This window comes from Mesoplodon mirus (genome assembly GCF_964341445.2).
Source record: "Mesoplodon mirus genome assembly, chromosome: 4".
NCBI lineage: Eukaryota > Metazoa > Chordata > Mammalia > Artiodactyla > Ziphiidae > Mesoplodon > Mesoplodon mirus.
The window spans coordinates 94,575,442-94,719,620 of record NC_138979.1 but is presented as its reverse complement, the minus strand read 5'-3'; the positions used below and the strand labels follow the sequence as shown (position 1 = coordinate 94,719,620).

The following is a 144,179-nucleotide window of genomic DNA, read 5'->3' as shown; positions in this document are numbered from 1 at the left end:
GAAAGAGTAATTTAAATTTGTTCATAACAAAGTTTTCTCTTTTTTATTTAAAAAAAAATTTTATTTTATATTGCAGTATAGTTGGTTAACAACGTTGTGTTAGTTTCAGGTGTATAGCAAAGTGATTCAGTTATACATGTACGTGTATTTATTCTTTTCCCATTTAGGTTATTACAGAGCATTGAGCAGAGGTCCCTGTGCTATACAGTAGGTCCTTGTTGGTTATCAGTTTTAAATATAGCAGTGTGTACATGTCAATCCCAAGCTCCCAATCTGTCCCTCCCCCCCACCATTCCCTCCTTGTAACCATAAGTTCATTCTCTAAGTTCAGGGAGTCTGTTTCTGTTTTGTAAGTAAGTTCATTTGTATCATTTTTAATTAGATTCCACATATGAGTCATATCATATGATATTTGTCTTTCTCTGTCTGACTTAACTTCACTTAGTTTGATAACTTCCAGGTCCATCCATGTTGCTGCTAATGGCATTATTTCATTCTTTTTAGTGGTTGAGTAATATTCCATTGTATGTATGTACCACTTCTTCTTTATCCATTCATCTGTCGATGGACATTTAGGTTGCTTCCATGTCTTGGCTATTGTAAACAGCGCTGCAGTGAACATTAGAGTGCATGTATCCTTTTGAACCATGATTTTCTCCAGATATATGCCCAGGAGTGGGATTGCTGGATCATATGGTAGCTCTATTTTTAGTTTCTTAAAAAAACATCCATAGTGTTTTCCACAGTGGCTACACTAACTTACATTCCCACCAACAGTGTAGGAGGGGGTCACTTTTCTCCACACCCTCTCCAGCATTTATTTTTTGTAGATTTTTGATGATGGCCATTCTGACTGGTGTGAGGTGATATCTCATTGTAGTTTTGATTTGCATTTCTCTAATAATTAGCAATGTTGAGCATCTTTTCATGTGCCTCTTGACCATGTGTATGTCTTCTTTGGAGAAATGTTTATTTCGGTCTTCTGCCCATTTTTTGATTGGGTTATTTGGGGGTTTTTTTGATGTTGAACTACATGAGCTGTTTGTAAATTTGGGAGATTAATCCCTTGTCAGTCACTTCATTTGCAAATATTTTCTCCCATCCTGTGGGGTGTCTTTTTGTTTTGTTTATGGTTTCCTTTGCTGTGCAAAAGCTTTTGAGTTTAATTAGGTCCCATTTGTTTATTTTTGTTTTTATTTCCATTACACTAGGAGGTGGATCGGAAAAGATATTGCTATAATTTATGTCAAAGAGTGTTCTGCCTATGTTTTCCTCTAAGAGTTTTATAGTATCCAGTCTTACATTTAGGTCTTTAATCCACTTTGAGTTAATTTTGTGTATCGTGTTAAAGAATGTTGTAATTTCATTTTTTTATATGTAGCTGTCCAGTTTTCCCAGCACCATTTATTGAAGAGACTGTCTTTTCTCTTGCCTCCTTTGTTATAGATGAATTGACCATAGGTGCATGGGTTTATTTCTGGGCTTTCTATCCTGTTCCATTGATCTATATTTCTGTTTTGAATTTGTTCATAACAAAGTTTCCTGAAGATATAAGCAGATTCTATCAGATGCAGAAGCACATACAGTTCTTACAAACACTTTCACATGTTGTAGCATAGTCAAAATATCTCACCAGGGGTAATAATTAAACCTTGTAGACATTCTTACAAACAGTTTTTACACAATCCTCATAACCTGTCATTGTCACCAATAAGTGATAGCCAGTTAAGCAGTTGTATCCACATGATTACCAAAGGTTCATTGCTTCATTGGCTGCAGCAGTTTCATGAAAATCATGCCCTAAGTATTTTATATATAGCAATATGTTGCATTTATACATTCCTCTAGGAGAAATAAGCAGCTGGTGGGCACAAGAGGACTTTAAAACCCACTACCACACTGCACATGTACTAGCTGTCCTTTTAGACAGATAGCAACAGAGGTTGGCCAAAATCAGGCTAGGCTCCAGGCCCAGTTTACCTCTTAATAGTGTGTGATCTCTAGTAGGTCAACACTCTCTGAACCTCAGGTTTTTCATCTGTAAAATGGAAATGATAATAATGCCTGCTCTACTATGAGGTTGAAATGAGATCAGGGATGAGAAATCCCTTATAGGCCATGAAGCAACAATCAAACTTTCGTCATTTTTTCACACACATTTACTTTTAATCTTCACAAGGCTAGGAGCTAGACATCATCATCCCATTTTACAGACGTGGAGACCCAAGTTAACAAGCACTGGAGGGCCTGAGGTCCAAACCTAGATCCCCCTGTCAAATGCTCTTTCCCCTCTGTGCGATGGCACAGCCTGTGGCCCAGTTCCTTGCTCACCACTATGTCATGAGCCATTGGCCTTAAGTCTGGGAGCAAATCAGGTTGTGTCAAGAGCCACACTCAGAGGAGAAGGGGGCCAAAGGAAGCCAGCCAAGCCCCTGAGGCCTCCACTGGCCATGAGCCCTACCCCAGGTCCCAGCTGCCTGACTCCCCCCAGCACAAGTGTGTTTGCCAAACACCTGTGAAGGGAGCACCTGCCTCCACCCGGGGCCCTGGGCTGAGGAAGCACTAGGGAAAGCAGATGGGATTCGGCGGCACCACCTGAAGAGGCTCGTCATCTGGCTGAGGCAAGAACTCAGAGACACAGCTAAGCAACAGTCCAGTACAAAACAGTACACGGTCAGGTGCCAAGTGAGTGGGAAAGACAAAAGGACATTCCCAGAGTCTCTGTTTACGGACACTGGCAATTCTTGAAGTTCTCTGTGGCCCCAACAAGACAAAAGATACCTCAGTCTGGGGAGACATGGAATCTGCATCATCAACCCCACTCCTGAGGTCCCTCTCAGCCCTCTCCCTTCATGACCCCATAGCTGTCTCCCTCACTGGCCTGTAGCCTCCACAAGGTCAGACAGCAGACAGTTCCATTGCCACACATGCCAGACCTGACCCAGAGTCTGTCATCAGTGAATATCTGCCGGATTGAGCAGGCGGAAACAGAGCAGATGGACAGCACTAGGGACTCATCCTCTGGCCCTGGAGGCCCATGAGAGAGTGTGCAGGCGGGAATCCTGAGACAGGGGAGGCCTAGGCCCTCACGGAGAGGAGCTCCCTGAAAAGAAGGAAAGGGGAATTCAACAACATCCTGTGAACTACACTGAGAGAAACGCTGCTTAGAAAAGAAGCCTGAAAACTGAAATTCCTGACAGCAGCAGCTAAGCCAGGGAGCACGCTCCTGCCTTGTGCCAGAGGTGAGAAGGTAGGGACGCAACTCCATTCCCATGCCCCTGTACGTGCGGCCTTCCCGCCGCTGGCTGCCAGGGCTGCTTCCTGGACTTGAGGTGGACTGAGTGCACAGGTGCGAGCACTTTCCTGCCTCCTTGCTGGCGGGGGTGGGGGGGAGCTCATCTATGAGTTTTAAGGGCCCTGGCCTCTTTGGAGGAAGGCAGTCTGCTTGCCAGGCAGTTTTCTTCCCCTGATCTCCTGCCGAGAACAGATGGAGGCTTTCTCTGGACTGTGCACCCCCTAGCCTGATTTGGAAGCACAGGGGAAAAATTAATACAGAGAGCTACTATATGCAAATGCCTCTCTCTTTTTGTACACTATATTTACAGAAGGGAACTGCTTTGGCTTTTAGAGAGAAGTGTGATATAAGAGTTTGTTGCTGCTGCTGCTGTTCACCACCCAAGCTGTAAAAACAAACTGGAAATACTCAAATGTCAGAAACACCACCAAACCGCTTAAAAATATATCATAGGCCCCCTTCAGTTGTCACTTTTAAAATTCCTGGTAGAATAGAGAACTTTCTGAGGAGAACTTGTCATACTCTAATGTTTGACAACATGTTTTCCACCTTCCCTCCCCAAACTCCCTTGTGAGGTCTTTGTGAGTACATTTGATTGCAACAGTTTGGGGTGAAACTAACTTACCGTGTGGCCTTGGGCAAGTCCCTGACAGCAGGATCTCTAAGTTTCTCTTCCGCTCTGGCTCTGGAGTCTTTTTCAGTTCCATGAGTCCATAGCCAGTGATCCCATTAGGAAACAGTGCAGTTCCTAGAATTATAGGTCTGCAGGAAACACAACCCACTTCTGGCTGAACTGTTCCTAAACTGCTTCTTACACAGAGCTTCCAAACTTTCAAGCCTCCAATGAAAGCCATTGAGGCTTGAATGAAAGCCTTTCAACGGCTCCAAGGAATTCAGTGTTTTCTGCTATACCAAATGACTGCTGGAACCACAAGGGCCCTGGACAGGCCTTAGCTGGCCCAGTAAAAAGAAGGCAGTTGACCTTCTACCCTCCTCCCAAGCTTACTCTTCCAGTGGCCTCCTGGGCTGCCTTCTTTGGACCCATCCTCACAGCCCCACCACCCCAAGAGTCCAGGCCCTTGGGTGGCCTGCAGTTGCCTGCCTGGCTTCTCCAGCCCTCTCCTTCCCACCTGACGAGAAACTCCTTCTATCGTGTCTGCACTCAAGTGGGAAGGAGCCATCTGACTAACTCACGCTCAGGCTTAATGTTTCCTCAAGAATTGAAATATGGATATCTCATAGGAGAAAAAAATCCATTACATTCCCACAGAAATTCATTTTGAAGAGTTGAACTTGAGGCACCAAAGATGAACCAAGAGAGGGAGATGTTTTGTGGCATGGGAGGCTTCCAATGCCAAATTTCTGGATTGGGGTTTGGCTCTACCCTTTCTTTAAAAACTGTGTGCTCTTGGGAAATTCATTTAACCACTCTGAAATCCAATTTTTATGACTATAACATGATTCTGGAGCCTCTGACCTACCCCCTCAAGATCATGTGAGAGCACTTGCAAACCGTAAAGTTCAGCACAGACCTACATGTCCGCACCCTGCACCACCTCCTCTGCCGGTGTGTCTGAAAGCAGCCCACTCCCTAAGTCAGCTCTGTCTCAGCTCTGCCATTCACAAGGCCTGCGGAGAAGACGCGGGAGGGAGAGAAGGATGCCAGTGCTTTCCATTCTGGGCTGCCCCACGCTTTGTCCCTTCTCCACCTCCTAATCACTGCAGGGGTTCCTCCCCGCCACAAGAAAACACTCCAAGTCTCTGAAGCTCACAGGCTGAACTTCACCACAGGCAAGGTTTCTGACACCAACTGTAACAGGACAGCAGGAGACTGGCATGCAGGGCAGAAGGGAGGAGGGTCTGTGTCATGCATAAAACCAGGAGACATAGAGGTCTTGCTTTTTTTTTTTTAACCTATACAAAAATGTGGCCCTTCTGGCACTGTTCACAGCATCTCTCAGCCCCCTTGAAGACTGGGCAGCACGATGACAAGCTTGGGGCTATTTTAAAACCAGGCAGCCCATAGAATTGGGCTATTCCCACATTCTCCTCTCAGAGGACAGCCCTCCAACCCCACAACACGATAGACACTCTTCTTATTTAAATGTAAACATTTCTCAGCATTTCCCAAGATCAATATTTATAAATCATAAATACTATGCTGGCACTTATTCTAGCCATTCCTAATTACCATTAGGCTCATATGATGACACTGTGCTCCCATATAAATTTGAAAATTGTTCTAAAAATGCTAACAGAAACAAGAATGAATAAAACAAAGCCAATTCATAGGACACTCAAACACTGTAAAGAGAGGGACCATCATGTTTATTAAGCCCCAGTCTGATGAAATTAAGTAATGCATGCTGGGTGACAAGGGCACACTGATCAGAGCTGGGGTATAACCCGGTTCTTCTAATCCAGTTCATGGCTAGTTGAGGATGAAACAGAAATAATATAAACTAAAAGGTAAATCTGAGCCAAAAAGATAAAAGGCAAATTCAAAGCTGTTTTAAAACTAAGCGCGATTTTAAATCCAACTAACAAACAAACATGTGGAAATTAAACTTAAATGAGGAAAAGCATAAATGGATAATGCAGGTTTCAGACAGGCAAAGTAAATGTTACCTGTAAACCCATTTCAGCTGTCCACTGATCTGGAGTTTTTACTGTCAGCCATACGGATCCTAGTGGGTCATAATTCTGAGGAGGAAATGATTATACTGGGAAAACAGAGGTCATAAGCAAAACAATAAGAAAATGCTGGGGCTCATCTTCGATAAAAATTGAAGTCAGAAGTGGAGATGTAACCTCATTTTTGGTGAAAATGACCAGGAAGAATAAACAAAGAAAACATTTCTTTCTCTCCTTCAGGCAAAAGGGAATAAAATACCAGTAAACAAGAAAAACTAATTAAGAGAATTCCTAAGCCCAGATAAACAGTCCCCACGTTGATCGGGGTGGGTATGCAAACCAGGCTGCAAGGCCCTTATAGTGGTTCTGAAAAGCAAGCTGAGGAGAGATGCCTTGTGGGTGCTTGTAAGAAATTTCAGCCTAAAGATGTTCACCTCCTTCACCATCTGCTTTCTCTGCTCTGCCTTCTTGGGCTAACAGTATGATGCTAAACCATGGAGCTTGTCTCTCATACTTACCCAACAATTAAGAGAATTCCTGAGTCCCCCCAAATTCTCTCAGTTTGATTAAGGCAGGTGTCCAAATCAGGTTGCTATGGAATAAGGATCTGTTCTACTGAAGGCTGTCAACTCAATGCATAATTTACCTAACCCAGCCATGCCTTCCAAGAGGCCAGAGGCAAAGCTCTTCTAGGAAAACAAAGGAAGAAAAGTGCATCTGCAGTATTTAAGTCAAATGTCCAGAACTCCTGGACAATGAGGAATAAGACTATAGCAAAACTAATAGGAATATGACATGGACCTTACAGCAGAAAATTCTTGCTGGGACAATTCTCAACTACAAAAAAATGTACAACGTGGCTCAAGTTTAATATTAAAACTAGTAAATCCCAGGTATCTAGACTTTCACTCATATTTTTTTTTTATCAGAATTGTCTAAGTTATGTGAAGTACCTAAAGAAAGGAACAATGTACATATGACAGCATTCAAACTCAAAGGCACAGGGCGTAATGAGGGGCTTTAAAGCTTAAGCATCTTTTGCTCCATGGCACATCTATCTCTGCCAATGCATCACTGTGTAGTTCCTTTAAATAGTTGTTTACTGCATTTCATTGACTCATAGACTTTTAACCTGGAAGTATGAACTGGCTTGTCCATGGCCATACAGCTAGCTGGTGGAAAAGTCAGGGATCAAGCCAGTCTTTTGAATCCAAATCCAGAACTGTGTTCCCTACACCCACTACACCTCCTACTTTGTATACACTCCTAATCATCCAAAAGTAGCTCAGATTCTTGTTTTCAGGCAGTCAATAAAAGGTCTTAATTATGTAGCATCTCAAAAGAATGAACACTTCTAACATTTAGAAGTAAAGTAACCTAAATGGAAGCTGGCAGGTGTTACATGGTGCCATATGTCACGCTGGTGATAGCGCAGCTCTCTCCTGCTTGAGCTCATTGCTGTTCTCCATTTCTTCTAGAATCAGGTGCCAGGGCTAATTAAATTGCTGATTAAAGCCCAAGGCACCACTAGGGGGCTAGCTGGTGAGCTGGCTGTTTAGAAAGCACAGAACAGTCCCTTCTATTTGATTTCCACAGACACTGGGATTAAATTAGTAAAGCAATCCAATATTCCCTCCACATGATATATCCACTCATTTATTCACTCATTCATTCATTCAACATCCTTAATGAGCACCTTAGGACACAGGACACATCAAGCTCTCCCCTCAAGAAATTTACAATCCACTTGAGGAGATGACAGGAAATGAACTCATGGAAAGAAGTTAAGATGGAGCAAGCGTAGGAAGATCAGGAGAGGCGAGAGAGAGGTTTCTTGAGGTGGAACTGATCCAGGCAGCCTTCATGGAGGAGGCAGAGCCTATAAGCTCCTGGGAGGAACTAAGCAGGAAGCCTCTTGATCCTTCCACCCCTTGGTTAAACAAAGTAATATCCAGTGACACTAAGGAGCAGGACACATCAGCCACTTGCCTAGGGATCTGTTAATTTCTGAAGTTACCACAAAGTGGAAGAAAAAGTTATTGGGGACCCAGTCTCCTCACTGTACACAGGCCCCCTGGGGCCAGGCTTGGGACTGACAGACAGATGAGCATTTCTTCAGGACACTGGCTCACTTGGAATAGTGGCTCTCTGTCACACTAAACCCAGTGCTCTTTTTATAACAAATCATTTGTAACTCTCCCTTTGTTATGCTCAAATGAAAACCAGAGGTTTCTTTGCCTATACAAAGAATTTCCCTTCTAAAATCCATAATTTCAGAAAAATTAATACATTCACTGCATTATATTCAAGAAACAAAGAAAAGCAGTTTTAAAGTAAAATAATAAGTATGTCAATACCTGAAAAAAATGTGTACACAACTACAACTGGAAGATCTAGTGAGTAGCTGGATGTGTGCACCTACATGCAGAATGACCATGAATTCAATAGATATAAATGCACACAGATACACATGTGTTTTAAGGGCCACTCACCTACTGTGATTGGCATTGCCATTCATATTATTTTCAAGAATGGTGAACAACCCTCAGTAAAAATTCTGAACAAAATTTACTACCTTCATTCAATCTTGCACTCCTGAGAAATTCAATGTATGTTAAAACTGTTAAAAAAAAATCCTTTGTGTTTATATATAAAATGAAATTGGAGGCTAGACCCAGATAATTATGAACAAGATTTTCACAGACGTGAACATCCAGTGGGATGTTTGAAAGTCAAGCAACATAGTCCCTTGGGTGTGGACTGTCCTGACCACTGTAGAACATCTGACATTTCTGCCCATGTCCACTAAGTATCAGTGGCACCACCACCCCCATCATTGTGACAAATGCCTCCATAAATTTCCAAAAATGCCTCTTAGGAGGTGGAACCACCCTCTCTGGGAAGTCTAAATAACAGGGCAGGGGTGTATGTTGTTGGGGGAGAATCTTCCAAAAGCTAGAGTTAGGAGTTTTCTGCTCACCCTATTGCTCTCTGTGATGGTTAATTTTATGTGTCAACTTGACTGGGCCACGGGGTGCTATCTGGCCAAACATTCTGGGTGTTTCTATGAGTGTATTTTGGGATGAGATTAACATTGAAATCAGCTGAGTAAAGCAGATTGCCCTCCCTAATGTGGGTAGGCCTCATCCAATCCATTGAAGCCCTGAATAGAGCAAAAAGCCTGACACTCCCTCAAGTAAGAGAGAGTCCTCCTGTCTGACTGTCTTCAAATTGAAAATTTGACTTTTTCCTGTCTTAGGCCTTGAACTGAAACATGGACTCTTCCTGGGCCTTGAGCCTGCTGGCATTCAGACTGGAACCACACCATCAGACTCCCAGGTCTCCAGCTTGCCAACACCCTGCACATATTGTCACCCCCCATAATGACATGAACAACTCCTTATAATAAATCTGTGTGTGTGTGTGTTTATGCGTGTGTGTGTATACAGACTATCTAAATATTATCTATACTTTTCCTATTGGTTCTATACACATCCTATTGGTTCTGTTTCTCTGAAGAGCCTTAACTAATACACTCTCACACAAGTTTGAGCCATGTCCTTGCCCTGCCCTGCCTCCTGCCTTCTGGTCCCCCATCCCAGAGCCCTGGGCTCTCACCATCATAGCCATAGTCCACCCTAAGATACCCTGAAGCACTGTATGAGGAGGCTCCAGCTTCAGCACACAGGACCCCACCCCACCCCCAACTCAGCATGAACCAGGCAATGGCAAACAGGAAGGGGAGGGAAGGCCAACAAGGCACCCTTTAGAACTGACTGGCCCCTGGGGCTTTGGCCCCTTTTTCAGTATCTGCTTGGACATTCAGGCTTAGTCTCTTTTGAAACAGGGAGGAGCTTTGGGGAAAGACATCGGTATTAGTAGTGCTTCCCCAGGAAGGTCAAGAGGGCCAGGGCCAAAGGCAGGGAAGTTTTACAAGGTAGGCAGATGTAGAGAACCCCCTTCAAACACCACCTGGGATGGAGAAAGTTTCTCAAAGGAGCACCCTCTCTCATTGGGCAGAGGAGATGGCAGTGTGCAACTGTGATTACTTCCCCTTCTGCGAGTGAATCCTGTGGTCAGGAAAGGAGGCCTCAGAAAGAAACTGTAGGAAAGATATTTCATTTTATCAGGTATTTGCTCACTCATTCAAAAATGCATTAAATGTCTACTGTATGCCAGGCATGCATTAAGTTCTGAGAATATAATGATGAGCAAGATGTAGGCCTACACTTAAGGAGCTCACAGCCTGGCAGGAAGATAGGTAAAAAGGCAACTGTAAAATGATGGGATGTACACCAGGATAGGTAAACACAATTGCAGTGGGAGCACATAGCTGGGGCAGCTAACCCTCCCAAGGAGGTGGGGTCAGGGATGAGGAAGGCTCTCCAGAGGGACCACCAGAGGTGCAGTGTTTTATTTATTGAAGTATAGTTGACATACAATATTATGTTAGCTTCAGGTATAAAACACAGTGATTCAATATTTTTATACATTATGAAATGATCACCACTATGAGTCTAGTTACCATCTATCACCGTACAAGTTATTACAATATTACTGGCTATGTTCCCTATGCTGTACAGAACATCCCCATGACTTATTTTGTAACTGTAAGTTTGTACCTCTTAATCCTCTTTACCTATTTTGCCCATCCTCCCACTCCTCTCTCCTCTGGCAACCACTAGTTTGTTCTCTGTATCTGAGTCTATTTCTGTTTTGTTATGTTTGTTCTTTTATTTTATTTTTTTTAGATTCCACATATAAGTGATATCTTATGGTATTTGTCTTTCTCTGTCTGACTTATTTCACTTAGCGTAATTTTGAAGAATGAATTTAAGTTGGGCAGATAGAGAAGGGAAGAAGGACAAAACAGGCTAGAGATGAGCGCTGCTGTGGCAGGGAGCAGGGAAGGAGCAGGTACCTCCAGGAAGCTGGGAGAAGGAATATAAGGCACAGTGTGGAATGGTGAGAGACAGGCCAGAGGGAATAGGCAGGGGTCAGATCATGGAGGGCCCTGTGTGAACCATGCCAGCAAGTTTGTTTTTCACTTTGAAGGCAATAGGAAGCAACCGAAATATTTTAAGCAAGGGAGTGACATGATCAGATTTGTATGATAAACATATCACTGGGACTGAAGAGTCAAATATAGGTGCATTAACTAGCAGACTGGGAACAGGAAGAGCATTAGGGAAAGTGCTGCAGTTGTCTGGTTGAGGCATGATGGGGACCCAAATTAAGGCACAGGGCAGGGAGGAAGGAAGGGGTATAAGGAATATCAAGTGGGGAAAGGATTCGTGTACACACACACACACACACACACACACACATGCAATTGATTGATAAAATATTTTTTAAAACCTTGCCATCACTAATAAAGTAATAAAAAGTAAAATGGTATGCTGTTTCCTTCCATCAGCTTGATAAGGGTTTTTGTTTTGTTTGAGGGAATAAAGGAGCAGGAGACTTGGGGAAAGTTTGGATGTGTTGAGTTTGAGGTCACTGTGGGCCTCCAGGTGGAGGCCATTGGTAGTTGGCCCTGTGGGTCTAGAGCTCAAAAGAGAAGCCTAGGCTACAGACAGAGTTTGGGAGTCCTCCATGGTAGGTGGTGGTCAGAAGCTTTGGAAGTAGGTGAAGTCACCAAGAGAGAGTCTATAGAGAGGCTGTAAGGCAAAACCCAGGAGAATACTGGCCATTGAGGTGAACAGAGGTTGAAGAGCAGTTGAAGGAGGCTGAGAAGGAATGGTCAGAGAAATAGGAGGAAAACTAGAAGAAAGTAATGTCATGGAAGCCAAGGGAGGAAGGAGTGTCAAGAAGGAGGGAGTGATGAAGAGTGCCAAAGGTTGCAGAGAGGTCAAACAAGACTGACCTTTAGGCTGAAAAGTATGTATTGTATTTAGCAAACAAGTCATCAGTGACTTCTTTTATTTCACTTAATGTTCATTAGTTATTTCATCCCTCCCCCCCCATTTCCTTTGTATTAATTAACTCAAGTTGCTATTCAATTCTTTTATTTTCCTTGTTAGTTTGGGAGCTGTACTCTTCCATTCTACCAGCTGCCTCCTTTGTGTCACTCAGTCAGACCCATTATATGAAGATGTATCCAACTATTTCCTCCAGATTCTCTATTCTCCTGCTGTTCTTCCTTCTCTGCAGGATGAAATCTTTAGAATGCTTTCACTTCCCACTCTCACACAGCAACATGAGACCTGTGGAAAACTTTTACTTCCCCTCTTTCTCCTTCAGTACTTTTAGTTCCAGGCTATTTCCCTTGAAATATGTCTCTTCTATTTTGAGCACTTCTATTACACATTCCTAAATGCTCTTTTATTATCCATCCAAATATAACTAATTATATATTGTACAGATTCTTGCTCAACATTATTTGTTTTCTTTTCCATCCTCCCTCTATCCTGAAGCCTTTAAGCTGATTCATTTATTGTTTGGTTAGATCGTTTCTTAACATCTTTTTCTCTGATGAAAGATGTGGGTGACATGTCCTTTGAATCCTTGCATATACTCAAATATATTTCTATCACTCTGACAGGGGAGTAAGACCTTGCTACAGTATTCTCAGTATGCAGTTTTTTTTTTTCTCGTAATCTTTACATGATTCACTCCAGTCTTCTCTGCCTCAAGTGTTATAGATAAGAAAGTTGATGCCCCCGTGATACTTCTTCCTCTGTAAGTAACTTGTACTTTCTTTCTGGAAGAGTATAGGTTTTCTTTTTATTCTCAGACTTCAGGAATTTACCAAGCTATGACTCATTTGTCTTGCCCACAACTTACTGAAACCTTCCAATCAGCAGACTCAGTCCTTTAATTTAGCTTGGAAATTTTACTTCGTATTACTTAAGTACTACCTCTTTTCTATCTACTTAATTTGTCTGCAGATCTTATCTTCTGGTTTCAGAAAGTCTTTTTGTGCTCTACTGCAATCTTTACATCCTAGTCTTATTTTTAAAGTTATCATTGTTCTCTATTGGCTTGGTTTCATGCAAGCCTCTTCTAAGTATTGCTGGTCCCTCTTATGGTAGTCTTTTCTTATGTCTGCTCTCTGGGCTCCATTCCAGCTGCTAGGGTACCTTAAGAAGGAGCAGACCCACAAATGGTGGGTATTAGTCCCCTTATCAAGGCCACAGGAGGAAGACTCTCATTTCCCAGATTTCTCACACCTCCTACTCTCAGGAACAAAGATAAACTCAGTGCACCTGTATGATTCCTCTCCCTCTCATCTAGCCAGGTCCCTTTGCCAGGATACCTACTGGTGCCAGATACTGGTGCCTTCTTATGAACACAGAAGAAGGGGCAATTTAGAGATCAGGTGCTTACATGCCCAGCTTTAAGAAAGCAGTATGATTCCATTCAAGAAGTCATCTCAGAGTAATATCTGAGAAGGATACCAGAGTAGGAAGACCTGGGCCCTCCTTCCCCCCACAAACACACCAATTCAGCAGCAATTCATCGACAAATTCCCTCAGTCAGTGAGAAATCCAGAAACCAACTGAAAGTCTCATGCACCCCAGGCAAACAGTAAGCCAGACTTACTGAAGCTATTAGGGACATCCTTTTGCCAGAATTGCTACCCCCAGCACAGCTCTATATGATCAAGAAGAAAAACCTTAGCTCCCAGTTTCTCCTAGAAAGGAAGAGTTGTTTCACATGTCCAGTGCCCCAACTTTTCTGAGGGGGCTTCCCATAGAACTGGCTTCCGTCTTGCCAGTCTTGGAGCTCTGATGTGTCCAGCACAGTCTAACCACACAGAGGAGAACAGAGACAGCCATGTGGACTGGTAGATACCATGGCTTCTCCCCTCTACTCAGCACAGAGTGAACAAACAAAAGCCATAGCTGCCTGATTCTCCTTGGCAAGGGAAAGGTTTCTTCAGGCTTCTAATACCACAACTTTCTGGAGGTTTCCTACAGGACTGGCTTCTGACTTGCTTGTCTTGGAATGTTGATGTGACCTGGCAAAATCTAGCCACCTGGGGGCTAGTGAGAACAGAGACAGAGATTTGGGCTGGCAGTCACCATAGTATCCTTTCATGTTTCAGCATAGAGCAAGCAGGGTTTTTTTTTTTTTAAAAAAAACCCAGTTCCCGGATTCTCCCTGTGGAGGGAAGAAGTTGGACAGAGTGTCCAATGACCCTAGACACCTGGGGACTGCAAAGAACAAAAGAAATGGACTAGGTTAGCGTGAAAGACTGAGAGGCCCTCAGAATTGCTAGCCAGGCTGATTGGTGGGAGTCTCCTCCTGTACAAGGCCAGTCTGCTTTGTCTCGTGCACAGACACTAACACAGAAAGCCGAGGAAAAGGTGTGCCAAACAATGTAACAACATAAATCTCCAGAGAACTACCCTAATGAAATGGAATCATATGATCTATCTGACAGAGAATTAAAAATAACTGTCATAAAGATACTCACTGGGTTCAAGAGAACAATGCATGAACAAAATTATAATTTTAACTAAGAGATAGAAAATGTTTTAAAAAAGGACCAAACAGGAATCATGGAGCTGAAGAACACAATAACTGAACTGAAAAATTTACTAGAGGAGCTCAGCAACTCACTAGATTAAATAGAAAAAAGGATCAGTGAACTCAAAGACAAGTCATTGAAAATAAGTCAGAAGAGCAAAAAGAAAAAAAGAATGAAAAAGAGTGTAGAAAGCTTTAGGGACTTATGGGACATTGTAAAATAGACCAATAGATGCATTGTGAGGATCCCAGAAGGATCAAAGAGAGAATGGACTAGAAAGTTTATTCAAAGAAATAATGGCTGAACACTTCCCTAATATGGGGAAGGAAATAGACATCCAGATCCAAGAAACCCAAAAAACATCAAATAAGGTGAACCAAAAAAAAGAAGCCACAAAACCCCACATTGAGGCACATTATAATCAAATTGTCAAAAGTCAAAGACAAAGAATTTTAAAAGCAACAAGAGAAAAGCAACTTGTCACATACAAGTGAGCCACCATAAAACAATCAGTGATTTCTCAGCAGAAACCTTGCAGGCCAAAAGGGAATGGTATGATATATTCATAGTGCTCAAAGGAAAAAACTGCCACCAAAATTACTACACCTGGCAAAAACTGTCCTTCAAAAATGAAGATAAGGGACTTCCCTGGCAATCCAGTGGTTAAGACTCCGTGCTTCCACTGCAGGGGGCATGGGTTCGATCCCTGGTTGGGGAACTAAGATCCTGCATGCCATATGGTGCAGCAAAAAAATAAATAAATAAATAAAGAATTTCCAGACAAACAAAAGCTGAGGGAGTTCATCACCACTAGACCTCCTAATAATAAATGCTAAAGGGGAGTTCTTCAAATTGAAATAAAAGGGTATTAAAAACAAAATAGTATAAGAAAGCATGAAAATCTTGGTAAAGGTAAATATATACACAAATGCAGAGTTTTGTATTCCTGTAATGGTGGTGGGTAAATCATTTTTAATTCTAGTATATAAGTTAAAAAACAAAAGTACTAAAAATAACTATAACTAAAAAATATGTTAAAAGAGATACAACATGAATACATGTATATTGTGACAACAGTAACATAAGGAGGGTCAGGAGAAATTAAAGGGTGGAGTCTTTGTACGTGATTGAATTTAAGTTATCAGCTTAAAATAGATTGTTACAACTATGAGATGTTTTATGTAAGCCTCAAAGTAACCATGGACACAAAAATACCTAAAGTTACACAAAAGAAAAAGGAATCAAGGCCTATCAATACAAAAATAAAAATCAACAAAATACAAAGTAAGACAGCAAGAGAGGAAAAAGACAGGCAAAAGAATTACAAGATTAAAAGAAAACAATTAACATAATGGTCATAGGAAGTCCTTCCCTGTAAATAATTACTTTAAATGTAAATGGATTAAACTCCTCAATCAAAAGACAGAGAGTGACTAGATGGATAAGAAAACAAGACCCAACTACATGCTGTCTACAAGAAACTCAGTTTAGATTAAGGGCATACATAGCTGAAAATGAAGAGATTGAAAAAGATATTCCATACAAATGGTAACCAAAAGAAAGTAAAAGTGGCTAAGCTTATACCAGACAAAATAAACTTTAAGGCAAAAGTTGTTACAAGAGACAAATAAGTATATAAGATAAAAGTGTCAATCTACCAGGAAGATATAACAATATATATACGTATATACGCACCCAACATCAGAGCACCTCAACATATAAGTAAACATCAACAGAACTGAAGGGGAAAATAGACAGCAATAGAAAAATGGTAGAATATTTCAATACCTCACTTTCAATAATGGATGGAACATTCAGACAGAAGATTGATAAGAGAACATGGGACTTGAACAACACTATAGAACAAATGACCCTAACAGATATACAGAGAACATTCTGCCCAACAGCAGAACACACATTCTTCTCAAGTACGCATTGAACTTTCTCCAGGGTAGATCACATGTTAGGTCACAAAACAAGTCTTAACAAATTTAAGATTATTATCTTTTCTGACCACAGTGGAACTAAACTAGAAATCAATACCAGAAGGAAAACTGGAAAATTCACAGATGTCTGGAAATTAAACAACACACTCTTAAACAACAATTAGCTCAAAGAAGAGATCAAAAAGAAAATTAGAAAACTACCTCAAGACAAACAAAAACAAAATACAACACACTGAAACATATGGGATGTAGCAAAAATATACTAAGAGGAAATTTTATTGAAATAAATGCCGACACTATAAATGAAGGAAGATATCAAATAAAAACCTAACTTTACACCTCAAGAAAAACAAAGAACAAACTAAGGCCAAAATTAGTCAAAGAATGGAAATAAAGATTAAAGCAGAAATAAATAGAGTATAGAAAATCAACAGGAAAAAACAACAAAACTAAGAACTGGTTCTTTGAAAAGATAAATGAAAATGATAAACCCTAAGCTAGACTAAGAACAAAAGAGAGAAGACTCAAATAAATAAAATCAGTAATGAAAGAGGAGACATTACCACCCATGCCACAGAAATAAAAGGGTCAAAAGAGACTATTATGAATAATCATACACCAACAAATTGGATGACCTAGAAGAAATTGGTAAGTTTCTAGAAACATACACTCATGTATGTTTCATGAGACTGAATCATGAAGACAAGAATCAAGACTGAATCATGAAGACATAGAAAATATGAATAGACCTATAACTCATATAGCAATTGAATGAGTAATCAAAAACCTCCCAAAAAAGTAAAGCCTAGGACCAGATGGCTTCACTGGTGAATTCTACCAAACATTTAAACATTTAAACATCTACCAAACATTAGTATTAATGCCAATCCTTCTCAAAGTTTTCCAAAAGATTTAAAAGGAGGGAGCATTTCCACACTCATTTTATGAGGCCAACATTACCCTGATACCAAAGGCAGATAAAGACACCGCAAAAAACAACAACAACAACAAAAAACCCTGCAGGTTAACATCCATGATAAATATAGATGTAAAAATCCTCAACAAAATACTAGCAAATTGAACCCAACAGCACATTAAAAGAATCATACACCATAACCAAATGGAATTTATCTCTGGGTTGCTAAAATCTTTCAACAGATGGAAATTAATTAATGTGAGCCACCACATTAACAGAATAAAGGAAAAAAATCTCATGATTGTTGTAATAGATGCAGAATAATATTTGACAGATTCAACATTCTTTCATGATAATAACCCCTCAACAAACTAAGAACAGCATAAAAGTACCTCCATATAATAAAGGTCATATATGAGAAGCCCACAGCTATCATCATACTCAATAGTGAAGAACTAAAGCTTTTCCTCTAAGATCAGAAATAAGGTAAGGATGCCTACATTCACCACTTTTAGTCAACATAGTACTGGAAGTCCTACCAGAGCAAATAGGTAAGAAAAGAAACAGAAGGCATCCAAACTGGAAGGAAAGAAATAAAGTTGTCCTTCTTTACAGAAAACACAATTTTATAAATAGAAAACCCTAAAGACTCCATTAGAAACTGTTAGAATAAACAAATTCAGTAAAGTTGCAAGATACAAAAATCAGTTGTGTTTCTATATACGAACAGCAAACTATCTGAAAAGGAAATTAAGAGAACAGTCCCTTTACAATAGCACAAAATAATAAAATACTTATGAATAAATTTAACTAAGGAAGTAAAAGACTTACATACTGAAAACTACAAAACTGGTGAAAGAAATCAAAGAAAATACACACAAATGGAAAGACAGTTTGTGATCATGGATTAGAAGACTTAATATTGTTAAAATGTCCATAGTACCCAAAGTTATCTACAGATTCAATCCCTATCAAAATCCCAATGGCAGTTTTTTACAGAAATAGGATAAACAATTCTAAAATTCATATGGACCCACAAAAGACCATGAATAGCCAAATCAATCTTGAGAAACAAGCACAAAGCTGGAGACATCACACTTCCTGATTTCAATGTATATTACAAAACTATAGTAGTCAAAACAGTATGATACTGGCATGAAGACAGAAGTATAGACAATGAACCAGAATAGAGAACCCAGAAATAAATTCATGCATATACAATCAATTGATCTTTGACAAGTGTGCTGAGAAATACACAAAAGGAAAATTATAGTCTCTTCAATAAATGATGTTGAGAAAACTGGATATAAATATAAAAAAGAATGAAATTGGACCCTTATACACAAAAACCAACTCAAAATGGATTGAAGACTTAAGTGTAAGACCTGAAACTCTGTAACTTCTAGAAGAAAACATAGTGGAAATTCTTCATGACATTGGTCTTGGTAATGATTCATGGATCTAACACAAAAAGCACAGGCAGCAGAAGCAAAATAGACAAGTGAGACTACATCCAACTAAAAAGCTTCTGCACAGCAAAAGAAACAATCAACAGAGTAAAAAGGCAACATATGGAATGGGAAAAAATATTTGCAAACCATATGTCTGATAAGGGGTTAATCTCCAAACTATATAAGGAACTCCTACAACTCCATAGCACAAAAAGTAATAACCCGATTAAAGAAATGGGGTAACCACTTAAATAGACATTTCTCCAAATAATACAAACACATGGCCAACAGGTACATGAAAAACTGCTCAGCATCACTAATCATCATGAAAATGCAAATCTAAACCATAATGAGATATCATTTCACACTGGCTATCATCAAAAAACCAAAAGTCAACAGTGTTGGTGAGAATGTAGAGAAACTAAAACCTTTGTACACTGTTGGTAGGATTGTAAAATAGTACAGCTGCTATGGTACAGTATGAAGTTTCCTCAAAAAGTTAAAAATAGGACTATCACATGATCCAGCAATCCCACTCTTGAGTATTCACCCAAAATAATTGAAATCAGGATCTCAAGGAGATTTCTGCACTTCTGTGTTCATTGTAGCTTTATTCACAATAGCCAAGATGTGGAAACAACCCTAAATGTCCATCAACAGATGAATGGATAAAGAAAATGTGGTATATACATACAATGGAACATTATACAGCCTTTAAAAAAGAAAGAAATTCTGCTATATGAGACAACATGGATGAGCCTTAAGGATATTATGCTAAAAAGGCATTATGAAAAAAGTCATCATGAAAGACAAATACATGATTTCATTTATGTGAGGTATCTAAAATAGTCAAGTTCATAGAATCAAAGAGTGGAATGGTGGTTGCCAGAGACGGGGGGTGAGAGGGGGAAGATGAAATAGAGAGTTACTAATCAAAGGATGTAATATTTTAGTTAAGCAAGATGAATACATCCTTGAGATCTGCTGTACAACATTGTACCTATAGTCAGCAATACTGTATCATATACTTAAAACTTTGTAAAGCAGGTAGAGCTCATGTTAAGTGTTTTTACCACGATAACATGTTTTAAAAAGAAAGAAGGTAAAATGACACACAAGAATAATTCATTCCTAATTGTTTTGTAAGATCATGAAAAAAAGAAAGAGAGAGAGAAGGATAGGAGAGATAAAGCCCAGTATCACAGCTGTGCACATCTCTTAAGAAAAAAAGAAAAAGAAGTCATCGCAGTCAGGGTCTGTAGTCTGATCTTCACTCCCCCTGGCTGGGGGCAGTCCTCCAATGCCTGGCTTCAGTCCCCTGGCTCTGTAGATGTAGTGCCATCTTCTCCAGTCTTGATATTGGCAGGAATCCCTTTTGGTCCCTCCCACTTAGCCTCTGGAGAGATGAGGTATATATAATCTTGCTTGTCACTCTGGCTTCTGATCCCAGGAAGAAAAGGTCCTGGGCTCTCAGACTCCTAGTTCACCTTTCTTTCAGATTCACTATTCATCTCTGAGATGCAGAGATGTTGGTTCCACTACCTAGTCTCCAGGAAATCATATTCTGACATCATTGCTCTCTGTGAACCCTCCATAAAATGTTAGACTGGGGACTGGTTTCCTCTCCCTTGTGAAGCTCACACATTCTAGCATTCAGTGCTTACGCCGCCTTTGTTTTTAAGCCTTGGAGCCAAGTGCCACTCTAAGCCCTTTTCCATTTCATCAAATTGAATCCTTTCCCTGCCCTATTTTTCCCTACTTCCTGCCCATGATCTTGAGCATTCCTGACTGGCCAAAATTTGGGCCAAGAAGGTTCCCACTTTCAATGAAGAGGGCATGGATAAATGCTGTTGAGGTTACAACAGGATGATCTTGAGCAAAGCACTTACCCCACCTGAGCCTTGCTTTTCCATCTGTGAAGTGGTTGTAAGACTTACCCTGCTCACTTCACAGGCTTATTATGGGGTTCAAATGGCATGAGAAAGTACTTTGAAAACTGAACTGCTCTACACATATAAAGCTTTGTTTTGTCCTTTCAAAAACAGCGGTTCAGGTTTCTTAAGTGGGGCTTTGCAGTATTATCTTACTTCCACGGATTTAGCCATTTCAAAGCCAGTCTTGGAGCTCCTCTTCATATTTTTCCTTCAGCCTCTGAAAACAATCACTTCTTTTATTTACTGAAAGGCCATAACTCCAGATGAAAAAGAAGACTTCTCTCAACAGTCTGACAAGGTTACAATTAAGAGTCTACTAATGTTGGAATTTGGGGACCTGTCTGTCACTAATCAGGTGGAAATGTGGACATGGAGATGTGCCCATGTCCCCCTTCAAGGAAGGACTTTCTGCAGGGAGTAAGGTCAAGGTGTGCCTCAGCTTCAAGAGCCACCTGGCCCAAGGCCACCCTCCCCAGGGCAGCCCACATCTGCCCCGTGACCCAGAGAGAAGAGGGAGGAAGCCCAGTCATTCTGGCCTGACACAGGACTGATGGGCAATACTCAATCCAGAGCTTCCCAGTGGGCTGGCCAAGGCTTGGCAGGACTGCACTGAGTTGGACTTCTCCTTCTGCCCAATCCTGCTTCCTCTTTCTTTCCTTCATAGATGCTGATCCCTAATATATATCTTGCACCCCAAATTCCATCTCAGTATCTGCTCCAGGGAACCCAATCTGTGACAATTGGCTACCATGTGCTAAAAGGGCAGGATGGGATGGGGGGGTATGTTTACTGCAAACAAAGGAAACAAAGCACAGAAAGGGTAGAGGGGAAATTTGAAATAGCACTACTGTACAACCTTGGACAGCTCCATGTCCAACAATAATTGGGCTGCTCAAAGGCCTAAGAAACTATAACTATGATAGGTGGAAATCTGTTACCTGATCAACTTAGACCAAAATCTCATAAGGGAAGCAATATCATATAGCCTTATTCCTAACCCTAGGCATAACCTGATTTGGTGGTCTCAGCCTGAAGCACCAAAGGCTGACTTCTCAGAAAATGCAAATATCTGCTGGGTATTATATAAAAACTCCAGCTAGTATCAAGATTAGCCAAATCATCTAAACGTTAGTTGCAGTTCTATTTTTTAAATACCTTTAAATGTGCAGTGAAAGAGAAAGTGGCACTTTCTAGAACTCAATGTTTTCTTATTTCATTTGGAAAAGTGGGTTTAAAGGCTGAGATTTAGCCTGGTGAGGGTCAGAGATCATACATAGTTTCTGTAGTGACAGGAGCCACTGCACATCCTGCAAGAAAAGGTAATCTTTGAAAACGAAACGCTGTCATCTGTCATCCACCAAACCAACCCCCCCACACACACACACACATACACTTAAAACCCTTTACTGGCTTCCCACTCCTCTAACAATAAAGACCCCAGGCCTACAAAGTCCCACCCACAGAGACTGGCCCCTAACTCTGTCTCTAGCCTCATTTCACTCCCTCCCCTCCTTGCTTCCAGTGCTCTCCATGCTGCAGCCACATTGGCCTTCTTAATGGTTCCTCAAATAAGCCATGGTACCTCCTGCTATAGGGCCTCACACATGCTCTCCCCTCTGCCTGCAACTCTCCCACCCAAACTGTCACCTAGTTAATGACGACTCACCTTTAGTTTCCAACTCAAGCACCATCAGTTCCTCTGGGAAGCCTTCCCTGGCACCACACTCCACGTCTAGGACAGGTACCTCGGTGATATAATCTCACAGAATCACACTCCTTTATTTCAGGGCATCCATCTCATCATCTCATTTAGAATTATACCCTCGCATCTGTGAGTACTTGGTTAATCTGTCTCCCCTCTTAGACTGTAGGCCTTCAGGAAGGCAGGAATGGTGTCTGGGTTTGCTCTCTATCTTATTCCTAGCTCCTGGCACAGTTCCTGGCAGATAGTAAGCACTCGATTTGTTAAATAACTGGATAAATGAATGGTTGAATGAATGAACGAGTGAACAAACAAGGAAAATGAGAGAATTTCTAACTTTGGTTGGGTGGCTTGAAGTTTCTTGGGGTTAAAATGTAGAAATGGGGAGTTAAAACCAGAGGTGGTTGGATGGAAGATAGACGTACATGCTGGCAATTATTAGAGAGACTTTCTCCCTAACCAGTGGCAAAGAGGAAGGGTGGGGCTGGGGAGGCAGCAAAGCACCATCAGAAGTCACAACATAGCTGCCAACCTTTGGACCAAAATACCTAAGTGCCAGGCCTTAAAGTAAATGAAAATTATTCACTTCACAATCAGGAGAAAATGCCATGGAATTAAAGTTGGAGTATATTCTTGAATTGGATTTTATTCTCCAGGGCCCTAAAGTTAACCAGCTGGAATCATTTTCTAAGGACCATTCTATTTAACCTTTGGAAATGAAGCATCTGCCTTTTAATGGAAAAACTACTTCTCATTGTAAAGATAGCACATGATGTTCTTGGCTTGTTTGGTCTCCAGAAAAGGAAAGTCAGATACCTCCCCATGTCCTCGCTGTATCTTGAACCCCCTATATCAACAAAACAGGCCAGATTAATAGCTAACTTTATTTTTTAATAATAAGTAGAATGTACCAGCTCATCCAGAGAATACTAGACAGGGCAGCCTACAGAGACATATCAGCCTCTCAAAAAGTCTCAGGAGGCTTAGGAAGCCACAGATTGAAGTGTCCCACATAACCAACCTCAAAGTCACTGTATTCAGACAAAAGGCCAAGTTTACCACCCACTCAAAGTCCTGTTCCTCAAAAAGCATGGACAATTAATCAAATATTACTACTTCGCCCAAGTCCATGCTGTGATGGACACAGTGAAGAGAGGTCCCTTCCTTAAGCATACTATAACCCAACTAAAGAAACAAGATCTGGAAGAACTAAGAAGTTGGTCAACAGCGCAGGCACAGTATATGGATATCAGCAAGTTCAGACAGCCCACAGCCAACCACACTAAAGTCCATTGAACATCTTCTACTGCCTGTGGGCCCTGAACCAGAAGGGGTGGGGATGTGTGTGTCAGGCTACTTTCACTCTCCTGACCATTAGACAGGCAGCCTTCCAAGGAAGGTGGGGCCTGTTCTGTGGCATAAGCAGGGTTTCATTCTTAAGCCCTACCACCCCTACACACACATCATTTAACATAGCCTCGCCCTCACCATACAGCCTTTCATTTGTTTGTTCATTTGCTCATTTAACAGGTAATTATTGAATGGCCATTTTAAGCCAGGGACTGTGCTGGTTGTTGGGGGGAGACAGGGTTAAACAGGATGTGACCCCTAACCTCAGGAGCTGTATACTCTGTTGTTAATGGTGGGCATTGGTGACAGATAGTCAGGCAACAGAAACTGTATGAATGTTAGGATAAAGAGCTCAGGAGGCTCCATGGGACTCCAACTGCTTACACTGCAAAAGCTGCTTGTCTTGTTCATTTCTGTACCTCCAACACCCATTACTGTGTCCAGCACACAGTAGGCGCTCAGTAAGTTTTTAGTGACATAATGAAAATCTTACTGGGGCCGACCGACCTCCAACTCTGTCTCTCCATGGCTTCTCCCCATTGGTCCTAAGCCTGACAGTTGGCATCCTATGCCTAGATGAAAAGAGATGAGGGCACATGGCAATTCTTCCAATAGGTCATAGTATGTTGGAGTTGGGAGGAACTGGACATTTTCTGTATCACCCCCATCCCCTCCCAGACATCATGTCCCCATAGTTGAGGTCCTTCATGAACCACTTGGGCCTTCATGCTTTCCTGATTCCTCATCCTGGATGTTCTTTTAAGAATATGCAAGTTGGTCAATGTCCCAATCAAAACTCAGGAATCCAGACCTTGACACAGAACCTTGAAGCTCCAGCTGGCTCAGTGGCAGGGAGCCACCTCCTTCTCTGAGATAATGGGCTGTGGAAACCGCAATTTTGTCTTCTAGTTGTGGCTTCCCACACCACCAGGGCCTCCTGCAGGCCCTGGGGCCCCAGGGAGGCAGAGCCATTCTAGAGAAAGCTGAGAAAAATAGGGATGAAGAGGTCCTTGGAGGAGACGGAGAAGTGACTCTGCATGGGGGAGGGGGGTACAGTGAGCCTTGAGGCACAGCAAGCAAATGAGCTAACAGGAAATGGTGGGGGCTGTGAAGGGGTAGCCAGGAGGTATGAGGCAACTGCCCCCCTCAAGTAAGACAGGCTAAGTAAGGTAAGGTCCAGCAGGGACCCAGAGTCACAACCCTTCAGCCAGAAAGCACCTCAGAATCAGTCCAGAGTGGTCTTGGGACATGCTCAAAGTCCCCCAGCTGGGTAGCAGCAGGATAGGGTTAGAACCAGTTCTCCTGATTTCCACTCTGGAGGTTTTTTTCTCATCACCTTGCTACCTCCCAGATATGGGTCTCATGGGAGAGTTCTTGGCCTGTCACATCCTGAATAATCTCCCTTCACAGATGATTCCTGCTTGTCATGCAGGGCTGGGCTTTTCTGGTCCTGATGGGTGGCTTTTTTAACCCTCCAATGCCAGCCGTTTCCCTGTCTCTAGCCATTCCCTTCCTAGGAAAGATCGAGTGGGGTCTTCAGTAGCCACATGAGGCCTTATGACCCTGGGGAGGAATGATAGGCAGCCTGGGACCCAGCCCAGCAGCAGACCTCCCAGGAACAGTGGGCACATGCCTTGGCATCTGGGCATGCTGATCCTTTTCTCCAGAGAGGGCAGTGTGGGGGGAGGAGGGGGTGGAATCCAGCGACTTCTCAGGCCATAAGAATTCCTGCTCTCCCCCTCAGTCTGACCCTCGTTCTGCCCGTCTGGGCCACGGCAATGCCCACGCGCAGGGCAGCGGGGGAAAAAGAAGGAGAGACGGGTTTGCTGGTTTGCTTGGCCGGGCACCAGGAGCGTGAGCCCTGCCACCCTCCGCGGACTGTCTCCACTCGCTCCTCTCCCCCTCTCCGCCTGCCTGTCCCTCCGGGCTGCTCGGGCGCCACCACTACTGTCCCCAATCCGCCCCGCCAGCCGGGCCAAAGGGCGGCGTGACTCACGGCGCTGCCACCAGCCCACAGCTTGCCCACAGGGTATAAAGGCTGCGGGGTTGAAAGGCGGCAGAGCCTTGCCCGACCCGGCCCGAGGCGCACAGAGTATGGCCGGAGGCGCGGAGCGAGGCCGCGGGGGCGCGGGCTGGGGGCTGCGCGGCGCCCTGGCCGCCGTGGCCCTGCTCTCGGCGCTCAATGCTGCGGGCACGGTGTTCGCGCTGTGCCAGTGGCGCGGGCTGAGCGCGGCGCTGCGAGCGCTGGAGGCGCAGCGTGGCCGGGAGCAGCGCGAGGACAGCGCCCTGCGCGCCTTCCTGGCGGAGCTGAGTCACGCACCTCACCGGGCGCCCACGCCACCGCCAGACCCTGTGAGCGCCGCGCGGAACAAGCGCAGCCACGGCGGGGAGCCGGCGCAGCACATCCGCGCCGAGAGCCACGACATGCTGTTGATGATGACCTACTCCATGGTGCCGGTAGGCGGGGGCTCAGCTCCCCTTGACGCGCCCCCGCCGGGGTGGGCGGCGTACAGTGTGGGGAGAGAGCCCTAGACGCCATCTCCTCCCCTGGCCACATGGCAGAGTGCCGTGGGGAGAGGTCCTGGGTGTGAGCCCTCTGGGGAAGTCACCTTGGCAAGCACCTTAGCCCTCTGGGGTCAGTTTTCTTCATTGTTAAATGGGGGAGGGAGTGAAGGGGTAAGTCTTCCATCTCTGACGTCGTTCAGCCTGCAGATAAATGAGGGGAGTAGGCAGTGTTTTTTAAGAGCCTACTTCCTAACTTTGGACATAAGTTTTCACCTTCTGGTGTGCCAGGAGCCACAGCAGCCCCGGGCTGTGCCTGTGCAATTCGTAGGGGCCCCCTGAGAGCACGGAGGTAGCATTTCTGAGAGAGCGCAGGCTTCTTCAATAAAGGGATTATTTCCCTGGCATGATCTAGTGGTCTGGCGTTTCACCTGGCCTCGGGTCATCAGCACAAGACTGCCGACCTAATAGTCTGTTTAAGTGAAAACAATCAGCCCTAATTTTACCAACCCCGGGGACCTTTCTACAGAGAAACTTAATCTTGTGTCTAAAGTGGTTACAAATAGTGGAAATCAACATAGAGCAATTTTCTTAAAACGCAGTGTCAAAGCTGAGGTTCATCATATGGGCTCTAAGCAGTCTATGGAACTTCAGAAAATGTCAGCGTGTGCTCTCGCAGGAGCGTGTATCTAGGGAGAGTCCATAGCTTTTCGTTAGATTTTCAAAGGGGCTCCATTGCACTACCCCCAGAAGGTTTAAGAAACGCTGCTGTTAAAAAAAGTCTTTAAATCAAAGCCTCAAAAATCTTTTTTCCAGTGTTAACTTTCTTTGCTTTTGCTGATTTTATCTCAGTAATTAACAATTACATTTAGATCACATTGCAGTTCCCCATTTCATTTCATTATCCGTTACAACCGCTATGGTCTTATTTCACTTTAAAATGACAAAGATTTCAGTTCTGTCACCTCAAGTCAAGTGTGAGCCATATTTTGGAATCCTAGGTATTTGAAGATAAATCCACTTAAACCTGTTATAGAAGCTTTTAAATATCTTACATGAGCTGAAGTGCTTTTAAAACTACATGGAAGACTTCCCTGGTGGCCCAGTGGTTGGGAGCCCGCCTGCCAATGCGAGGGGGGGAGGGGGGACGGGGGAGGGGGGACGGGGGAGGGGGGAGGGGAGGAGGAGGGTGGGGGAAGAGTTCGAGCCCTGGTCCGGGAGGATCCCACATGCGGCAGAGCGGCTGGGTCCCTGCGCCACGGCTGCTGAGCCTGCGCTCTGGAGCCCCCGCGTGAGCCACAATTGCTGAGGCCCGCGCGCCTGGAGTGCATGCTCTGCGGCGGGAGGGGCCACCGCAATGAGGGGCTCGAGCACCTCGGCTGAGAGTGGCCCTGGCTCGCCGCGGCTGGAGAGGGCACGCGGGCAGCGGCAGGGACCCAGCGCAGCCAAAAATCAATCACTCAGTCAAGGAGTATTTTATATAAAAAAGATAAAATAAAACTACATGGAAGTACTATACACTTCAAACACATCTTTTGAGAAAGATCACATTTTCCATTCCTGGATTCAGTTTTTACCCACGTTATCATTTAGAAATCTGGGCCCAAGCAAAAATTTCAAAAAGAACTCTGTAAAACGAAGAAATCTCCTTAAGGGAATTCACTCTTTCTTGGCTCTCCACCGCGCATTTTGAGGGGTTTTTGAAATCGTCTGAGAAGGATGCATCTGAACATCAACATTTTATATTTTTAATCCTGCTTTTAAGGTAGAGGCTTATGTATCCAAATTGCATCCTGTTCAGTCATTAACCCAAGAGGACGCAGAGACTCATTTCTGTGTCAATATGAAAGCTGATTTAACTATCGCCACCTGCTCTGTTGCAAGTCAGCAGAAACATTACATTTGTCAGGCTGAGAAGCACTTGTAGATTATTGCCAACTCATCCCCCACTTGCAGTGGGTGTGCTTTGACCTTTTGGAGTCACTGAGGGACTTTCTATGCAGGCCAGGAGAAAACCACTATCATATTCCTCTTGGGAGTAGTTCTCAAACAGTAGGCTTAGGGATCACCTGGGAACATATTAAAAATGCAGATTTCAGGGCCCCACCCTCAGACTTGTAGAATTATAATCTCCAGAATCGGCTTCCTTAAGAAGTCCCCTGATCCCCATTCCCCCACCTTCCCAACCCCTTGATGAGTTTGATACAGGTGGTCTAGCTGCCACACTTTGAGAAAAGCTCCTCTAGACCATGGCTTCTCTAACTTTAATGTGCATGTGAATATTTGGGGGATCTTGTTAAAATACAGATTCTGATTCAGAAGGTCTAAGTTGGGGCTTCTGCATTTGTAGCAAGCTCCCGCTGACATTAGTGCTGCTGGTCTGAGAACAACACTTTGAATAACACCGTTCCAGAGCAGTGGTTGCACATTGAAATCATATGGGGAGTTTAAACATGACTGATGCCTAGGCCCCACCTCCCAGAGATTCTGAATTAATTGTTAAGGGTGGTGCCCACTCACCAACACAAAGGACCTTAGCATGCCTTCCCGATGACGGTCAGCTATGTTAAGCATCTCACTCTCATCAGTTCTCCCTCGGGGTCTCTACTTTGGGCAGAGGAACCAACTTAATTGGTGAAAAGCCCTTTACATACTTTATTTTAGCAACACTCTCACCATTCACCTTTGCAGATTTTTTGCATTTTTACTCTCTGTTTTTCTCAGAACAGAGAATTATTCACATGAGGAAATAATTTTTAAGAACTTTCTCAGGGAACCTTGAGCAGAAAAGCTGCTAAGAGAACTATTTAGTGTACAGCATGGAGGTCAATGTGCCCACTTCTGAAGGTTGAAGTCTGCACTTTCCCTCGCCCTTTTATATAGCACCAGTAGGTCTTGAATGAGGGTGAAATCAGAAGTCCCATGTCCTTAGAGATCTAGGAACAAAGAAGTAAGCTGTATGCAGACTAATTTCAGCATTTCAAAAAGTCTTCCAGAATGGCTCATTTATCCAAGATGAGCCTTCTTAAGCCAACTGACACTTCTAAGTTCTGTGCTTTTGGCCCTAAGTACATCAACTCAGTGTGGTCATTCTGGTTAGCACAGTCTGACCGGAAACTGATTGGCAGCTGTAAATGACTTTGTTAAAAGGGCAACATAACTAATTATTACTTAATTACAGTTAGTTTGGTACAGCCAAACACATTAAATCTTTAAAAGTAAGTGGGTACTTTGGAGAAAAGTAATAAAAGGGGCCCTGGGTACCAGTGACTTGACCAGTAATGGAACCCATCTGCCAGGAACTCCTGCAGGAGTTGCTGCTTCTGTTTAGTCTCCACTCCCTCGCCACCCCTCTTCTCCCTCTGCCTCTCATCAGCTGCTCTCTCTCACCCATTCTTCAGGTCTCACTCTTATGGATATTCTGGTAGCTTTATCATCCTCCCTGAAATCTTGGGTCGAGCACCCAAGAAAGTTTTACTTCTCACAATGTGCACCTTAACAAGCTTTAAATGGATCAAAGATTTACATTTAAAAAATGAAAGTCTAAAATTGCTAGAAGAAATATGAGTAAATTCATTTTTAATTTTGGAATGGGGAATACCTTTCTTTCAAACTATAACTCAAAAGACTGAAGCAAACAATAAATAAATAAGTAAATTTAACCACATTTAAAAAGCACACACAACAACAAAACTGCATCACAAACAATAAAAACAAACGCATACACCATAAACAGAGGCAAAAGATAAATGACAAACTGGAAAGAAATATTTGCAGCTCATATCATAGGTACAGGGCTACTCTTCTGAATATATATAGCAGTTCTAGAAGTTGATTTAAAAAGATAAGAATTTAATAGGGAAATCTGCAACAGAAATAGGAATCCAGTAGGAGTATGGAACAGATAGTTCTCAGGAAAAGAAATACAAATTTCTCTTAAAAACACAGGAAAAGAACTCTTGATTCAAAAATGCAAATTACAACTGCTCTGAAATATAATTTTTACCTGTCAGAATGACAACTGCAAAAGTTTGTCGACATATTCTGTTGGGGAAACTGAAGGGAAACAGACATGCTCTTGCATTGCTGTTTGGAGTGCAAAATGCTACAACCCATATGGGAGCCAATTTGGCAATACTTTTGAATTACAAACCCATTTACCCTCTGACCCAGTAATCTTGCTTGTGGGAATTTATCCTGCACAACAGACTTTATCACCTCTGAAATGACGTATGCACATAGTTATTCATTGCAGAATATTTGTAAAAACTAAAGACTATTAACCTGTGTCCACTACAGGACTAGTTAAATAAACTGACCTATACATCCACTGGGATACGAGGTAGCTGTAAAACAAGAATAAGTAAATTCTCTATGTTCTGCTATGGGAACAATCCCCAGGATATACATACATATATATATATATATATATATATATTTTTTTTTTTTTTTTTTTTTTTTTTTTTCGGTACGCGGGCCTCTCACTCGGTACGCGGGCCTCTCACTGTTGTGGCCTCTCCTGTTGCGGAGCACAGGCTCCGGACGTGCCGGCTCAGCGGCCATGGCTCACGGGCCTAGCCGCTCTGCGGCATGTGGGATCTTCCTGGACCGGGGCACAAACCCGTGTCTCCTGCATCGGCAGGCGGACTCTCAACCACTGTGCCACCAGGGAAGCCCCCCCCCAGGATATATTTTAAGTGACAAAAGTGTAAGGAAGAAGGGGGAAAAAAATAAATGAAATTAACAAAAGTATTTAATTAGAGAGGGTGGGGATGAGGTGGGAATGAGCCTTTCACTGCATAGCTTTGTGCATCATTTTTACTTTTGAACCATGTGATTGTGTTACTCTTATCGTGAGTGAAAAGGCCATAAGCACAAGGTTACATGGCAGCTGCCCCTGGGCTGGGGGCCATAGGGCATGGTAGGGACTGCTCCAGCCCAAGGTTCATGTGCTGTGTCTATAGGGGAGGCTTTTGCTGGTGGCTGCTGTATGAGAATGAGAGCCCAGTGTGCCTGATCTTTTGATTTTGTCAAGAAAAGTAAAAAATCTGACTTTTTATGTGAAATCTCTTGGCTTTGAAGTATTGACAAAAATTCCCTCAAAATGTTTTTGAATTGACTGGCAGTGTGTTGGCCAAACAACACTCACATTGTTAGGGGCCAAGCTTAGTTTGCAGCAGGCTCATCTCATAATAATGAGTAGTTCTGAACAAAAATGGCTTTATTTAGTTCCAGCACAACCTCCACCCCCACCACTGATTTCCCAGCCTGGTTCTGAAAGGATAGTGGTATCTATGCCATTGTTATCATTATTGGTGATTAAATGGAGATGGTTTTTTGCATTCAGTTTGGTTTGGTTTGTTTCATTTTGTTTTGTTTCTGGCTGTCTCTAAACATTAACTCCACCTTCGGAGGATGGAGATTTCCTGTCACTATGGCTTTTCAAAAACATGTGTTCTGAAGGTCATTCTCAAGGAGGAGATTCCAGCTATGTTAAGCAGTAATGCATTATAGCAAACAGAACTTTTCATGATGACTGCTATGAGGTACACTTATATGGATCTATGCATTATCTTGTTTACAGGGGACAAAAATCACATTACCTGTAGTTACAGCTTCTGCTTGTATGGATGCTATATTTCCTTGAAGGAAAGGAAGGTAACCCTTGCCTTTCCCCCTCGAACTGGGTCACTTCCAGGGTGTAAAAGCTGAGGATTTAGACCAGGGGTTAACAAACTATGGCCTAAGGTCAAATCAAGCCTGCTACTTGTTTTTGTGCGGCCCATGACTTAAGAATGATTTTTAAATTTATAAATGGATAGGAAAAAAAAATCAAAAGAGTAATAATATTTCATGACACATGAACATTATATGAAATTCAAGTTTCAGTAACCATAAATAAAGTTTTATTGGAATGCATCCATGCCCACTTGTTAATGTATTGTCTGTGGCTGCTTGACACATGACAACCATAGAACTGAGTAGTTGCACCAGAGACCATACGGCCCACGAAGACTCATATATTTTCTGTCTTGTCCTTTGCAGAAAACTTTGCCAACCTCTTATTTAGACAGTGGTCCATGGGAACGGAGGGGTGCTAGGGATGGTTCCTTTGGAGAGCTAATTTAGTAAAATCAGGGTTCTTCTAGCATAGGGTTAACCCTGGAGTTTAAGACCTCCCACAAGGAAACAGAGCTGCCCTGAGACTGTGGTTTCACTCTAGAGGGAGGCTGTGGGGCTGAGCCAGCCCTCAAGCCTTTGCTCCCCATAAGCTGACTTCCCAAGTCAAGAGCAGTCAGTGTTAGGACAGCTTTTAGCCACCCATTTAACCCCATATCTAGGCCTTGTTTCACACCCCATCTATTCTCTTCAGTTGAAGGGGAGAAACTTATACCCCATTAGGTCCTGTCACATGAAGTGGACCCTGATGAGAGCTCAGAGGCCTGATAGAGCAGAACAAAAAAAGACTGGGCAGCCAAAGTAATAACCCACATGGAGAGACTGGGAGGTGGGTTTCCGTGGCCTTCCTCATAGCAGCATGTGCACGTGGGCACTTGGGATGTCACACCTGACACTGTGGGGTTAATTTGCATGTTAGAAGCCATTTCCAGGTATCAAGGGTAAGAAAGAATTTGAAGCTACATCTCTGCTAAGACTGTGTCTGGTATTGGTACTGTGAACACAGCCATAGACTTCACTCATGTGAAGTATGATGGTATGTGAAGTATGTCATGATGGTATGTGAGGAAGACAGGAGAAAGGTGGCCCCTTAGCTACATCCTTCAGACACTTTCTTCATTGACACATATTTTGCACACATGCAAATAAAGCATTCAGTGTAGATGTACAGTTGTCATGATTCTCTAAGGACTTACGTGAGAAACAAATGGGTCAAGACTGAGCATCTGGACCCGTAGGGACAGGGAAGTTGTGTTGACCACATTAAAGGCATTAAACCATTTGGACCTGCTCTCAGGTCCTGTGGCTATTCAAAAGTTCTTAGCTTCTTTCTAGCCAAAGCAGCAGAGGTGAGGGCAGCAGGAACAAGCCTGCTGAGCCTTTACAGCCTGAGCAGGATGGACCTGCTGGGGCCTCGTGAATTGACCACTCTCATCTTTTTCTGCTATTTCCCTGCCTTTCCTTCAACCTTCACTGACACTGTGCCAAGGATAAAATGAACTCAAAGTCATGGTCCCCCCCTGGAAGTGTGCCACCCCACTCTGGGGAGACAGCAGAATCCCTCAGACCTGCCTGTCATTTTGTACCACTGCCCACTAGATGACAGGCTGAGAGATTCTTGGGCGGAGAGCCCTTTCTGGGTGAGTTGCAGCACAACTGCTCAGATCACGGGTCTTCCAGTGCCAAGGGGCTGTTCATCCTCTGTAGAGCCCGTGTCTCAGGATCCATCTTTGGCTGGGCCAAGCTCACCTCCACGCGGTGCTACTGCCACCTTCAGCCATTGTGTTCCTGCCCTTAACTTGAGAGACCTGGGCTTCCTTCTTCACAGTCAGGTTTGCAGCCCAATTCTCTCTCCCTGATGCTTCCCTGAGGTATGTTGTGGCAGTCGTCTGACCCACGAGTCAGACGGATTCTCATCCCGGGCCCACAACTTGGTAGCTGGGCAACCTTGGGCAAGCCTTTTAATTTCCCCAACCCTCAGTTTCCTCCTCTGTAAGACTGAGATAATAGTATGCACCTCATAGGGCTGTTAGGAGGTTTAAGGGAAATAATGTAGGTAAAGGACAGTGCCTGGTATAGTCAGATTTCCAGTAAGTGTTCATTGTTGCTGTTACTGAGATGAATCACTATGACTTTATCATGTAGCCCTCCTTGTCCAAAGCCCTCAGTATCTTGTTTCTGGGTTTACTCTTCATCTCCACTTTCTTCAGAATGCCAAGTTGTCTGATCATATGTGCTTTTATCAGCTGCTGCTTCGGGATCATATTTGGCCTTTTGAAGCCTAGGGTGACATCACACCAACCTAAATCATCTTGTCATTGAAAACAAAACAGAATTAGCCTTGATATGGGAACAAGCCTTCTTCAACAGTTCAGGCTTTCCTGGGGCCTCACCCCTGTTTCATGGCCACTGATGACGAGGTTTGACACCCACTAGAAGAGAGTCACATTCACCCCATTTCTGACTGGCGTAGCTGTTAACTCCTGCTGATTCCTGTTGGCGGCAGTCCTGAAAAAAGTTTTGGGTGCTTTCATTTGGAAAATTGACAAAATGTGAGTGGAAGGTAGAGCAAAAAACTTCTAAGAAAGGAGAACAATTTACTTCTTAGGGGTCTCATGTTCTCTAGGATATAGGTACCTATGTGAGAACTATCAAAATAGTCTTTATATCTGATAAAACATACTTATCTGGGAAAAAAAGACATTTAAAAAAAATCTACATTATTCAAACTCTCCTTCCCTCCCTCCCCCCCCCCCCCCCCCCCCCGCACCAGAAAAAAATCCTTGGCCAAATCTAGTTGACATTCAAGCTTCATTTACATGCATTTTATCTACAGACTAAAGGTCATGTTGTGTAAAACAAGATGATGATTTTAGGTTGTAATTCTTCTACAAAGGGAGCATTTTTCAGCCCATCAGTTGCTTTTTTTTTATGTAGCTCTTTGGGTTTTAATAGCTCTATATTTTAAGTAGATATAATTTACTTCTAGTCTGACTAAAGTTGAGACACAATTTTCTTTACTGAAAGGTAGAGTTAAAACAACAAGGCCAACTAAAGATCACTTAAAATGCAATTTGTTCTGAACACAATAGGTAGAATAACCCCTTCATCTTGCCACTCAGAAAGTTTCTTGTGCTTATCAAAGTGCTGGGAACTTTGGAGATCCTGCATTGGCTGTATGTAAAAACTGAGAAGGACTTGGAAATGGATTGTGGATAACTGTACCCAAGCTAAAATGATGAGCTGGCAGCTGCAAAATAATTCCCCAGTTTTTCAGTAACTTAATGTGATTGGTGTCTGGAATCCTTTCACTCAAAGGTAGAAAAGGGGGCTTCCCTGGTGGCGCAGTGGTTGAGAGTCCCCTGCAGATGCAGGGGACACAGGTTCGTGTCCCGGTCTGGGAAGATCCCACATGCCGCGGAGCGGCTGGGCCCGTGAGCCATGGCCACTGAGCCTGCGCGTCCAGAGCCTGTGCTCCGCAACGGGAGAGGCCACAACAGTGAGAGGCCCACATACCGCAAAAAAAAAAAAAAAAAAAAAAAAAGGTAGAAAAGGCCTTCTCCCTTTAGGCAGCATTTCAGGACCTTGGAATCAATCCCTCTGAACAGGAAGACCTTTAGAGAAAAATCCTTTACAGTAAGCATCAGGGCAGTGACAAAGAGAGAAAATCAATCCTCACTAAAGTGATGAAGGCAGGTTTCATGGAGGAGACAGAACTTGTAATGGGCAATGAAGTGTTGGTGAGATTTGAGCAGGCAAGGAGGGAAAATCATTCCAAGTGCAGGTAATAACTTGAGCCAAGGTCTAGGGACAGGAATGAATGTGGTACAAGGCTTGGAAAAGCAAGAACTTTCCTGCACTGGGGAGTTTGGGCTATGGGAGAGGAATTAAGATGGCTACATGAGAGAGAGCCTTGAATTTCTACTTTTGAAAAGTTGAGAATGAATCTGATGGGCAATTGGGAGAATTTTTCAAGGGGCAATCATGGAGAATGTGGTTTTATAGGACTGGTCTGGCTGTACAATGCAGGAAGGACTGCACAGGGGAGAGACAAGAGACAGGGAGAAAGTTAGGAAATTATTGCATTAGTCCAGGCAGGAAATGGTTCTGTCTGGCTAAGGTGATGGCATCAGAAATGGAGAAGATACAGATCCTAGAAATACCAAGAAATAAGAATGCATTGAATTGGGAACTAATTGGATATAAGAAAGAGAAAGGAACCACCTGGTCCAGATCCATCCAAAGATGGTGGCATCATGGACAGAATTGAGGAACCTAAAGTGGGTTAGTTTAGAAGTGAGGATGCTAAATTTGTTTTGAGACTGAATATGAGAGGAAAAAAGAGGGAAGGAAAACTGAAGACTAAAAGAATATTCAAGGAAAGGAGAACCCATTTCTTCCAAGAAGAATTCTGTCTTCTCCATGAGAGAGGTCTTTACAAGTCTAAAAAGTAAAAGGCAGACCCGAAAGCCTTTATAATGAGTGCTGGAATCATACTATGTGTTTACTCCTAGCTCCCCTCTTAGCTGTGTGACCTTTAACAGATCACTCAACCTCTCTGAATCTCAGTTTCCTCATTCTTAAGAAGGCAATGACAGTAGTATCTACCTTAGGTGTTATCATAAGGATTCAATTCAATAATCCATGTGAAGTCCTTAGCATGGTGCCTAGAACTCAATATATGTTAGCTTGTTGTTACTGATATGTAGTATTTCTCAAATCCTTCCTTTTTGTGCTTCAGGGACTTTTGAAGCCTTGTAATTAAAACAATGGATATTGAATCAATAGAACTTGCCAGAGAATGGGCAGGTTCTAGAATAACTCCAAGGTCTGGCATCTCGGGTGCCATAAGGGAAACACACAGACTTCTAGAAAGAATGTTATTTCCCAGATAGTCATTTTTATGGTTCATGGGTTCAATATATATATGCTGGGTATTGAACTTAAGGACGTTAATTATACTAAGGATAATTTGCAAATATTTTATTCATGTTCAAGGTGAACTCATGCATTTATCCTTTCATAGACCAAATCTTTTTGAACCCCATAGGAACAGCATGTTTGTCAAACCAACAGTTCCATCCAGCCAGTTTTCTGATGCTAACATCATCAACAATTATTTTGTGGGTGAGCATCTCAACCCAAGGACCTCCTCTAAATATTTTCTGGGCTAACCACTTGTAGCTATTCTCTGAGCGGAGAGTAGGTTGACAAAACATCTTCACAAATGTTTTTGCTATGTACAAAGAATGCCAAAGGGCAGAGTTTGGGATAATGGATTAATTCTTTGTCCATTCCCCCAACATTGGACAAGTTACTTAACTATGGTTTATGTATACTTTTCTGACTATAAGGTGAAGATAAGAATGCTTAGATAAAAATCAAAAATTAACTGAAGATGCTTGTTGAAGGGAACAATGTGAGCACAAAATATTGTTATTAACAGTTAGTGAGAGATTATTCCAGCAGTACTCCTGCTTCAGAAAACTCCATTAGAGGCCTGGGGGAGACAAGTGATTCTTAGCTCACTTCGAAACACTCATCTCTTCCACCCCTAACCTCTTCTGCACTTATTGTCTGTATCACACAACTAAAACTTTGTTTGTGTACAGTTTTGGTCTCTAATTTGTCATCTTTGGTCACCTTGTCTCTTTAAATATATCTCCACTCTTCGCTAGACCTCTAGTGAGGTATTTGATGAATACCACTTCACTCATAAAATGCATCCACAATTCAGCAAGGGCAAATATATACTAAGGTATCTGCCAGTCTCTGAACCTAGTTCCTTTTCATACTAAGAGTTTTGGAGGTGTGTGTTAGTTTTGGCATGTAGTTACTGAGCACCTACTATATCACAGGCACAACTGTGGGTGCACAAGAAACAGTATGAATAAACCATGTAAATCCCTGTCCTGTTGGGGTTTATGTTCAGTGGGGGAAGGGGGGAGGAGCAGACAAGAACCAAAGTAAATAAGTAAATTATCTACAATATTAGAAAGTGATGAGTGCTGTGAAGAACAATAAAGCAGCGTTGAGGACTAGGGAGCAGGAAGGGGAAGATGCAACTGGAAGTCTTCTGGGTGGGGAAGGCCTCACTAAGAAGGTGATATTTGAGCAAAAACTTGACGGAGGTGAGGGAGTGAGCCATGTGGAAATCTAGGGGAGGGCTGTTCAGGCAGAGGGAACAGCAAGTGCAAAGACCCTGAGATAGGAGAGTGTCCCCAGAGCACAAGGAACAGCAAGAAGACTGGGAGGGGATAACTGGGGGAAGGAAGGACAAGAGGACCAGTTCAAGTAGGGCCTTGCAGGCTGTTGTGAAGACATTGGCCTTTATGGGGAGTCTTTGGATGATTTTAGGCAGAGGAGTGATATGATCTGACCTGCCTTTTCAAAGGATCACTGTGATGGAACTAGACTCTCTGTGTGGGGAGGGTGGGCAGTGGTAGCAGGGAGGCCATTTATTTAGCTACTGCAGTGAAAAAAGACAGTGGCTGAGACCAGGGTGGTAGCAGTAGAATGATAAATGGACAGTGTCTAGATATGTCTGATGTCCAGCTGATGGAATTTGCTGACAGCTTGAATATGAGGGGGGGAAAAACGGAGTTCAGTGACTTCAGGGTTAGTGGCCAAGCAGTGCAAAGATAGAATTGCCATTAATGAGATAGAAGAATTGCAGATGGAATAATTTTGAGGGGAATATCAGGAGTTCAGTTTGGGGTATGTTGACATTGAGATTCCTGTTAGATGTTCAAGTGAAGATATTGAAGAGGCAGCTGAATACCAGAGTCTGGGAGGGAAGGAATTCCAGTTGGAGGTATAACCAGGAAATAGTGGAGATGCTGAGCATGATAATACTCATGACCTGGACACAGGGAGGTTCTAACCAAGAGCCTATCTACTTCTTACTAAACCCAGATTATTTTACTTAAAACTCTTGTATAAACAACTGATTATATTAATTAACTATATTGTAAGCTTTTTGTACCCAGAGATTGTCTTACTTACCTTTATAAACATAGGGCCCAACTTATCAAGTATTTGTTAATGAATAAATAGGTACTTCTAAGTCATCAGAAGTACCTTGGAAAGAAGTTTAAAAGAAATCTTTCAGGGATTAGGTAATATGTAAGTCAGTATAACAGATGCTAAGCGCCTGTTCTGGGCAGTGTGGGTGCACACTGTGGTGATAGGAAAAACAAGAAAGGAGCCCTCAGGGAACTCATCGGCTAGTGGGAGGGGAAAATCCTCAAGCACATATGACACAGCAAAGGATAGTAAGACCCTAAGAGAAGTAAGAATAAAATCCAATGGGCAATCAAGAAAAGTTTCAAGAAGAAGGTGGCATTTGAGCTGAAACTTGGGGGATGGTCAGGGCTTCAGAAAGGGAAAAAGGCCCTTGAACGGCAGGTGGTTCGTTTTAGGTGGAGCATGATAGAGGGAGATGTAAAAAATGTCTGAAGTCCTGGCCTTCATTCTTGAAAGTTATTTTGAGTATAGAATTGAGAATGTTTCCCTTTTAGTACTTGAAAGACGTCACCCCACTATCTTCTCACTTGCCTGTTTGCAATGAGAAGCCTGCTGTTCTTGTCTTTGTTCCTCTCTGTGGGTTGTGTCTTTTCTTCCCCTGGCTGCCCCTAAGATTTACCCTTTACTGAAAGTTTTAAGCAGTTTTATTATTATATGCCTTGGTGTCATTTTCTTCATGTTTCTTTTGCTTGTGTTTTGCTGAGCTTATTGGAAATGTGGGTTTATAGTTCTCATTAAAATTGGGAAATTTTCTGCCATTATTTCTTCAGATACTTTTCTGCCCACCCTGCCAGCCAGGGACTCTAATTACACATATATTGGGCTACTTTAAGTTTTTCCACAGCTCACTGATGACCTGTTTGCTTTTTAAGTCTTTTTTCTCGATGTGTTCCATTTTGTCTAGTTTCTATTGTTATGTCTTCAAATTCATTAATCTTTCTTCTGCTCTTAGTCCCATTCAGTGTACTTTTCACCTCAGACATTCTAACTTTCATTTCTATAAGTTTGAATTTGGTGTTTTTTTATATTTTTTAAATTTCTATTTAACATGTTCAGTCTTGCCTCTAGCTTCTTGAATGTTCTCTTTCCTGCTGAGGAATGAAGAATTCATTCATTCACAGCTTACTATGTGGAAAGCTATTGGCTATGTGTTGAGGTTATAAAAATAAACAAGATATATACTTCCCCTCCCCGAAATGCTTACAATTAGTGGGGAACAAACAAGTAACCAGGCAATGACAAGAGTTCCCTGATGGGAGAAGTGAGGGATGCTGTGGGGGAGATAAGAACATTTCCAACCTGAGATGGGGAAGAAAGACTTTTGGGAAAGTGACATCAGAGCTACAGCTAGGATGATATACGAAGTGTGAGAATGACTAGGAGTTTTGCAACTTTTTTTCTGATTTTTAATGTTTCCATTATAGTAACTTGGAAAATACAGAAAGATATAAAAACTCTAATTTTAAAAGTGTTTTGCATGTTAATAAGTTAACAAAGCATGGTGACTTGTGGAGAAGTTACCCTGTGATCCTTTCTGGTTTTATTTTTTTTTTAATTGCTGAAGAATCATCAGGAGAAGAACAAAAAGAGCCCCACCTCGTTAGTCAGGACTCTGTTCTCAAGGTCTGAGTTCATAGGGAGTTTTCTGGGAGAGGAAAACGGAGCGAGCGAGCGAGAGAGACTGCAGGAACTGAAAGACACTGGAACAAGCCCTTGTTTTTGGTGGTACAGGGTAGAACTTCTCAAAGTGTGGGTGGGGGTCATCTTCATCAAAAAGACCTGGGAGCATCTGTTTAAAAATGCTGATGTCTGGGCTACATTCTGGATCTGCTGAGTCAGAATCAGTGGAGGTTGAGTCTGGAAATCTGTATGTAGATTACACTCTAGGTGATTCTAATACATCCTAAATTGGAGAATCACTGGCCAGATCGGGTGGGAGAAGATATTAGAGGCTTGGTAGTTTGATGTTTAAAAGAGGAGGGCCCAGGAGAGGGTTCAAGATGGCAGCATAGGAAGATCCTGAACTCACCTCCACCCACAGACACAACAAATCTACAACTACATATGGAATAATTCCCTCTAAAAAGGACATGAAAACTGAATGAACAGAGTCTCCAGAACAAAAGGTAAAAGGACAACATCAAGGCGAACAAGAGAACCAGAAATATGGTCATGCCAAGGAAAAAACCACACCCTAGCCATGGAAATCCACAATCGGGAAGGATCACAAAGGCAGAGTTTTTGTCTGAGGAGCAAGGGATTTGAGCTCCACATGAGGCACCCCAGCCCTTAGATCATGCACAGGAGAGATGAGCACCCAAAACACCTGGCTTTGAAAACCAACAGGAAATATGTCCAGGAAAATTATGGAACTCCAGGGAACAGAAAACCACCACTTAAAGAGCTCATGCACAGACTCACTCAACCTGAAAATCAGTGCAAAAACACCAGATTGAAAGTGCCTGGACTATAGGTGAGGGGGACCCACTTACTAATCTTGAAGTGTCTGCCAAAGAGGCAGGAACCAGTTGGGACACTATCCTGGGACTGAGACACTGACGAGAGCCATTTTTGTGATCTCAGGCTGCCTTGCTAATACTGACACTGGAGGGCACCATTTTGGAAATCTCTATATAACCTGTTAGCATCAATGGGCATGCCCCACCAACAGCCCTGCCTACCCCTGTGCCTTGGCCAGGCCTTACAGCCAGCTGTGCAATAACTCATCCACCAGTGCATGAAAGCCAACGTGGCAGGCCACACAGCCATTTCAAGGGCTAGCCCCACCCACCAGCGTACAACAGCCACCACAACCAGGCTGCACAACCATTCATGGGGCCAGCCCCACCCACCAATGTACCACAGGAGTAGCTACAACCTGGACACAACAGGAGGGCACATGCAGCCCACATAGGGGACACCCCTGATTACTGGCACTGGTGGCCAGGTGGGATTGCACTTCTGAGCCTCACAGGATATCTCCTACATAAGGCCACTTCTTCAAGACTGGGAAAGGTAGCTGATTTACCTAATACATAGAAACAAACACAGAAAATTAGACAAAATGAGGAGACAGAGGAATATGTTCCAATTAAAAGAACAAGGCAAAACCTCAAAATAGGAACTAAGTGAAATGGAGATAAGCAATATACCTGATCAAGTGTTCATAATAATGATCATAAAGATGCTCACTGAACTCAGAAGAATGGACAAACGCAGTGAGAAATTCACAAAAAGATAGAATATATAAGAAAATACCAAACAGAAGTTGTAAATGAATTGAAAAAAATCCAGTAGAGGGGTTCAACAGCAGATTGGATGAGGTAGAAGAAGAAATCAGTGAACTGGAAGACAAAGCAATGGAACTCACCCAAACAGAGCAGCAAAACGAAAAAAATAATTTAAAAAAATGAAGAATACCGTAAGGGAACTTTGGGACAACATCAAGTGGAATAGCATTTGCATTATAGGGGTTCCAAAAGGAGAAGAGAGGGAGAAAATGCCAGAATAATTATTTGAAGAAATTGTGGCTGACAACTTTCCTAATCTGGGGAAGGAAACAGACATTCAAGACCAGGGAGCCTAGAGAGTTCCAAATAAGATGAACCCAAAGAGACACACACTAAGATACATTATGGTTAAAATGGTAAAAGTTAAGGATAAAGAGAGAACCTTAAAATCAACAAGGGAAAAACAACTTGTTACATACAAGAAAAACCCCATATGACTATCAGCAGATTTTTCAGCAGAAACCTTATGGGCCAGAAGGGAGTGACATAACATATTCAAAGTGTTGAAAGGAAAAAGCTTCCAATCAAGAATTCTCTACCAAGCAAGGCGATCATTCAGAATTGAAGGAAAAATTGAGTTTCCTAGTTAAGCAAAAGCTAAAGACATTCACCACCACTAAACTGGCTCTATAAGAAATATTAAAGGGACTTCTTTAAGCTGAAAAAATGGCACTAATTAATTATATGAAAACGTATGAAAGTAAAAGATTTCACTGGAAAAAGTAAATATTATATAAAGCTGGTGGATAATCACCTATAAAGCAACCAGGAATGTTAAAAAAACAAAAGTAGTAAAATTAACTACAATTAAAATAATTAGTTAAGGGATACATAAAATTAAAAGATTTAAAATGTCTCATCACAAGTGTAAAATGTGGAGGGGTGTAAAAATATAAAGGTTTGGAATGTGTTCACATTTAAGTTGCTACCAACTTGGAACAGACTGCTATTTACATAGGATGTTATATGTGAACCTCATGGTAACCACAGGGGAAAATCTTATAGTAAATACCCAAAAGAAAATGAGAAATGAATTGAAACATACCACTAAAGAAAACCACCAAAACACAAGGATAGAGAGAAAGAGAAGAAGAAAGGAACAAACAGGAACCACAAAAACAGCCAGAAAACAATTAACAAAATGGCAATAAGTACATACCTATCAATAATTACTTTAAATGTAGATGGAATCAATTTTCCAATCAAAAGACAAAGTAGCTGAATGGATTGAAAAGAACCAAACAAGACTCATCTATATACTGCCTACAAGAGACTCACTTCAGAAGTAAGTACACATACACACTACTAATATTTAAAAAGGATAATCAACAAGGACCTACTGTATAGCACAGGGAACTCTGCTCAATGTTATGTGGCAGCCTGGATGGGAGGGGAGTCTGGGGGAGAATGGATATGTGTATATGTATGGCTGAGTTGCTTTGCTGTGCATCTGAAACTATCACAACATTGTTAATTGGCTACACTCCAGTATAAAATAAAAAGTTTTAAAAAAAGTACAACAAAAAAATAATAAGAGGTAAATTTTTTCCAAAAAAAGAAAAAGAAGAAGTAAGTACACACACAGACCAAAGGTGAAAGATGGAAAAAATATTCTATGTAAATGGAAAAGAAAATAAAGCTGGAGTAGATATACTCATATCAGACAAAATAGACTTTAAACAAAGACTGTAATAAAAGACAAAGAAGGGCATTAGATAATGAAAAAGGGGTCAATCCAGTAAGAAGATGTAACATTTATAAATGTATATGCACCCAACAGAGGAGCACCAAGATATATAAAGCAAATAATAATGGACTTAAAGGGAGAAATTAAAAGCAATATAATAATAGTAGGGAACTATAACACCCCATTTACATCAATGGATAAACCATACAGACAGAAAATCAATAAGGAAACAGCAAACTTAAATGACACATTAGACCAGATGTATTTTATTTTATTTTTTTAACATCTTTATTGGAGTATAATTGCTTCACAATATTGTGCTAGTTTATGCTGTACAACAAAGTGAATCAGCCACATGCACACATACATCCCCATATCTCCTCCCTCTTGTGTTTCCCTCCCACCCTCCCTCTCCCACCCCTCTAGGTGGTCACAAAGCACCGAGCTGATCTCCCTGTACCATGCAGCTGCCTCCCACCAGCTATCCACTTCACATTTTAGACTAGATGTATTTTAATACAATAGATGCAGAAAAAGCATTTGTCAAAATTCAATATCCATTAATGATAAAAACTCTCAACAAAGTAGGTATAAAAGGAACATACCTCAGCATAATAAAGGCCATATATCACAGACCCACAACTAACATCACACTCAACAACAAAAAGCTGAAGACTTTTCCTCTAAGATCAGAAACAAGACAAGGATGCCCACTCTAACCACTGTTGCTCAACATAGTATTGGAAGTTCTAGCCACAGCAATTTGGCAAGACAAATTAATAAAAGTTATACAAATAGGAAAGGAAGAAGTAAAAACTGTCACTATTTTCAGATGACATGATAATATACATAGAAAACCCTAGACTCTATCAAAAAATTGTTGGAACTAATAAATGAATTCAGAACAGTAGTAGGATACAAAATCAATATATAAAAATCTGTGGTGGGAATTCCCTGGCAGTCCAGTGGTTAGGATTCTGCGCTTCCACTGCAGGAGGCCCAGGTTCAATCCCTGGTCAGGGAACTAAGATCCCTTAGAGCTGCTTGGTGTGGCAAAAAAAAAAAAAAAAAAAAAACTATGACATATCTATACACTAAGAACAAACTGTCAGAAAGAGAAATTAAGAAAACAAACCCATTAGCAATGCAAACCCAAATCAAAAAGAATAAAATACCTAGGAATAAAATTAATCAAGGAGGGGCTTCCCTGGTGGTGCAGTGGTTTAGAATCTGCCTGCCAATGCCAGGGACACGGGTTCGAGCCCTGGTCCAGGAAGATCCCACATGCCATGGAACAACTAAGCCCATGTACCACAACTACTGAGCCTGCGATCTAGAGCCCATGAGCCACAACTACTGAAGCCTGTGCACTTAGAGCCTGTGCTCCTCAACAAGAGAAGCCACTGCAATGAGAAGCCCACACACCACAACAAAGAGTAGCCCCTGCTTGCCACAACTAGAGAAAGCCTGCATGCAGCAACAAAGACCCAATGCAGCCAAAAATAAATATAAATAAAATAAATTTATATAAAAAAAATTAACCAAGGAGGTAAAAGACCTATATGTTGAAAACTACAAGACATTAATGAAAGAAATTGAAGGAGACATAAATAAGTGGAAAGATATTCTGTGCTCATGGATTGCAATAGTTAATATTATTAAAGTGTCCAAACTACCCAAAGCAATCGCAGATTCAATGCAATCACTATCAAAACATCAATGGCAAATTTCACAGAACTTAAACAAATAATTCTAAAATTTGTACAGAACTACAAAAGACCCTGAATAGCCAAAATAATCTTAATAAAGAAGAACAAAGCTGGGGAAGTATCACATTCCCTGATTTCAAACTATACTATACTATACTATACTATACTGGCACAAAAACAGACACATAGATCAGTGGAACAGAATTAAGAACTAAGAAATTAACCTACACATATATGGACAATTAATATATGACAAAGGAGCAGTAGAGAACATACAATGGAGAAAGTCTCTTCAGTAAATATTGTTGTGAAAACTGGACAGCCGTATGCCAAAAAAAAAGGAAGAAAGGAAGAAAGAAACTAGACCACTATCTTACACCATACACAAAAATTAACTCAAAATAAATTAAAGACTTGAAAGAAAGACCTGAAACCATAACCATTACTAGAAGAAAACATAGGCAGTAACCTGATTGACATCAGTCTTAGCTATGTCTTTGTGGATCTTACTCCAAAGGCAAGGGAAACAAAAGCAAAAATAAACAAATGGGACCAAATCAAACTAAAAAGCTTCTGCACAGCAAAGGAAGCCATCAACAAAATGAAGAACAATCTACTGAATGGTAGAAGTTATTTGCAAATCATATATCCGATAAGAGGTTATTATCCAAAATATATTTAAAAACTCCTACATCAGCAACAAAAAAAACCTGATTCAAGAAATGGACAGAGGATCTGAATAGACATTTTTCCAAAGAAGATATAGAGATGGCTAACAGGCACATGAAAAAAAATGTTCAACATCACTAGTTATCAGGGAAATACAAATCAAAACCACAATGAGATATCACCTCACACCTGTTAGAATGGCTATTATTGAAAATACAGGGAATAACAAATATTGGGGAGGATGTGGAGAAAAGGGAACCCTTATGCACTCTTGGTGGGACTGTAAATTGGTGCAGCCACTATGGAAATTAGTATAGAGATTCCTCAAAAAATTAAAAATATAACTACCATATGACCCAGCTATTCCACTTCTGGGTATTTACCCGAAGAACACAAAAACACTAATTTGAAAAGATATATGCACCCCTTTGTTCATTGCAGCATTATTTACAATAGCCAAGATATGGAAACAACCTAAGTGCCCATCAATGAATGAATGGATAAAGAAGATGGAATGGAATACTATTCAGCCATAAAACATAATGAAGTCATGCCATTTGTGACAACATAGATGGACTTTTAGAGTATTATGCTAAGTGAAATTAGATGGAGAAAGACAAATACCCTATGATTTCACTCAAGTGTGAAATCTTAAACAAAAAAACCCAAGAAACAAAATAAAACAAACTCATAGATACAGAGAAGAGATTAGTGATTACCAGAGGGGAAGGAGTTTGCAGGGTTGGGTGAAAGTAGTCAACTGTATGTTGATGGATGGTAACTAGACTTATGGTAGTCTACTCTACTGTATACAGATGTTGAACTATAATACTGTACACCTGAAACAATTTTTTAAAAGGAAGAATTGAGTTGAATTGTAGGACACTAAATAAATAAATAAATAAATAAATAAGCGGGACCCAACCCTGGGACAGGTTGAATCCCTAACATCATGGAGGGGGCTGCAGGTGTTTGATTACAGTGAGGATGAATTTTTTTTTATGTCTATTGGTGATTTGAAATCATTGTGGGAGATTTTTCATGTTTTAACTCATTTTTTAATTTGTTTAAAAAATTTTTCTTACTAATCTACAAATACCTTTTATATAGAAAAGCTATTTGCTTTTTGTGTATTACACATGTTGCAGTATTTTTCCCTTAGTAATGATTATAACATTTAGTGAGAACCTAAAACTTGCCAGGCACTATGCTAAGAGCTTTAGGTATGTGTGTCAAAAAGGTCCTTATCCTAGTAACAACCTTATGAGGTAGTTGCTATTATTATCATTATTATGATTATTCCCATTTTACAGACATGTCACTGAGGCTTAGAGAGCATCCTGCTCAAGGACACAGAGCCAGTGAGTGAAGGAATTGGCACTCAGGCCAGACTTAGCTGTATCTGACTCCCAAAACTCATGTTCTTTACACCACACTGTTCAGTCCTGGGTGTTATCTTTTAATTCTGTTTGCTGGGGGTTTTTTTGGTGGGGAGTATTTAAAATTTTCCATTTTCATGTAGTCAAATCTATAAAGTCCTTCATTTATGGGTTCTTCTTTTGCTTTTATGCTTAAAATGTTCTTTCCTACCTCAAGTCTCAAGATCAAATAGTTACCAATATTTTCTCATAGTTACATATAATTTCACTTGAAAGTTATTCCATTACATTTGCATGTGTTTAAAATACACAGAGATAGAAAGAGCTTTTCCCCTTTAAGAAACAACTGGCCAGAATAAATTGTAAAATTGCTGGGCTTGAAAATAGGCAATTCAATACAAAACAACTTCTTAAAGTTGGATTTGAACTTAGTAACTTGATTTTTAGCTGCTACTTTCTCTTATGACTTGGGGAGAACTGTGTTAGGATGAGATGCAGTATAAGTAGATAAAACATCATGTTGTCTCCATGTTTGAGTCCATCTCCGACCTGGAGGAAGAAAGGTGTGAGCACAGGAGATAGTGGGAAAGGCGTTCTGAGCCTCCTCTGAGAGTAGCCCATCACTCCTGGTTCTGGAGCCGGGTCAGCATGTTAGCATGAGGAGTCCAGGCTGTCAGCAGCTCCCAACTAAGCAGGCGACAGGAGGAAATGCAAAAGGACAGGCCATTCCTGAGAGGTGGCTGCTTGAACTGCAGACGGGACAAGGCTGAGAACTGGGGCTTGCTGGCACTTGAGGGGCTCCTGGTGGGAGAAGGGAATGGTTTAGGAAGAGAGTTATAATACCAATCGAGGCTTATATTTAGTGGGTTAGGGCAATTATCAATTTATATCTGGTTATTTCTATAAATCCTACTCTTTTACATTTCGAAACTAGTAATCAGGCTTTGATTAAAATAGTATGAATTGACGATTTTTTAAAAAGCAGAATCAGCTGATTTACATTCAAATCATGAGAAATCATGTTTATGTAACACTAGTACAAAACCCAAAAGTTGTTTTTATAAGGACTCCTTCATTTACTCCTCACAGCCACTCCCTGGGGTAAGTATTGCCATGAGTCCTGTTTTGTCAAGGGGCTGGGGAGCTAGTAGGGGATCCTGCTCAGCCAACAAGAAACAAGTCACTCATCTCCCCCATCAGGTCAGACCTAAAGAAGGCCTCCAAGCACACCTGGGGAAGGAATTGCTCCTTCAGGGACTTCTGTCATGCATTTTTAGGTGTCCCCAGGGTTAATAAATGTCACAGGGCTGTTCCCCCAGGCCCTGATCCGGGCTGAAAGTAATCTTGCCGGAGACATTGGGTGAGGGCATTTGCTGGAACTGCCCCTTCCAACTGGGATTGCTGAGGAGGCCTGGGCCCAGCCTGAGCTGCTTCAACTTCTGTGACCCCCCAGCCTTTGTGTGCAAGAGGGCTGGCCAAGACTGTGGGTGGACTCTAAACAAATACATGTTAACTATTTGTTCAGCATTTTATTAGAGAATCCAGGCAATTACTGAGGCAGGGTGAGAAGGAGGGCAATGGGAGGCCGCACCATCACTAGCAATTCAGTTCAGCCCTTGTAAACTACTCAGGAAAATAAATGCCTTAGGGACAAGTAGTCTGAGACCCCTGCTCCTTGGAGGGCAGGCTGGTCTTCACCTCCATTCTGATCTACTTAGCAAAGCAGGAAGAGCTGGGGAATACCATGTTTTCCCTATGGCATTGCATTTTCATTGATGTTTGAGACTCCTTTTCATTCAGCACCCCAGTCTCTACCTGGCCAACTCAGGCCTAACCAGGTATTTCTACTCAAGACAGCATGAAGTGTTTCTGTTACTTTCTGTTAGCCATGTATCAGGGACCCTATAGGATAAACCTAGCATCTGCAAGCTCCTATTTTCTAGGGATTAGTGGAGTGTTTGCCAAAAAGGTTATCTTAAGCAAATGGGCACAAAGAGAAACAGGTAACCACATGCTAGATGTTCGGTTCCCATGTACTGCTGGTCAAAAAAGGAATAATATCTTTGGTTGAAGAGCACATTCCCCTCCCAATTGATTGAGTAGTCAATAATGAAGTATTTGTTGAATATCTACTATGTGCTCAATGCCATTCTAATGTCGGCAAAGGGACCAGATGAGTGAATGCACTGTACAGGAAGAGTACGTCCCTACCAATAGGAGCCTATCTGGTTGAGGAGCCTGAAAAACATGACAGAGCGTGCCAACAAGCAGCCACGTGGTGATGCTGCTGGGCTGTAAAGGGGGCAGTTAGTGGGAATGGAGGTCTTTGGGGAAGACTCATTAGGATTTAGCTGGGCTCTGAGGATACCAGTTTCAACTGACAAGAGCACTCGGCCCCAGGCCATTAGTGTGGGATGGCCAGGGTTTGTTCACTTGCGACAAATGCCTAGACCTTTGGCTGATCTTCCTGTGGGGCTGCAGGAAGAACGTCGTGCCTCAGTATTTCACCCGGTACATAGCAAACCGCACCTTCCTGTTAGGGTTTGCAGATTGTCATCACCACGTCTTGGTCCCAGTGTGAATTCCTGCCTTTCAGAGGGATGAGTCCAGGGTTGCTCACCGCAGCTTCAGACCCCATGAGAGATTCCGCCAATACCTGTGGTCTAACCCTCCAGCAGCTGGGCCACCACATTCATAGCTCAATGTTTTCTAAAGGATGATTTGCATACACAAAATAACAGCAATTTGCAAATTAAGGAGCACCATAAAGGGTATTCAGTTGTCTAAGAAAATGGAATTTAAGTTACAAAATAGGTCAGATCTGAAAGGTTACTTGGAACTTAAACATTGTTCCCCCCAGCAAACCAGAACCTGTACTTGGGGAACTTCAGAGAAGCCATGACAGGACACATTATTTCAGCAATACGTAAACTGGTGATGACAGGCAGGTTTGCTCCCTTACTTTTTCGTGAATCAGTCCTGAGAGTAAAAGGTGAGAGGAAGGGAGTTCAAGAGGGAGGCCAGCCAACTACCTGAGGTTTTGTGTTCTGATGAGCAGTGGCAGCACACGGCATTTAGCTCTATTCATTCTGATGAGAAACACTTTTGATTAAACCTTTCTTTTTTGCACAGAAGAGATTTCTTGAAGTTGATGCATAATCAACTGATAAAAATCTAACATCTTGTTCACATTCAAAGTAAACTAAAGCAAAAATTTGCATTTCCTGTTGAATTTCAGACAATTCCTTTTGCAAAGGCTAAATGGTATGAAAAAGTAGATGCGGGTGGGGCGGGGGGTGGGGGAAAGTAGGACTCTATTCTGGAACCAGCTAGGGGAGGCTGGGCCAGCTACTTCACTTGCTTTCTTTGGACCTCAGCTTTCTTATCCCTCCTCCCCTGACTCTAGGTCTCCAGGTGTCCCTCTCCACTTCCTCCCCTGATTCCTCCTGGGAGCACAGTTTGAAATCATCTATCTAGTCCAACCCTCTCATTTTACAGATAAGTTAACCCAGAGTAGCTTCATTCTATTTGTTTTTTTATTTGGAGGATTGGCAATTTATGTGGGAAAAAGAAATATCTTACGACTAATGAACAATTTGAAACTCACTAGACAGCTGTTCTAGTTCATTCTACATTCATTTGTCTAGAAGCAACAGAGATCTGTCCAAGTTATTCCAAGTGATGGGGGTTATTGTGAAGGCATAATATTTGGATTCCCAGAGAAAGCTGGATCATTAGACCCATCTTTTGGGTTCATATAATGCTTGCATGTTCTCTTCTCTCTCTCTGAATTATTAAAGCATAGCAAAGTAAAATTCACCCATAATCCCAACATATCTTTTAAAACAATACAAACTAAGAAATGAACATCCCCCTTTTATCTCCTAGTCTCAGTCTCCAGGAGAAAAAAAATCTGTTAATGGTTTGGTTCATGAGCCTTCCAACTTTTCTCTGTGCTTATCCAGACATATCTAAATATTCTTTTCCAACCAAAAAGCTGTATTGTGTTATATGGCTTGGGCTGCACCTTGCTTTTATCACTTAACAGTATGTCAAAGCCATCTTTCCAGATTAGTACATATAGATCTACTTCATTCTTTCTCATCTGTTTAACAAGTGCCTTACTGATGAACATTTAGATTTTTGGAAGGCCTTTGCCATCACAATGTTGCAATAAGCATTCTTGCCCAGATATCATTGTATAAGCTTCCTGCAAGTGAGATTCCCAGTTCATAGCATTTTCTTTCTCATAGAGGCTGTCAAATTAGTCCCATCTATTTTTAGTTTGAATTGGAGCCAGCTCAAGCCATCTGATGCCAGATTAGCAAGAAGTCCATTACTTTTCTTCAGGGTCCCCTTCCTTGCCCAAGAATTTCCTAAGATCCCATGAGTTCTACTAATCCAGCGAGACCAGTTCTGTATCCAGAGAGAAAACTGGAAGGTCTGGTCAGGCCACTAATGGGACCCATTTTGGCTGTCTTTTCTCCCATTGCTGCCATATGTTGTCAAAGCTGAAAACAAGTCCCCATGCCTTATAAGGCATGGCAAAAAGACCAGTGATGATGGCCAGTGTGATTGGAGCAGAGCAATGGGGGAGAGCAGGGGGAGATGGCCTCGAGAAGGGGCAGGGCCACGTCCTGGATGGGTCCTGCCTGACACCCCCAGGACAATGAGCTCTAAGGCCTCTTCCAGCTTCACCGTTCTCAAATCCTAAATCAAGATCTAGGAAGCCTTGTATACCAAATATGACTCCTTAATTTGACAAGCTAGATTTTGTGACTTTCAATTTTGACTTTTCTTATTTTCATCCAAACTCTTAATCATTATTATCAGGAAAAAAAAAGTTTTCATTTTCTTATGGCCATACCTTTTCATACCACGTTTTACCTTGATACAATCTTATATAGACCATGTTTGTTAAAAGAATATTCCCGAGTGAAGATTAACACAATTTCCTGGTAAATATCTAAATTAACTTTTAGCATATAAATGAAGCCAAAAGATCAGGAAATGAAAACTCCTTCTTCATCATTTTTTATAGAAGCTGTGCCAACTGCAGACCAGTGATGAGCATAAAAGAGAGAAAGGTTAATTTTCCCTATTGATGCTTCTGTTGTTTCTAACTACTCCTTCTGCTGTGATCCCCCAGGCAACAAATGAAGCATTGTGAAGCCTCTAATGGTCCTCTCAATGGACAATTATACATTTTTTAAGATGATAAATTTTATAGTGCAGCTGATTGCATTAATTTATGAGCATGACTAAACACAGTGAATCGAAATTTCTTATGGTTACGTTAAGATACTCATCAGAGCCATAATAGAAAGTGCAGTAAACCTGGAATCAGGAAACCTGGAGCTGAGCCTGGCTTTTCCAAGAGCAAGCTGTGTGACCTTGAATAAATGACCTCACCTCGCTAAGCCTCTCTGTTGCTATCTGTACAAAAGGGGGAGTTTCACAGCCCAATATACTTCAGCTCAGAGAGTGGTTGTGGCTGGGAGGGAAGGGTGTGCTTTGGGAGGGGCACCTGGGATGCTCTAAAGCCTTGCTTAGCTGAAGGTGGTGTATACATGTTTGTTTTATTATTCATCTTTAAACTGTTGGCACACCTTTCATATTTTTGTGATATGTATGATATATTTCACAATAAATTTCTAAAGCAGTCAGTAAGCACCTGCTGACACACTTCACAAAAAGTAAATACCGTACAAGTTTCCCTCTGGATCTCCTAGCAAACAAAATAAACCTAGGTAGAAGACAAAACAAATTTTCCCTTCAAACCAAAACATGTTCTTTTTACAAAGAGTTTAATTGAGAGAGAAATCAGCAAAAATTTTGAATAAAACAGAAGGGCCAATCATGCTTAGTATAGCTCCCACTGACCCTGGCTCTCTACTGCTCCTTACTTGAGGAGGAGTTTTTAGGTTTCAGTTCTCCTTCTTAGGTTTCTCTCCAGAAATATTCTAGAAAGTCAAAGACAAAGAGAGAATCTGGAAAACAGCAAGAGAGAAGCATAAAGTAGCATTTTGGTATGTACTACTATTTTATATAAATGAAAGGACACTATACATACTGCTCTGTACCTTGTATTTTTTCGCTTATCTTGGAGATCTTTCAATATCAGCTTTATGGATTTAAATTTACTCTTTTTCACAGTATTTCCTTATGTGAATATGCTACAATTTCTCTAACCAGACCTCACTGATCATTATTTAGGTTGTTTCTAGTTTTTGCTTTTGCCCACATTTTTGCAACAACCATCTTTGTACTTTCATCTTCTCATGCATATATGAGTGTATCTGTAGAATAAATCTCAAAGCGTAATTGATGAGCCAAAATGTAGATCCATTTAAATTTTCATAGATATTGTCAAAATGCCCTCGAGAGAGGCAGTATCCCTTTACATTTCCATCAACACAATATGAGAGTGCTACTTTCCTGACACCCTTGTGAGAAGTGCTCTGTTATTCTTTTTATTAGCAAACCTAAGAAGTAAAAATAGTATTTCATAATTTGATGTTTTTCTTCAACTGTAAGTGAAGATAAAGCACTATTTTTTTTCTTTGAACTTTCTGCCTGGTTCCAATGCCCATTTTCCTTTGTTTTTGTTTTTTTCCCTTATTGCTTTGTAACAGCTCTTTATATACAAGCCCTTTGCAATTATTTTTCTAAGTTTGTATTTCTCCTTTGTTATTGTTTGTAGTATTTTACCTCTTGCAGAAATTTTTAATTATTAGACAGTTGAATTTATCACATTTTTCCTATATATAGCGTAAGCGTTGTTTCTTTCTTAGAAAAGTCTTTCCTACTCTAATACCATTATAAATATTTTTCCCAAGGTTTCCTTCAGTATTTTCACTAGTTTTTAACTTTTAATTTTTTGATTAATGGGGCTCACTTAACTTGTTTAGTGTAAGGAGTGAAATAGGGATCCATCGTTTTAATTTTTCCCCACATTTCTATCCAGCTGTCTCAACTCCATTTCCCAACTAATAATGTTTCTTCCTACAGTTTTGAAATGCCACATTATTTGGGTCTAAAAATTGCTCTATGTATAAATTTGAAATTCTTGGATGGTAAATTGATAAATTAACTAAGTCATTCTAGGCATATCCAAGGAACCATCAAAACAGTAGCATAAATAGAGTTTGCTTATCATATGCCGGGCCCTGTTGTAAGAGTATTGCCTGTATTCACTCATTTATCCACATAACCATGCTTTAAGTAAGGTAGGTACTGTAAACTCCATTTACAGACAAGGACACTGCAGCACAGAGAGGTTAAGTAACTTTCCCAAGGTCACACTGCTTGTGAATGGCAAAGCCATGATTAGAACACAAGCAGTTTGACTTCAGGATTCATGCCTCTATCTGCACTCTCTGCTGCCTCCACAAAACAGAAAACACTTTTGTGTGTGCTTCCTACATGGCAGGCACTGTTCTAAGAGCTTCACATATAACTTCACTAAAACTTCACAACAATCCTAAGATGTAAGTACTACAAATAGCCCCATTTTACAGATCAGAAAACTGAGGCAGAGTGGAACTAGAGAACAGAAAGGGAGGGGGGAATGGTGTGAGCTGAGGCCGGAGAAGGAGGAATTTTGCTGTATCTTTAGAGCAGCAAGGAGTCACAAAAGTGTTTGAAGCAGGGCTGACCTGATCAGATTTGGGTTTTGTGAAGCTCATTAGCAGCGGCGTGGAAAATGCATGGGAGGAGGAGTGTAAAGTGGTGTGTGGGAACCAGGTGTCAGGATGGTACCACAATGCAGTGACCATGTATTCCAGGTGGCCATCCAGTGGCAAGTAGGCAGTGTCCACATGGCATGAGAATCACTCCTCTAAGGGCAGTTTCCACATGCCAGACATGGAGCTGCCTAACCCTCAAGACAGCTACTCATATAATCTACAATTTCAGAGGAAACCAAAGTGTCAAGGAGTTAAGTACCTCACCCGTACTCACTCAGATAGTTAAGTGTTTGCTTCTGACTGCTAAGCTCACCAGCCCTCTTTATTCAGACCCACAGATTGAGCCCTTCAGACACTGTGGGGGCCAGCCTGGATGTAGATTTGGTGATTTCTTCCCCATCCTTGGCCTTCTCAGAGTTTGGTAGAAATCAAGGAGATTCTGTTGACAATGTTGATAGATGAGCTGCAGATATAAAAAAAATCTTTAGATCTTTTAAGGGTTTCTTTTCAGTTTTAGGTTAACTTTTCCTCAGACTTCTACATATTCTCCTGAAGTTATTTTGTAAATTTTTATAATTGCTTTCTGCTTGTCTGAATAAAGGGCAAGTTCAGGGTCCACTGCCTACCATACCGCTATTAATGGTTCTCTCTTCCTGCAGATCCGAGTGATGGTGGACCTGTGCAACAGCACCAGGGGTATCTGCCTGACAGGTAGGCTGGCCAAGCACTGACCAAGAGCAGCTTACGCGGGAAACACATATGCTGGCCAAAGGGCTGGGGCAGAATGAATGCCTAGGAACTCCTTAGGTTATAAAAATATATGTTGGTTTACTTGTATACCAGATGTTTTCAATGGGCTGAAAATCAACAGTAATATAATTTTGAAAAATAATAATATTTTTGGTATTGCCATAGAAATACAGCCATGGAAAATAACTAGGTCTTGGGTAATTAGAAATGTGTGGTACCCTGAACTGAGGCCATTGATGTTTTCCTTATTTCCATTAGTTTTTTAAACGGGAAAAGAAAGGAAAAAGACCTTGCTAAATAGTAGAGAGTGCTTACCAGAAGTCATTATTTCCCTATATCATACATACAGCTTGAATGGGAAGCTCTAGATGCAAACTGCTAATTAGTTAAGAAAATACTTTTTATGAAGAGTGCTTTGTGTGGTGACTACTATGTGCTGGGTGGGACTGGAGGTTGGTCATACTCTGTCCCCCTCCACTCAGTGAATCAAGGACAAGTAGAAAGGAGGGAGGGAATTAACCTCAAGGCACATCAAGCCTTAGGACCTGGAATGGCGGCTGGTGGATGGGGCAGGGGAAGAGGAGAGTGGTCTTTTGTTCTTGTTTTCTTTTGGCTGCTCAAGATCTTAGTTCCCTGACCAGAGATTGAACCTGCACCCCCTGCAGTGGAAGCACAGTCTTAACCACTGGACTGCCAGGGAAGTTCCAGGGGAATGGTCTTGATGTGATTATTCCAGAGTCTGAGAGAGACCAGCCTCTTGTCTCAGGGCAGGGACGCCTGCCTCATGCCCTTCAGAAGCTCATATGGGGAACACCTGTGCTGGCCAATGGGCCAGGGACAGAATGAATACCTAGGAACCCTTTAGGTTATGAAAATACATGTTGGTTTGCTTTTACCATATGTTTTTACTGGGCTAAAAGCCAATTATAATGTAATTATGAAAAATAATAATATTTTCAGTATGGCCATAGTAATATGGCCATGGAAAATAACTAGGTCTTGGGTAGTTAGAAATGTGTGGTACCTTGAACTGAGGCCAGTCACCCAATTCATCACCCTCTGCCCCAGCCAGGCACTAACCAGGCCCAAGGATGGGCCTATGGTGCCTGATTTCAGACACTTCATTTCCTGCCTCTGAGAAGGGGGTGTAGCATTCTGAGGAAACAGAGGGAAATTAGTTTTGCATTAAATGTGTATTATGGAGAGGTCCACATCCAGAGGGCAGAGTGGGAAGACCCTGAGCTCACTCCCTCCCGTGGACACACCAAAACTACAATTACTTATAGAACAACTATCTCTGAGAACCACCTGAAGACTAGCAGAACAGATTTTCTAAACTAAGAACAGAAAGCAAAGGATGCAGTGAGACAGGCAGGAGTGGCAGAGACACAGTCTAGTCCAACCCACACCCCCAGTGCAGCAACCCACACACAGGAGTGATGTCACAGCCACAGAGATTCCCCCTGAGGAGCAAGGGCTACAAGCCCCACATCAGGCTCCCCAGCCTGGGAGATCTGTACTGGGAAGACAAGCCCCCATAATGCCTGGCTTTGCAAACCAGTAAGGTTTACATTTAGGAAAGTGGAAGGGCTGTGGGAGACTGAGACGCTCCTGAGGGGCTTGCACACACATTCACTCACTCTGACTCCCAGCACAGAGGCAGCAGCTTGAAAAGTGCTTGGGTCACATGAGAAGGAGACTCACTGATGAATTTTAAGGCGTGCGCTGGAGGGGCAGGGTTCTGGGGATGGAACCACTGGCGGGCACCATTTCTGTCACTGTCCATCAACCTGACTAACACTGTGTGCCCCACCCTGACTTTCCCCTGAGGACCCATTCCAGCTGGTCCCTCCAAAACACTTTCTGCCCTGCCCCAACCGCTGGGCAGCCCTGGCTGGCACCAGCACCCCTCCAAAGTGGCTCCCACTCCAGGGGGCCAGCCCTGCACCACAGAGCACCCACAGTAGTCCCAGACTGGCCTCGAAGTCAGTTGCACTGAAGACCAGCCCCATGCATCAGCATGCCCATAGCAGTGCTCTGGTGACCAGGGGGGATTGCACCACTGAGCCCCACAGGACACCTTTCACATAAGGCCACTCTTCCAAGACTAGGAGATGTAGCCAGCATCCCTAATACATAGAAACAAACACAGAGAGTTAGGCAAAATAAAGAGACAAAGGAATACCTTCCAAATGAAAAAACAAGACAAAACATCAGAAAAGGAACTAAATTAAACAGAGATAAGCAATTTATAAGATAAAGAGTTCAAAGTAATAGTCATAAAGATGCCCACTGACTCTAGAGAACAATGGATGGACTCAGTGAGAATTTCAACAAAGAGAAAGAAAATATAAAAAAGAACCAATCAGAACTGAAGGATACAATAATTGAAATGAAAAATACACTAGAATGAATCAATAACAGATTAGAGGATGCAGAACAGATCAGCAATCTGGAAGACAGAATAGTGAAAATCACCTAACCAAAACAGTGAAAAGAAAAACGAATTTTAAACAATGAGATAATTTAAGGGACCTCTGGGTCAAGCATACTAACATTTGAATTACAGGGGTCCCATAAGAAGAAGAAGAGAGAGAGAGAAAGGGACAGAAAACCTACTTGAAGAAATAATATCTGAAAACTTCCCTAACTTGGCAAAGGAAACAGACATCCAAGTCCAGGAAGCACAGGGAATCCCCAAAAAGATGAACCCAAAGAGGCCCACACCAAGACACATTATAATTAAAATGTCAAAAGTTAAAGAATCTTATAAGCAGCAATAAAAAGACTAGTTATGTACAAGGAAACCCCCATAAGACTATCAGCTGATTTTTCAGCAGAAACTTTATAGCCAGAAGGAAGTGCCATGGTATACTGAAAGTACTGAAAGGAAAAATTTTACAACCAAGAATACTTTACCCAACAAGGTTATCATTCAGAATTAAAGGAGACATAAAGAGTTTCCCGGACAAGCAAAAGCTTGTAAAGGAATTCATTACCACTAAAGAGGCCTTACAAGAAATGTTAAAAGCCAATAACAGAGAAAAGACAGTCTCTTCAATAAAATGGTGTTGGGGAAACTGGACAGCCACATGCAAAAGAATGAAACAGGACCACTTTCTTATACCATATGCAAAAATAAACTCAGTATGGATTAATGACTTAAATGTAAGAAGAAAACAGGTAGTACACTCTTTGACATCAGTCTTAGCAATATTTTTTTGGCTCTGTCTCCTCAGGCAAGGGCAACAGAAGCAAAAATAAACAAATGGGACTACATAAAAATCTTTTGCACAGCAAAGGAAACCATCAACAGAATGAAAAGGCAACCAAATAAATGGGAGAAGATATTTGCAACTGATATATCTGTTAAGGGGTTAATATCCAAAATATATAAAAAACTCAAACAACTCAATATCAAAAAAACAAACAATTCAATTAAAAATGGGTAGAGGACATGAATAGACATTTTTCTAAGGAAGACATACAGAGGACCAATGGACACATGAAAAGATGCTCAACTTCACTAACCATCAAGGAAATACAATTCAAAACCACGATGAGATATCACCTCACCCTGTTAGAATGACTGTTATCAAAAAGACAACTAAAAACAAGTGTCAAGGAGGTGGGGAAAATGGGACTCTCATGCCCTGTTGGTGGGATTATAAGTTGGTGCAGCCACTATGGAAAACAGGAGGTTCCTCAAAGATTAAAAATAGAACTACCATATGATCCAGCAATTCCACATCTGAGTATTTATCTGAAGAAAACAAAAAACTAATTAGAAAAGATATATGCACCCCTATGTTCATTGCAGCATTATTTACAATATCCAAAATATGAAAGCAGCCTAAGTGCCCATTGACAGATGAATGGTTAAAGAAGATGTGGTATATATATACAATGGAATACTACTCAGCTATTAAAAAGAATGAAATTTTGCCATTTGCAGCAAAATGGATGGACCTAGAGGGTAATATGCTAAGTGAAATAAGTCTGACAGAGAAAGACAAATATTGTATGATTTCACTTATATGTGGAAACTAGAAAACAAAACAAATGAACAAACATAAAACAGAAACAGACTCACAGATATAGAGAATAAACAGGGAGGAAAGGGGGGTTAGGGAGTAAGTGAAGTAAGTGAGGGAGATTAAGGGGTACAAACTTCCAGTTATAAAATAAATGAGTCATGGGGATGTAGTGTCCAGCATAGGGAATATAGTCAATATTATTGCAGTAACTTTGTACTGTGGCAAACTACTAGACTTATGGTAATCAATTTATAATGTATATAAATGTTGAATCACTATGTAGTGTACCTGAAACTAATATAATATTGTAGGTCAACTCTACTTCAATTTAAAAAAGAAAGAAAAAATCCTTTTACGGAGTAAATGCATAGCTCTCATGGACTTTAAAGATAACCACAAGACTTTGAAGCCATCTGAAGCTTGTGTTGGATCTCCTCAGTCTATTGCCCCAGGCTCTGGGGAGGTCCTGGTCACTTCACAGTGCACAGTGTGTGTGGAGTTGTAAGAAACCTCTTCTGCAATATTCTCCCCAGGACCTCTCGTTACCTGCCATGTGTTAGGAGCTCTAGTTGAGTCTGTTGAATGACTAAACCTGTGATTTATGTAAGTGATTAATGGGAGTGGTGGGCTGGTAAGAAAGATGCTTCTCTGAGGAACCCTGTGTCCAAGTCTGACTCTTGTTCGCTTAGTTTAGCCTCAGAGAGAAAAGCCATAATCCTGTGGCTTCTTAGAAGATGCTAATTGAGTTACTCAAGTCACATTTCAGCCCTCACAGAAAATTAAATATCTTCAGAACAGCTTGATCCTTTATTCTGAAACCCTTGTGGCTTAAGCAGCTTTCTTCCATCTCCGGAAGTCCCTTTTCAGGGTTCCCGTGTGTGACAGTAATGAGCGCTAGAGAAATGCTCAAATGGATGGAATTACAGGCACAAAAGCCCTGTTGAGAGGCACAGGAAAAGCCTCTTTCTTTCTGATTTTTATAGTGATAGAATGAGAGCCAAGCTGTTCAGTGAATGTGGGCTGGAGCTATTGAGACCACTTAGGAGAGACTGGCGGGATCGCATCTATGCTGGAAATGGGTTGAGGAGGTTATTCTTTGGCACCTAAAAATGCTTTTCAAATGCCAGCCCCTTCATTTTTCATGATAGCTTGAAATTGGGCCTCCTTTTACACAGAAATCCCTTCAATTAAAACTTAGGTGTGAAAAGTACAAGTTGAAAGGCAAGGAGGTACCTAGGGATAGGCCAAGCTGCCTGGATTGGGGGTGGGGAGGTGACAGGACCCAGGACTGAATTGGGGAACTTCGGGGAGAGGGGAAGAGAGCCTTGGTCCAGAGCTCCCAGAAAATGCCTTCAGGAAGGATTGCCAGGGCAGACCCTGGGCTTGGGGCCTGAGAACAAGATCTAGCTCCACACTAGATTCATCTTTAAAAAAGCAGGTGCATGTGACTTGAGGCTAGTCCAGCTGTGACCATGAAACCCCATTCCTCACCCTTTCCCAGGACTCAGCTGTGGTTGCTCTGGGGACAAAGACAGATGCCGTGTAGTTTTGTGCAGCTGGTGACATCTCAGGTGAATAGTGAGGGCAGTTCACTAGCTAGAGTAGTCTGGGGTTTTTGCTAGTGCAGAGTTTGTCAAATAACATGTGGTTTTCTGGATACATCTTACCCCTGAGCCCAGGTTCCCTTGGGACCCCAGAAGCATATCTTCTGGAAGAGCAGGTATCTTGAAGAAGGCAGGTCTTGGGTAATTCTTCACCTCCAGTGGCCTCCACATAGGGGCTTGTTGGAAAATCTCTAAACCATAATATTGCTGAACTGCTTGTTGCAACAGAGTTGCTTGAAATCCACAGTGCCCATTCTCCTTGCAGCCACGAGACTCCAACCCAGTGATAACACTTCTTATCCTATTTCCAGGCAGACATCAATAGTGGATCACAGTTGCTGCCAAGCATGGCCTCAGGTCTCAGGTCATTCTTTTCTGGTGTTGCAGAAAGTTGTACTAATTGATTAGAATTGGCACTTGAAATAAAACCTATTTGCTGGAACTTCCCTCATGGTCCAGTGGTAAAGAATCCGCCTTCCAACGCAGGGGACACGGGTTCAATTCCTGGTCAGGGAACTAAGATCCCACATGCCACGGGGCAACTAAGCCCATGCACCACAACTACTGAGCTCACGTGCCTCAACTAGAGAGCCCGTGTGCTGCAAACTACAGAGCCAACGCACTCTGGAACCCACCCACGTGCCCTGGAGCCTGTGCGCCACAGCTAAAGAAGAGAAAACCCACATGCCACAACTAGAGAGAGAAAACCCACACACCACAACTAGAGAGAAGCCCATGTACCGCAACAAAGAGCCCGCATACCTCAACAAAGTTCCTGCGTGCTGCAACTAAGACCCAACGCGGCGAAAAAAAATAAAATTAAAAACAAAAAAACGTATTTGCTATCCCTACTGTACTCATTTTTAAGGTTGCCATGGTCATAATCCAAAGTTGAAATGCACCAAATAAATGAGATTGGACCAAAGCTTCAGTTTAATGGGAGCATATGAGGAAAGATACATACTTTCCCACGTCAGGTGCCCTGGGACTGGCAGAATAGCTGGCAGCAGGGGTGGTTGCAGAGGATGGACCAGCACACAGAGGGTGGGAACTGAGGCCTCAAAGCTGTAGACAGTTCAACCTTTGGTAAACAAATGGATAGGCCATTCTCAGAACAGCTAGTGTAGCTGATGATGTTTTCACTCAACTGGCCTCACTGAGCAAGCTAGCAAGTTGTTTTAGTGTTGGTGGATTCGGGCTCCAAATGTGGAATCGGGCTTGGACCCTGTCAGGCCATCCCTTAAGGAAAGCCAAGCATGCCTGCCTCCCAAGGGAAAGAGGGAACCACCCCCACCCTGGCCAGAGCTCCTCTCTGGCACTGAAGCTGTGGCTGGCATGAATCCTGAGGCCCAGGGAGTCCTTGCTGGGAGCAGGAGTAAGAAAGAGTCAAGCCTACAGACCTCGGAGGTGTTCCAGGCCTGGAAACACCAGGTTTATGAAGTTGCATCTTTCACTACCTCTTCCTATGGCAGCAGACCCAGGCCTTACTTACTTTCTTTTTTTTTTTAACATCATTATTGGAGTATAATTGCTTTACAATATTGTGTTAGTTTCTGCTGTATAACAAAGTGAATCAGCTATACGTATACATATATCTCCATATACTGTCCCTGTTGTGTCTTCCTCCCACCCTCCCTATCCCACCCCTCTAGGTGGTCACAAAGCACCGAACTAATCTCCCTGTGCTTTGCAGCTGCTTCCCACTATCTATCTATTTTACACTTGGTATTGTATATATGTCAATGCTACTCTCTCACTTCATCCCAGCTTGCCCTTCCCCCTCCCCATGTCCTCAAGTCCATTATCTACATCTACATCTTTATTTCTGTCCTGCCACTAGGTTCGTCAGAACCGTTTATTTTTAGATTCCATATATATGTGTTAGCATACGGTATTTGTTTTTCTTTCTGACTTACTTCACTCTATATGACAGACTCTAGGTCCATCCACCTTACTACAAATAACTCAGTTTCACTTCTTTTTATGGCTGAGTAATATTCCATTGTATATATGTGCCACATCTTCTTTATCCATTCATCTGTTGATGGACACTTCGGTTGCTTCCATGTCCTGACTACGGTAAATAGTGCTGCAACGAACATTGTGGTACATGACTCTTTTTGAATTCTGGTTTTCTCAGGGTATTGCTGGGTCATATGGTAGTTCTATTTTTAGTTTTTTAAGGAACCTCCATACTGTTCTCCATAGTGGCTGTATCAATTTACATTCCCATCAACACTGTAAGAGGGTTCCCTTTTCTCCACACCCTCTCCAGCATTTATTGTTTGTAGATTTTTGGTGATGGCCATTCTGACTGGTGTGAGGTGACACCTCATTGTGGTTTTGATTTGCATTTCTTTAATGATTAGTGATGTTGAGCATCCTTTCAAGTGTTTGTTGGCAACCTGTATATCTTCTTTGGAGAAGTGTCTATTTAGGTCTTCCACCCATTTTTGGATTGGGTTGCTTGTTTTCTTGATATTGAGTTGCATGAGCTGCTTGTATATTGTGGAGATTAATCCTTTGTCAGTTGCTTCATTTGCAAATATTTTCTCCCATTCTAGGTTTGTCTTTTCATCTTGTTTATGTTTTCCTTCACTGTGCAAAAGCTTTTAAGTTTCATTAGGTCTCATTTGTTTATTTTTGTTTTTATTTCCATTTCTCTAGGAGGTGGGTCAAAAAGGACCTTGCTGTGATTTATGTCATTGAGTGTTCTGCCTGTGTTTTCCTCTAAGAGTTTGATAGTGTCTGGCCTTACATTTAGGTCTTTAATCCATTTTGAGTTTATTTTTGTGTATGGTGTTAGGAAGTGTTCTAATTTTATTCTTTTACATGTAGCTGTCCAGTTTACCCAGCACCAATTATTGAAGAGGCTGTCTTTTCTCCATTGTTTATTCTTGCCTCCTTTATCAAAGATAAGGTGACCATATGTGCGTGGGTTTATCTCTGGGCTTTCTATCCTGTTCCATTGATCTATATTTCTGTTTTTGTGCCAGTATCATACTGTTTTGATTACTGTAGCTTTGTACTATAGTTTGAAGTCAGGGAACCTGATTCCTCCAGCTCCGTTTTTCTTTCTCAAGATTGCTTTGGCTATTCAGAGTCTTTTGTGTTTCCATACAAACTGTGAAATTTTTTGTTCTAGTTCTGTGAAAAATGCCATTGGTAGTTTGATAGGGATTGCATTGAATCTGTAGATTGCTTTGGGTAGTATAGTCATTTTCACAATGTTGATTCTTCAATCCAAGAACATGGTATATCTCTCCATCTGTTGGTATCATCTTTAATTTCTTTCATCAGTGTCTTATAGTTTTCTGCATATAGGTCTTTTGTCCCCTTAGGTAGGTTTATTCCTATGTATTTTATTCTTTTTGTTGCAGTGATAAACCTATTTGGATTTTTTGGCTTCTTTTTTTCCTCTATCAGCAAGGCTTTGGGAAATGTGTAGCCACTTCCTCTGTGGTCATTGCTGTGCTAAGCAGGTCACTTGGGTCAGGCAGCATCAGTTCTGACACCATCCCAGGTTGAAAAGGGAGGCCACTAAAAGGAAATTTGAGATAAGCATCTTCTCCTATGACTTGGAATGACTGTGGTGGGAGCATCCAAGGAGTCAGGTTTTCCAGAAGCCTGTAGCATTAGCCACTGGCCAGCGCCTGCCCTTGAAGACAGGAAGTGAGACTTACACTTCTTTATTATTCACTCCCCATAACTCTGGTGCCTATATATCCTGTCTCGATTAAGATTCTACTGTTTGCTTGTAGCAGGAACCCATTAGAGCTTATCTGAGGGAAAGCAGGTGAGAGGTTATAAATTATTAAAAAGATAGAGGGATGTATTTGTCAAGCTAGGTTTGGTCATGCTCTGGTAACAATTAAACCTTAAAATCTCAGTGGCTTAACACAGCAAAGGCTTATTTCCCATACCACAAAGTCCAGCGAAATTTGGATGACTCTCCTAGGCAGTTCTGAGGACTCAGAGATCCAAGTGCTGCCGTCTTGTAGCTCCATCATCTGAGCACCAGGTGCCAAGGTGACTCCCAAGGGAAGAGAGGGGAACAAAGGATGGCACCCATTGGGTACTTTAAAAGGTCAGGCCTGGAAGTATCTCACTTCCCCACCCCCACCATGGAAGGAAGGCAGGGAAACGCAATCTGTCTGTGGGTCCAGGAAGATGACAATGAAACCCAGTCTGGTGAAAACAAAGCCTGCCTCATGAGACAGAAGGGTATCTCACAGACAGACCAGGAGGCAGGGGAAGCAGCCTGACCCAGGGAGCTGGAGCCAGGAACTGGAAAGCCACTGGGAACCCATACAGCTCCTGTCTCAGCCTTTCTGACTCTCTAGCAGACACCCAGTCCCTCATCTCTGCTTCTCTCTCCTTCATTTTCTTCTCTCTGCAGACTGACATTTTTCACTGTGCATGGCCATCCACAGACCTCTACTTTACACAAGTAGGGGCATTGTGGGTCAACTTTAGATTGCAAGGAGAAAAAAATCTAAGTGGTTCAGCTCCTATCACGCATCTACCCAATTCTAATCAACTCCAGCTAAGAGTGTTGGGTGGGGTAATCAGAGCCATTTGCAGGGCCCAGTGTAAAATGAAAATGCAGGGTCCCTTGTTCATGAAGCAGGAAAAAGGCTTTTTCCTTTCTTCCACAACCTCTCTTGACCTGCCATGGTGGGGCTTTTTATTTGCTACTTAATGTCGTACTCCTTGAGGCATGGGCTACTCACTACATGAGTACAGACCCTCACAGGCACAGGGGCCCCCTGGGACAAAAGCACTCAGGGCACACACCCAACCCTAGCCTCCCCTGCCCTTGAGCCTGGGCCCCCACTGGGGTGGCAGGTGGCAGCAGTTACTGATGGGGCAGGGAGTGGGGAGGACACATCAAGGGGCACAGGAGCAGGCAGGGGAAATCTGTCCTGGGGAGGCAGGGAGGAGATAGGAGGCAGGGCCACATACAAACCAAGACTCAAAGCCCCTGGGCCATGGTCCACTGTCCCAGCAGACTTCACTTACAAAGCACAAATTCAAAGAAAAAATGGTTAAGAATGTCCAAACGGCAACTGCAGAGCATTTAAACCCAAGCAGGGAGCTCCCTTCTTAGCGTGGAGTCCTGTGTAGCTGCACTGCTGGCAGGCCCAGGAAACAGCCCTGCGTACAGTGTTAACATGAATGTGGCTGCCCACACGTGTTCCTAGAGGGTCTGTTATTCCAGAAGAGGAGAAGGGTCAGGAGCTAAAAAAAATTCTGAAAGATGGTTTGCTAAATAGCTAGTAGGCACACATTTGACGTTATTATAATGACTCATATTTGGGGCTTCTTCTGGGTGTAAGGGGCTGTGAGCAGCTCAATTGGCATCCCGGGATATTGGGACAGTCATCATCACTGTAGCACTCTGCTCCTGAGCTCTTTGGAACCGTTTGTCATCCTTTCTCTTCTGAAATTCTCTAGCTTCAAGGCATGAGACCTGCTGGCTTCCCTCCTCCATCTTCAGATCACTCTCTCTTTCCTCGTGCTTCTTCTATCACCTGTCTCCCTCCAGATGGGGTGTGTCCCCCTCTCTACATCCCCAAATTTGGCTCAGACATTTCACTCTTACCTGAAGGCTAGTAGCTTCCAATATTTCTAGGGACAGGAGCCCCTTTAAGGTGAGTGACTGACTCTTTTCCCAGAAATTTTTCACATCAGGTCGAGGGGACCCAGGAACACCTGCATCCCATACAGCTGTGGTGCTTGGTAAAAATGCCAGTTCCTGGGCCTTACTCTAAATCCAAACCAAATCAGAATCTCCAGATGGGGCCTAGGTATCTGCATTTTTACAAGCATTCTAGTTGATTTTGTGGCCTCAAATGTGTAAAAACTGTAGCCTTAGGGTATCAAGGATCTCAGGTCAGTGTCAAGAAATGCTGATCTAAACACTTCATCATAGTGATACCCTTGGCCATAACTAATGTGTCCTAAGTATACAGCTCCAGCCAGGACCTCTCTCCAATACTCCACTGCATGGAAATGGTTATTGGACTGTCCTTTTTCTTTTTAATTAATTTTTATTGGAGTATAGTTGATTTACAATGTTGTATTAGTTTCTGCTGTACAGCAAAGTAAATCAGTTATGCATATACATATATCCACTCTTTTTTAGATTCTATTCCCATGTAGATCATTACAGAGTATTGAATAGAGTTCCCTGTGCTATACAGCAGTTTCTTATTAGTTATCTATTTTATATATAGTAGTGTGTATATGTCAGTCCCTATCTCCCAATTTATCCCTCCCTGAGAACTCTTGAAACCTACTATATACAGTTGATTCTTGCTTGTTTACCGTTTTCTACCAATCTGCACATCTGAATTTGGCTCCATCTGCAGTCGGGACTGACGATTGATTGATTTCTTCTGACAGCTCTCAAAGGGCCATATCACCTCCTTACCAGGGCATGTGTGCGCCATCTGGCGGTAAACTGACCACACTGACTACAGGCTACACTGACCGTAGAAAATGCCGTGCCGTTTTCAGCAAATCATTTTTGCCCAACATAGGACTGTATGTATTGAAAGCATACCTTCACACACTTATTCTTCCCAAAGTTTTCATGTCTGTCAAATAGGCTCATCAGTGTCCAGGCTCAGTCGTCTGAGAGGCCTCCTCAGCTGTTTCCTACCCAATCAGACATGGACACGTCCTGCCCATTCTTCTGCGGAAATACCTTTCGAATGTCTAGCTCCCTCTAGAACTCTACAGTCACCAACCGCATTTATCCACAACCTTGTCCCAAACTTTAACTACAAAGATCCTCTGGATATTTTCTCCCTGCCCCACCCCCTTCCTTCCCTGTCTCTTTCTCTCTCTCATCTCATTCCCTAGTTCTATTCCATATCCATCTACAGAGAGGATATCAAACACACGCTGATTTCAGTGTCATCCGCCCCTGCTTAAGAATCTACTGTTGGGCTTCCCTGGTGGCGCAGTGGTTGAGAGTCCGCCTCCGATGCAGGGGACACGGGTTCGTGCCCCGGTCCGGGAAGATCCCACGTGCCGCAGAGCGGCTGGGCCCGTGAGCCATGGCTGCTGAGCCTGCGCGTCCAGAGCCTGTGCTCCGCAATGGGAGAGGCCACAACAGTGAGAGGGCCGCGTACCGCAAAAAAAAAAAAAAAAAAATCTACTGTAGCTCTGCACTGCCTTGCACATACCGTCTACACCCCTCCACTTGGTCTTCAAGTGCTGCTGCCCCACATCCCTCTGCCAAGTATACACTTCAGCCTCGTCTCTACACACTCCAGCTGAGCCATTCTTCCTCCTTTCTCTCACCCTGAATCACGCAAGCTCCCCGCCCTGTACCTTTTCTCCAGCTGGTCTCCTGCATGGGATGCCCAGCCCTCACCCCTGCAGCCATCTCAGGCCACTGTGTCTTCAGAGCCACAGCTCAAGGCTCACTCTCTCTGAGAGCCTTCTCCGACTGCCATGTGCCCAGACTTCCCCGGCACCTCTGTAGGGGTTTGCTTCTCTGTAGCTCCCTCATCTCGTTGTGGTTTCAAAGTATTCACCTTCCTCAGATAGGTCGTAAACACAGCAGACACAAGAATCAAGATTTCTACTTATAGGAAGATTTTGGTGCACACAGAAGTGCTTAGTAAATGGTGGTTTTCTTTTATATATCTCTATCTATCTATCTATCTATCTATCTATCTATCTATCTATATGTGTGTGTATATATATATCTTTATTGGAGTATAACTGCTATTCAGTGTTGTGTGTGTTAGTTTCTGCTGTACAACAAAGTGAATCAGCTATATGTATACATATACCCCCATATCCCCTCCCTCTTGGCATTTCCCTCCCACCCTCCCTATGCCACCCCTCTAGGTCATCACAAAGCATCGAGCTGATCTCCCTGTGCTATGCAGCAGCTTTCTACTAGCCATCCATTTTACATTTGGTAGTATGTATATGTCAATGCTACTCTCTAACTTCGTCCCAGCTTACCCTTCCCCCACTGTGTCCTCAAGTCCATTCTCTACATCTGCATCTTTATTCCTGCCCTGCCACTAGGTTCATCAGTATAAATGGTGGTTTTCTGAAGAGTCACAGGCTTGGATCTTTAGAAAGACCTACCCACTCCAATATTGGTGATTGTTATATGTGGTCCGGAGAAACAAAAGACCCTCAACTGTTCATATTATGATCTCACTGGCTTGTCCGAGTGCTTAAATGGAATAACTGATACTAAGACTATTTGTGGAAGCAAAATTATTGTGTTAGATTATGTGTAAATTACTCACATGAACCCCTTAGATCCTTGGGTAATTACACACTAAGAAAGGTGTCTGTTACCTGATCTGGGCCCTTGAGTTTTCTCAGGCTATTTTATGCAACAAAATAGGGACCAAGCAAACCAGCTTCTGCTCTCAATTCCCCTTGGCAGCCTAGAGGAGACAGGCTGGCTGGATGAGCGTGTTTGGGGCTGCTCCTGGGACAGCTGGATCTCAGCCATGCAAAAGCAGCACTTCCTGACACCTACCTGTGCCAGGGCTGCACTAGTGCCCACCCACATTGTCACCAAACCTCATTTAATTAAGTTGATTGCTTAAGAGATGACTGATTTATGAGTCTATATTGAAGCCACTTAGAAATTATTCTTAGTCCATTGGAATTTAAGCAAAAGTGGTTTTGATTGGCAAATGGGTCTTTGTTGAATTGTTTTTAAGAATCTTTGGGCAAATATACTGAGTTCTAAATAAAAGGCATGGGATGGTTCCTTAGGGCCCATAGATGATTAGTACATTTTAAGAGGGGGAAGGTGCTCTTTGTTTTTTGGGTTGTGGTGTTGGCTTCACTTTCTTCCATCTGTGGTTTATCATCTAAATTTTTTTTTCTGTTGTAGGACCACCTGGCCCAGCAGGTAAGAGCCCATGGATTTTCCAAGTTCATGGGAAGGATATGGGTGGCTGGCTCCCCAGGATCACTCAGAAGGGACTGAGGCAGGGAAGGAAGAAGAGTCTGAAGGCAGCCTTGACTATCACTGTGTCCCCCTCCTTCTCTTTGCCCCAATCACCAGCTCTCCTGTTCCCTCCCACTTGAGAACTTGCTATCACCATTCCCCACCTGTCACTGCTTCAGGTGGGGGCAGGGAAGGTAGAGAAGGAAAGGAAGAAGCCAGAGAAGATCTGGAAGAGGTGTCAATGCCTGGCCAGTTTCACTGGCTAAAGGAAATCATGTTAACTTCCGTGAAGAATTTTTTAAATTTTTTTAAATGTTCCCATTTCCTGTGTTTTGATGCAGGACCTCCAGGAATTGGTGGGTTACCAGGACACAACGGATCAGATGGACAGCCTGGTCTCCAGGGCCCAAAAGGTGAAAAAGGAGCAAATGGAAAAAGAGGAAAAATGGGTATTTTGTCACTCTTCTAATTCATTTCCTTGTTTTTTGTCTCCATTATTGCATTTTGGACGAACCAAAGCTGGTGCAGTGGGGGAAAAGTGCTGCATCTCTGAATGCAAGGCTGTTTAATGCTTGCCTGGAAGCTGCTGTCTTCTGGGGCGGCAAGGGCCTTCTCTTTGGTCCAGCCCTGATAAGATTTATATCCAGTCTGCCCGAGAGAAGCAGTATACCTGACAGCTGATGTCCACTCCTCTGCTTGCTCTGATGCAGACAGACAGATGGAAGGGTCAGGAGTGAGCAGTCCTGGGGAGGGGCACTACACGGGCTGTGAAGGCTGTCTGTGCTGGTACCCCAAGTTCTTTCAAGGGTCGTTCCTGCCTGACCTTCTCGCTGCCTCCTCCTGCCCAGAAAATTTTTGTGTTTGACTGAAAATCAGTTGACTGATATTGACCCCTAGGTTTTCCTGGCTGGAGGAATCACTAGAATGATTTGAATAGAAAGGCAGCATCCAGGCTGACACTCAGGTTGTGTGGTCACACAGCTGTCAGGGTCTCCTGTCCAGGGGTCACAGGACTATTAAGAAGATGTGGCTGGCATCTCTGAGAGACCTCCTCTGCCCTGCTGTGAGTGGTGGCATTGCCACCACCCAAGCAAAGACCTGGAAACACCAAGGTGTCAGATGTCTCAGGGAGCAGTGACCAGCAGGGGCTCAGGTAAGGCCTGGCAGGGTCTGGGGGCTAGAGGCTGGGGCAGGGTGAGTTCTGAGGGGCTCTGAGCACCAGTCCTGGGAAGTCCATGGGGAAGGCCGAGGCAGAGTCACCTGGAGAGAGCTGGCACATGGCACAGTGGAGGCTTGAGGGCAGGGGTTAGAGACTCCTCAGGACGCTTCGAGGAAGGCCTGGTTCTTAGCCACAGCTGAGGGTGGAGGCTCCACCAACCCTCTTATCTATTTTCAATCTCTTGGTTACACTGCCCCAACTCACCTGGACAGGCCCCAGGCTAGAAGAACCACTAGAACAACTCTTCCAGACAACACAGGAACCCCTTCCAGCGTTTCTGCTCTTAAACAATTTGAGTGAGAGCCAGTGGAAAGGGAGAAAATTGTTGAGGGGCTCTGCCACTTGCCAAAGCCTGCATATCTGTGTTCCCAGGGGCAGCCTCTGTGAAAATGGGCCCACGCAGCCCATGTCAACTCCGTCCCCAGAAGTCCAGCAGTTACAGCCAGAACTGCAGAGCAGAATGGACCCTTACATGTCAGATAATAACTATAATTATAAATGAATATCAGCATCAATTAATGATGACCGTCAGTGTTCAGGCACTTGGTTTATCCCAGAAAGACCCCGGAAATGTGATCCAGTCCTGAGGATTCAGTAATGAGTATTATGAGAGCCAACAGTGAGGGGGAGGGACCACCATACAGCACTGGATGTGGGTCAGGTGAGAAAGGGGTAGCTCCAAAAAGGTCTGAGACAGATCTCTAGCTTTGAAGAGATATGCTTAGCATGTAGCCCACAACCCAGTGAGGGCAGAAAAGAAAAAGTCTATTTATTTCTGTAAGACATATTTATGTGGCAGGTATTATTCTAGATGCTGGAGATCCAGAAATGAAAAAGCTGACAGAATCTCTGCCCTCATGAGGCTGACATCCTAGTCTGGGCAGATGGACAATGAACAAGATAAATAAGTAGAATATATTGTCTGTTACGCGGTGCTAAGTGCTAAAGAGAAAAATAGAGCAAGGGGAGGGGATAGGAAGTGTGTAGGGTGGGGCGTGAGTGTAGGCTGGGAGGCCAGGTGAGGCCCCCTGAGAAGGGACCTTTGAGCAGACACCTGGAGGAGAGGAGAGCGCAGGTGGCGGACTGTCTCCGGGAGAGGGTTCCAGCGGAGCCTGTAAGTCCAGTGTGCCTGCAGACGCTGAGGAGTGGCAGGGAAGCCAGCGTAGCTGGAGAGAAAGGATGAGAGGTGAGCATGGTCAAGTTGAAACCAGAGAGGTAACGAGACCAAATCAAGTTAGCCCTGAGCATTTTAAGAACTGGGGTTTGTACTCAGACACCTGCCCTGCACACCTCCCTGGCAGCCACACAAAGGAGCCTACAGGAGGGAAAGGAGGAGGCTTTGAAAAGCCTAGCTCTATGAGTAGGTTGTTGGAAGCATTGCTCAGCCCTCGGCCAGCCTAGACTCTAGCCTGGACCATCCGACGTCAGAGCAAGGGCTGTGCTGTCCGCGTCACCCTGCCAAAGCCCCACAGTTCTGCTTTCCCTCCCCTGCTCCCTTCCTGAGCCCAGGATGGATTCCCATCCCACACAGCAATCAACAGAATTGCAGGGAGTGGGAGGCGGGACCAGAGCTGGCAGGGCCACGGAGGGGAATTGACTTTATTCCGGGAGCCATGAGAAGCCACGAAGGGGTTCCAAGTAGGTGAGTGACATGATCAGATCTGCCTTTCTGTAATACCCCCACCACTGCTGGTGGGGGACACACTGGAGCGAGCGCACAAGCGCTGCTGTTAGGGAAACAGGGCAGAAGCTACTCAGCATGAGGGCGGAAGGGATGCAGGTGGGGTGTGCAAAGGCCGATGAGCTGAGTGATATTTGGGGGTGAACTCAACAGGACTTGGGGGAAGGTGGATATGAGAAAGAAGGGGAAGGGGTCACCAAGACTGACTGTGAGATTTTCATCCTGCCTGACTGCTCTTCCCTGAGGTGAGGGGCCCCAGACCGACTCAGGTCCAGGGAGACAGTCATGGCTCAGCATGGGATGTGCTGAGTTTGAAATGCCTTGAAACATCCAGGAGGAAGTGTCGGGGACGGGGGGCCTTGAAGATGCAGGTCTGCAGTTAGAGAAGTCCCCAGGGCTAGAGGTATACATTAGGGCGTCACCCAAGGCAATGGGCTTGTGGGCTAGGGTGCAGTCCCTTAGGGAGGGAGCTACCGGCAGAGGAGAGCCTGGGTCAAGCCCTGAGAAGTAACAGCATCTAGTGACCAAGTAGAAGGGGAGGAGCCAGCAAAGGAGGCCAAGGACAGACTGAGCAGCAGGAAAAACAGCAGCAGAGGGTGGGAACATTCGTCAGCAAATACTTATTGAGAGGGTTCCAAGTTCTAGTGGGGAAACAAAATAGATGTAGCCCCTATTGTGGAACTTTCCATCTTTGGTGGGGAGGCAGACATAAATAGTCGACACAAATACATGTGTAATCGCAATGTGAGGTGCACATTTGAAGGAAAGAACAGGGTGTTATAAGCTACAGTGCAGAGACGGCGAGTCAGGAGGTAACGTCTGAGGTCAGACCTGAGGGATGAGGGCGAGGCGGAGGGTGGCCCAGGTGGGTGGCCATACAGCTGGGGGAGGGGGTGTGCAGCAAGGTGAGATGGGAGGCGGGGGCCAGGCCCTTCCAGAGCCTTCACGTTAGTGGTCTGGGTCTCTCTGTCAGCCACAGGGTCTCATGCAGGATGTGACCTGCTGGGCCAGGGTCATGGCTGTGGAGAAGGAAGGGCCGTCATTTCGGCTGAGAGTTCCAGCATCGTTAGTGGTTTGCCAGGCAAGGGGTGGGAGAGGGGAGGAGTGGGCGTGCATTCCACAAAGAGGGAACAACAAGTGCTATTACCAAAATCAGGAAAAAGAGACTGTGTTCCACAGAGATAGGACTGGGTTAGGCTGGACCGTGCCCTCTAGCAGTGATCCTCTGGACAATAGTAAATAGCTGACCTTTACTGTCAGGCGCGCTACCAAGTCCTCTCTACACTCACCTCATTTAGTCTTCACAGCAACCCCAAGGAGATGGGTATTTTTACCAGCCATATTTTTCCCAGATGAAGAAACCTTATCTTTCTGTTTTCCAAACAGGTCAGGCCCACCCTTGTCCCAGGGCCTTTGCACTACTGTGGCCCGGCCCTTCTTGAGGCCCGTCCTTCCCACAGAGCAGATCTCAGCTTATAAGTCACTTCCTCTTCAAGATCATCCCTGACCTCTGTGTCTGGCCCCTGCCTCACCAGCTCAGTCACATTCCCTGCTCTTTTCCAATAACATATCCCTCCCTGAAATTCTCTCCCAGTTGTTGCCTGTTGATATGCTGATGGTCTGACTCCCTAGGGAGAACGTGAGGTCTGTGAGAACCAGGCCATGTCACTCTTGCTTAGACTCAACCTCCAGAGCCTGGAACAGCCAGCGAAAGAGGGCAATCAAGTCATGGTTGAACTAATGGACATAACTTGTCCAATGTCCAAAAGCTAATAAGTGGAGGAGGTGGGACTTGAGCCCAGGCCTCTCTGACTCCTGGACCCCTGCTCTTAAACACGACTGCACTAAACGTCTAGGCTTGAGGGGGTTGGGCCCAAGCTGTGAGAGCGACGTTACTGGAGGTGCCGCAGAGCAGGAGCCGAGGGAAGGAAGGCTGGGCCTCGGGAGCTAGTGCTGTTAATTGTCGAAGGATAATGCTGAGCCTGACCCTGAGTTTTCCTGGGAGGGTGGGAGAGCGCCAGCCCTTCAGAGAGGCCCACAGGATGTGTGCAGGAACGCACAGTTCAATGAGTACTAACCCGTCAGGCAGACAGAATGGTCCCTGCTCTCCTGGCAGAGGGGAGCCAGGAAAGGAGTTCCCGGGAGCACCTGCCTCGAACCCCGACTGGCTCTGAGGCCTTGGGCGGGTCAGTCCCTCATCGGGCCTTGGTCTCCTCTGTATGCTAAGGAGGTTGTCTTCCAACAACTCTAGCATGGCTTCTGGTTTTTAAACAGCCTGCTCTAGTGTTTGCCTATGAAGGAGAGACTATTACTTGGCATAGCTCTCAGCCAACCCCAGCTGAGGCTCAGTAAATAATTAATGAGTGAAAAATGAAGGAATGCATGAATGAGAAGAATAGAACATAATTTCTGTCCATAAGAGCTTACAGTCCTGTTGAAAGAGAAGATGTAGTGTATATACAGGATGAATTCAATAACTGGTTATTCTGATATGGAGATGCTTTATACTACACAGCAGAGAATACTGCTAGAAGAAAAATCTGAACTTTCCTGTACAGATAATGAACAAATAGAATCCAGTGTAGAGGACGGATTGTACAGTAGAGACAAGTGTAAAGGACAAGAGAGATAAGTGTGATCAACATCTTGGAGACAAACAGAGGGGAGATGGGGAGGGCATCGCAGTGGGGAGAACAGAAAGGCCACGCTCGGAGGAACCTCTAAGGAGGCTGCCCCTGCATCTAAGAGGGGACCCAGGTGAGCCTGGGATGGGGTCAGGGCCTTTAGCTCCATGTCTGCAGGAGGCCGCCGGGAGCCACTGCAGGCTCTTGGGAAGAAGACTAACCTGACGAAACCAGAGTTTAGAGCTTTAGACCAAAAGCTGTTTCCAGGATATTGAAATACGAAGATAACCCTCAATGTCTGACCTTAGGGATGCTAAGAACAAGGGTGCAGTAGGCCAGAGCCAGAGCTTGAAGTCTTGGTTTGGGTCCCGGATCTTCCACTTACTAGCTGTGTGCACTTGGGCAAGTTACTTAATCACTCTGTTTCCTTATCTGTAAAATGAGAACAGTCATAGTATCAGCCTCATAGTGTTGTAAGGAAGATTAAATTAATTAATATATATATAAAGTGCTTAGAATAGGGCCTGACACATAGCAAGTGCTATGTTAGTGTTAGATATTACTGTTGTTGGTGTTTCCAAGGGTGAGGAAGGAAATCTGAGCGGAAATGCCTGTATTTATTTGAAAACACCGACTTAGATTTAGAGAGAATTGGACTTACATGTTGTCAATTTTGCAACTAGTGTCTCTTTCGAAGTTTGACGTGCTATGCCTCAAAACCAAGCATTTTCTTTCTCTCCATCTGCCTCTCACTTTCTCACTCAAGAGTTAATGCCTCAGTGTCTTCTCTAAGAATCGAATCTCCACCAAATCAGAAATAAACGCCCTCCTCCTGATTCATCCCAGTCTTGGGTCTGGGTTTTGCCCAACACCCTCGGCTCCCTTTCCTCTGCCTCAGTTGGTGATAGATGGTCCTGCCAAAAATAAGATGTCCTCCCTCACCCCTTGCAGTGCAGATGATGGCGTTGACTCCAGCTGGTCACACAACCCCAAACTCTAAAGCTGGGAAAACAGCTTGTTTTGAGTGGGCGCCACCGGGGAAGGAAAATAGCAGAAAGCCACATCCAGTGCCCGAGCGAAGCAAGAGGAATCTGGCCTTTCTTTCCTGGCAGAATGTGCTGACTCAAAGCCTGCCAGGAATCACGGGACAACAATGCCAGGGTCCAGGCCACACAATGTTTAACAGTGTCCCTGTGCACAGCTGAATCAGGGGAAGGTAGAAAGTGCCACATTCAAGTCCTCTGATGAGGTGGCGGTATACTTCTGACACACCATGGCCAGTGCGTGGCCAAGACAAGGGAAAACTTTGCGGAGGCAGCAAAGACGGTACGTAGACAAAACATCCCCTACCCTTTCTTAATGAAAGCTTAAAAATTATCATGCACACACAGCTGAGAGTCAGAATACATCCATAAACAAAGGTCCTTAATATCCTGAGCTTTAAACACCTGCCCCTGTGCAGGCTGCATTATAACAGCTGCATTACAGTATGAACGTTTTTCTATTTCACACCTTGCCTTTTTGAGAAAGGGGGAAAATGCATAAGAGGAAGGAATTAAAGAAAAGAAGGGGAAATCAAACGATGATGCTGAGAGGCTCTTTGCGACTAGAATAAATGCCTGAAAAAAGAAACCCCTTAAGTAACTAGAAGATACCATTTCCCTGAGCATTGCTGAATGTAGGTCATGTGACACCTTTAGAAGGTATCAGTTATACTCGGTGCATTGTGCTGGCTGGACACTATGGCAACGTTCTCTTTTGTGTCCTTCAGATAATGTGCTAAATTGCCTATTTAAAATACTGACAAAAGAACGTGTGCTCATGCAGAGGTCCCTGATTAACAGAGGTCCCTGCTCTTCTTCACATCCTCTTCCACTGTGTCCCCAGCAACTCCATCAGTGCAAGATGACACCCAAGATCACCCCTGGCAGAGGCAGGGAACCAGGGGCTTCTGACCCCCATCTACAGCTGAATTGTATGTTTTCCACTGAGTTGTTTTTTTTTTAGTAGTTGGCTGAAATCTAGCAAATGTTTCTTTGTTCACCACATTTTTTAACAGTGATCAACACTTTAAGTTTCATACACTGCTGACTTCCTTGGGATGGTCTGTGTAGGGTGCCTTGAATCTGGAAGACCTTTTCATTCCCTCGGCTTAAAGGAAAGCTGCTAAGAGCTCCAGATGTATGTTTTAGGGAATAATGGCCTCCGATGGCAGTGCAGAGTATTACAGCGCGATCTGTGGTGTGATGTGATATAATAACCTCCCCATTGCTGCAAGGGCTTGAAAGGAGCCAGTCGGGTGGTGGAGAGGGGCTTTCAGGGTTGGATGGGAGGTTAATCTAAGTGACCCCTAAGGTGCCTTCCGATCTGGAATTCTATGATTCTCTTGGGGCAGCTGTATAGGAATCCTATGGGGCTGGTAGGAAGTTGGGGGTAGGGTTCAGAATTGGTCTTAAATCTGGGGGGAGGACAATTGCAATGGCACAGAATGACAATTGGAGAATGGGGATTGGCCAGGTTGATGGGGCACAGGAGAGGGGTGAATGGGCAATCACTCAGCCAGAACCTATAAGAAGGGGCTTGGGACTGGCAAGGTAATTAGAAAAAACAGTGAATGCTAAGCCCTCTTGGTTAAAGAGGTTGAGAGAAACTGAAGTTTTGCACTAAAACATGCCTCTGGCTCTTCCCTATTGCCTGAAATCTCTGCCACTTTGAAAAATATCTCTATTGAGCAGTATCTCCAGGAGGCTCTTGTCAAAATGAGCAAATGGGGGCTTCCCTGGTGGTGCAGTGGTTGAGAGTCCACCTGCTGATGCAGGGGACACGGGTTCGTGTCCTGGTCCGGGAAGATCCCACATGCTGCAGAGCGGCTAGGCCCGTGAGCCATGGCCGTTGAGCCTGCGCATCTGGAGCCTGTGCTCCGCAACAGGAGAGGCCACAACAGTGAGAGGCCCACATACCGCAAAAAAAAAAAAAAAAAAAAAAAAAAAAAGAGCAAATGATCCCTGCAATAGGGTATCATATTAACTGATCCATATCTGGCAATACCTTTGCACAATAGTAAGTAATCACTTTCCCTCTCAGTGTGCCTAGGTGCTCATGAGTTCTAGCAACTTTTTAATAGATTTTCTACATAAATAATCATGTCATCTGCATATAAAGACAATATTAATTCATCCTTTCTAATCTGTTTGCCTTTATTTCTTTTTCTTTGCTTTATTGCACTGGCTAGAACCTCCAGTACAGTGTGAAATAAAAGTGATGAGAATAGATACCATTGTCTTTTTCCTGACCTTAGGGGGAAATCATTTAGCCTTTCATCATTAGGGATGATGTTAGCTGTAGGTTTTTTCATAGATGCCCTTTTTCAGATTGAGGAAGTTTCCTTCTATTCCTCTTTTTTTCATAAATTTTTATTTATTTATTCATTTATCTTTGGCTGCTTGGCTGCTTTGGGTCTTCATTGCTGCACGCGGGCTTTCTCTAGTTGTGGCGAGTGGGGGCTACTCTTCGTTGTGGTGTGTGGGCTTCTCATTGCAGCGTCTTCTCTTGTTGCGGAGCACAGGCTCTAGGCACACGGGATTCAGTAGTTGCAGCACGTGGGCTCAGTTGTGGTGGTGCGTGGGCTCGGTGGTTGTGGCTTGCAGGCTCTAGAGAGCAGGCTCAGCAGTTGTGGCGCACAGGCTTAGTTGCTCCGTGGCATGTGGGATCTTCCCAGACCAGGGCTCGAACCTGTGTCCCCTGCATTGGCAGGCGGATTCTTAACCACTGCACCACCAGGGAAGTCCCCTTCTATTCCTCATTTGATGAGAATTTTTATTAAGAATGGGTGTTGAATTTTATCAAATGTCTTTTCTGCCTCTACCAAGATGGTCATATAATTTTTTTCTTGCTTAAATTATTAATATACTACATTACATTGACTAAATAATTAAACTACTTTCAGTAGTTTAAACTACAGTTTAGAGATATTTGGCTGGGCAGTTAAACTACTTTCTGCTCAGTTTAATCCTTTTGAAGCTTGTTTTTAAGCTTTGTTATGATAGATCCACAGCAGCCTTGACTCTTGGGCTAATTTAGCCTCACTACTAAGAGAAGACTTTCCAAGGACTCGACCTAACAGCGCACCATTCTCTGAGATCTCTCTGCTTTGACTGGTGGGAATGAGAACCTTTCCCTGTGCAAGCTCTGAGAGTTGTGTAGTGAGTGGCTTTCTTTTCATTCTTTTCCCTACCTTGTAGACTTTCACCCTGCACAGACTATTACTCTGACAAAGACTTGAGGAAACACCTCTGAAGTTCTCCAGAGCTCTTTCTACATGATTACCCCCTCTCTCATATTCTGTCTCATGAATCCTAGCCACCTTTATCTCCCCAAACTCTACTTTTTGTCTCCTCACCTCAGTGAAATTGCTGGGCTTTGTTTAGGTTCCCCCTCCCTGAGCTGCTGTGTGGAAACTACTATGAGCCGAGGCAATCATATTATGCATGTTGTTTGCTTCCTTTCTCCCAGGCATCAGAATACTATGCTGCTGTAGTACAATGCTCAGGTGAGTCACAGCGTAGATCTTGACTATTCCTAGCTGTGGATGGTAGGACTGTAGTTCCTATAGTGATGCCTCCCTGTGAGCAGAGACAGAGATTTCTTCCATTATATTTTGTTCACACTATCACCATCCCTTGTAATGCTTGTCCTAAAGCAGCTTTACCTGTTTTGCTACTTTGATTAAAAGCATTTTGCATTGGAATGTCACAGAAAAGGGCATTGGAGTTGGAATCAAGATTTTTGCTTCTCACTTAGCATCAATTGTAACCCCTGAGGCCTTAGTTCCAACTTCTATAAAATGAGAGTAAGGATAACTGACCAGCCTACCACTCCAATGTTGTGAGAAATATACCAGATAATGCAGAGGACAACATCCACCCTTATGGTGCCAAACAAACCCCTCTGAGTTCTCAGTCCTTCCTGCTGGGGTGAGGAGGGCGTGGGGTGGGGGAGGGCAGACTTCCAATTAGGCTTTACCTTCTTTCTGCTCTTGCTGTGACTGTCCTTCTAGGGGTTCACTCCTCTCCAACCTGTTGGCCCAGCCAAATGTCTCTAAAAAAGAATTCAACAGAACCACCTGGAAATACTATTCTTTCATGAACTGAGAACATGCTGCTGTCCTAAAATGGTTATGAAGTGTTATGTATTTGGTTTCTGAAGCTACTTCACCTTAAAAATACAAAGTACAATATTACAAAGTAGCTACTGTGCCAGAATTTCCTGCACAACAGGCTAATAAATCATTTTTCTCTCAGGGCCACCTGGAGCCACAGGAACTCCAGGGGAAAAGGGAGACCCTGGTGAGCTGGGCTTGACTGGAAACGAGGGCCCAGCAGGGCAGAAGGGTGACAAGGGAGACAAAGGGGACGTGTCTAATGATGTGCTTCCTTCAGGTAAGGGGCTGGTGCTCAGGCTCTCTCCCAGGGTGAATGGGCCCAGAAATTGGCCTGGCTTCTAGTACCAAGGCTGCTCCGGGTCTTCTCTCCTTAGCTGCCTATGGGCCCATCTGTTTCGCAGCATGTTTTAGAGTTCTGTGCTTTCAACAAGGAGAGAACCATGCATGTAAGCCCAATGTTGGTGAGACCAAATCTGATATCTAAGCATGAGCAGTTGAGATAATGCAGGTCTAAGTGTCATGGCTGGATGGATTTCGGATGAAGGAAGCTTCCTTTTTCCAAACAGCTATTAAATCCAGCACAATCCAGAACAAGGCAAGTAAGCGAGCAATTTCAGATACCTCAGAGGACAACAGACAGAAAGCACAGCTTCAGAGTTGAGCTAGAGCCATCCTCAGGCCCTTATCCTAAGACTTTTGACATAGAATTGGGGCAGACATCGTTGCTGATCTTCTTTTTCTGGTTTCCAGCGCAGGTTAAAAACAGATAATTGCTGTGTATGGGGGAGGAGGTGGAGGCACAGCAAGCCTCAGAAAGACAGTTACATGGTGGAAAGAGTAGGTGACAGCTGATGGTCATGGCACAGAAAGAGGCAGAAGAATTTTAAAAGCACACTACTTTGGAGACCATTTATACCATAAAAACATAACTATCCTATTAATGTGTTCAATAAGCATTTTTTAATATCAGAGAACACCATTTATGAATTAGGGATTTTGCTAGTAGCTGGAAATAGGAATATGAAAATGAGTTAAGACAATATCTGTCCTCAAGAAGCTAGGATGATAGATGTTCAGAACAATGACCCTGAATCAGTTGCCCATCCAGCCATTCAAAATTTATTGAGCACCTGCTATTTGCCAGGTACCGTGCTAAGACCAAAGCACCAAGGAAAGATCAAATTAGGTTTAGCATGCTTTGTTTAACAAACAGGGAAGCTGCCATGCAAAATATGTAAAATTTAATAAGTGTTTTGACAGGATCATATATATGTGAATATACTTTGAAAATATAAGTTCATGTTATACTCAGTTATACAGGAAATCTACACATCCAGAATACCACACTCCCCTATACTACCAGACAAGTGAGAGTGACCACAAACCATTCAGGAAAGCAACATCTCTGAGTGTACCCCAGTTCTAGAGAACAGGCCAGAGCTGAGTGTGTCCTCTTGGCCAGAGAGCAGAGAAGGAATAGGAGGGTTGGACTGTGTTTGCCTGCCTACAAATCTCTGCCCCTCCCACAGTGGGCTTAGACCCACTGTTAGCCTCTGTGACCCCTGCTTGCCCACTCTAAAGCGACTGAAAGTGCTTATTTGGTGGGGCTGGGAAGAGGCAGCTAAAGAGATCTTAGATCACCAGTCAGCCCAGGAAAGGAGGGTAGAACAAAAGGATTGAATATCCCAGCCTAGCGGCATCTTTATGAAAGTTCCATAACCAATGGCCCCTGCAAAGGGCTGTACCCACACTGGCCACCTGAAGCTGGAAGTGTGTAGGGATTCCACCTGCTGATGTGTAGAGAATCCAACTGTCCGAGCACTCACCCTGATGACTTCAATGTATTCTCACAAGTCAGGACAGGGAGTATGAGACAATCTGGAAATGAAGAACCAGTCTCAGAGGGTTAAGCTGCCTGCCCAAGGTCACAAAGCAGGACAGGAGCCCCTGATTTCTTCCACCACATAGAGGCAAGTTTCTCATACCTGACATCTTAGGAAGAAAACATCTTAGGAAGAAAACATCTTAGGAAGTTTTTAAAAATACAGATGACCAGCTTCCCCACCATTTTGATCTAATTGATCTGGGATGGGGCCCAGGCATTAGAATTGTGTTTGAGCTCCTTGGGTGATTCTAATAAGTAGTCAGGGTTGAGCTTTCTCAACATCAGCCAACGAAAAAAGGATGAGCTTAGGAGCAAGACACCCCTAAGGGTGAGTCCCAGCTCTATTCCAGTTGTGACCTGGGGCAAAGCACTGAACTTCCGTGAGACTCAGGTCACTGAGGAACTGCTGATACTATCTCACAGAGTGGCTGAGAATGACAAAGGGGAGGAGATTTATAAAATTCCTAGCACAGTTCCTGGCACATAGTTGGAACTCAGCACCTGCTATGGGTGCTCCCTCGACTCTGTGTGAACAAGTGCTGGAGGACAGCTATGTCTGGGAAGGGGGACTCAGCAAGCCTTCCTGGAGATGCTGGGTGCCCTTCTCCCTTGTGTGAAGCCCATCTCTGCCAATGGCTCTTTAATCAACCCCCATCCCTGCTTCTCTCTCTCTTTCTCCAGGTGCCAAAGGTGACCAAGGCCCACCCGGCCCACCTGGGCCCCCGGGCCCTCCGGGTCCCCCAGGGCCCCCTGGAAGCAGAAGATCCAAAGGCCCTCGTCAGCCAAACATGTTCAACGGCCAGTGCCCAGGTCACCCACCCCTGCCCCAGGGAACCACCTTTTCAGTTAATGATCCCAAACTCTCAGGCTTCACCCAGGATTTGTGACCAGATTTGTTTTAAACAGAGGGAAATTTTGCCCAAAGCGAGTGTCCCCCCTTGCAACATGTTCCTGGGAGGCCTGAGCAGTCTGCCTGGGGTGAGGACTGGTGGCAGGTTTAGAATTGGGCCTCCCACCCCCTGGCCTCATCCCTCTCCCTTCACTTATCACCAGACTCTTTGCTCCTCCCTGCCAGATCCGCCATCCCTGGAGCATGAAGGGCTTGACTGATGCTGGGGAGTTGGAGATGATGGGGAGATTCAGATCGGCTAACTTCCCACAATACCCCAGTACTACCATCACCACCACTAATGTTGATGTTCCAGGCACAGGGCTAAGTGCTCAGTTCATTTAATTCTACAACAGTCCTATGATATAGGAGTCGTATTCTTACCAGTTTACAGATACAAAGCTGAAATCCCAAGGAACTACATAGCCTGTCCACGGTCACTCAGTTAGTAAGTGACAGAGCTAGGATTCAAACCGAGATGTGCCTGCCTGTAAAGCCCCTGCTTAGAGCATCTTCCTTTTGGAGACGGAAGTCCACACTTTGAGAATAAGCCAGTCAAGGCCAAGGGACACCTGATCTCTGGCAGGCCTGGACGGTTCGTTCCTCGGCCAGTTGTTACAGGGGTGGCCATGGGGTTGAAAGCTAAGGAGAAATCAAGGGCCATATTAATGGGAAATCCTTCTAGGGTAGAGCTAGAACTTCTCCCCACGGTGGTGACCAGGGACTAATTCACCTAAATTAGGCCGTGAGAAAGCACAACTTGATGCCTTGCTTCCTGGCAGAGAGGAGGGTCCTGACTGGAGTTTCTTTGTCACTTGCTGTGGATTTCATTGCCACTTTCTTAAACAGTCTTTCATTCTGTCTGGTGCACTGTTCTTTCTGGAAGACATTTGGGGAGCACACACAGTCAGAGTGGGTGAATCTGAGCTTTCAAAGATGTTACCACCCCCAGTAAATGGAGCCTGATTACATCCTGCCCAGCTGTTAAATCACCGCAGAGCTGCTCCCGCCCCGGGTCAGTGCCACCCCCTCCATTAGCATCACCCTTTGTTCAGCCTCCCTTGGACTGTGAGCTCAGTGGGAACCTTCCCCTGACCTTGCTCTTTGGGGATTCTGATTTGCCAGAGGCTCTGTCAGCAGTGAGAGGGGTGCTGGAGAGGTGCTCTCCTCCACCTCGCCTGTCTACCAAGAGGCTGGTCTGCAGGGGATGGACTCCAGGGTTGTGAAAACTGCTTTAAAAGAGAGGCCATTATCTTTCACTCTTCCTCCTGGAAATGAGCCCTCGTTGCACCCAGCATCTGAACTTGACCCTCTCTCCTGCTCCAACTCCCTTTCTTTAACCCCCATCCCACTCCCACAGCCTTAGAAGCTGGTGGGCGCTACATGACTTAATGAGAGCCTTTTCTTCAGACTAAGAATGGGAGGGTCTCTCTGTCCCCCTCTTGTGCGAAGCCCAAGCCCCTAAGCGGAAACTCCAGATGAAACCCAGGATGGCAGCATTGCGTGGGGTGGGGTGGGGGGGAGTCTAACAGATCCCGAGACTGCTCTCTTTGGGTGACAAAGGGCTTCAGAGAGACACAGGCTCATCCAGCTAAAGGAAGATTAGAGACCGCGGAGGGTCCTGCCTCCTTATTTTGCTGATAAAGAAACCTCTCTAGTTTATTTTGTGAGTTTCCCTAGTGACAGTGGAGGTGCTCCTTTCTATCAAGCAAACACAGGGTGATTGGAAATCCTCAGAATTTGTCTAGGAAAGTGGGCCTGGCCTTTCTCAGAAAGCCTGATTTGCCCTGACCTGCCCCCAGGTAGGGGGTCCTTACCCCCAGGCAGTCCACTCCCTCTTGTCTTCACACTGACCATATTCCTCCCTGCCTCCTGTCCTGCTTCTGCCACCCTGAGCCACCTCTCCACCAAAGGTCTGAAATAAGCCCGTTTGCTAAGGGGAACAATGACAAGCCAAGAGGGATGAATTTGAGCTCAGTTGTAGCCTCAAACCAACTATGGATCAGGTGCCCCTCAAGGACCTGGGTCCTACAGGCCTTCAAGCAGAAACAGGTGGGAAATGGAGTGGGAAGGGGCTCAAATCTCTCTGTGCTGGGCTGCCTCTAGGCTCCTTCTTCCTCTGTGATTCTACTCCCTGGCAGTTCAGGAAGACAGGGTAAAGTGGGTCACCCCATCATGAGACTGCTCCCTCATCCCCATCAGCTTCCCTGAAAGTGAAAATCCCTCCAGAAAAATACAGACTGTGATAGATTCCCACTGGCCCAGAGGGACCAGGAACATGTCAGTAAGCCTGTCTTTCTCCCAGGTTGCTCAGTGCTTGGATGGCTGACTCAGGTGACATTTTCCTGATTGTAGTATCTTAGCAAATATTGTCATGAAACGCTTGTTGGAAACTCCCCAGGGAGGGGAAAAAATTTGGAAGTGTATGACTTGGTGCTTAAAAGCAAGCAAGCAAAAACCTCAGTGAGCCTATTGTAAAGGATGCTTACGGAACTAGAGTCTGGTTTGAGGTTGTGTAACCAGTTATAAAGTTATATATATCTCACCGTGCCAACTAGTTTGCTCTGATTATCGTTGCTGTTGTTTTAGGTGAGACGTGTGCTGTACCAAATGATGATACCTTGGTTGGAAAAGCTGATGAGAAAGTCAGTGAACACCATTCCCTGCAAGCAGGTACAGAAACAAAGCACCCTGTTTTAAAATTCAGAAATCAGATGGCTAAAAGTCATAATTGGTAGGTGAGTAACTTTCTTTTCTCTTCTTTTGGTAGAATCCATGATCACGTCCATTGGAAATCCAACACAAGTTTTGAAAGTTAAAGAGACGTTTGGGACTTGGATAAGAGAGTCTGCTAACAAGAGTGATGAACGGATCTGGGTGACTGAACATTTTTCAGGTGCTTTCACTTGGCGGATGATCCATATCTGTGTTGTAATTGTATCTTTCATCCGTTGCCTCCTTTCAGGCTTATCCTATTTCTGTGTCTGAAGTCCCTGCTAATTGGTGTAACAGACTTGCTCTTTATTTTAGAAAGCCCAAATGAGTAGGCAGAATACTTTTCTCAGTTGAGCACACTGGTGACAAGCCTTGCAGTTCAGGTCACAGGGACATGAACAGGGCACCCTCAGTGTAGCTTATTCCAATTTTCAGCAAAGTGTCCAGAAGGAAACAAATAGCATTATGACTGATGGGTTTATAAATCCCAAAAACCGTAATGTGGAGACAAATTCTTCTGCGTGGTCTATCTTTCTTTAAGGAGAGTACTTTTGGCCACTTTTCTCAGATATCTGTAGGCAGAGGGCCCAGGGGAGAGGGTGAAGTGTCATCTTGCAGGTCTGCTGCATCTGAACATGACCCTAGTCACACTGCCCCAAAGGAATGTGGTCAGGAATTGCCAGTGGTAGTAGCGGTGGCCCCATGCCAGAAGAGGCCTGGCCATACCTACTAGTCAGAGCAATAGCTGAGATACGCTGCTTCATTTCATCAAGGCTCACACATCAGCTGGCAGTGACTGCCTGGATGACCAGCTGAGAAGGATTCTGTGGCTCAAAAGGAAAGAGCAAGGTCATGAGTCAGCATGGCCACCGTGGAGTGCAAGAGGCAGAAGGTGACTGCATGGTGCTCTTCCCGATACAGGCCTATGTCAGCCTGATAGAAAATTTTATAAAATTGTAGGGGAGAGGGTGATGCCATTTTCCTGGGAGGATCAAAGCCAACTCTGTGGTTACTATGTTGAAAAGATGGTTCGGAAAAAGAAACGAAACTGAGTTATTTGTAGTGAGGTGGATGGACCTAGAGTCTGTCATACAGCATGAAGTAAGTCAGAAAGAGAAAAACAAATACCGTACGCTAACGCATATATATGGAATCTAAAAAAAAAAAAATGGTTCTGAAGAACCAAGGGGCAGGACAGGAATAAAGACGCAGACATAGAGAATGGACTTGAACACACGGGGAGGGGGAAGGGTAAGCTGGGATGAAGTGAGAGAGTGGCATTGACATATATTCACTACCAAATGTAAAATAGCTGGCCAGTGGGAAGCAGCCGCATAGCACAGGGAGATCACCTAGGTGCTTTGTGACCACCTAGAGGGGTGGGATAGGGAGGGTGGGAGGGAGGGAGATGCAAGAGGGAAGAGATATGGGGACATATGTATATGTATAACTGATTCACTTTGTTATAAAGCAGAAACTAACACACCACTGTAAAGCAATTATACTCCAGTAAAAATGTTAAAAAAAAAAAACTAAAAAAAAAGATGGTTCGGGAATCCATAGAAGAGAATTGGCCTTTGAGTTTGAGAGCCTGAGACGTTTGAAAGTGGACAAGGACCCTTACAGGACATCTCACTCTCACCTTCCGTCCTTTTAACTTCCTCCCCTGGCTCATTGCCAAGCTGTGATTGCCTTTCGCTGGCTTCCCTCCTGCAGGCCTCAGGGTGAAGGAATTCCAGGACCAGCCCTCACTGCTGAACGGCAGTTACACGCTCATCCACCTCCCGTACTATTTCCATGGCTGTGGGCACACCGTTCACAACAACTCTCTCTACTACCACAAAGGAGGCTCCAACACCATAGTGAGGTGAGTCCCCTGGGGCCCCTGGCACCCTCCTCTCTGCCCCACAGCCCATCCTTCAACTACTTAGGGGAAGGGACTGTGGTTCCATCATCTTTATGTCCCCAGGGGTGACACACAGCCAGAGATCAGTGAGGGTTTGCTGACCAAATGAACCACAGGACACGATGAGTGAGCCCCATATCTGCATTTATTGCTGGTCTGGACACCAAGAGTAAGGTCAGGGCCAGAGAGAAGGAGGCCTGGAGTGATAACAGCAGGAGCTTTCTCATCCTTTGGGAAAGGAAGCAGCGGAACCCAGAGCTCCCTCTAGAGGGAAGGTATACCCCAAAATCGGTTTTGCTCTGAAAAATGTTGGGTATGAAGAATTTCATGTCACGGCTGAGATCACTGAGGACTAGAGACTGCAAGGCAAAGTCAGGGTCCCTGCCTTCAGATCGCTCTGTCATCCTGACGGAGCCCTCGCCAGGCCACCTCCCCTGCTCCCTCCACTTTCCCACGGGGAGGGGAGGTGGCCACACGGGTAGTCGGGTAGTCGGTGCCCAGGGCAGCAGCCCAAGCTTCCTGGCTTCACACAAGAATTGCTGAAAATTGTCTGCATGGCTCCTGAAGAAATCGAGTTCTGGGCTTTAGAGACAGAAGCGGGTCATCTTGGGCAAATCAAGAGAGCAGTGAATTCAAGTTCCAACTCTACTGCCTACTTACTCGTGGCCTCAGAGGAGAGACTCCAACTCCTATGACCTCATTAAAAATGCAAAGGCAGACCAGAGCCTCTGCAGCCCTCCACTGTACCCCGCTCTGAAATGACAATTCCAGTGTTACGAAAGCCATGGTCCTCGTCGTTCCAAACAAGAGACAAGGGAGGGAGGACTGGGTCCCTTCTCTCTCTCCCTCTGTGAGATCCAGCTTCAACAACCTTGTTGGTGCTGCAGAGCTAGGCTAGGATCGGGGCAGGTCTCCTAGTACATCGTGCAGTTAAACCAGCCACATTAGACACACGTGTCAGCCGTGGATGCAAGCGTCCCCTCCTGTGCCTCTCACCCCCCTCTACTGGGCTTCTGCACCACCTCGTCATCTGGACAGCATCTTGTGCTAACAGAACAAGATAACTGACCCTCCTCCCGTTCAGAAGCCCTCTCTCCCCAGACACACTCCTTTCTGTGACATTTGTTCTTATTCAATCCTGTGGCTCCCGGGGACCACTGTTACATGGGGTGGTAGGAGGGGAGCTCTGGGGTAAATGAGCCCAAAGGAGGACTGGCCACCCTAAGAAAGAGAGTCTTCTAATGACACTAAGTTTGCGTGAGGCACTGGTTAGGAGACCTATGCTGGGGCCCTGCTCTAGTGCCAGGCCACAGACTGGGAGGAGAAGGAGAGGCAGACTGGAATTAGATGCTTTTTTTGCTGGGAGAGGCAAGCCTCATCAAGGAATGCAGTTGTAGGTGCCAGTACTAGTCAGGAACCCAATGGCAGTCCTGAATCCCGGGTATTCAGAGGAAGGAGAACCCCGAGAGTTGAGATGGGCAAGCAGGGCCTTCTCAAGCCCTCACTCTTGCTTCTTTTCAAGCTTACTTCAGGGTTTCTTGATTGGTTTCAAGCTCACTATGTTCCAGTGCATACCCGCAGCTTCACACCCTTCTCAGTTCTTCTGCTGCTCAATGGCACCCTCTAGTGTTTTTTCTTTTCCTTTAGCCTAAAGTTCCTGAATTTTCATTCCTGCAGTTGAATCATAATCCACTTTTGATATGATCTAGATGTGGAGTCTGCCAAATCAGACGGCCTCTGGGAGCTGAGGGGCATGGGATTTCATGCCGTCACTTCATTGATCCAGTCACTTATCAGACAAGAAAAATGACGTCACAGCCATGACTTTGCTGCTTCGCTTCTCAGTTGGTGACTTCCTTCATTGAGCCTCCTGTGAAACTTTTGTCTTAAAACTTCAGCATGGAGTAGAGGAAGAACCCCCAAACTTGGAGTCAAAAGCCTGAGTTTAAACTCTGGCTCTGATACTTACTTGTGTTCCTGGGCCAGTCACTTCTCCTTTTCTCATTAGTAAAATGAAACTGGACTAGATTATCTTTTAAGGCCCCTTGCAACTTTGAGAGGGCATTTCAGGAGGTCAGCAAACACCTGAGGATTCAGGAGGTTAAGGAATTTTATCGGGGTCACATGGCTAGTAGGTGGACACTGGGATGTAGTCACCATCCTCTACATCTTTGCTGCTCACAGCACTGCAGACGGAACAGTAGAATGAGCACAACCTGGGAACTTACTAGAAACGCAGAATCTCAGGCCCCACCCCAGTTTAATGGAGGAGCCTAAAAAACCACCCTTGTCCACAAAAATGGTGGCTCATATCTACTTTTTTATACATTTCAGATTTGAATTTGGCAAAGAGACATCCCAAACTCTGAAGCTTGAAAATGCCTTGTATTTTGATCGAAAATACCTCTTTGCAAATTCCAAGACGTACTTCAATTTAGCTGTAGATGAAAAGGGCCTTTGGATTATCTATGCTTCCAGTGTGGATGGCTCGAGCATCCTTGTCGCACAGCTGGACGAGAAGACCTTCTCTGTGGTGCAGCACATCAACACCACGTACCCCAAATCCAAGGCTGGCAACGCCTTCATTGCCCGAGGGATCCTCTATGTCACGGACACCAAAGATATGAGGATAACATTTGCCTTTGATTTGTTAGGAGGGAAACAGATCAATGCAAACTTCGATTTAAGAACTTCCCCATCTGTTCTTGCCATGTTATCATACAATATGAGAGACCAGAATTTATATTCTTGGGAAGATGGCCATTTAATGCTTTATCCTGTACAGTTTTTGTCAGCTACATTAAGCCAGTGATGGGATGTATTCTATTCCCCTCAGTAAATTTCAGCTGTTCTCTGGTACCATGTATATCCCAGTAGAAAACTTGTCTTTAAGGGTGGTCAGGTACTTAGCTGTCATAATCACATGACATGGGTATTTATATGGTTGCTGACCCCCTTTTAATTCAGATTCTGTAGGAGAAAATAACAGATTGGAACTCAAAAATGGCTGATATTTGGTGATTCCTTTACAAACTAGCTGGGCAAGTTACCTCTCCCTCTTTAGGTTTCGTTTTCCCCACTGGTAATTTGAAAGGGCTGGCTAAGATGATTGGTAAGATTTCCTCAAGTTGTAGGGAATTCTGTGATTCTTAGCTGTTGCTGCTCTCACAACTTTTACATATTTGGTTTTGATTTTTGGTTTTTAGCTACATGCTGAGCAATTTTACCTCTGAGTTGATCAGCCTGATTGCTTGAGCAACAAATTCCTTAGTGATGACTTGGTGCCTTGGAAGCTGCACTGACCCCTTAAGGCTGCTGAGGTACCTTATTACCCCTAATTTATTACCTTTCTCTGCATCTGCACCTGCCACCACAGCACCAGAGTGGTCATTATCCTCAGCTCCTGATTACCACTCCAAGATTAGCAAAAGCCAGGAATAGCTACCTGCTTGTGTTGCCTAATGAAACAGAAACAGGCCCTTCCAGGTTCCTATCAATTTTTGATCATGCTGATACACAGGTTGGGTCATAAACATTGAATCCTCAGGTCTTGCAGGGTTCTTCTGCCACAGATATGGATCTGCTATCAGAGTAAATTCTGTGCTAGTGGGCATTACTCTGGCGAGAACCTTGGGAAGCACTTTGCAGTTTTCAGAAGGCACCATTCGTGATTATTATCTAGAAGAGGGATGAGCAAACTGTGACCCTCCGGCCAAAGCCAGCCCATCGTCTGTTTTTGTAAACAAAGTTTTATTCCACACCGTCACAGGCATTTGGTTATGTATTATAGTATATGACTACTTTTCCTCTACACTGGCAGAGTTGAATCACTGCAAGAAAGTTGAGTAACAGCCCAAAAAACCTAAAACATTTACTCTCTGGCCCTTTACAGCAAAAGTTTGCCAACCCCTGATCTAGAATATAAAGTGAGCCTAATTCTTGAAAGGGCTTATTCACCTGAGCCTGTTTGTTATATTTTGTTTTGTTCCAGACAAAAAAGTGGTCATTTATATGGCTTGAGTTTTTGGTAAAGAAGAAGGGTGAGAACAGCATAAAATTAAGTGGCCCTCCCAAAAAGTAGTTAATGAACTGTTCTTACCCTAATACAGTTTTAAAGAATGTGATCTGGTTCCTTGGGACGCAAGGAGAAAATCCAGTTTAACCTGCTCCTAAATGCCCTTAGATAAGCATATTTTCCCTTCAGCCCAGCACTGAGGTCCAGGCAGCGCCACTGAGAGTCTGAAAGGAATCTGGAAAGTTTCTGTGGTCCTGCAGCCAGGAAAGAGACCTAGGGAGATGCTTATGTAAAGATTTTTCAGCAACTTGCTCTCACTGAGTACATGAATGTGTTGGGGGGAGAGCTTCTGAAACTTTTTCACTGGAGCCAAATCGATTCTCAGTGGCCCTGAGTCCTGGCTTTATACCTTATTAATAGAAGCATTTTAAAACTTAGGGGAAGTACAGATTTAAATATTTAAATCTCCCCACACCCTGAATAAACCTAGGCAGCTATTAGGGAATTTATTGTTGTTGTGTTCTCAAAATAATGGGTATTTGAAACTTTTTTCCCCACTTTTTAATTAGATTGGTTGTGTCATGTCATCACAGCTTTTAAAAAATACTCTCTTCAGATTCATGTTTTATAACAAAGTAAAATAGAGTTTCATGTTCAAGATCAATGTGTTTAATATATACTAGTCTTCTTTTAAACTATTTAAAAATATGCATTGCTGCTTCTGGACATAGGGGACCTGAATATGTGTATAATTTCATAGTGATAGTTGTAATAGTAATATATACAATACTAATTGTATATACAGTAGCAACCAAAAGAGGTTACTTATTGAGTTAGCACATATTTCTTTTAGAAAAAAAGTTTTAGAAACCCTAGTCTTTATATTTGAGCTATCTTAGCACCGTAAATTTTTGGTAAGGAATCATATACTCACTCACTCACATATACTCACATATAGCGAAGTTTATACTGGGATTTCTCTCTCTCTCTCTCTTTTTTTGCTATGGCAGAGTAATATAAGGACAACTGAGTTTGACCAACAAACAAAAATGAGTAATTTCATAATAAGGGTGACAAGTTTGTCTTTACAGAGTGAAAAGAATTCAGATTTTACTCATTCTTTCCTGCAGTGTTTGATTTAAAAAAAAAAGAGAGAGAGAGAAAGGTTTGAGCTCACTGCTAAAATAGAATGTACCACCTAATGTTTTTAAGTCAAGATATCATTTTAGCAGTTTACATTGTCACTTATAACCAAAGTTACTTTAAAGCACTTTCCAAATGTCTGCACTTCTGATGTCAGAATCAAACCAGATAATTCTCTAATTCTTCTTTAATCTAAAGCAGATAGCTTCCCACCAGAAAGTAAATAAAACCACCCCTCCCAACCTCAAATGTGGGTGAACCCTATTTCAAAGCATTTTCTTGCAAACTGATAATGTGTCCTATTGGAGCCATGTGGTGGTTATGGTCTCAACGTATCACTAAGCACAGGTGTTATGACAAAGAAAGAGTCCTGGGGGAAAAGTTTTAAAATGAGGAATTCTGATCTTAGGTACCTTCACAGTCTCTTACCTTCCAAGTTTGCAAGATAAAAAAGTCAAATGAGACACCAAAATGCTTGAAGAACCAGGTGTCATTTTATAGCTGCGCAGACTACACTTTGGCTGTGACTGGCTGATCACAAACCAGATGAAGGAGAAGTTCGTGATCAGGCTTTTCAGTGTTCATGAAGCTGCTGTGACGTGGTGTACCACACTGCATTAAAAGCCATAATATCCAGTCTGTAACCACAGATTCTGAACTATTCTGAACAACAAATGAATCATGATGAATGTCTCTTTTTTGGTTAGAATTTATTTAACTTTAATCTAATTAGTCAATAAAAATAATAATTGCTGAACACAATCACGTGTTGAAACAAGTGTAGTGTTATCTGTACCTCTTATTAATTTACATGTAACATTTAAAAGAAAAAATAACACCAAAAACCAGTACTGTGGTAGAATTATATTTGTTGTTCCTCTGTTCAAACTCTCACAGTTTGCTAGCTCTTTTGAATACTGAAAAAAATCATTGATATGGACTATGTTTTCTCTATAGGAAAACGTGAAAAAGGTACTAGTTACTAAGACTAGATACTTACTGACATAAATGCAATGAATATTTGCTAACTAATTGGCTTAGGTGAGGCAAGTACAAAGGACATGACTTTTTAGGCTAAAAATAAAAAAGAAGAAATTTTTAAAATTGGATTTGTGTGAATTTGGGCAAGTCTCTCAATCCCTCAGAACCTGTTTCATATGTAAAATGTGGATAATAGTACTATGTACCTCCCTTGATTTTTCTATGTGAAATGAGAAATGCTCTAAAAATGGATTCTTAATAAATTATAAGTGCAACTTTTATAGTTCATCCCTACAGGGAACCAGAGTGACCCTGTTATTCTTACAGCCTTATTCAAGGGCTGCAGAGATGAGTGAGGGGCACAGCATCAACAGTTTCTATCTATTGGTCTGTTTGATGAGGTAGTTAACACTTCATGTCACCAAAAAATGGTCCCTTAGTCACACAACAAATTTACAATAAAACTGCCCTCAAATAATGAAAAAAACAATTCAAGGACCTGCTGCCTTGATCTACAGAGCTTCTTTAAAACCTTCCCTAGAAGTGTCTCTGTTACTGGGAGGCCCGGGCATGCGCTACTGATGACTTTTGTCTTTAAAATAATACAAAACAAAAAAGAAATAAAAGTCCATGAAGAACACAGCCTTGCCCCTTTAATTGAACCATTCAGACCTTGCATGGGATGTTAACATATTCAATCTTATAGCTGTTCACTCTATGATTTAAAATAAGAAAGAAATTAACTTGTCTTCCTACCTTTCCCTCCAAGTAATTTGCCATGATCAGTCTCAAAAACTGAGATACTTGAAAAGTGGTGGTTAAACTACTTTCTAAAATCTAAAAAATTAATTTCAAAATTGCTGAAGTCTTGTGTCTAGCAATCTGGCATGGTCAGTGTCCCAAACTCATTTGCCAAGAGGCCACATACACAATCACAGGATTACAAATGGTCAACACTAGATAGAACCTTCACAGAATATCCACTCCAACCCCCTCATTTAAAAGCCTAGAAAAGTGAGGCCAGAGAAGATTCACCCAACATCACAGCTTAAGTGCCAAGGTAAACATGAGACACTGTTTCCTGACTTTATGATCATGTTTTCCACCTCACTCTGCCACTTTCAAAGGGAAGATCTGGTCTCTGTAACAGGAAAGAGAAAATAATTAACTTTGAAGATTTTTTCAAAAGGCATTCCTTTTTGAAAAGCTCTATCTAGAGGAAAATGCCAAATCAAGCCTAGTCAGGCAGAGAACACTCCCCACCAAAGAATTTCTCAACAGTCATCACCTTCTGACTGTTGGTAGGTAAGCATGCTGAAGCAGTGCCACGTGTTACTCTAAAAACTGCCCCACCACTGGACAACCCTTCCTGCCCAAAGTTTTAGAGATATCAACACAACTACTGCCTGGTGCTTACCAGCTATGGGCCATGGTCTCTTCTAGGCAATCTGAACACATTATTTCACTTAATCATAGATGCTCAAGTGGAAAAGCCCTTAAATATGATCTATTCTCTCTGCTCAATGTTTTAATCCTGTCTCCAAGCGTAGTAGACACTGTGATGCACTCACTACATGGATTCCACTTCAGGAAAGCCTTTCTGCCCCTGGTGCTGGGAGTGCTGTTGGCATATAGCCTTCAGCCGTCAGTCCCTTCAGGAATTGCCTCGTCTGCAGAGATCCCCTCCACCCAGAAAGCACTCCCTCATCCAATGACGGATCAGTGTGAGTATAAGGGCCTGGACAACTCAGCCCAACTTGGAACTACTCTAAAGGGCCATTCTAGTGCCAGAGATCCCCAGAGCTCAGCCAAATCTGTCACTGGACCTGCATCACGGACTGACTTTTCCTTCTGCCCTCTTGCTTCCTTCTCCTCCAATCCTTCCAAAGGTATTGATAACAAGGGCACTCTTTAATGACATCCTACTAGCTAAACTCCATCTCAGAGTTTGCTTCTTGCGGAACCCAACCTGTTGTAGAGTTACCAGGTGAAATACAGGATGCCCAGCTAAATTTTAATTTCAGGTAAAGAACAACAATTTTTTTAGTATATAAATATGTCCCGGATAAGGCATGGGATATACTTACACTAAAAATTTTGTTTTTCTGAAATTCTTACTTAACTGAGAGTCCTGTATTTATATTTACAAAATCTGGGAACCCTAACCATATGTGGTCCCAGAATGAAGCCACTGATGGGGCTTTGGAGCTGAATCCTTCACCACCCTGTTTGCAATAAGGACCTCATGGCTGACAATAGATTGAGCACAAATAGCCACTGGAACAATGTGGTGGTTCAATTGTTAGAACTTTCATTGGTGGGAAGCTGGAATGGTATAGCAGTGGAAAGGAATACATCAGCTAATGTTTTATATCAGGTGTTTGAGATCATGGAGAAATAGGGACTAAAAGGATAAAGAAATCCGGTGGCTATTGCTAAGCTTGATTGACCCTCTGAAAGGAAAAAGATAAGAAAAAGCTGAGAGCAATTAATTGCCAACTGAAAGCTATGTGGGAAAGCTCAGGGCCTCCTTAGCAGCTCACAAAGAGGCTCTTGTCTCCTGCAGTAGAAGTGCAGAAAAAGCTGAGGACCAGACCCCGGACTTGAAGATCAGCTCCAAAGAAGCTTTTTGCGAAGCTCCAAAGATTAAACTCCCAACAGAAGAAAGACGCTATACCCAGGTGAGGACCTGGCCAGAGAAAGATTGGGACTCTGCCATTTAGGATGGAGATATCTGGGTCGGCAGTTTCCAAGTTGCAGTTTGTGTAGTGTTTGTGATCATTTAGAAACAAGGGGGAAGTTCAAGGATGCATTAAATCAAGCTTGTTGGCAAACTTTTTTCTGTAAAAGGTCTGATAATAAATATATTAGGCTTTGTGGGACACGCGGTCTCTGAACTGTTGCAACTCGTGAACTCTGCTGTTGTGGCTGAAAACACTCACAGACAATATGCCAATGAGTGAGCATGGCTGATTCCAATACAACTTATGGACACTGAAATTTGAGTGTTATCATTTTCATGTGTCACAAAATGGTTTTAACTATTTAAAAACATAAAAAGCATTCTTAGCTTGCAGACTGCACAAAAAAGGTGTGGGCCGGATTTCACCTACACCTGGTTTCAAGTTGCTGAAACCTGGTGTGATCTTGTGATTTATAATAAGAAATATATATTGGTCTTTGTCTTCTTTCTGGCACGGAGCTCCTAGACCTCAGAATTTCCTATGATGAGAGCCATAAAGGTGTCTTTTGTTGTTAATGAAGTGACTTTTGGAAAGCCCCTAAGTAACATAGCATAGGGGCAGGTTGCCATTATAGCCAACTATGATTAGAGGGTTGGAACTTTCAGTCCCACACCAACCCCTGGGGAGGGGAGAGGGGCTGGAGGTTGAATCAATCACCAGTGATTTAATTATGTAGGCATGATTTAATCAATCATGCCTGTATAATGAAGTCTCCATAAGAAAACCAAAAAGACAGGGTTTGGAGAACTTCTGGGTTGGTGAACATGTGGAGATTTGGGGAGAGTGGTGCCCTCAGAGAGGGCATGAAAGCTCCAAGTCCTTTTTCCATACCTTGCCCTATGCTTCTCCTCCAACTGGCTATTCCTGAGTTTTATCATTTTATAATAAACTGGTGATCTAGTAAGGAAAATGTTTCTCTGAATTCTGTGAGATGCTGTAGCAAATTAATCAAAACCAAAGAGGAAGTCATTGGAACTTCTGATCTATAGCCGGTTAGTCAGAAGCACAGGTAACAACGTGGACTTGCAATTGGCATCTGAAGCAGGGGCAACCTTGTAGGACTGAGCCTTTATCCTGTGGGCTCTCATGCTATCTCCAGGTAGATAATGTCAGAATTGAGTTGAATTTTAAGACACCAACCAGTATCCAAGAATTTCATAGTGGGTGAAAACTCCTACACATCTGGTGTCAGAAGTATTGTGTGTTGCAGGAGTGTGAGAGTAGAGGGGAAATGTGGAAAACTTGAGTTTTTCCTTATTCACCTGGGTTAAGTCATGCCACCCCAAATGGTACATTTTTTTACATATACATATATCCACTCTTTTTTAAGATTCTTTTCCCATGCATTTCATTCCAGAGTATTGAGTAGAGTTCTCTGTGCTATATAGTAGGTCCTTATTAGTTATCTATTTTCCAAATGGTACTTATATTTAAGAACATTTTACTCCTAGAGGATGGGGGTCATTGTGTCAACTTAAAGATTGTTGCACAAGCAGGGTACAATGCTTCATTTTCTCCAAAGGAACACCACAGTGGTTGGCAACATCAGTGTCATCATCATAGTTCACATTTATTAAGTACTGACTGTGTGCCAGGTGCTGTACTAAATGCTTCACATGTATTAACTCATGTAATTCTCATGGGAAGTCCATAAGGTACAAACCGTATCCCCATTTTCCAGATTAAAAGAGATTAAGAAACTCACTCACTCTCACTCGGTTTGTAAATGGTAAAATTAAGATTCAAACTCAGGCTGTCTGACACAAGAGCCCACACTGTTAGTAACTATTCTTTACTGCCTCTCAGAAAGAAGCTTAGGATTCCTCCATTCTTTCCAGCTCCTTTGACCCTTCTAGTACAGTAGCAAGGGCTAAAGGCACACCCACATGAAGGAGGTTCGACAAGTCCTTTTCTATCTTACTTGGTTGGCCTCATTCCTAGGAGTCTGGCAATGAAATACGTATTGGCAACCTTATCCATTTGGCAGAAGGTGTAGCCATCTTACTGCTTGCTGACTCTCTTTGCACCCTATCCCTCCTTTTGCTCTCTAGATGTACTCTGGCTAATATTAACATAGGCCCTCCAGCTTTCTTTTGATTCATATTAGCATGGTATATCTTTTTCCATCCTTTTACTTTTAATTGGTGGGTATCATATTAAAATATTTTTTGTAGGCAGCATATATTTAGGTCTTGCTTTTTTTCCCAATCTATTTCTGCCTTTGAATTGAGGTAAACAAGGGACTAGTAAACTATGGCCTGCTATGCTTCCTGTTTTTGTAAATGTTTTATTGGAACACAGCCACATCCATTTCTTTATGTATTGACTATGGCTGCTTTTGTGCTACAACAGCAGAGTTAGGTAGTGACAACAGAGACTTTATAACTTGCAAATGTAAAATATGTACTATATGGCCTTTAAGAAAATGTTTGCTGATCTGTGGTTTACAACATTTACGTATGATGTAATTGTTGATATGGTTGGTTTAAATCTACCATCTTGCTATGGTCTCATCTGTCCTTTGGTTCTTTTTTTCTCTCTTTCTGCTACCTTGTGGACTAATGAAAACTGTTTTTATAATTTCACCTTACTTCCTTTCTTTGCTTATTAGTTACATTATTTTGTGTTATTTTACTTTAGTTTATACTGTTTATCACAGTCTATCTTCAAGCAATACACCATTTTATACATAGTGTAAGAACTTTTTGACAATATACTTTCATTCTTCTCTCCTAGTCTTTGTGATATTTTTGTCATGTATTTCACCAGTACATAGATTATAAAACCAGAAGTATATTTTTATTATTTTTGCTTCAAGCAATCAATTGTCTTTTTTTTATTGGAGTATATCTGTTTTACAATGTTGTGTTAGTTTCTGCTGTACAGCAGTGAATCAGCCACACGTATATGTATATCCCCCTCTTCCTTGGATTTCCTTCCCATTTAGGTCACCACATAGCATTGAGCAGAGTTCCCTGTGCTATACAGTCGGTTTTCACTTGTTATCTATTTTATACATAGTAGTGTATATATTCAGTTGTTTTTAAAAGAGGTATAAATAGTGAGGTAAAAGTCTTTATATAATTTATCTATGTAGTTACAGCTACTGGTGCTCTTCACTCTTTTGTGTAGATCCAAACCTCCATCTGGTATCATTTTCTTTTGGCTTCAAAGACTGACTGCCGGGGCTTCCCTGGTGGCGCAGTGGTTGAGAATCTGCCTGCTAATGCAGGGGATGCGGGTTCGAGCCCTGGTCTGGGAGGATCCCACATGCCGCGGAGCAACCGGGCCCGTGGGCCACGACTACTGAGCCTGCACGTCTGGAGCCTGTGCTCCGCAACAAGAGGCCGCGATAGTGAGAGGCCCGTGCACCGCGATGAAGAGTGGCCTCCGCTTGCCACAACTAGAGAAAGCCCTCGCAGAGAAACGAAGACGCAACACAGCAAAAATAAATAAATAAATAAATAAATAAATAAATAAATAAATAAATAAAAAACTACCCCCAACATCTTCTAAAAAAAAAAAAAAAAAGCTCACCTACCACCCCTGTGTTTAAGGGGTAGGGTGCTAAAAAAAAAAAAAAAAAGACTGACTGCCTTTACATTCCTTTTACATTTCTTATTGTACAGATCTGCTGGTGACATTGATCTTTTGCACATTTAAGTCTTTATTTCACATTTGGAGGGAATAGGCAATCAGTTGTTTGGATGGTTTTTTTCCCTCCAATTTTATTGAGATATAATTGACATATAGCATTAGTTTTAGGTGTACAACATAATGATTTGATAAATGTATGTATATGTATATATAATGCAAAATGATTATCACAGTAAGTTTAGTTAACATCCATCACCTCACATAATTAAAACTTTTTTTCCTTGTGATGAGAAGTTTTAAGATCTACTCTCTTAGCAGCTTACAAATATGTAATACAGTATTATTAACTATACTCAGCATGTTGTACATTACATCCTCAGCACTTATTATATAAATGGAAGTTTGTATCTTTTCAACACCTTCTTCTATTCCCCCCACCACCACCACAACCCCCTCCTCTGGCAACCACCAGTCAGTTTTCTGTATCTATGAATTTGGGATTTACATTTTCCACTTTTAAGAGATCATATGGTATTTGTATTTCTGTCTGACTTATTTCACATAGCATAATGCCAGTGAGGCCCATCCATGCTGTCAAAATTGGCAAGATTTCATTCTTTTTATGGCTAAATAATATTCCATTGTATGTATATCACATTTTCCTTATCCATTCATCTAACGGTAGACACTTAGGTGGCTTCCATATCTTGGCTGTTGTAAATAAGGCTGTAATGAATATAGGGGTGTATATATCTTTTTGAGTTAGTGTTTTCATTTTCTCAGCTAAATACCCAGAAGTAGAATTGCTGGATCATATGGTAGTTCTATTTTTAATTTTTTGAGGAGCCCTCATACTGTTTTCCACAGTGGCTGCACAAATTTACATTCCCCCCAACAGTGCAAGAGGGTTCCTGCTCCACATCCTCACTAACACTTGTTATCTCTTGTCTTTTTGAAAATAGCCATTCTGAGAAGTGTGAGGTGATATCTCATCATGGTTTTAATTTGCATTTACCTGATGGAAAGCTTTTTCTGCATCTATTGAGATGATCATATGGTTTTTATTCTTCAATTTGTCAATATGGTTTATCACATTGATTGATTTACGTATATTGAAGAATCCTTGCATCCCTGGCATAAATCCCACTTGATCAGGGTGTATGATCCTTTTAATATGTTGTTGGATTCTGTTTGCTAGTATTTTGTTGAGGATTTTTGCATCTATATTCATCAGTGATATTGGTCTGTAATTTTCTTTTTTTGTACTATCTTTGTCTTGTTTTTGGTATCAGGGTGATGGTGGCCTCATAGAATGAGTTTGGGAGTCTTCCTTCCTCTGCAATTTTTTGGAAGAGTTTGAGAAGGATGGGTGTTAGCTCTTCTCTAAATGTTTGGTAGAATTCACCTGTGAAACCATCTGGTCCTTGACATTTTTTTGTCAGAAGATTTTTAATCACAGTTTCAATTTCATTAGTTATGATTGGTCTCTTCATATTTTCTATTTCTTGCTGGTTCAGTCTTGGAAGGTTATACCTTTCTAAGAATTTGTCCATTTCTTCCAGGTTGTCCAGTTTATTGGCATAGAGTTGCTTGTAATAGTCTCTTAGGATGCTTTGTATATCTGTGGTGTCTGTGGTAACTTCTCCTTTTTCATTTCTAATTTTATTGATTTGAGTCCGTTTGCTCTTTTTCTTCATGAGTCTGGCTAATGTTTTATCAGTTTTGTTTATCTTCTCAAAGAGCCAGGTTTTCATTTTATTGATCCTTGCTATTGTTTCCTTTGTTTCTATTTCATTCATTTTTGCTCTGATCTGTATGATTTCTTTGCTTCTCCTAACTTTGGGTTTTGTTTGTTCTTCTTTCTCTAGTTCCTTTAGGTGTAAGGTTAGATATTTTATTTGAGATGTTTCTTGTTTCTTGAGGTAGGCTTGTATAGCTATAAACTTCCATCTTAGAACTGCTTTTGCTGCATGCCATAGGTTTTGATCATCATGTTTTTTTTTGAACAGGTCATCTTTATTTTTTATTTTACTTTATAACAAATTTAATCAGTTATACATATACATATGTTCCCATATCCCCTCCCTTTTGCATCTCCCTCCCACCCGCCCTATCCCACCCCTCCAGGCGGTCACAAAGCACCGAGCTGATCTCCCTGTGCTATGCGGCTGCTTCCCACTAGCTATCTACCTTACGTTTGGTAGTGTATATATGTCCATGCCACTCTTTCACTTTGTCACAGCTTACCCTTCCCCCTCCCCATATCCTCAAGTCCATTCTCTAGTAGGTCTGTGTCTTTATTCCTGTCTTACCCCTATGTTCTTCATGACATTTTTTTCCTTAAATTCCATATATATGTGTCAGCATACAGTATTTGTCTTTCTCTTTCTGACTTACTTCACTCTGTATGACAGGCTCTAGGTCCATCCACCTCATTACAAATAGCTCAATTTCGTTTCTTTTTATGGCTGAGTAATATTCCATTGTATATATGTGCCACATCTTCTTTACCCATTCATCCGATGATGGACACTTAGGTTGTTTCCATCTCTGGGCTATTGTAAATAGGGCTGCTATGAACATTTTGGTACATGTCTCTTTTTGAATTATGGTTTTCTCAGGGTATATGCCCAGTAGTGGGATTGCTGGGTCATATGGTAGTTATATTTGTAGTTTTTTAAGGAACCTCCATACCGTTCTCCATAGTGGCTGTACCAATTCACATTCCCACCAGCAGTGCAAGAGTGTTCCCTTTTTTCCACACCCTCTCCAGCATTCATTGTTTCTAGATTTTTTGATGATGGCCATTCTGACTGGTGTGAGATGATATCTCATTGTAGTTTTGATTTGCATTTCTCTAATGAGTAAAGATGTTGAGCATCCTTTCATGTGTTTGTTGGCAGTCTGTATATCTTCTGTGGAGAAATGTTTGTTTAGGTCTTCTGCCCATTTTTGGATTGGGTTGTTTGTTTTTTTGTTATTGAGCTGCATGAGCTGCTTATAAATTTTGGAGATTAATCCTTTGTCAGTTGCTTCATTTGCAAATATTTTCTCCCATTCCGAGGGTTGTCTTTTGGTCTTGTTTATGGTTTCCTTTGCTGTGCAAAAGCTTTTAAGTTTCATTAGGTCCCATGTGTTTATTTTTGTCTTTATTTCCATTTCTCTAGGAGGTGGGTCAAAAAGGATCTTGCTGTGATTTATGTCATAGAGTGTTCTGCCTATGTTTTCCTCTAAGAGTTTGATAGTGTCTGGCCTTACATTTAGGTCTTTAATCCATTTTGAGCTTATTTTTGTGTATGGTGTTAGGGAGTGATCTAATCTCATACTTTTACATGTCCCTGTCCAGTTTTCCCAGCACCACTTATTGAAGAGACTGTCCTTTCTCCACTGTACATTCCTGCCTCCTTTATCAAAGATAAGGTGACCATATGTCCGTGGGTTTATCTCTGGGCTTTCTATCCTGTTCCTTTGATCTATCTTTCTGTTTTTGTGCCAGTACCATAATGTCTTGATTACTGTAGCTTTGTAGTATAGTCTGAAGTCAGGGAGCCTGATTCCTCCAGCTCCATTTTTCGTTCTCAAGATTGCTTTGGCTATTTGGGGTCTTTTGTGTTTCCATACAAATTGTGAAATTTTTTGTTCTAGTTCTGTGAAAAATGCCAATGGTAGTTTGATAGGGATTGCATTGAATCTGTAGATTGCTTTGGGTAGTAGAGTCATTTTCACAATGTTGATTCTTCTAATCCAAGAACATGGTACATCTCTCCATCTATTTGTATCATCTTTAATTTCTTTCATCAGTGTCTTATAATTTTCTACATACAGGTCTTTTGTCTCCTTAGGTAGGTTTATTCCTAGATATTTAATTCTTTTTGTTGCAATGGTAAATGGGAGTGTTTCCTTGATTTCACTTTCAGATTTTTCATCATTAGTATATAGGAATGCCAGAGATTTCTGTGCATTAATTTTGTAACCTGCAACTTTACCAAATTCATTGATTAGCTCTAGTAGTTTTCTGGTAGCATCTTTAGGATTCTCTATGTATAGTATCATGTCATCTGCAAACAGTGACAGCTTTACTTCTTCTTTTCCGATTTGGAGGATTCCTTTTATTTCCTTTTCTTCTCTGATTGCTATGGCTAAAACTTCCAAAACTATGTTGAATAAGAGTGGTGAGAGTGGGCAACCTTGTCTTGTTCCTGATCTTAGTGGTAATAGTTTCAGTTTTTCACCATTGAGGACGATGTTGGCTGTGGGTTTGTCATATATGGCCTTTATTATGTTGAGGAAAGTTCCCTCTATGCCTACTTTCTGCAGGGTTTTTATCATAAATGGGTGTTGAATTTTGTCGAAAGCTTTCTCTGCATCTATTGAGATGATCATATGGTTTTTCTCCTTCAATTTGTTAATATGGTGTATCACGTTGATTGATTTGCATATATTGAAGAATCCTTGCATTCCTGGAATAAACCCCACTTGATCATGGTGTATGATCCTTTTAATGTGCTGTTGGTTTTTGTTTGCTAGTATTTTGTTGAGGATTTTTGCATCTGTGTTCATCAGTGATATTGGCCTGTAGTTTTCTTTCTTTGTGACATCCTTGTCTGGTTTTGGTATCAAGGTGATGGTGGTGTCGTAGAATGAGTTTGGGAGTGTTCCTCCCTCTGCTATATTTTGGAAGAGTTTGAGAAGGATAGGTGTTAGCTCTTCTCTAAATGCTTGATAGAATTCGCCTGTGAAGCCATCTGGTCCTGGGCTTTTGTTGTTGGAAGATTTTTTATCACAGTTTCAATTTCAGTGCTTGTGATTGGTCTGTTCATATTTTCTATTTCTTCCTGATTCAGTCTTGGCAGGTTGTGCATTTCTAAGAATTTGTCCATTTCTTCCAGGTTGTCCATTTTATTGGCATAGAGTTGCTTGTAGTAATCTCTCATGATCTTTTGTATTTCTGCAGTGTCAGTTGTTACTTCTCCTTTTTCATTTCTAATTCTATTGATTTGAGTCTTCTCCCTTTTTTTCTTGATGAGTCTGGCTAATGGTTTATCAATTTTGTTTATCTTCTCAAAGAACCAGTTTTTAGTTTTATTGATCTTTACTATCGTTTCCTTCATTTCTTTTTCATTTATTTCTGATCTGATTTTTATGATTTCTTTCCTTCTGCTAACTTTGGGATGTTTTTGTTCTTCTTTCTCTAATTGCTTTAGGTGCAAGGTTAGGTTGTTTATTCGAGAAGTTTCCTGTTTCTTAAGGTGGGATTGTATTGCTATAAACTTCCCTCTTAGAACTGCTTTTGCTGCATCCCATAGGTTTTGGGTCGTCGTGTCTCCATTGTCATTTGTTTCTAGGTATTTTTTAATTTCCTCTTTGATTTCTTCAGTGATCACTTCGTTATTAAGTAGTGTATTGTTTAGCCTCCATGTGTTTGTATTTTTTACATCTCTTTTCCTGTAATTGATATCTAGTCTCATAGCATTGTGGTCAGAAAAGATACTTGATACAATTTCAATTTTCTTAAATTTACCAAGGCTTGATTTGTGACCCAAGATATGATCTATCCTGGAGAATGTTCCATGAGCACTTGAGAAAAATGTGTATTCTGTTGTTTTTGGATGGAATGTCCTATAAATATCAATTAAGTCCATCTTGTTTAATGTATCATTTAAAGCTTGTGTTTCCTTATGTATTTGCATTTTGGATGATCTGTCCATTGGTGAAAGTGGGGTGTTAAAGTCCCCTACTATGAGTATGTTACTGTCGATTTCTCCTTTTATGGCTGTTAGTATTTGCCTTATGTATTGAGGTGCTCCTATGTTGGGTGCATAAATATTTACAATTGTTATATCTTCTTCTTGGACTGATCCCTTGATCATTATGTAGTGTCCTTCTTTGTCTCTTCTAGTAGTCTTTATTTTAAAGTCTATTTTTTCTGATATGAGAATTGCTCCTCCAGCTTTCTTTTGGTTTCCATTTTCATGGAATATCTTTTTCCATCCCCTTACTTTCAGTCTGTTTGTGTCTCTAGGTCTGAAGTGGATCTCTTGTAGACAGCATATATATGGGTCTTGTTTTTGTATCCATTCAGACAATCTGCATCTTTTGGTGGGAGCATTTAGTCCATTTACATTTAAGGTAATTATCGATATGTATGTTCCTATTCCCATTTTCTTAATTGTTTTGGGTTCGTTATTGTAGGTCTTTTCCTTCTGTTGTGTTTCTTGCCTAGAGAAGTTCCTTTAGCATTTGTTGTAAAGCTGGTTTCGTGGTGCTGAACTCTCTCAGCTTTTGCTTGTCTGTAAACGTTTTAATTTCTCCATCAAATCTGAATGAGATCCTTGCTGGGTAGAGTAATCTTGGTTGCAGGTTTTTCTCCTTCATCACTTTAATTATGTCCTGCCACTCCCTTCTGGCTTATAGAGTTTCTGCTGAGAGATCAGCTGTTATCCTGATGGGGATTCCCTTGTGTGTTATTTGTTGTTTTTGCCTTGCTGCTTTTAATATGATTTCTTTGTGTTTAATTTTTGACAGTTTGATTAATATGTGTCTTGGCGTATTTCTCCTTGGATTTATTCTGTATGGGACTCTCTGTGCCTCCTGGACTTGATTAACTATTTCCTTTCCCATATTAGGGAAGTTTTCAACTATAATCTCTTCAAATATTTTCTCAGTCCCTTTCTTTTTCTCTTCTTCTTCTGCAACCCCTATAATTCGAATGTTGGTGCATTTAATGTTGTCCCAGAGGTCTCTGAGACTGTCCTCTGTTCTTTTCATTCTTTTTTCTTTATTTTGCTCTGCAGCAGTTATTTCCACTATTTTATCTTCCACCTCACTTATCCGTTCTTCTGCCTCAGTTATTCTGCTATTGATCCCATCTAGAGTATTTTTTATTTCATTAATTGTGTTTTTAATCGATGCTTGATTCATCTTTAGTTCTTCTAGGTCCTTGTTAAATGTTTCTTTCATTTTGTCTATTCTATTTCCAAGATTTTGGATCTGGGAAATAGAATCTTGGATCATCTTTACCATCATTATTCTGAATTCTTTTTCAGGTAGACTGCCTATTACCTCTTCATTTGTTAGGTCTGGTGGGTTTTTATCTTGCTCCTTCTCCTGCTGTGTGTTTTTCTGTCTTCTCATTTTGCTTATGTTACTGTGTTTGGGGTCTCCTTTTTGCAGGCTGCAGGTTCGTAGTTCCCGTTGTTTTTGGTGTCTGTCCCCAGTGGCTAAGGTTGGTTTAGTGGGTTGTGTAAGCTTCCTGGTGGAGGGGACTAGTGCCTGTGTTCTGGTGGATGAGGCTGGATCTTGTATTTCTGGTGGGCAGGTCCACGTCTGCTGGTGTGTTTTGGGGTGTCTGTGGACTTTTTATGATTTTAGGCCACCTCTCTGCTAATGGGTGGCATTGTGTTCCTGTCTTGCTAGTTGTTTGGCATAGGGTGTCCAGCACTGTAGCTTGCTGGTCGTTGAATGAAGCTGGGTGCTGGTGTTGAGATGGAGATCTCTGGGAGATTTTCGCCATTTGATATTATGTGGAGCTGGGAGGTCTCTTGTGGACCAGTGTCCTGAAGTTGGCTCTCCCACCTCAGAGGCACAGCACTGACTCCTGGCTCCTCAATTTGGGATGATTTGTTGTCTATTTATGTTCTCCACAGATGCAGGGTACATCAAGTTGATTGTGGAGATTTAATCCGCTGCTTCTGAGGCTGCTGGGAGAGGTTTCCCTTTCTCTTCTTTGTTCTCGCAGCTCCTGGGTCTCAGCTTTGGATTTGGCCCCGCCTCTGCATGTAGGTCGCCGGAGGGCATCTGTTCTTCACTCAGACAGGACAGGGTTAGATAATCGTGTTTTCTTTGTCATTTGTCTCTAGGTATTTTTTGATTTCCTCTTTGATTTCTTCAGTCATCTCTTGGTTATTTAGTAACTTATTGTTTAGCCTCCATGTGTTTGTGTTTTTTACATTTTTTTCCCTGTATTTCATTTCTAATCTCATAGCGTTGTGGTTAGAAAAGATGCTTGGTATGATTTCAATTTTCTTTAATTTACTGTGTCTTGATTTGTGACCCAAGATGCGATCTATCCTGGAGAATGTTCCATGCTCAGTTGAGGAGAAAGTGTAATCTGCTGTTTCTGGATGGAAAGTCCTATAAATATCAATTAAATCTATCTGGTCTATTGTGTCAATTAAAGCTTCTGTTTCCTTATTTATTTTCATTTTGGATGATCTGTCCATTGGTGTAAGTGAGGTGTTAAAGTCCTCCACTCTTATTGTGTTACTGTCGATTTCCTCTTTTAGAACTGTTACCAGTTGCCTTATGTATTGAGGTGCTCCTATGTTGGTTGTACATATATTTATAATTGTTATATCTTGGATTGATCCCTTGATCATTATGTAGTGTCCTTCCTTTTCTCTGGTACATTTTAAAGTCTATTTTATCTGATATGAGTATTGCTACTCCAGCTTTCTTTTGATTTCCATTTGCATGGAATATCATTTTCCATCCCCTCAATTTCAGTCGGTATGTGTCCCTAGGTCTGACGTGGGTCTCTTGTAGACAGCATATAGGTGGGTCTTATTTTTGTATCCATTCAGCAAGCCTGTGTCTTTTGGTTGGAGCATTTAATCCATTCACATTTAATGTAATTATTGATATGTATGTTCCTATGACCATTTTCTTAATTGTTTTGGGTTTGTTTTTGTAGGTCCTTCTCTTTTCTTGTGTTTCCCACTTAGAGAAGTTCCTTTAGCATTTGTTGTAGAGCTGGTTTGATGGTGCTGAATTCTCTTAGCTTATGCTTGTCTGGAAAGCTTTTGATTTCTCCATCGAATCTGAATGAGATCCTTGCCAGGGAGAGTAATCTTGGTTGTAGGTTCTTCCCTTTCAACACTTTAAGTGTATCTGGCCACTACCTTCTGGCTTGTAGAGTTTCTTCTGAGAAATCAGATGTTAACCTTATGGGAGTTCCCTTGTATGTTATTTGTCATTTTTCCCTTGCTGCTTTCAATAATTTTTCTTTGTTGTCAATTTTCGCCAATTTGATTACTATGTGTCCTGGCGTGTTTCTCCTTGGGTTTATCCTGTATGGGACTCACTGCACTTCCTGGACTTGGGTGGCTATTTCCTTTCCCATGTTAGGGAAGTTTCCAACTATAATCTCTTCAAATATTTTCTCGGGTCCTTTCTCCCTTCTCCTTCTGGTACCCCTATACTACGAATATTGTTGCATTTAATGTTGTCCCAGAAGTTTCTTAGACTGTCTTCATTTCCTTTCATTCTTTTTTCTTTATTCTGTTCCACAGCAGTGAATTCTACCATTGTGTCTTCCAGGTCACTTATCCGTTCTTCTGCCTCAGTTATTCTGCTATTGATTCCTTCTAGTGCAGTTTTCATTTCAGTTACTGTATTGTTCATCTCTGTTTGTTTGTTCTTTAATTCTTCTAGGTGTTTGTTAAAAATTTCTTCCATCTTCTTGATCTTTGCCTCCATTCTTTTCCTGAGGTCCTGGATCATCTTCACTATCATTATTCTGAATTCTTTTTCTGGAAGGTTGCCTACCTCCACTTCATTTAGTTGTTTTTCTGGGGTTTTATCTTGTTCCTTCATCTGGTACATAGCCCTCTGCCTTTTCATTTTGTCTACCTTTCTGTGAATGTGGTTTTTGTTCCACAGGCTGCAGGATTGTAGTTCTTCTTGTTCTGCTGTCTCCCATCTGGTGGATCTTCTCTAAATGTTTGATATAATTTGCCTGTTAACCAATCTTGTCCTGGACTTTTGTATGTTAGCAGTTTTTATTTATTTTTTAAACATCTTTATTGGAGTATAATTGCTTTACAATGGTATGTTAGTTTGTGCTGTATAACAGAGTGAATCACTGCACATACACATATATCCCCATATCTTCTCCCTCTTGTGTCTCTATTACGCCCCTTCTAGGTGGTCACAAAGCACTGAGCTGATCTCTCTGTGCTATGCGGCTGCTTCCCACTAGCTATCTATTTTACATTTGGTAGTGTATATATGTCCATGCTACTTGCTCACTTCATCCCAGCCTACCCCCAAAAGCCCTTATGGGGGTTATGCTACAGACAAAAACCCCATAAGCTTATGTCTCAGTACATCCATTCCCACATCTGGTTACTAGGACAGAAGAGCCTTCCTGGGTCTAATGTTCCAAATTGTAAATTAGAATGAAATGTGCCAGGAAAAACCCCAATATGTTTATGTATCATTACTTCTTGTTGGTTTTCTTAATTTAATTTTTATTTGTTATCTCAGCAAATTTGATTACAATGTTTTGTTTGTTCTAGGTGTGCAAGATGTGGTCCTTTTACACATATACATATATCTATACATCTTCAGATCCATTTCCCATGTGGGTTATGACACAATGTTGAGCAGTCTTCTCTTGGTATTCCCTACGTCTTTGGTGCTTATATATTTCACATGTGTTGGTATATCTCTGTTTACCCCAATATCCTAATTTATCCAATCCTCACACCTTTGCATTTGGTTAACCATATGTCTGTTGATTGAATCTTTGATTGCCTTTCTCTGTGGAAAAATCTTCATTGGTATCCATTTTAGATAACACCAATAAGTGATATCATAGGATATGTGTCCTTCGCTTTCTGTCTTACTTCAAGTTGTGATTACACCTAGACTCATGTATGGTGCTGCAAACAACATTGTTCCATTTTTTTCCTCAGCTAATATTCCACCTGTACATGGACCAGTTCTTTTCCATTCATCTGTTGATGGACTTTTTGGTAGCTTCGTGTCTTGGCTATTGTAAAAGTGCTGCAGTGTAGTTTTGCCTACCTGTGTCTTTGCAATTCTGTCTTCTTAGGTCATAGTCCCAGGAGTGGCCCTGCTGAATCACATGGTAGCTCAATGTGTACCTTTTAAAAGCACCTCCATTCTGTATTCATTAGTGGCTCTTACCAGTTTAGTCCCACTTAGAGCTGAGGGTACACATTTCTCCACAGCCCCTTCAGCATTTATTGTTTGCAGAAGTTTTGCTGATGGTCATTCTCATGGGTGTGCGCTGATACGTGTTTGTAGATTGGATTTGCATTTTTAAAATAATTCCTAATGATGAGCATTTTTCCACACCTTTTTGTTGCTGTTAAAAAAAGTGCAAGTAAAATATACCTGTTGAAATTGTCTTCTTAAAACCCTGCCCTCTTTTGAATTGTTTGGTCGATTTTCGACCCCAGGATTTTTTTTTGAGGGCGCCTGTCAGTTACAGGCTTCCAATTGTTAATATTTAGTGACCATTAGCACTGGGTTGAAGGCTGCTGTTGTGAGAAATGGCCACACTGTGGGAGCGTTTCTCCATTCCCAAATCTGGTTACTAGGGCAGCAGAGCGTTCCTGGAAGTCCTGTTCCTATGTTGTCAATTAGAATGGAATGTGGCAGGAAAACCCCCATAAGTATATATCTCAGTACATCCTTTTCGTTGTTTGAATTTAATTATTTTTATCAGGGTAATGATTAGAATACTATTCATTTAGGTGTGCCCAATCTGGTTCATTTGTACATTATATATATCTATGCATATACAGATCCTCTTCCCATGTAAATTAATACAGAGTGTTCCATAGACCTCCCTTGGTATATGGTAGGTCTTTTTGATATATGTATTTAATATGTGTTGGTATACGTATGGTAAGCCTAATCTTAATTTATCCATTTCTCCCACCTTTCCTTTTAGATAACCAGTTTCTTTTCTAAGTCTGTGAGTGTCTTTCTCTGTGGAAATAATTTGATTTGTGTCAGTTGTTAGATAACACCTATAAGTGATATCATAAGATATTTGTCTTTTGCTTTCCAACTAACCTTATGTTCTGTGATTATCTCTAAGATCATCTATGGTGCTGCAAAGAGCAGTGTTTCATTGTTTTCCATAGCTAATATTCCATTGTGTACATGGACCACTTCTTCTTTGTCCATTCATCTGTTGTTGGACATTTTGGTTGCTTCCATGTCTTGGCTTTTGTGAATATTGCTGCAGTGCACCTTTACCAGCCTGTGTCTTCTCGACTCTGGTCTTCTCAGGTGAAAGGCCCAGCGGTGGGACAGCTGGATTGAATGGTACTTCAGTTTATACTTGAAACACAGTTCCTTTCTGTTCTTGTTATTGGCTCTTACCACATTACATCTCACCAGCAGCTAGAGGGTACACAGTTCTCTAAAACCTCTTCAGCATTTATTGTTTGTAAACTTTTTGCTGATGGTCATTCGACTGGTGTGTGTTGAAACCTTTTTGTAGATTAGATTTGCATGAGTCTAATAATTCCTCATTTTGACCTTTTATCCATTTCCCTTTTTTAAAAAGGGTGTGTAAAACTTACGTCTCATACGTTCTTCTTGAAAAATTTGCTCTCATTTGAGTTTTTTTTGGCCACTCCATACCTCAGAGAATATTTTTGAGGGCAGCTGTCCTTTACAGCCCTGAGTCCTTGTGGATATTAAGTGACCATTAGCCGTGGTTTAAAGCTGCTCTTGTGGGAAATGGCCACAAGGCGGCAAAATTTCTACATTTACCACTCAGGGTACTTGGGCAACAGAGCCTTCCTGGAAATCGTGTTACTAGGCTATAAATTAGAGTGGAATGTGCCAAGGTAAAGCCCCAACAGCTTATATCTCCTTACTTCTTCTTTGTTTTTAAATTTAATTTTTATTTTTTATCAGAGCAAATTTGATTAAAATGTTGTGTATCTTCTAGTTGTACAAAATCTGGCTCATTATATCTATGTGTCTATCTATTCATCTTTGGATCCTTTCCAATGTATGTTAGTACAGATTGTTGAATAGACCTCTCTTAGTATTCCATATGTCTTTGGTGATTATATGTTTCATACGTATTAGTATATGTCTGTCACCCCCATATCCTAATTTATCCATTCCTCACACCTTTCCATTTGGTTAAACGTAATATTGGATTCATAATCCGTTAGTGGACTTTTCTTGGAAATAAGTCCATGGTTATCATTTTTTAGGTAACACCTATAAGTGGTATCATAGCATATCTTTCTTTGGGTTTCTTTGATACTTCAAGTTGTGTGATTATATCTAGGTCCTTCTATGGTGGTGCAAAGAGCACTGTTTCATGCTTTTCCATGGTTAATATCACATTGTGTAGATGGACCAGTTCTGCTTGGTGCATTCCTCAGGTGATGGACATTTTGGTTGCTTCCAAGTGCTGGCTGTGGTAAATATTACTGCAGTGTAGGATTGCTAGCCTGTGTCTTTTGATTCTGGTCTTCTCAGGTGATAGGCCCAGAGGAGGGCCTACCAGATCATATGTAAGCTCAATTTTTACCTTGAAACCCACATTGATTCTGTTCTCACTACTGGCTGTTACAAGTTTACATCCCACCAGCAGCTAGAGGGTCCAGAGTTATCTAAAACCCCTTCAGCATGTATTGTTTGTGGACTGTTTAGCTGATGATCATTTTGAGTGTTTTGAGGTGAATGTTTTTATACATTGGATTTGCATGTCTTTATTAATTTCTGATGAGGAGTATTTTTCCATGACCTTTTTCAGCTTAAAGAAAAAGACAGACAGAAAGAAAAGAGAAACTGTGTTTATAATATGCCTCTTGAAATTCTCTTCTTGAACAGTGGCCCTGTTTTGAATTTTTTGGTCACTTTTAGACCCCAAAAATTTTTTTGAGGGTAGGTGTCATTTACAAGCCTGAAATTGAGGTGAAGTTTAACTGACCATTAGCACTGGGTTTACAATTGCTGTTGCAGGGGCTTCCCTGGTGGCGCAGTGGTTGGGAGTCCACCTGCCAATGCAGGGGACACGGGTTCGTGCCCCAGTCCGGGAAGGTCCCACATGCCACGGAGTGGCTGGGCCCGTGAGCCATGGCCGCTGAGCCTGTGCGTCTGGAGTCTGTGCTCTGAAACGGGAGAGGCCACATCAGTGAGAGACCCACGTACCGCAAAAGGAAAAAAAATTGCTGTTGCAGGAAGGCCAAAATGCTACATTATTTCTCCATTCTCAAATGTGGTTACTAGGTCAACTGAGCCTTCCTGGAAGCTGTGTTTCAAGCTTGTAAGTTAGAATGGAATGAGCCAGGAAGAACCCCCATAATTTTATGCCTCATTAATTCTTGTTTTCTTTTTAATATAATTTTAATTTTTTATGACAACAATTTGATTGTAATGTTTTGCCTGTTCTAGGTGTGCAAGATGTGTTTCTTTTACACCTATACATATATGTATTCATCTTTGGATCCATTTTCCATGTAGATTATGACACAGTGTTGAGTAGTCTTCTCTTGGAATTCCATAGGTCTTTGGTGATTACATATTTCACATTTGTTTATATATCTGTGTTAACCCTAATATCCTAATGTATCTAATATTCACAACTTTCCAATTGGCTAACCATCCTTTTTTTAAAATAAATCTGTGACTGCCTTTCCCTGTGGAAATATCTTCATTGGTTTCAATTTGTAGGAAACACCTGTATTTGATATCATAGGATACGTGTCTTTAGCTTTCTGACTTACTTCAAGTTGTGTGATTACCTCCAGAGTCATCTATGTTTCTGCAAACTGCATTGTTTCATTTTTTTTCCGTGGCTAATATTCCATCTGTACATGTACCAGTTCTTCTTTGTCCATTCGTCTCTTGATGGAGTTTTTGGTTGCTTCCTTGTCTTGGGTATAGTAACACTGCTGCAGTGCAGTTTTGCCCGAGTGTGTGTTTCCATTTCTGTCTTCCTAGGTTACAGGCCAAGGAATGAGCCTGCGGGATCATATGGTATCTCAATGTTTACCTTTTAAAGGGAGCTCCATTGTGTTTCTATTACTGGCACTTACCAGTTTAGGAGCCATTTTAAGTTGAGGTTATCCATTTCTTCACAACATCTTCAGCATTTATTGTTTGTGTTTTTCTGCTGATGGTCATTGTGACCGCTGTGAGCTGATAAATTTTTGTTGTTGGATTTGCCTATGTCTCGTAATTCCTTATATTGAGCTTATAGCCATGTACTTTTTTGTGTGTTTTTAAGAGTACAGCTTACCTGTTCAAATGGTTTCTTGGAGTATGTGCCATATTATGAATTTTTTTCACCATTACCTCCCTCAAAACATTTTGTTGGCAGGTGTCATTTATAGCCCTTCAGTCCTTGTGAATATGAAGTGAAGACCTTAGCACAGGTTTTAAAGCTGCTGTTTCGGCAACCGGTCACAGGGCGGCAGCATTTCTACATTCCCCACTCAGGTTACAAGGGACAGAGTACCTTCATGGAAGTAGTGTTCCTTGGTTGTAAATTAGAGTGGATTGTGCGCGGATACACCCCCAAAGCTTATGTCTCCTTACTTTTGTCTGTTTTTTATATTTAATTTATATTTTTTTATCGGAGTAATATTCCTTTGTGTACATGGACAACTTCTTCTTTACGGACTCATCCGTTGATGGACATTTTGGTTGTTCCAAGTCTTGGCTAGGAAAAATAGTGCTGCAGTGTAGGATTATCAGTCTGTGTCTTTTTGATTCTGGTCTTCTCAGGTGATAAGGCCACTAGTGGGCCTACCAGATCATATGGTAGCTCAATTTTTACCTTTAAATGCACTTCCTCTCTGTTCTCACTACTGGCTGTTACCCGTTGACATCCCACCAGCAGCTAGAGGGGCCACAGTTCTCTAAAACCCCTTCAGCATGTATTGTTTGTGGACTGTTTTGCTGATGATCATTCTGACTGTTGTGAGGTGAACCATTATTATAGATTGGATTTGCATGTCTTTATTAATTTCTGATGTTGAGCAATTTTCAATGCCCTTTTTTTGGTTAAAGAAAAAAAGAAAGAAAAGGAAAAATGTGAGTTAAATATGCCTCTTGAAATTGTCTTCTTGAAAGGTTGCCTTCTTTAAAATTTTTTGGTCACTCTTCGACCCCAGAATTTTTTTTCAGGGCAGGTGTCATTTACAAACATGCAATGAAGGTGAATTTAAACTGACCATTATCACTGGGTTTAAAACTCTTGTTGCAGGAAAGCCAAAATGCTGCAGTATTTCTCCATTCTGCACCCTGATTACTAGGTCAACAGAGCCTTCCTGGAAGCCGTGTTCAAAGGTTGTAAGTTCGAATGCAGTGAGCCGGGAAGAACCCCCATAATTTTATGCCTCATTACTTCTTGTTCATTTCTTTAATATAATTTTTATTTTTTATCACAGCAAATTTGATTATAATGTGTTTTTTTGTTGGTTTAGGTGTGCAAGATGTGTTTGTTTTACACCTATACACATATCTATTCATCTTGGGATCCATTTGCCATGTAGGTTATGACACAGTGTTGAGCACTCTTCTCTTGAAATTCCGCAGGTCTTTTGTGACTATATATTTTACATGTGTTTGTATGTCTCTCTTAACCCCGATATCCTAATATATCCAGTCTTCACAACTTTCAAATTGGTTAACCATAAGTTTGTTTAATAAATGTGATTGCATTTCTCTGTGGAAATATCTTCATTTGTATCAATTTTTAGATAACCCCTAAAATTGATATCATAGGATATGTGTCTTTCACCTTCTGACTTACCTCAAGTTGTGTGATTACCTCTAGACTCATCTATGGCTCTGCAAACTGCATTGTTCCATTTTTTTCCCGTGGCTAATATTCCATGTGTACCTGTGCCAGTTCTTCTGTGTCCTTTCGTCTCTTGATGGACTTTTTGGTTTTTTCCATGTCTTGGAATTGTAATACTGCTGCAGTGCAGTTTAGCCTGCCTGTGTCTTTATATTTCTCTCTTCTTAGCTTATAGGCCAAGGAGTGGGCCTGTGAGATCATACAGTATCTCAGTGTTTTCCTTTTAAAGGCAGCTCCATTCTGTTTTCATTAGTGGCACTTACCAGTTTACAAGCCACTTAAAGTTTAGAGTATGCATTTCTCCACAACCCCTTCAGGATTTATTGCTTGTATTTTTTCTTGTAGGTCATTCTGACCGCTGTGACCTGAGCTATTTGTGGTTGGATTTGCATAAGTCTAATAATTTGTTATTATGTCTAATATATGTTATATGTACTAGGGAAACAGTACCTCCCTGGAAGTAGTGTTCCTTGGTTGTAAATTAGAGTGGATTGTGCCCGGATACACCCTCAAAGCTTCTGTCTCCTTACTTATGGTTGTTTTTTTGTATTTAATTTATATTTTTATCGGAGTAATATTCCTTTGTGTACATGGAACACTCCTTCTTCGTGGATTAATTTCTTGATGGACATTGTGGTTGTTCTAAGTCTTGGCTAGGGTAAATAGTGCTGCAGTGTAGGATTTTCAGCCTGTGTCTTTTTGATTCTGGTCTTCTCAGGTGAAAGGGCTAGTAGTGGGCCTACCAGATCATATGGTAGCACAATTTTTACCTTTAAATGCACTTCCTTTCTGTTCTCATTACTGGCTGTTACCAGTGGACAACCCACCAGCAGCTAGAGGGTACACAGTTCTCTAAAACCCCTTGAGCATTTGTTGTTTAGAGATTTTGGCTTATGATCATTCTGATTGTTGTCAGGTATAAGTTTTGTAGATTGGATTTTCATCTCTTTAGTAATTTCTGATGTTGAGCTTTTTCCATGGCTTTTATTGTTAAATCAAGAAAAGAAAGAAAGAAAAAATGTAGGTTAAACATACCTCTTCACATTGTCTTCTTTAAAGTTTGCCCTCTTTTGAATTTTTTCAGTGATATTTGATCCCAGGTTTTTTTTTTTAGTTCAGGCATCATTTACAGGGCTGCAATTCTTGTGAATATTAAGTGAGCATTAGCAGTGTGTTTAAAGCTGCTTTTGCAGGAAACGGTCACAAGGCTGTTGCATTTCTCCATTCCCACATCTGGTTACTAGGGCAAAATAGCCTTCCTGGGTGTAATGTTGCAACTTGTAAATTAGAATGGAATGTGCGAGGAAAAACCCCCATACGTTTATGACTCATTACTTCTTGTTGGTTTTGTTAATTTAATTTTTATTTGTTATCACAGCAAATTTGATTGCCACATTTTGTTTCTTCTAGGTGTGCAAGATGTGGTTCTTTTACACATATACATATATCAATTCATCTTCGGATCCATTTCCCGTGTGGGTTATGACACAACATTGAGTAGTCTTCTCTTGGTATTCCCTACGTCTTTGGTGCTTATATATTTCACATGTGTTGGTATATCTCTGTTTACCCCAATATCCTAATTTATCCAATCCTCACACCTTTGCATTTGGTTAACCATACGTTTGTTGATTGAATCTTTGATTGCCTTTCTCTGTGGAAAAATCTTCATTGGTATCCATTTTTAGGTAACACCAATAAGTGATATCATAGGATATGTGTCCTTCGCTTTCTGACTTACTTCAATTTGTGATTACCTCTAGACTCATGTATGGTGCTGCAAACGCCATTGTTCCATTTTTTTCCTCAGCTAATATTCCACCTGTACATGGACCAGTTCTTTTCCATTCATCTGTTGATGGACTTTTTGGTAGCTTCGTGTCTTGGCTATTGTAAAAGTGCTGCAGTGCAGTTTTGCCTACCTGTGTCTTTGCAATTCTGTCTTCTTAGGTCATAGTCCCAGGAGTGGCCCTACTGAATCACATGGTAGCTCAATGTGTACCTTTTAAAAGCACCTCCATTCTGTATTCATTAGTGGCTCTTACCAGTTTAGTCCCACTTAGAGCTGAGGGTACACATTTCTCCACAGCCCCTTCAGCATTTATTGTTTGTAGAAGTTTTGCTGATGGCCATTCTGATCGGTGAGAGCTGATACATTTGTGTAGATTGGATTTTCATGTCTTTAATAATTCCTAATGATGAGCATTTTTCCACGCCTTTTTGTTGTTGTTAAAAAAAAAGTGTGGTTAAAATATACCTCTTGAAATTGTCTTCTTAAAACCTTGCCCTCTTTTGAATTGTTTGGTCAATTTTCGACCCCAGGATTTTTTTTTGAAGGCCCCTGTCATTTACAGTCTTGCAATTCTTGTTAATATTTTGTTAATAATTAGCACTGGGTTGAAAGCTGCTGTTGTGGGAAATGGCCACACCGCGGCAGCGTTTCTGCATTCCCAAATCTGGTTACTAGGGCAGCAGAACTTTCCTGGAAGTCCTGTTCCTAGGTTGTCAATTAGAATGGAATGTGCCAGGAAAACCCCCAGAAGTTCATATCTCAGTACATCTTCTTCATTGTTTGAATTTAATTATTTTAATCAGGGTAATGATTAGAGCACTGTTCAGTCTACGTGTAAAGAGTCTGGTTCATTTGTACATTATATATATGTATTCATGTACAGATACTATTCCCATGTAAGTTAATACAGAGTGTTCAGTAAACCTCCCTTGGTATATGGTCGGTCGTTTTGATATATGTATTGAATATGTATTTTTATATGTATGGTAATCCTAATCTTAACTTATCTATTTCTCCCACCTTTCCTTTTAGATAACCATAGTTTGTTTTCTAAGTCTTTGAGTGTCTTTCTCTGTGGAAATAATTTGATTTGTGTCAGTTGTTAGATAACACCTATCAGTGATATCATAAGATATTTGTGTTTAGCTTTCCGACTAACCTTATGTTCTCTGATGATCTCTAGGATTATCTATGGTGCTGCAAAGTGCAGTGATTCTTTGTTTTCCATGGCTAATATTCCATTGTGTACGTGGACCACTTCTTCATTGTCCATTCATCTGTTGATGGATATTTTGGTTGCTTGGCTTTTGTGAATATTGCTTCAGTGCACATTTGCCAGCCTGTGTCTTCTCGACTCTGGTCTTCTCAGGTGAAAGGCCCAGCCGTGGGCCTGCTGGATTGAATGGTACCTCAGTTTTTACTTTGAAATGCAGTTCCTTTCTGTTCTCATTATTGGCTCTTACCACTTTACATCTCACCAGCAGCTAGAGGGTACACAGTTCTCTAAAACCTCGTCAGCATTTATTGTTTGTAGACATTTTGCTGATGGTCATTAGACTGGTGTGTTTTGAAACCTTTTTATAGATTAGATTTGCATGAGTCTAGTAATTCCTCATGTTGACCTTTTATCCATTTTCCCTTTTTTAAAAAGTGTGTGTTAAACTTACCTCTCATACGATCTTCTTGAGAAATTTGCTCTCATTTGAGTTTTTTTGGCCACTCCGTACCTCAGAACATATTTTTGCGGGCAGGTGTCCTTTACAACCCTGAGTCCTTGTGAATATTACGTGACCGTTAGCTGTGGTTTAAAGCCGCTCTTGCGGGAAATGGGCACAAGGCGGCAAAATCTCTACATTTACAACTCGGGGTACTTGGGCAACAGAGCCTTCCTGTAAATTGTGTTAGTAGGCTATAAATTAGAGTGGAATGTGCCAAGGTAAAGCCCCAAAAGCTTATATCTCCTTACTTCTTCTTTGTTTTTAAATTTAATTTTTATTTTTTTATCTGAGCAAATTTGATTAAAATGGTGTATATCTTCTAGTTGTGCAGAATCTGGCTCATTATATCTATGTATCTATCTATTCATCTTTGGATCCTTTCCCATGTACATTATTACAGAGTGTTGAATAGACCTCTCTTGGGATTCCATAGGTCTTTGGTAATTATATGTTTCATACGTATTAGTATAAGTCTGTCACCCCCATATCCTAATTTATCCATTCCTCACACCTTTCCATTTGGTGAAATGTAATCTTGAATTCGTAATCCATGAGTGGCCTTTTCTTGGAAATAAGTTTTATGGGTATCATCTTTTAGGTAACAACTATAAATGATATCATAGGATATCTCTCTTTCAGTTTCTTTGTTACTTCAAGTTGTGTGATTATATCTAGGTCCTTCTATGTTGGTGCACAGAGCACTGTTTCATGCTTTTCCTTGGCTAATATTCCATTCTGTAGATGGACCATTTCTTCTTGGTGCATTCCTCGGGTGATGGACATTTTGGTTGCTTCCAAGTGTTGGCTGTGGTAAATATTACTGCAGTGTAGGATACCAGCCTGTGTCTTTTGACTATGGTCTTCTCAGGTGATAGGCCCAGTGGTGGGCCTACTAGATCATATGGAAGCTCTATTTTTACCTTGAAATGAACGTTCATTTTGTTCTCACTACTGGCTGTTACAAGTTCACATCACACCAGCAGCTAGAGGGTCCACAATTCTCTAAAACCCCTTCAGCATGTATAGCTTGTGGACTGTTTTGCTGATGATCATTCTGACCGTTGTGAGGTGAACGTTTTTATACATTGGATTTTCATTTCTTTATTAATTTCTGATGTTGAGCACTTTCCATGACCTTTTTTAGCTTAAAGAAAAAGACAAATAGAAAGAAAAGAGAAACTGTGTGTAAAATATGCGTCTTGAAATTCTCTTCTTGAAAGATTGCCCTCTTGAATTTTTTGGTCACTTTTCGACCCCAAAAAATTTTTTGAGGGTAGGTGCCATTAACAAGCTTGCAATTGAGGTGAAGTTTAATGGGCCATTAGCACTGGGTTTACAATTGCTTTTGCAGGGGCTTCCCTTGTGGCGCACTCGTTGGGAGTCTACCTGCCAATGCAGGGGACACGGGTTTGTGCCCTGGCCCGGGAAGGTCCCACATGCTGTGGAGCAGCTGGGCCCGTGAGCCATGGTCGCTGAGTCTGTGCGTCCAGAGGCTGTGCTCTGCAACAGGAGAGGCCACATCAGTGAGAGGCCCGCGTACCGCAAAAGGAAAAAAAAATTGCTGTTGTAGGAAGGCCAAAATGCTACAGTATTTCTCCATTCTCAAATGTGGGTACTAGGTCAACTGAGCCTTCCTGGAAGCTGTGTTCCAAGCTGGTAAGTTGGAATGGAATGAGCCAGGAAGAACCCCCATAATTTTATGCCTCATTAATTCTTGTTCATTTTTTAATATAATTTTAATGTTTTATGACAAAAAATTTGATTGTAATGTTTTGCCTGTTCTAGGTGTGCAAGATGTGTTTCTTTTACACCTATACATATATGTATTCATCTTTGGATCCATTTTCCATGTAGATTATGACACAGTGTTGAGTAGTCTTCTCTTGGAATTCCATAGGTCTTTGGTGCTTACATATTTCACATTTGTTTATATATCTGTGTTAACCCCAATATCCTAATGTATCCAATCTTCACAACTTTCTAATTGGCTAACCATCCTTTTTTTAAATAAATCTGTGACTGCCTTTCTCTGTGGAAATATCTTCATTGGTTTCAATTTGTAGGAAACACCTGTATTTGATATCATAGGATACGTGTCTTTAGCTTTCTGACTTACTTCAAGTTGTGTGATTACCTCCAGAGTCATCTATGTTTCTGCAAACTGCATTGTTTCATTTTTTTACTGTGGCTAATATTCCATCTGTATATGTACCTGTTCTTCTTTGTCCATTCGTCTCTTGATGGAGTTTTTGGTTGCTTCCTTGTCTTGGGTATAGTAACACTGCTGCAGTGCAGTTTTGCCCGAGTGTGTGTTTCCATTTCTGTCTTCCTAGGTTACAGGCCAAGGAATGAGCCTGCGGGATCATATGGTATCTCAATGTTTACCTTTTAAAGGGAGCTCCATTGTGTTTCTATTACTGGCACTTACCAGTTTAGGAGCCATTTTAAGTTGAGGTTATCCATTTCTTCACAACATCTTCAGCATTTATTGTTTGTGTTTTTCTGCTGAGGGTCATTGTGACTGCTGTGAGCTGATAACTTTTTGTTGTTGGATTTGCCTATGTCTCATAATTCCTTATATTGAGCTTATAGCCATGTACTTTTAAAATTTTTTTAAGAGTACAGCTTACCTAATTAAATGGCTTCTTGGAGTATATGCCATATTTTGAATTTTTTTCACCATTACCTCCCTCAATACATTTTTTCCCCAGGTGTCATTTATAGCCCTTCAGTCCTTGTGAGTAAGACGTGATGTCCTTAGCAAAGGTTTTAAAGCTGCTGTTTTGGCAAACGGCCACAGGGCGGCAGCATTTCTACATTCCCCACTCTGGTTACAAGGGAAACAGTACCTTCCTGGAAGTAGTGTTCCTTGGTTGTAAATTAGAGTGGATTGTGCGCGGATACACCCCCAAAGCTTATGTCTTCTTACTTTTGTCTGTTTTTTATATTTAATTTATATATTTTTTCGCAGTAATATACCTTTGTGTACATGGACAACTTCTTTCCGGACTCATCTGTTGATGGACATTTTGGTTGTTCCAAGTCTTGGCTAGGGTAAATAGTGCTGCAGTGTAGGATTGTCAGCCTGTGTCTTTATGATTCTGGTCTTCTCAGGTGATAGGGCAAGTAGTGGGCCTACCAGATCGTATGGTAGCTGAATTTTTTTGGGGGGGTGGTGTACACGGGCCTCTCACTGCTGTGGCCTCTCCTGTGTTGTGGAGCACAGCCTCCAGACACACAGTCCCACTGGCTATGGCTCGCGGCCCCAGCTGCTCTGCAGCACGTGGGTTTCTTCCTGGACCGGGGCACGAACCCGTGTCCCCTGCATCGGCAGGCGGACTCTCAACCACTGTGCCACCAGGGAAACCCGGTAGCTCAATTTTAACATTTAAATGCACTTCCTCTCTGTTCTCACTACTGGCTGTTACCAGTTGACATCCCACCAGCAGCTAGAGGGGCCACAGTTCTCTATAACCCCTTCAGCATGTATTGTTTGTGGACTGTTTTGCTGATGATCATTCTGACTGTTGTGAGGTGAGCCATTATTATAGATTGGATTTGCATGTCTTTATTAATTTTTGATGTTGAGGAATTTTCCATGCCCTTTATTTGGTTAAAGAAAAAAAAGAACGAAAAGGAAAAATGTGAGTTAAATATGCCTCTTGAAATTGTCTTCTTGAAAGGTTGCCTTCTTTTCATTTTTTGGTCACTTTTGACACCAGAATAGTTTTTCAGGGCAGGTGTCATTTACAGACATGCAATTAAGGTGAAGTAAAACTGACCATTATCACTGGGTTTAAAACTCTTGTTGCAGGAAGGCCAACATGCTGCAGTATTTCTCCATTCTCCAACCTGGTTACTAGGTCAACAGAGCCTCCTGGAAGCTGTGTTCCAAGGTTGTAAGTTTGAATGGAATGAGCCAGGAAGAACCCTCATAATTTTATGTCTCATTACTTCTTGTTCATTTCTTTAATTTAAATTTTATTTCTTATCACAGCCAATTAGATTATAATGTTGTTTTTGTTTTAGGTGTGCAAGATATGTTTGTTTTACACCTATACATATATCTATTCATCTTGGGATCCATTTGCCATGTAGCTTATGACACAGTGTTGAGAACACTTCTCTTGGAATTCCGTAGGTCTTTGGTTACTATATATTTCACCCGTGTTTGTATCTCTCTTAACCCCAATATCCTAATATATCCAATCTACACAACTTACAAATTGGTTAACCAGAAGTGTTTTTTAATAAATATATGATTGCCTATCTCTGTGGAAATATCTTCATTCATATCAATTTTTAGGTAACACCTAAAATTGATATCACAGGATATGTGTCTTTCACCTTCTGACTTACCTCAAGTTGTGTGATTACCTCTAGACTCATCTATGGTTCTGCAAACTGCGTTGTTCCATTTTTTTTCCATGGCTAATATTCCATGTATACCTGTGCCAGTTCTTCTGTGTCCATTTGTCTCTTGATGGACATTTTGATTTTTCCATGTCTTGGCTATTGTAATACTGCTGCCATACAGTGTAGCCTGCCTGTGTCTTTATATTTCTCTCTTCTTAGGTTATAGGCCAAGGAGTGGGCCTGTGGGATGATACGGTATCTCAGTGTTTTCCTTTTAAAAGCAGCTCCTTTCTGTTTTCACTAGTGGCACTTACCAATTTATGAGCCACTTAAAGTTGAGGGTATGCATTTCTCCACAACCCCTTCAGGATTTATTGTTTGTATTTTTTTTCCTGATGGTCATTCTGACGTCTGTGATCTGATACTTTTTGTGGTTGGATTTGCACCAGTCTAATAATTTGTTATATTGCATGTATAGCTGTGTCCTTTTTTTTTAAAACAGTGAGTATAGCTTACCTATTCAAATGGCTTCTTGAAGTACGTGCCATAGCTTGAACTTTTTTGACCATTACCTCCTTCAAATCATTTTGTTGACAGGTGTCATTTATAGCCCTGAAGTCTTTGTGAAGATGAAGTGACCTTTACCAAATGTTTTAAAGCTGCTGTTGTGGCAAACGGCCACGAAGGGGCAGCATTTCTACACTCCCCACTCTGGTTACTAGGGAAACAGTACCTCCCTGGAAGTAGTGTTCCTTGGTTGTAAATTAGAGTGGATTGTGCCTGAATACACCGTCAAAGCTTCTGTCTCCTTACTTATGGTTGTTTTTTATATTTAATTTATATGTTTTATCGGAGTAATATTCCTTTGTGTACATGGACCACTTCTTCATTGTGGATTAATTTCTTGATGGACATTGTGGTTGTTCCAAGTATTGGCTAGGGTAAATAGTGCTGCAGTGTAGGATTTTCAGCCTGTGTCTTTTGATTCTGGTCTTCTGAGGTGATAGGCCCAGAGGTGGGCCTACCAGATCATATGGAAGCTCAATTTTTACCTTGAAACGCACCTTCATTCTTTTCTCACTACTGGTTGTTACCAGTTTACATCCCACCAAGAGCTAGAGGGTCCACAGTTCTCTAAAACCCCTTCAACATGTATAGTTTGTGGACTGTTTTGCTGATGATCATTCTGACTGTTGTGAGTTGAACGTTTGTATACATTGGATTTGCATGTTTTTATTAATATCTGATGTTGAGCATTTTTCCATCACCTTTTTTACCTTAAAGAAAAAGACAGAAAGAAAAGAGAAACTGTGTATAAAATATGCCTCTTGCAATTCTCTTCTTGAAAGGTTGCCCTCTTGTGAATTTTTTGGTCACTTTTCGACCCCAAAATTTATTTGAGGGCAGGTGTCATTTACAAGCCTGCAATTCAGGTGAATTTTAACTGACCATTAGCACTGGGTTGAAAATTGCTGTTGCAGGAAGGCCAAAATGCTACAGTATTTCTCCATCCTCAAATGTGGTTACTAGGTCAACTGCGCCTTCCTGGAAGCTGTGTTCCAAATTTGTAAGTTAGAATGGAATGAGCCAGGAAGAACCCCCAAATTTTATGCCTCATTAATTCTTGTTCATTTTTTTTCTTTTGCAGTATGCATTCCTCTCACTGTTGTGTCCTCTACATCGCAGAGCACAGGTTCCGGAAGCGCAGGCCCAGCGGCCATGGCTCACGGGCCCTGCTGCTCCGCGGCACGTGGGATCCTCCTGGAACAGGGCACAAACCTGTGTCCCCTGCATCAGCAGGTGGACTCTCAACCACTGCGCCACCAGAGAAGCCCGTTGTTCGTTTTTTTAATATAATTTTAATTTTTATGACAACGAATTTGATTATAATGTTTTGCTTGTTCTAGGTGTGCAAGATGTGTTTCTTTTACACCTATACATATATGTATTCATCTTTGGATCCATTTGCAATGTAGGTTATGACACAGTTTTGAGTAGTCTTCTCTTGGAATTCCATAGGTCTTTGGTGGTTACATATTTCACATGTGTTTATATATCTGTGTTTAACCCCAATATCCTAATGTATCCAATCTTCACAACTATCCAATTGGTTAACCATCAGTTTGTTTAATAAATCTGTGACTGCCTTTCCCTGTGGAAATATCTTCATTGGTTTCAATTTGTAGGTAACACCTGTAATTGATATCATAGGATACGTGTCTTTCACTTTCTGACTTACTTCAAGTTGTGTGATTACCTCCAGAGTCATGTATGGTTTTGAAAACTGCATTGTTTCATTTTTTTTCCTCATGGCTAGTATTCCACCTGTACACATACCAGTTCTTCTTTGTCCATTCGTCTCTTGATGGAGTTTTTGGTTGCTTCCTTGTCTTGGGTATAGTAACACTGCTGCAGTGCAGTTTTGCCTGCCTGTGTGTTTCCATCTCTGTCTTTCTATGTTACAGTACAATGAGTGGGGCTGTGGGATCATATGGTATCTCAATGTTTATCTTTTAAAGAGAACTCCATTGTGTTTTATTAGTGGCACTTACCAGTTTAGGAGCCACTTAAAGTTGAGGGTATCCATTTCTTCATAACATCTTCAGCATTCATTGTTTGTATTTTTTGCTGATGGTCATTGTGTCCGCTGTAAGCTGATATCTTTTTGTGGTTGAATTTGCATATGTCTCATAATTCCTTATATTGAGCTTATAGCCATGTACTTTTTTTGTTTTTCAAAGAGTACAGCTTATCTATTCAAATGGTTTCTTGGAGTATGTGCCATATTTTGAATTTTTTTGACCATTACCTCCCTCAACACATTTTGTTGGCAGGTGTCATTTATAGGCCTTCAGTCCTTGTGAATATGAAGTTGACCTTAGCACAGGTTTTAAAGCTGCTGTATCAGCAAACTGCCACAGGGCGGCAGCATTTCTACATTCCCCACTCTGGTTACAAGGGAAGAGTACCTTCCTGGAAGTAGTGTTCCTTGGTTGTAAATTAGAGTGGATTGTGCGCGGATACACCCCCAAAGCTTATGTCTCCTTACTTTTGTCTGTTTTTTATATTTAATTTATATTTTTTTATCAGAGTAATATTCCTTTGTGTACATGGACAACTTCTTTACGGACTCATCCATTGATGGATATTTTGTTTGTTCCAAGTCTTGGCTAGGGTAAATAGTGCTGCAGTGTAGGATTGTCAGCCTGTGTCTTTTTGATTCCAGTCTTCTCAGGTGAAAGGGCCAGTAGTGGACCTAGCAGATCATATGGTAGCTCAATTTTTACGTTTAAACACACTCCTCTCTGTTCTCACTACTGGCTGTTACCAGTTGACATCCCACCAGCTGCTAGGGAGTCCACAGTTCTCTAAAACCCCTTCAGCATGTATTGTTTGCAGACTTTGTTGGTGATCATTCTGACTGTTGTGAGGTGAGCCATTATTATAGATTGGATTTGCTTGTCTTTATTAATTTCTGATGTTGAGGAATTTTCCATGCCTGTTTTTGGTTAAAGAAAAAAAAGAAAGAAAGAAAAGGAAAAAATGGAGGTTAAATATGCCTCTTGAAATTGTCTTCTTGAAAGGTTGCCCTCTTTTAAATTTTTTGGTCACTTTTCGACCCCAGAATTGTTTTTCAGGGCAGGTGTCATTTACAGACATGCAATTAAGGTGAAGTAAAACTGACCATTATCACTGGGTTTAAAACTCTTGTTGCAGGAAGGCCAACATGTTGCAGTAGTTCTCCATTCTCCACCTGGTTACTAGGTAAACAGAGCCTTCCTGGAATCCGTGTTCCAAGGTTGTAAGATCAAATGAAATGAGCCAGGAAGAACCCCCACAATTTTATGCCTCAATATTTCTTGTTCATTCCTTTAATTTAACTTTTATTTCTTATCACAGCAAATTTCATTTTAATGTTTTTTTTCTGTTTTATGTGTGCAAGATGTGTTTCTTTTTTTTTTTTTTTTTTTTTTTTTGCTGTACGCGGGCCTCTCACTGCTGTGGCCTCTCCCGTTGCGGAGCACAGGCTCCGGACACACAGGCTCCGCGGCCATGGCTCGCGGGCCCAGCCGCTCCGCGGCATGTGGGATCTTCCGGGATCGGGGCACGAACCCGTGTCCCCTGCATCGGCAGGCGGACTCTCAACCACTGCGCCACCAGGGAAGCCCAAGATGTGTTTCTTTACAGCTATACATATATCTATTCATCTTGGGATCCATTTGCCCTGTAGGTTATGACACAGTGTTGAGTAGTCTTGTCTTGGAATTCCATAGGTCTTTGGTGAGTATATATTTCCCATGTTTTTGTATATCTCTCTTAACCCTGATATCCTAATATATCCAATCTTCACAACTTTCAAATTGGTTAACCATAAGTATTTTTAATAAATATGTAATTGCCTTACTCTGTTGAAATATCTTCATTCATATCAATTTTAAGATAATCCCTACAACTGATATCATAGGATATGTGTCTTTCATCTTCTGACTTACCTCAAGTTGTGTGATTACCTGCAAACTCATCTATGGTTCTGCAAACTGCATTGTTTCATTTTTTTTCCGTGGCTAATATTCCATGTGTACCTGTACCAGTTCTTCTGTGTCCATTGGTCTCTTGATGGACTTTTTGTTTTTTTCCATGTCTTGGCATTGTAATACTGCTGCAGTGCAGTTAAGACTGCCTTTGCCTTTATATTTCTCTCTTCTTAGATTATAGGCCAAGGAGTGGGCCTGTGTGATCATATGGTATCTCAGTGCTTTCCTTTTAAAGGCAGCTCCATTCTGTTTTCATTAGTGGCACTTACCAGTTTACGAGCCACTTAAAGTTGAGGGTATGCATTTCTCCACAACCCCTTCAGGATTTATTGTTTGTATTTTTTTGCTGATGGTCATTCTGACCGCTGTGACCTGATACTTTTTGTGGTTGGATTTGCATAAGTCTAATAATGTGTTATATAGAGTTTATAGCCATGTCCTTTTTTTTAAAGAGTGAGGATAGCTTACTTATTCAAATGGCTTCTTGAAGTACATGCCATATTTTGAATTATTTTGACCATTACCTCCCTCAAGTCATTTTGTTGACAGGTGTCATTTATAGCCCTGAAGTCTTTGTGAAGATGAAGTGACCTTTAACAAATGTTTTAATGCTGCTGTTGTGGCAAACGGCCACCAGGCGGCCGCATTTCTACGTTCCACACTCTGGTTACTAGGGAAACAGTACTTCTCTGGAAGTAGTGTTCCTTTGTTGTACATTAGAGTGGATTATGCGTGCATACACCCTCAAAGCTTATGTCTCCTTACTAATGGTTGTTTTTTATATTTAATTTATATTATTTTCAGAGTAATATTACTTTTTGTATATAGAGCACTTCTTCGTGGATTCATTTCTTCATGGACATTGTCGTTGTTCGAAGTCTTGGCTAGGGTAAATAGTGCTGCAGTGTAGGATTGTCAGCCTGTGTCTTTTTGATTCTGGTCTTCTCAGGTGAAAGGGCCAGTAGTGGGCCTACCAGATCATATGGTAGCACAATTTTTGCCTTTAAACCCACTTCCCTTCTGTTCTCATTACTGGCTGTTACCAATGGACAACCCACCAGCAGCTAGAGGGTACACAGTTCTCTAAAACCCCCTGAGCATTTATTGTTTAGATATTTTTGCTTATGATCATTCTGACTGTTGTCAGGTAAAAGTTTTTGTAGATTGGATTTGAATGTCTTTATTAATTCCTGATGTTGAACTTTTTCCATGACCTTTATTGTTAAACCAAAAAAAGAAAGAAAAAAAAGAAATGTAAGTTAAATATACCTCTTCACATTGTCTTCTTGCAAGGTTGCCCTCTTTTGAATTTTTTCATCAATATTCGAACCCAGGGTTTTTTTTGAGGGCAGGCGTCATTTACAGTGCTGCAATTCTTGTGCATAGTAAGTGAGCCTTAGCAGTGTGTTTAAAGCTGCTTTTGCAGGAAACGGTCCCAAGGCTGTTGCATTTCTCCATTCCCACATCCGGTTACTAGGGCTAAAGAGCCTTCCTGGGTGTAATGTTCCAACTTGTAAATTAGACTGGAATGTGCCAGGAAAAAAAACCCATATGTTTATGACTCATTACTTCTTGTTGGTTTTCTTAATTTAAGTTTTATTTGTTATCTCAGCAAGTTTGATTACAATGTTTTGTTTGTTTTAGGTGTGCAAGATGTAGTTCTTGTACACATATACATGTACCTATTCATCTTCAGATCCATTTCCCATGTGGGTTATGACACAATATTGAGTAGTCTTCTCGTGGTATTCCATAGGTCTTTGGTGCTTGTATATTTCACGTGTGTTGGTATATCTCTGTTTACCCCAATATCCTAATTTATCCAATCCTCACACCTTTGCATTTGGTTAACCATACGTTTGTTGATTGAATCTTTGATTGCCTTTCTCTGTGGAAAAATCTTCATTGGTATCCATTTTTAGGTAACACCAATAAGTGATATCATAGGATATGTGTCCTTCACTTTCTGACTTACATCAAGTTGTGATTACCTCTAGACTCATCTATGGTGCTGTAAACGGCATTGCTCCATTTTTTTCCTCGGCTAATATTCCACCTGTACCTGGACCAGTTCTTCTTTTCCATTCATCTGTTGATGGACTTTTTGGTAGCTTCCCTGTCTTGGCTATTGTAAAAGTGCTACAGTGCAGTTTTGCCTGCCTGTGTCTTTCTAATTCTGTCTTCTAAGGTCATAGTTCAAGGAGTGGGCTTGCTGAATCACATGGTAGGTCAATTTGTACCTTTTAGAAGGACCTCCATTTGCATTCATTAGTGGCTCTTACCAGTTAAGTCCCACTTAGAGTTGAATGTAGGCATTTCTCCACAGCCCCTTCAGCATTTGTTGTTTGCAGAAGTTTTGCTGATGGTCATTCTCACGCGTGAGCTAATGTGTTTTCATAGATTGGATTTGCATGTCTTTAATAATTCCTAATGATGAGCATTTTCCATGCTTTTTGTTGTTGTTAAAAAAGTGCAAATAAAATATAACTCTTGAAATTGTCTTCTTAAAACCTTGCCCTCTTTTGAGTTGTTTGGTCGATTTTCGACTCTTCGAATATGTTTGTGGGCGCCTGTCACTTACAGGCTTGAAATTGTTGTTAATATTTATTGACCATTAGCACTGGGTTGAAAGCTGCTGTTGGGGGAAACGGCCACATGGTGGCAGCGTTTCTCCATTCCCAAATCTGGTCACTAGGGCAGCAGAGCTTTCCTGGAAGTCGTGTTCCTACGTTGTCAATTGGAATGGAATGTGCCAGGAAAAGCCCCATAAGTTTATATCTCAGTACATCTTCTTCATTGTTTGAATTTAATTATTTTAATCAAGGTAATGATTAGAATACTATTCATTTAGGTGTGCACAATCTGGTTCATTTGTACATAATATATATCTATTCATGTACCGATCCTCTTCCCATGTAAATTAATTCAGAGTGTTCAGTAGACCTCCCTTGGTATACGGTCGGTCTTTTTGATATATGTATATAATATGTATTGGCATACGTATAGTAACACTAATCTTAATTTATACATTTCCCCCACCTTTACTTTTAGATGAGCACAGTTTCTTTTCTAAGTCTATGAGTATCTTTCTCTGTGGAAATATGTTCATTTGTGTCAGCTGTTAGATAACACCTATAAGTTATATCATAGGATATAGGCCTTTTGCTTTCCGACTAACCTCATGTTTTGTGATTATCTCCAGGCTCATCTATTGTGCCACAAGGAGCAATGTTTAATTGTTTTCAATGTCTAATATTCCATTGTGTACATGGACCACCTCTTCTTTATCCATTCACCTGTTGATGGACATTTTGGTTGCTTCACTGTCTTGGCTATTGTGAATAAGGCTGCAGTGCAGCTTTTGCAGCCTGTGTCTTCTTGGTTCCTGGCTTCTCAGGTGAGAGGCCCAGTGGTGTGCCTGCTGGATTGAATGGTACCTCAATATTTACTTTTAAACACAGCTCCTTTCTGTTCTCATTATTTGCCATTACCACTTTACATTTCACCAGCAGGTAGAGGGTACCCAATTCTCTAAAACCCCTTCAGCATTTATTGTTTGTAGACGTTCTGCGGATGGTCACTCGACTGGTGTGAGTTGAAACCTTTTTGTAGATTAGATTTGCATGAGTCTAATGATTAATGAGGTTGAGCTTTTTAAATTTTCCTTTTTAATAAAAGACAGTGAGTAAAACTCACCTCTTCATACTATCTTCTTGAAAAATTTGCCTGTTTTGATTTTTTTTTGGCCATTCCCTACCTCAGCACAGTTTTTGAGGGCAGGTGTCCTTTACAGCCCTGAGTCCTTGTGAATGTTAAGTGACCATTAGCTGTGGGTTTAAAGCCTCTTTTACGGGAATCTGCCACAAGGCGGCAGCATTTCTACATTTCCAACTGTGGGTTTTTGGGCAACAGAGCTTTCCTGGAAATCGTGTTAGTAGGCTGCAAATTAGAGTGGAATATGCCAGCACAAACCCCTAAGAGCTTATATCTCCTTACTTGTTGTTTTTTACATTTAATTTTTATTAATAATCAGGCCAAATTTGATTAAAATGTTGTTTCTCCTAGGTGTATAGAATCTGGTTCATCATTTCAATGTATCCGTGCATTCATCTTTGGATCCTATCCAGTGCAGTTTATTGCAGACTGTTGAGTAGACCTCTCTTGCTATTCCATAAGTATTTTGTGATTATATATTTCATATGTATTACTACATGTCTGTTAACCCCCATATCCTAGTTCATCCATTCCTTACACCTTTCCATTTGGTTAAACATAATTTTGTTTTCTTAATCCATGCTTTTCCTTCTCTTTGAAATAAGTTCATGGGTAACCATTTTTAGGTAACACCTAGAAGTGATGTCATAGGATATCTCTCTTTCAGTTTCTTTCTTACTTCAAGTTGGGTGATTATCTCTAGGTCCTTATATGGTGGTGCAACCGGCTGTGTTTCATTGTTTTCCATGGCTAATATTCCATTGTGTACATGGACACGTCTTCTTTGTGCATTTTTCTGTTGCTGGTCATTTTGGTTTCTTCCAAGTCTTGGCTATGGTAAATGTTCCTTCAGTGCAGGATTGCCAGCCATTGTCTTTTCATTCTGGTCTGCTCAGGTGATAGGCCCATCAAAGGACCTACCAGATCACATGGTAGCTCAATTTTTACCTTTAAACGCACTTCCATTATGTTCTCACTACTGGCTGTTACCAGTTTACATCCCCCCAGCAACTAGAGGGTACACAGTTCTGTAAAACACCTTCAGCATTCATTTTTTTCGTTTGTTTTGCGGTATGCGGGCCTCTCACTGTTGTGGCCTCTTCCATTGCAGAGCACAGGCTCTGGACGCACAGGTGCAGTGGCCATGGCTCACGGGCCCATCCGCTGCATGGCATGTGGGATCTTCCCGGACCGGGGCACAAACCCGTGTCCCCTGCATCGGGAGGCAGACTCTCAACAACTGTGCCAACAGGGAAGACCAGCATTCATTCTTTGTAGACTTTTTGCTGAATATCATTGTGATGGCTGTGAGGTGAACGTTTCTGTACATTGGATATGCATGGCTTTATTAATTCCTGATTTTGCGCATTTTTCCATTCCCTTTTTTTTAAGATAAAAAGAATGAAAAGCCAAAATGTGCATAAAATATGCCTCTTGAAACTGTCTTCTTCAAATGTTGACGTCTTTTCAATTATCATTTCGATTTATGACCCTAGGATTTTTTTGGATGGCAGCTGTCAGTTACAGGCCTGCAATTATTTTGAATATTAAGTGACCATTAGCACTGAGTTTAAAATTCTGTTGTTTGAAATGGCCAGAAGGCGGCATCATTTCTCCTTACCAAATATGGTTACTAGGGCAACAGATCCAAAATGGAAGTTGTGTTATAGGTTGTCACTAAGAATGGAATGTGCCAGCAAAAAGCACCTTTAGTTTATGGCACGTTACTTACTGTTCATTTTTTCAATTTAATTTTTATTTTTCATCACAGCAAATTTCATTACAATGTTTTGTTTGTTGCAGTGTGAAAAATACGGTTCTTTCACATGTACACATATATCTATTCTTCTTTGTATCCTTTAGCCATGTAGGTTATGACACAATATTGAGTAGTCTTCTCTTGGTATTTTGTAGGTCTTTGGTGATTATATATTTCACATGTGTTTCTATATCTCTGTTAACCCCAATATCCTAATGTATCCAATCCTCACACCTTACTATTTGGTGAACCATAAGTTTGTTTAATGAATCTGTGATTGCCTTTCTCTGTGAAAATAACTTCATTTGTATCAATTTTTAGGTAACAGCTATAAGTGATATCATAGGATATGTGTCTTTCGCTTTCTCACTTTCTGCCACTTGCGTGATTACTTCTAGAGTCACCTGTGGTGCTGCAAATGGCATTGTTTGATTTTTTTCCTTGGCTTATATTCCATCTGTACATGTACCAGTTCTTCTATGTCCACTCATCTGTTGATGGACTTTTTATTGCTTCCATGTCTTGGCTATTGTAATAGGGCTGCAGTGCAGATTTGCCTGCCTGTGTTTTCCAATTCTGTCTTCTTAGGTTATAGGACCAGGAGTGGGCTTGCTGGATCATACAGTAGCTCAATGTTTCCCTTTTAAAGGCACCTCGATTCAGTGCCCATTAGTGGCTCTTACCAGGTTATATCCCACTTCAAATTGAGGGTATGGATTTCTCCACAACTCCTTCAGCATTGATCATTGGTATTTATTTTGCTGATGGTTTTTCTGAGTGGTGTGAGCTGATACAACTGTGTGGATGGATTTGCATGTGTCTCATAATCCCTTGAAATTCAGCTTTCAGGCAAGTCCTTTTACTTTTCAAACTATGAGTACAGCTTACTTCAAGAAAATAATTTGAAGAATTATGTGCCACATTTTGAAATATTTTCACCTTTACCTGCATCAAGACATTTAGAGGGCAGGTTTCATTTACAGCCCTGCAGTACTTGTGCATATGAACTGATCATTAGCACAGAGTTTAAAGCTGTTCCAGGTAATGGTGAAAGGGCAACAGCATTTCTACCTTCCCCACTCTGATACCTAGGGAAACAGAACTTTTGCCAGTGCCGTCCCTCTTTTATAAATTAGACTGGAATGTTCCCTGATAAATACCCACAAGCTTATGTCTCCTTACTTATGTTTGTTTTGTAAATTTAATTTATATTTTTTATTGGAGTAATCTTCCATTGTGTACATGGTCCACTTCTCCTTTGTGCATTCCTCTGTTAATGGACACTTTCATTGCTACGAACTGTTGACTATGGTAAATATTGCTGGAGTGCAGGATTGCCAGACTGTGACTTTTTGTTTCTCATTTTCTCAGATAATAGGACCAGCACTTGGTATGATTCATTGACTGGTAGCTGAATGTTTACCTTTTCAAAGCACCTCCATTGTGTTTTCATTAGTGTCTCTTAAGACGGCCCCCTCAGAACTGAGGGTGCGAATTTCTCCACAACACCTTCAGCATTTATTGTTTGCAGCATTTTGCTCTTGGCCATTCTGACTGGTGTGAGCTGGTGGGTTTTTATAATTTGTGTTTGCATGTCTTTAAAAATTCCTAAAATTCACCATTTTTCTATGGCTTTTTCTTTAGTGTTACAAAAATAAAAGAAAAATGTGAGTACAATATACCTCTTGAAATTGTCCTTTTGGAAGGGTGCCCTCCATTGAAATTTTTGGTCGATTTTCGACCCCAGGATTGTTTTGGAAGGCCGGAGTCATTTACAGAACTGAAAGTTTGGTGAATATTCAGTGACATTTAGCAATGGGATTAAAGCTGCTGTTGTGGGAAACGGCCACAAGGAGGCAGCATTTCTCCATTCTCAAATCTGGGTACTAGGGCAGCAGAGACTTTCTGGAAGTCGTGTTCCTAGGTTGTATATTAGAATGGAATATGCCAGGAGAATCCCCCATAAATTTATGTCTCATTATTTCTTGCTTTTTAAATTTTTTAAATCGGGGTAATGATTAGAATATTGTTTATCCTAGGTGTACACAATCTGGTTCATTTGTACATTATATATGTCTATTCATGTACAGATCCTCCTCCCATGTAAAATATTACAGAGTGTTCTGTAGACCTCCCTTTTTATAAGGTGGGTCCTTTTGATATATGTATATAATATGTATTGGTATACATATAGTAACACTAATCTGAATTTATCCATTCCCCCAACCTTTACTTTTAGATGAGCACAGTTTCTTTTCTAAGTCTGTGAGTATCTTTCTCTGTGGAAATATGTTCATTCGTGTCAGCTGTTAGATAACGCCTATAAGTTATATCATAGGATATAGGTCTTTTGCTTTCCGACTAACCTCATGTTTTGTGATTATCTCCAGGCTCATCTATTGTGCCACAAGGAGCAATGTTTAATTGTTTTCAATGTCTAATATTCCATTGTGTACATGGACCACCTCTTCTTTATCCATTCACGTGTCAGTGGACATTTTGGTTGCTTCACTGTCTTGGCTATTGTGAATAAGGCTGCAGTGCAGCTTTTGCAGCCCGTGTGTTCTCGGATCTTGGTTTCGCAGGTGAGAGGCCCAGTGGTGTGCCTGATGGATTGAATGGTAACTCAATATGTACTTTTAAATGCCGCTCATTTCTGTTCTCATTATTTGCCATTACCACTTTACATTTCACCAACAGGCAGAGGGTACAGAGTTCTCAAAAACCACTTCAGCATTTATTGTTTGTAGATGTTCTGCTGATGGTCACTCGACTGGTGTGAGTTGAAACCTTTTTGTAGATTAGATTTGCATGAGTCTAGTAATTAATGAGGTTGAGCTTTTTAAATTTTCCTTTTTTAAAAAAGACAGTGAGGACTTCCGGGTAAGATGGCGGAAGAGTAAGACGCGGAGATCACCTTCCTCCCCACGGATACACCAGAAATACAGCTACACGTGGAACAACTCCTACAGAACACCTACTGAATGCTGGCAGAAGACCCCAGACCTCCCAAAAGGCAAGAAACCCCCCACATACCTGGGTAGGGCAAAGCGGAGAGATCCCCACACAGAGGATCAGTGCCGAGCGGCACTCACCAGCCCGAGAGGCTTGTCTGCTCGCCCGCTGGGGCGCGCAGCGCTGGAAGCTGAGGCTCGGGCTTCGGTCAGAGCGCAGGGAGAGGACTGGGGCTGGCGGCGAGAACTCAGCGTGAAGGGGGCTAATGTGCCACAGCTAGCCGGGAGGGAGTCCGTGAAAACTCTGGAGCTGCCGAAGAGGCAAGAGACTTTTTCTTCCCTCTTGGTTTCCTGGTGCGCGAGGAGAGGGGATTAAGAGCGCTGCTTAAAGGGGCTCCACAGACGGGCGCGAGTCGCGACTGAAAGCGCGGAGCCCAGAGACGGGCGTGGGACGCTGGGGCTGCTGCTGCCGCCGCCAAGAAGCCTGTGTGCGAGCGCAGGTCACTGCCCACACCGCCCTTCCGGGAGCCTGTGCAGCCCGCCACTGCCGGGGTCACGGGATCCAGGGGCGGCTTCCCTGGGAGAACGCACGGCGCGCCTCGGGCTGGTGCAACGTCACGCCGACCTTTGCCGCTGCAGGCTCGCCCCGCACTCCGTGCCCCTCCCTCCCGCCCGGCCTGAGTGAGCCAGAGTCCCCGAAGAGGCTGCTCCTTTAACCCTGTCCTGCCTGAGCGAAGAACAGACGCCCTCCAGCGACCTACACGCAGAGGCGGGGCCAAATCCAAAGCTGAGACCCAGGAGCTGTGAGAACAAAGAAGAGAAAGGGAAACCTCTCCCAGCAGCCTCAGAAGCAGCGGATTAAAGCTCCACAATCAACTTGATGTACTCTGCATCTGTGGAATACATGAATAGACAACACATCATCCCAAATTGAGGAGCCAGGAGTCAGTGCTGTGCCTCTGAGGTGGGAGAGCCAACTTCAGGACACTGGTCCACAAGAGACCTCCCAGCTCCACATAATATCAAACGGCGAAAATCTTCCAGAGATCTCCATCTCAACACCAGCACCCAGCTTCACTCAATGACCAGCAAGCTACAGTGCTGGACACCCTATGCCAAACAACTAGCAAGACAGGAACACAACGCCACCCATTAGCAGAGAGGTGGCCTAAACTCATAAAAAGTCTGCAGACACCCCAAAACACAGCACCAGACGTGGACCTGCCCACCAGAAAGACAAGATCCAGCCTCATCCACCAGAACACAGGCACTAGTCCCCTCCACCAGGAAGCCTACACAACCCACTAAACCAACCTTAGCCACTGGGGACAGACACCAAAAACAACGGGAACTAAGAACCTGCAGCCTGCAAAAAGGAGAGCCCAAACACAGTAACATAAGCAAAATGAGAAGACAGAAAAACACACAGCAGGAGAAGGAGCAAGATAAAAACCCACCAGATCTAACAAATGAAGAGGTAATAGGCAGTCTACCTGAAAAAGAATTCAGAATAATGATGGTAAAGATGACCCAAGATTCTATTTCCCAGATCCAAAATCTTGGAAATAGAATAGACAAAATGCAAGAAACAGTTAACAAGGACCTAGAAGAACTAAAGATGAATCAAGCATCGATTAAAAACACAATACATGAAATAAAAAATACTCTAGATGGGATCAATAGCAGAATAACTGAGGCAGAGGAACGGATAAGTGAGGTGGAAGATAAAATAGTGGAAATAACTGCTGCAGAGCAAAATAAAGAAAAAAGAATGAAAAGAACAGAGGACAGTCTCAGAGACCTCTGGGACAACATTAAACGCACCAACATTCGAATTATAGGGGTTCCAGAAGAAGAAGAGAAAAAGAAAGGGACTGAGAAAATATTTGAAGAGATTATAGTTGAAAACTTCCCTAATATGGGAAAGGAAATAGTTAATCAAGTCCAGGAGGCACAGAGAGTCCCATACAGAATAAATCCAATGAGAAATACGCCAAGACACATATTAATCAAACTGTCAAAAATTAAACACAAAGAAATCATATTAAAAGCAGCAAGGCAAAAACAACAAATAACACACAAGGGAATCCCCATCAGGATAACAGCTGATCTCTCAGCAGAAACTCTACAAGCCAGAAGGGAGTGGCAGGACATAATTAAAGTGATGAAGGAGAAAAACCTGCAAGCAAGATTACTCTACCCAGCAAGGATCTCATTCAGATTTGATGGAGAAATTAAAACCTTTACAGACAAGCAAAAGCTGAGAGAGTTCAGCACCACGAAACCAGCTTTACAACAAATGCTAAAGGAACTTCTCTAGGCAAGAAACACAACAGAAGGAAAAGACCTACAATAATGAACCCAAAACAATTAAGAAAATGGAAACAGGAACATACATATCAATAATTACCTTAAATGTAAATGGACTAAATGCTCCCACCAAAAGACACAGATTGGCTGAATGGATACAAAAACAAGACCCATATATATGCTGTCTACAAGAGACCCACTTCAGACCTAGAGACACATACAGACTGAAAGTAAGGGGATGGAAAAAGATATTCCATGCAAATGGAAACCAAAAGAAAGCTGGAGTAGCAATTCTCATATCAGAAAAAATAGACTTTAAAGTAAAGACTACTAGAAGAGACAAAGAAGGACACTACATAATGATCAAGGGATCGATCCAAGAAGAAGATATAACAATTGTAAATATTTATGCACCCAACATAGGAGCACCTCAATACATAAGGCAAATACTAACAGCCATAAAAGGAGAAATCGACAGTAACATACTCATAGTAGGGGACTTTAACACCCCACTTTCACCAATGGACAGATCATCCAAAATGAAAATAAATAAGGAAACACAAGCTTTAAATGATACATTAAACAAGATGGACTTAATTGATATTTATAGGACATTCCATCCAAAAACAACAGAATACACATTTTTCTCAAGTGCTCATGGAACATTCTCCAGGATAGATCATATCTTGGGTCACAAATCAAGCCTTGGTAAATTTAAGAAAATTGAAATTGTATCAAGTATCTTTTCCGACCACAATGCTATGAGACTAGATATCAATTACAGGAAAAGAGATGTAAAAAATACAAACACATGGAGGCTAAACAATACACTACTTAATAACGAAGTGATCACTGAAGAAATCAAAGAGGAAATTAAAAAATACCTAGAAACAAATGACAATGGAGACACGACGACCCAAAACCTATGGGATGCAGCAAAAGCAGTTCTAAGAGGGAAGTTTATAGCAATACAATCCCACCTTAAGAAACAGGAAACTTCTCGAATAAACAACCTAACCTTGCACCTAAAGCAATTAGAGAAAGAAGAACAAAAACATCCCAAAGTTAGCAGAAGGAAAGAAATCATAAAAATCAGATCAGAAATAAATGAAAAAGAAATGAAGGAAACGATAGCAAAGATCAATAAAACTAAAAGCTGGTTCTTTGAGAAGATAAACAAAATTGATAAACCATTAGCCAGACTCATCAAGAAAAAAAGGGAGAAGACTCAAATCAATAGAATTAGAAATGAAAAAGGAGAAGTAACAACTGACACTGCAGAAATACAAAAGATCATGAGAGATTACTATAAGCAACTCTATGCCAATAAAATGGACAACCTGGAAGAAATGGACAAATTCTTAGAAATGCACAACCTGCCAAGACTGAATCAGGAAGAAATAGAAAATATGAACAGACCAATCACAAGCACTGAAATTGAGACTGTGATAAAAAATCTTCCAACAAACAAAAGCCCGGGACCAGATGGCTTCACAGGCGAATTCTATCAAACATTTAGAGAAGAGCTAACACCTATCCTTCTGAAACTCTTCCAAAATATAGCAGAGGGAGGAACACTCCCAAACTCATTCTACGAGGCCACCATCACCTTGATACCAAAACCAGACAAGGATGTCACAAAGAAAGAAAACTACAGGCCAATATCACTGATGAACATAGATGCAAAAATCCTCAACAAAATACTAGCAAACAGAATCCAACAGCACATTAAAAGGATCATACACCATGATCAAGTGGGATTTATTCCAGGAATGCAAGGATTCTTCAATATACGCAAATCAATCAACGTGATACACCATATTAACAAATTGAAGGAGAAAAACCATATGATCATCTCAATAGATGCAGAGAAAGCTTTCGACAAAATTCAACACCCATTTATGATAAAAACCCTGCAGAAAGTAGGCATAGAGGGAACTTTCCTCAACATAATAAAGGCCATATATGACAAACCCACAGCCAGCATCGTCCTCAATGGTGAAAAACTGAAACCATTTCCACTAAGATCAGCAACAAGACAAGGTTGCCCACTCTCACCACTCTTATTCAACATAGTTTTGGAAGTTTTAGCCACAGCAATCAGAGAAGAAAAGGAAATAAAAGGAATCCAAATCGGAAAAGAAGAAGTAAAGCTGTCACTGTTTGCAGATGACATGATACTATACATAGAGAATCCTAAAGATGCTACCAGAAAACTACTAGAGCTAATCAATGAATTTGGTCAAGTTGCAGGATACAAAATTAATGCACAGAAATCTCTGGCATTCCTATATACTAATGATGAAAAATCTGAACGTGAAATCAAGGAAACACTCCCATTTACCATTGCAACAAAAAGAATAAAATATCTAGGAATAAACCTACCTAAGGAGACAAAAGACCTGTATGCAGAAAATTATAAGACACTGATGAAAGAAATTAAAGATGATACAAATAGAGGGAGAGATGTACCATGTTCTTGGATTGGAAGAATCAACATTGTGAAAATGACTCTACTACCCAAAGCAATCTACAGATTCAATGCAATCCCTATCAAACTACCATTGGCATTTTTCACAGAACTAGAACAAAAAATTTCACAATTTGTATGGAAACACAAAAGACCCCGAATAGCCAAAGCAATCTTGAGAACGAAAAATGGAGCTGGAGGAATCAGGCTCCCTGACTTCAGACTATACTACAAAGCTACAGTAATCAAGACAGTATGGTACTGGCACAAAAACAGAAAGATAGATCAATGGAACAGGATAGAAAGCCCAGAGTTAAACCCACGGACATATGGTCACCTTATCTTTGATAAAGGAGGCAGGAATGTACAGTGGAGAAAGGACAGTCTCTTCAATAAGTGGTGCTGGGAAAACTGGATAGGGACATGTAAAAGTATGAGATTAGATCACTCCCTAACACCATACACAAAAATAAGCTCAAAATGGATTAAAGACCTAAATGTAAGGCCAGACACTTTCAAACTCTTAGAGGAACACATAGGCAGAACACTCTATGACATAAATCACAGCAAGATCCTTTTTGACCCACCTCCTAGAGAAATGGAAATAAAGACAAAAATAAACACATGGGACCTAATGAAACTTAAAAGCTTTTGCACAGCAAAGGAAACCATAAACAAGACCAAAAGACAACCCTCAGAATGGGAGAAAATACTTGCAAATGAAGCAACTGACAAAGGATTAATCTCCA

The 144,179-nt window shown here is 41.9% G+C and overlaps 1 protein-coding gene across 2 annotated transcripts; it reads left to right on the top strand.

The window, feature by feature from the left end:
- The first annotated feature begins 25,745 nt into the window (after positions 1 to 25,745).
- Positions 25,746 to 94,703, top strand: GLDN (gliomedin). 2 transcript variants are annotated; one of them, XM_082617137.1, is made up of 10 exons: positions 25,746 to 26,161; positions 55,993 to 56,044; positions 70,612 to 70,629; positions 71,010 to 71,081; positions 81,493 to 81,630; positions 83,920 to 84,048; positions 86,717 to 86,800; positions 86,898 to 87,023; positions 88,559 to 88,709; positions 91,083 to 94,703. In XM_082617137.1, the coding sequence occupies exons 1-10, from the start codon at positions 25,799 to 25,801 to the stop codon at positions 91,558 to 91,560; spliced, it is 1,611 nt and encodes a 536-aa protein (XP_082473263.1). In that variant the 5' UTR covers positions 25,746 to 25,798; the 3' UTR covers positions 91,561 to 94,703. The 2 variants fall into 2 exon arrangements, with proteins under 2 accessions (XP_082473263.1, XP_082473262.1); XM_082617136.1 differs by having other exon boundaries at positions 71,010 to 71,117; positions 91,083 to 94,702.
- Positions 94,704 to 144,179: the final 49,476 nt, after the last annotated feature.

What these genes read in the sequence shown, in the direction of transcription:
- GLDN (XM_082617136.1), top strand. Translation starts at nt 25,799, where the DNA reads ATGGCCGGAGGCGCGGAGCGAGGCCGCGGGGGCGCGGGCTGGGGGCTG. An exon ending in TAATGATGTGCTTCCTTCAG is followed by an intron (nt 81,631 to 83,919) that starts GTAAGGGGCTGG and finishes CTCTTTCTCCAG; the next exon opens with GTGCCAAAGGTGACCAAGGC. An exon ending in ACACCATTCCCTGCAAGCAG is followed by an intron (nt 86,801 to 86,897) that starts GTACAGAAACAA and finishes TTCTTTTGGTAG; the next exon opens with AATCCATGATCACGTCCATT.